Source organism: Salmo salar, chromosome ssa07 (genome assembly GCF_905237065.1).
Source record: "Salmo salar chromosome ssa07, Ssal_v3.1, whole genome shotgun sequence".
Classification (NCBI taxonomy): domain Eukaryota; kingdom Metazoa; phylum Chordata; class Actinopteri; order Salmoniformes; family Salmonidae; genus Salmo; species Salmo salar.
The window spans coordinates 59,621,887-59,766,065 of NC_059448.1; the positions used below are offsets into that span (position 1 = coordinate 59,621,887).

At 41.8% G+C, this 144,179-nt stretch overlaps 2 protein-coding genes across 2 annotated transcripts; both read left to right on the forward strand.

Annotated features, from left to right (window-relative positions):
• Positions 1 to 12,202: 12,202 nt before the first annotated feature.
• On the forward strand, positions 12,203 to 74,768 carry LOC123743836 (nuclear protein MDM1). Its single transcript, XM_045722524.1, has 10 exons — positions 12,203 to 12,234; positions 15,025 to 15,130; positions 63,030 to 63,331; positions 63,658 to 63,798; positions 64,761 to 64,949; positions 65,672 to 65,814; positions 66,327 to 66,423; positions 68,041 to 68,079; positions 74,032 to 74,228; positions 74,621 to 74,768. The coding sequence occupies exons 1-10, from the start codon at positions 12,217 to 12,219 to the stop codon at positions 74,766 to 74,768; spliced, it is 1,380 nt and encodes a 459-aa protein (XP_045578480.1). The 5' UTR covers positions 12,203 to 12,216.
• A 40-nt stretch (positions 74,769 to 74,808) lies between these two features.
• LOC106594952 (nuclear protein MDM1) lies at positions 74,809 to 91,655 on the forward strand. Its single transcript, XM_045722400.1, has 6 exons — positions 74,809 to 74,866; positions 76,252 to 76,391; positions 78,732 to 78,865; positions 83,770 to 84,007; positions 88,713 to 88,781; positions 90,307 to 91,655. The coding sequence occupies exons 2-6, from the start codon at positions 76,319 to 76,321 to the stop codon at positions 90,414 to 90,416; spliced, it is 624 nt and encodes a 207-aa protein (XP_045578356.1). The 5' UTR covers positions 74,809 to 74,866; positions 76,252 to 76,318; the 3' UTR covers positions 90,417 to 91,655.
• Positions 91,656 to 144,179: the final 52,524 nt, after the last annotated feature.

Consider the following 144,179-nt stretch of genomic DNA (forward strand, 5'->3'; position numbering starts at 1 on the left):
CTGAAGACAGTGTAGGCACCTCTCTCTGTCTGTTATTAGGCTGAAGACAGTGTAGGCTCCTCTCTCTCTCTGTCTATTATTAGGCTGAAGACAGTGTAGGCTCCTCTCTCTCTCTATCTATTATTAGGCTGAAGACAGTGTAGGCTCCTCTCTCTCTCTGTCTATTATTAGGCTGAAGACAGTGTAGGCTCCTCTCTCTCTGTCTATTATTAGGCTGAAGACAGTGTAGGCTCCTCTCTCTCTCTCTGTCTATTATTAGGCTGAAGACAGTGTAGGCTCCTCTCTCTCTCTATCTATTATTAGGCTGAAGACAGTGTAGTCTCCTCTCTCTCTCTGTCTATTATTAGGCTGAAGACAGTGTAGGCTCCTCTCTCTCTGTCTATTATTAGGCTGAAGACAGTGTAGGCTCCTCTCTCTCTATCTATTATTAGGCTGAAGACAGTGTTGGCTCCTCTCTCTCTCTATCTATTATTAGGCTGAAGACAGTGTAGACTCCTCTCTCTCTCTCTGTCTATTATTAGGCTGAAGACAGTGTAGACTCCTCTCTCTCTCTATCTATTATTAGGCTGAAGACAGTGTAGGCTCCTCTCTCTCTCTGTCTATTATTAGGCTGAAGACAGTGTAGGCTCCTCTCTCTCTCTATCTATTATTAGGCTGAAGACAGTGTAGGCTCCTCTCTCTCTCTATCTATTATTAGGCTGAAGACAGTGTAGGCTCCTCTCTCTCTCTATCTATTATTAGGCTGAAGACAGTGTAGGCTCCTCTCTCTCTCTCTCTATTATTAGGCTGAAGACAGTGTAGACTCTCTCTCTCTGTCTATTATTAGGCTGAAGACAGTGTAGGCTCCTCTCTCTCTCTCTGTCTATTATTAGGCTGAAGACAGTGTAGGCTCCTCTCTCTCTCTATCTATTATTAGGCTGAAGACAGTGTAGTCTCCTCTCTCTCTCTGTCTATTATTAGGCTGAAGACAGTGTAGGCTCCTCTCTCTCTGTCTATTATTAGGCTGAAGACAGTGTAGGCTCCTCTCTCTCTCTGTCTATTATTAGGCTGAAGACAGTGTAGGCTCCTCTCTCTCTCTGTCTATTATTAGGCTGAAGACAGTGTAGGCTCCTCTCTCTCTCTGTCTATTATTAGGCTGAAGACAGTGTAGGCTCCTCTCTCTCACTATCTATTATTAGGCTGAAGACAGTGTAGGCTCCTCTCTCTGTCTATTATTAGGCTGAAGACAGTGTAGGCTCCTCTCTCTCTCTATCTATTATTAGGCTGAAGACAGTGTAGGCTCCTCTCTCTCTCTATTATTAGGCTGAAGACAGTGTAGGCTCCTCTCTCTCTCTATCTATTATTAGGCTGAAGACAGTGTAGGCTCCTCTCTCTCTCTGTCTATTATTAGGCTGAAGACAGTGTAGGCTCCTCTCTCTGTCTATTATTAGGCTGAAGACAGTGTAGGCTCCTCTCTCTCTCTATCTATTATTAGGCTGAAGACAGTGTAGGCTCCTCTCTCTCTCTATCTATTATTAGGCTGAAGACAGTGTAGGCTCCTCTCTCTCTCTCTCTGTCTATTATTATGCTGAAGACAGTGTAGGCTCCTCTCTCTCTCTATCTATTATTAGGCTGAAGACAGTGTAGGCTCCTCTCTCTCTCTGTCTATTATTAGGCTGAAGACAGTGTAGGCTCTTCTCTCTCTCTGTCTATTATTAGGCTGAAGACAGTGTAGGCTCCTCTCTCTCTCTATCTATTATTAGGCTGAAGACAGTGTAGGCTCCTCTCTCTCTCTATTATTAGGCTGAAGACAGTGTAGGCTCCTCTCTCTCTGTCTATTATTAGGCTGAAGACAGTGTAGGCTCCTCTCTCTCTCTATCTATTATTAGGCTGAAGACAGTGTAGGCTCCTCTCTCTCTCTGTCTATTATTAGGCTGAAGACAGTGTAGGCTCCTCTCTCTCTGTCTATTATTAGGCTGAAGACAGTGTAGGCTCCTCTCTCTCTCTGTCTATTATTAGGCTGAAGACAGTGTAGGCTCCTCTCTCTCTGTCTATTATTAGGCTGAAGACAGTGTAGGCTCCTCTTTCTCTCTATCTATTATTAGGCTGAAGACAGTGTAGGCTCCTCTCTCTCTCTGTCTATTATTAGGCTGAAGACAGTGTAGGCTCCTCTCTCTCTGTCTATTATTAGGCTGAAGACAGTGTAGGCTCCTCTCTCTCTCGCTGTCTATTATTAGGCTGAAGACAGTGTAGGCTCCTCTCTCTCTATCTATTATTAGGCTGAAGACAGTGTAGGCTCCTCTCTCTCTCTATCTATTATTAGGCTGAAGACAGTGTAGGCTCCTCTCTCTCTCTGTCTATTATTAGGCTGAAGACAGTGTAGGTCCTCTCTCTCTCTGTCTATTATTAGGCTGAAGACAGTGTAGGCTCCTCTCTCTCTCTCTGTCTATTATTAGGCTGAAGACAGTGTAGGCTCCTCTCTCTCTCTGTCTATTATTAGGCTGAAGACAGTGTAGGCTCCTCTCTCTCACTATCTATTATTAGGCTGAAGACAGTGTAGGCTCCTCTCTCTCTGTCTATTATTAGGCTGAAGACAGTGTAGGCTCCTCTCTCTTGTCTATTATTAGGCTGAAGACAGTGTAGGCTCCTCTCTCTCTCTATCTATTATTAGGCTGAAGACAGTGTAGGCTCCTCTCTCTCTGTCTATTATTAGGCTGAAGACAGTGTAGGCTCCTCTCTCTCTCTATCTATTATTAGGCTGAAGACAGTGTAGGCTCCTCTCTCTCTCTGTCTATTATTAGGCTGAAGACAGTGTAGGCTCCTCTCTCTCTGTCTATTATTAGGCTGAAGACAGTGTAGGCTCCTCTCTCTCACTATCTATTATTAGGCTGAAGACAGTGTAGGCTCCTCTCTCTCTGTCTATTATTAGGCTGAAGACAGTGTAGGCTCCTCTTTCTCTCTATCTATTATTAGGCTGAAGACAGTGTAGGCTCCTCTCTCTCTGTCTATTATTAGGCTGAAGACAGTGTAGGCTCCTCTCTCTCTGTCTATTATTAGGCTGAAGACAGTGTAGGCTCCTCTCTCTCTCTCTGTCTATTATTAGGCTGAAGACAGTGTAGGCTCCTCTCTCTCTCTCTATTATTAGGCTGAAGACAGTGTAGTCTCCTCTCTCTCTCTGTCTATTATTAGGCTGAAGACAGTGTAGGCTCCTCTCTCTCTGTCTATTATTAGGCTGAAGACAGTGTAGGCTCCTCTCTCTCTCTGTCTATTATTAGGCTGAAGACAGTGTAGGCTCCTCTCTCTCTCTCTGTCTATTATTAGGCTGAAGACAGTGTAGGCTCCTCTCTCTCTCTGTCTATTATTAGGCTGAAGACAGTGTAGGCTCCTCTCTCTCACTATCTATTATTAGGCTGAAGACAGTGTAGGCTCCTCTCTCTGTCTATTATTAGGCTGAAGACAGTGTAGGCTCCTCTCTCTGTCTATTATTAGGCTGAAGACAGTGTAGGCTCCTCTCTCTCTCTATCTATTATTAGGCTGAAGACAGTGTAGGCTCCTCTCTCTCTCTGTCTATTATTAGGCTGAAGACAGTGTAGGCTCCTCTCTCTCTATCTATTATTAGGCTGAAGACAGTGTAGGCTCCTCTCTCTCTCTGTCTATTATTAGGCTGAAGACAGTGTAGGCTCCTCTCTCTCTGTCTATTATTAGGCTGAAGACAGTGTAGGCTCCTCTCTCTCACTATCTATTATTAGGCTGAAGACAGTGTAGGCTCCTCTCTCTTGTCTATTATTAGGCTGAAGACAGTGTAGGCTCCTCTCTCTGTCTATTATTAGGCTGAAGACAGTGTAGGCTCCTCTCTCTCTGTCTATTATTAGGCTGAAGACAGTGTAGGCTCCTCTCTCTCTGTCTATTATTAGGCTGAAGACAGTGTAGGCTCCTCTCTCTCTCTGTCTATTATTAGGCTGAAGACAGTGTAGGCTCCTCTCTCTCGTCTATTATTAGGCTGAAGACAGTGTAGGCTCCTCTCTCTCTCTATCTATTATTAGGCTGAAGACAGTGTAGGCTCCTCTCTCTCGTCTATTATTAGGCTGAAGACAGTGTAGGCTCCTCTCTCTCTGTCTATTATTAGGCTGAAGACAGTGTAGGCTCCTCTCTCTCTCTGTCTATTATTAGGCTGAAGACAGTGTAGGCTCCTCTCTCTCTATCTATTATTAGGCTGAAGACAGTGTAGGCTCCTCTCTCTCTCTGTCTATTATTAGGCTGAAGACAGTGTAGGCTCCTCTCTCTCTCTGTCTATTATTAGGCTGAAGACAGTGTAGGCTCCTCTCTCTCTCTGTCTATTATTAGGCTGAAGACAGTGTAGGCTCCTCTCTCTCTCTGTCTATTATTAGGCTGAAGACAGTGTAGGCTCCTCTCTCTCTGTCTATTATTAGGCTGAAGACAGTGTAGGCTCCTCTCTCTCTATCTATTATTAGGCTGAAGACAGTGTAGGCTCCTCTCTCTCTCTATCTATTATTAGGCTGAAGACAGTGTAGGCTCCTCTCTCTCACTATCTATTATTAGGCTGAAGACAGTGTAGGCACCTCTCTCTGTCTGTTATTAGGCTGAAGACAGTGTAGGCTCCTCTCTCTCTCTGTCTATTATTAGGCTGAAGACAGTGTAGGCTCCTCTCTCTCTCTATCTATTATTAGGCTGAAGACAGTGTAGGCTCCTCTCTCTCTCTGTCTATTATTAGGCTGAAGACAGTGTAGGCTCCTCTCTCTCTGTCTATTATTAGGCTGAAGACAGTGTAGGCTCCTCTCTCTCTCTCTGTCTATTATTAGGCTGAAGACAGTGTAGGCTCCTCTCTCTCTCTATCTATTATTAGGCTGAAGACAGTGTAGTCTCCTCTCTCTCTCTGTCTATTATTAGGCTGAAGACAGTGTAGGCTCCTCTCTCTCTGTCTATTATTAGGCTGAAGACAGTGTAGGCTCCTCTCTCTCTCTATCTATTATTAGGCTGAAGACAGTGTTGGCTCCTCTCTCTCTCTCTATCTATTATTAGGCTGAAGACAGTGTAGACTCCTCTCTCTCTCTATCTATTATTAGGCTGAAGACAGTGTAGACTCCTCTCTCTCTCTATCTATTATTAGGCTGAAGACAGTGTAGGCTCCTCTCTCTCTCTATCTATTATTAGGCTGAAGACAGTGTAGGCTCCTCTCTCTCTCTATCTATTATTAGGCTGAAGACAGTGTAGGCTCCTCTCTCTCTCTCTCTATTATTAGGCTGAAGACAGTGTAGACTCTCTCTCTCTGTCTATTATTAGGCTGAAGACAGTGTAGGCTCCTCTCTCTCTCTCTGTCTATTATTAGGCTGAAGACAGTGTAGGCTCCTCTCTCTCTCTATCTATTATTAGGCTGAAGACAGTGTAGTCTCCTCTCTCTCTCTGTCTATTATTAGGCTGAAGACAGTGTAGGCTCCTCTCTCTCTGTCTATTATTAGGCTGAAGACAGTGTAGGCTCCTCTCTCTCTCTGTCTATTATTAGGCTGAAGACAGTGTAGGCTCCTCTCTCTCTCTCTGTCTATTATTAGGCTGAAGACAGTGTAGGCTCCTCTCTCTCTCTGTCTATTATTAGGCTGAAGACAGTGTAGGCTCCTCTCTCTCACTATCTATTATTAGGCTGAAGACAGTGTAGGCACCTCTCTCTGTCTATTATTAGGCTGAAGACAGTGTAGGCTCCTCTCTCTGTCTATTATTAGGCTGAAGACAGTGTAGGCTCCTCTCTCTCTCTATCTATTATTAGGCTGAAGACAGTGTAGGCTCCTCTCTCTGTCTATTATTAGGCTGAAGACAGTGTAGGCTCCTCTCTCTGTCTATTATTAGGCTGAAGACAGTGTAGGCTCCTCTCTCTCTCTCTATCTATTATTAGGCTGAAGACAGTGTAGGCTCCTCTCTCTCTCTCTGTCTATTATTAGGCTGAAGACAGTGTAGGCTCCTCTCTCTCTCTATCTATTATTAGGCTGAAGACAGTGTAGGCTCCTCTCTCTCTCTGTCTATTATTAGGCTGAAGACAGTGTAGGCTCTTCTCTCTCTCTGTCTATTATTAGGCTGAAGACAGTGTAGGCTCCTCTCTCTCTCTATCTATTATTAGGCTGAAGACAGTGTAGGCTCCTCTCTCTCTCTATTATTAGGCTGAAGACAGTGTAGGCTCCTCTCTCTCTGTCTATTATTAGGCTGAAGACAGTGTAGGCTCCTCTCTCTCTCTATCTATTATTAGGCTGAAGACAGTGTAGGCTCCTCTCTCTCTCTGTCTATTATTAGGCTGAAGACAGTGTAGGCTCCTCTCTCTGTCTATTATTAGGCTGAAGACAGTGTAGGCTCCTCTCTCTCTCTGTCTATTATTAGGCTGAAGACAGTGTAGGCTCCTCTCTCTCTCTATCTATTATTAGGCTGAAGACAGTGTAGGCTCCTCTCTCTCACTATCTATTATTAGGCTGAAGACAGTGTAGGCACCTCTCTCTGTCTGTTATTAGGCTGAAGACAGTGTAGGCTCCTCTCTCTCTCTGTCTATTATTAGGCTGAAGACAGTGTAGGCTCCTCTCTCTCTCTGTCTATTATTAGGCTGAAGACAGTGTAGGCTCCTCTCTCTCTGTCTATTATTAGGCTGAAGACAGTGTAGGCTCCTCTCTCTCTCTCTGTCTATTATTAGGCTGAAGACAGTGTAGGCTCCTCTCTCTCTCTATCTATTATTAGGCTGAAGACAGTGTAGTCTCCTCTCTCTCTCTGTCTATTATTAGGCTGAAGACAGTGTAGGCTCCTCTCTCTCTGTCTATTATTAGGCTGAAGACAGTGTAGGCTCCTCTCTCTCTCTGTCTATTATTAGGCTGAAGACAGTGTAGGCTCATCTCTCTCTCTCTGTCTATTATTAGGCTGAAGACAGTGTAGGCTCCTCTCTCTCTCTGTCTATTATTAGGCTGAAGACAGTGTAGGCTCCTCTCTCTCACTATCTATTATTAGGCTGAAGACAGTGTAGGCACCTCTCTCTGTCTATTATTAGGCTGAAGACAGTGTAGGCTCCTCTCTCTGTCTATTATTAGGCTGAAGACAGTGTAGGCTCCTCTCTCTCTCTATCTATTATTAGGCTGAAGACAGTGTAGGCTCCTCTCTCTCTCTGTCTATTATTAGGCTGAAGACAGTGTAGGCTCCTCTCTCTCTCTATCTATTATTAGGCTGAAGACAGTGTAGGCTCCTCTCTCTCTCTGTCTATTATTAGGCTGAAGACAGTGTAGGCTCCTCTCTCTCACTGTCTATTATTAGGCTGAAGACAGTGTAGGCACCTCTCTCTGTCTATTATTAGGCTGAAGACAGTGTAGGCTCCTCTCTCTGTCTATTATTAGGCTGAAGACAGTGTAGGCTCCTCTCTCTCTGTCTATTATTAGGCTGAAGACAGTGTAGGCTCCTCTCTCTCTGTCTATTATTAGGCTGAAGACAGTGTAGGCTCCTCTCTCTCTCTGTCTATTATTAGGCTGAAGACAGTGTAGGCTCCTCTCTCTCTCTATCATTATTAGGCTGAAGACAGTGTAGGCTCCTCTCTCTCTCTGTCTATTATTAGGCTGAAGACAGTGTAGGCTCCTTCTCTCTGTCTATTATTAGGCTGAAGACAGTGTAGGCTCCTCTCTCTCTGTCTATTATTAGGCTGAAGACAGTGTAGGCTCCTCTCTCTCTGTCTATTATTAGGCTGAAGACAGTGTAGGCTCCTCTCTCTCTATCTATTATTAGGCTGAAGACAGTGTAGGCTCCTCTCTCTCTCTGTCTATTATTAGGCTGAAGACAGTGTAGGCTCCTCTCTCTCTCTGTCTATTATTAGGCTGAAGACAGTGTAGGCTCCTCTCTCTCTCTGTCTATTATTAGGCTGAAGACAGTGTAGGCTCCTCTCTCTCTCTGTCTATTATTAGGCTGAAGACAGTGTAGGCTCCTCTCTCTCTGTCTATTATTAGGCTGAAGACAGTGTAGGCTCCTCTCTCTCTCTGTCTATTATTAGGCTGAAGACAGTGTAGGCTCTCTCTCTCTGTCTATTATTAGGCTGAAGACAGTGTAGGCTCCTCTCTCTCTCTGTCTATTATTAGGCTGAAGACAGTGTAGGCTCCTCTCTCTCTCTATCTATTATTAGGCTGAAGACAGTGTAGGCTCCTCTCTCTCTCTGTCTATTATTAGGCTGAAGACAGTGTAGGCTCCTCTCTCTCTCTGTCTATTATTAGGCTGAAGACAGTGTAGGCTCCTCTCTCTATCTATCTATTATTAGGCTGAAGACAGTGTAGGCTCCTCTCTCTCTCTGTCTATTATTAGGCTGAAGACAGTGTAGGCTCCTCTCTCTCTCTGTCTATTATTAGGCTGAAGACAGTGTAGGCTCCTCTCTCTCTCTTTCTATTATTAGGCTGAAGACAGTGTAGGCTCCTCTCTCTGTCTATTATTAGGCTGAAGACAGTGTAGGCTCCTCTCTCTCTCTCTGTCTATTATTAGGCTGAAGACAGTGTAGGCTCCTCTCTCTCTCTATCTATTATTAGGCTGAAGACAGTGTAGTCTCCTCTCTCTCTCTGTCTATTATTAGGCTGAAGACAGTGTAGGCTCCTCTCTCTCTGTCTATTATTAGGCTGAAGACAGTGTAGGCTCCTCTCTCTCTCTATCTATTATTAGGCTGAAGACAGTGTAGGCTCCTCTCTCTCTCTCTATCTATTATTAGGCTGAAGACAGTGTAGGCTCCTCTCTCTCTGTCTATTATTAGGCTGAAGACAGTGTAGGCTCCTCTCTCTCTCTCTGTCTATTATTAGGCTGAAGACAGTGTAGGCTCCTCTCTCTCTCTATTATTAGGCTGAAGACAGTGTAGGCTCCTCTCTCTCTGTCTATTATTAGGCTGAAGACAGTGTAGGCTCCTCTCTCTCTCTATCTATTATTAGGCTGAAGACAGTGTAGGCTCCTCTCTCTCTCTGTCTATTATTAGGCTGAAGACAGTGTAGGCTCTTCTCTCTCTCTGTCTATTATTAGGCTGAAGACAGTGTAGGCTCCTCTCTCTCTCTATCTATTATTAGGCTGAAGACAGTGTAGGCTCCTCTCTCTCTCTATTATTAGGCTGAAGACAGTGTAGGCTCCTCTCTCTCTGTCTATTATTAGGCTGAAGACAGTGTAGGCTCCTCTCTCTGTCTATTATTAGGCTGAAGACAGTGTAGGCTCCTCTCTCTCTATCTATTATTAGGCTGAAGACAGTGTAGGCTCCTCTCTCTCTCTATCTATTATTAGGCTGAAGACAGTGTAGGCTCCTCTCTCTCACTATCTATTATTAGGCTGAAGACAGTGTAGGCACCTCTCTCTCTCTCTATCTATTATTAGGCTGAAGACAGTGTAGGCTCCTCTCTCTCTCTATCTATTATTAGGCTGAAGACAGTGTAGGCTCCTCTCTCTCTCTATCTATTATTAGGCTGAAGACAGTGTAGGCTCCTCTCTCTCTCTGTCTATTATTAGGCTGAAGACAGTGTAGGCTCCTCTCTCTCTGTCTATTATTAGGCTGAAGACAGTGTAGGCTCCTCTCTCTCTCTGTCTATTATTAGGCTGAAGACAGTGTAGGCTCCTCTCTCTCTATCTATTATTAGGCTGAAGACAGTGTAGTCTCCTCTCTCTCTCTGTCTATTATTAGGCTGAAGACAGTGTAGGCTCCTCTCTCTCTGTCTATTATTAGGCTGAAGACAGTGTAGGCTCCTCTCTCTCTCTGTCTATTATTAGGCTGAAGACAGTGTAGGCTCCTCTCTCTCTGTCTATTATTAGGCTGAAGACAGTGTAGGCTCCTCTCTCTCTCTCTGTCTATTATTAGGCTGAAGACAGTGTAGGCTCCTCTCTCTCTCTATCTATTATTAGGCTGAAGACAGTGTAGTCTCCTCTCTCTCTCTGTCTATTATTAGGCTGAAGACAGTGTAGGCTCCTCTCTCTCTGTCTATTATTAGGCTGAAGACAGTGTAGGCTCCTCTCTCTCTCTGTCTATTATTAGGCTGAAGACAGTGTAGGCTCCTCTCTCTCTGTCTATTATTAGGCTGAAGACAGTGTAGGCTCCTCTCTCTCTCTGTCTATTATTATGCTGAAGACAGTGTAGGCTCTCTGTCTCTGTCTATTATTAGGCTGAAGACAGTGTAGGCTCCTCTCTCTCTCTGTCTATTATTAGGCTGAAGACAGTGTAGGCTCCTCTCTCTCTCTATCTATTATTAGGCTGAAGACAGTGTAGGCTCCTCTCTCTCTCTGTCTATTATTAGGCTGAAGACAGTGTAGGCTCCTCTCTCTCTCTTCTATTATTAGGCTGAAGACAGTGTAGGCTCCTCTCTCTCTCTATCTATTATTAGGCTGAAGACAGTGTAGGCTCCTCTCTCTCTCTGTCTATTATTAGGCTGAAGACAGTGTAGGCTCCTCTCTCTCTCTGTCTATTATTAGGCTGAAGACAGTGTAGGCTCCTCTCTCTCTCTATCTATTATTAGGCTGAAGACAGTGTAGGCTCCTCTCTCTCTGTCTATTATTAGGCTGAAGACAGTGTAGGCTCCTCTCTCTCTCTGTCTATTATTAGGCTGAAGACAGTGTAGGCTCCTCTCTCTCTCTATCTATTATTAGGCTGAAGACAGTGTAGGCTCCTCTCTCTCTATCTATTATTAGGCTGAAGACAGTGTAGGCTCCTCTCTCTCTCTGTCTATTATTAGGCTGAAGACAGTGTAGGCTCCTCTCTCTCTCTGTCTATTATTAGGCTGAAGACAGTGTAGGCTCCTCTCTCTCTCTATCTATTATTAGGCTGAAGACAGTGTAGGCTCCTCTCTCTCTCTGTCTATTATTAGGCTGAAGACAGTGTAGGCTCCTCTCTCTCTGTCTATTATTAGGCTGAAGACAGTGTAGGCTCCTCTCTCTCTGTCTATTATTAGGCTGAAGACAGTGTAGGCTCCTCTCTCTCTGTCTATTATTAGGCTGAAGACAGTGTAGGCTCCTCTCTCTCTGTCTATTATTAGGCTGAAGACAGTGTAGGCTCCTCTCTCTCTCTATTTATTAGGCTGAAGACAGTGTAGGCTCCTCTCTCTCTCTGTCTATTATTAGGCTGAAGACAGTGTAGGCTCCTCTCTCTCTCTGTCTATTATTAGGCTGAAGACAGTGTAGGCTCCTCTCTCTCTCTGTCTATTATTAGGCTGAAGACAGTGTAGGCTCCTCTCTCTCTTTCTATTATTAGGCTGAAGACAGTGTAGGCTCCTCTCTCTCTGTCTATTATTAGGCTGAAGACAGTGTAGGCTCCTCTCTCTCTGTCTATTATTAGGCTGAAGACAGTGTAGGCTCCTCTCTCTCTCTGTCTATTATTAGGCTGAAGACAGTGTAGGCTCCTCACTCTCTCTGTCTATTATTAGGCTGAAGACAGTGTAGGCTCCTCTCTCTCTCTGTCTATTATTAGGCTGAAGACAGTGTAGGCTCCTCTCTCTCGCTTTGTTCTTAACTGACTTGCCTAGTTAAATAAAGGTAACATTTTTTTTTATATACGTGAACTGAACTGTCGTTTTAATATGGTGAAACTATTCCTTATCAAATATTTTTTTTCAAAAGAAACATTGAACATCTAATAGTCAAATCATATAGTGTAAAAGCAGGAGAGCTGGTTCTACTCCTTTTGGTCATTTTCTGCTGTTTTGTGGAGGAAAACTGAACGGGTCGAGTGTAACACGTCAACCCTGTTACCCAATGTTTTTGTGAAGCTTGCATTCAATTGCCACTCCCTGAATCACACAACAAGCTTCCATTCCCTCTGTCACAAGGGGATTCATGACTGATTTAAGATGAAAACGTCAAAAAATAACAAGGTTGGTTAATTAAGAGCCCATAAAACAGCAGCCATCCTCACCGGCGCCATATCAGTCCATAGATGGTGTGAAGTTGTCCAAGTGCATGTCCATGACACAACATGGACATCTAGCAAAAGTCCATATTCTATTATATTATATTATATTATATTATATTATATTATATTATATTGTGGTGGAAATGAAGACGGGAGGAAAATGTGTCACCAGTTGAAGCATAGCTATGACACATGGCGACCACTCTAAATTACAACAGGTATGATCACGCATGCGCAGCTCGATGGACGCCGCAGCTCGTTGCCAGGGAAACCTCGCAGAAGTAACTTCAACTTTCAACAATAACAGCTAGCTGGAAAACACAGACACACCAGAACTTTATCAACAAAAATAAATAAAAATGCCAGTACATTTCAAGGTAAAGAAATGTACTTTTCATTGAACGAGTGCAATAGAAATGCAGCTCTTGGCTTTGGTTAGCGCAGTGTTTTCAACACGACGTCGAGTATCTACGTCACCGCTTGAGTGAGGAGAAGAGGTTTCGATTGATACAGAAATGGAAACATTGTTTCATTCGCACAAATAAATGTTAGTTTACTAACATCGTGCATTGCGATTACATCGGATAAACCATCTTCGACGATTGCAGGTATAGCTAGCTAGACGGGGAAAGAAATCCCACTTCCAAGGTGTCGGTTATTAGCTTGGTTAGCTAAGTGTTTACTAACACGTTACAATGGTCTAAAGCGGATAAGCTAACGTCAACTAGCTGCCAGTGGCTAACAGTGGCTATGTCGTGTTTTTATTGATAAATAGAGAGACTTAGTAACGCGCATGTTCTAGGCTTCAAATAAATAAATCAACTGCATGACATTGTAAAGGGCAATAGAGGATTTGTTTAATATGGTTTATTGCGTTAGTATGATGAATCAGCCTGGATAAAGACAGTATAGTATGGTTTATTGCCTTAGTATGATGAATCAGCCTGGATAAAGACAGTACAGTATGGTTTATGGCGTTAGTATGATGAATCAGCCTGGATAAAGACAGTACAGTATGGTTTATTGCCTTAGTATGATGAATCAGCCTGGATAAAGACAGTACAGTATGGTTTATTGCCTTAGTATGATGAATCAGCCTGGATAAAGACAGTACAGTATGGTTTATGGCGTTAGTATGATGAATCAGCCTGGATAAAGACAGTACAGTATGGTTTATTGCCTTAGTATGATGAATCAGCCTGGATAAAGACAGTACAGTATGGTTTATTGCGTTAGTATGATTAATCAGCCTAGATAAAGACAGTACAGTATGGTTTATTGCGTTAGTATGATGAATCAGCCTGGATAAAGACAGTACAGTATGGTTTATTGCGTTAGTATGATTAATCAGCCTAGATAAAGACAGTACAGTATGGTTTATTGCGTTAGTATGATGAATCAGCCTGGATAAAGACAGTACAGTATGGTTTATTGCGTTAGTATGATGAATCAGCCTAGATAAAGACAGTACAGTATGGTTTATGGCGTTAGTATGATGAATCAGCCTAGATAAAGACAGTACAGTATGGTTTATTGCGTTAGTATGATGAATCAGCCTAGATAAAGACAGTACAGTATGGTTTATGGCGTTAGTATAATGAATCAGCCTGGATAAAGACAGTACAGTATGGTTTATTGCGTTAGTATGATGAATCAGCCTAGATAAAGACAGTACAGTATGGTTTATGGCGTTAGTATGTTGAATCAGCCTGGATAAAGACAGTACAGTATGGTTTATGGCGTTAGTATGATGAATCAGCCTGGATAAAGACAGTACAGTATGGTTTATTGCGTTAGTATGATGAATCAGCCTAGATAAAGACAGTACAGTATGGTTTATGGCGTTAGTATGATGAATCAGCCTAGATAAAGACAGTACAGTATGGTTTATTGCGTTAGTATGATGAATCAGCCTGGATAAAGACAGTACAGTATGGTTTATTGCGTTAGTATGATGAATCAGCCTGGATAAAGACAGTACAGTATGGTTTATTGCGTTAGTATGATGAATCAGCCTGGATAAAGACAGTACAGTATGGTTTATTTGCGTTAGTATGATGAATCAGCCTAGATAAAGACAGTACAGTATGGTTTATGGCGTTAGTATGATGAATCAGCCTAGATAAAGACAGTACAGTATGGTTTATGGCATTAGTATGATGAATCAGCCTGGATAAAGACAGTACAGTATGGTTTATGGCGTTAGTATGATGAATCAGCCTAGATAAAGACAGTACAGTATGGTTTATGGCGTTAGTATGATGAATCAGCCTGGATAAAGACAGTACAGTATGGTTTATGGCGTTAGTATGATGAATCAGCCTAGATAAAGACAGTACAGTATGGTTTATGGCGTTAGTATGATGAATCAGCCTGGATAAAGACAGTACAGTATGGTTTATGGCGTTAGTATGATGAATCAGCCTAGATAAAGACAGTACAGTATGGTTTATTGCGTTAGTATGATGAATCAGCCTAGATAAAGACAGTACAGTATGGTTTATGGCGTTAGTATGATGAATCAGCCTGGATAAAGACAGTACAGTATGGTTTATGGCGTTAGTATGATGAATCAGCCTAGATAAAGACAGTACAGTATGGTTTATGGCGTTAGTATGATGAATCAGCCTGGATAAAGACAGTACAGTATGGTTTATGGCGTTAGTATGATTAATCAGCCTAGATAAAGACAGTACAGTATGGTTTATGGCGTTAGTATGATGAATCAGCCTGGATAAAGACAGTACAGTATGGTTTATGGCGTTAGTATGATGAATCAGCTTAGATAAAGACAGTACAGTATGGTTTATTGCGTTAGTATGTTGAATCAGCCTAGATAAAGACAGTACAGTATGGTTTATGGCGTTAGTATGATGAATCAGCCTGATACTATGGTTTAGAAACTGAGGCCTATACAGCTGCTAACTTGCTAGATATGCTGTAGCTGCAATCTCAGTTCACAGATTTACTTCAAACAAATGGAGCCAATCTGTTTCCTAGGCAACATCTGACCAACCCAAATCATGCAAATGTTTGTACATGCATGATGCTTACAGTTCTTTTAAAAGGCATGCTATTTGCTAAATATATCCCACTTAAACACTATAGTAAGTAATGTATTCCTATGCTATTTCCTAATGTTTGGATTGTCACACTCACATGCACAGGGCATCAGTGAGTACAAGAAGAAATTTAAACACCGGGTAGCGCGCTCCAGAAGCGCCTCTCCTCAGCGACGGATGCCCTTAGCTGGACTTCGATCTGACCAGATGGGTAAGATTTATTGATTTATTTATTTATTGATTGATTGATTGATATAGACCCTTTTCCAGTACACGACACACTGACGTCACGCACAGATGCCCGTGACTCTTGGCTGCATGAAAAAAAGCTGTCGCCATCTGCGCCAATTCAACATAGCCTGAATTTAAGTTTTTATTACTTCTAAACAAAATAACTTTTTGGGGTTCTCATACGCTTACAATGATGTTTTGATTCTTGCCTGAACAGTCACTAAGATTATATTTGGATGTGAACTTTGCAAATGCAGCAGTTGTTGGCTAGAATGCTAACGCTCATTGACATACTGTAGGCTGTAGCAAAAGCTCTCCTAAGAGCCATTTTACTGGTTGAAGTTCAAGTGTTTAAAAATATATATATATAATGCAGTCGAATTTGCGATGATGACACACACATTATATTAAGCAGGACATTCATACAAGCCTTAAAATCAAGTTATAATCCAAAAGTAGTCTGAAATGCACTCATAAGCAACATGTAAAGAGAGGTGTTTTTTTGTGTGTGTTCTGTCACCAACTTGCGTGTATCGCCCTTCCTGCGGCAATGTTTGCAAAAACAGAAAGGGGTCTATATGACCCGGTAACAGTATAATATGCCAAGTTAACATATCAAGCATCATTCATATTCCTGTCCTGCATCTTCGTCTTTAAAGCACTGAGCCCAGCTCTACTATTCTTCTACTATTTACATTTTAGTCATAGTGAGTGCCTACATTTACATACTGGTCTTCAGTGGGAATAGAACCCACAACCCTGGGCTTTGTAAGCACCATGCTCTACCACCTGAGCCACATGGTCAATCATCCATATTACACCAGGTATCAGTAGAGACACTATCATCTCTCCTTCTATCATCCATATTACACCAGGTATCAGTAGAGACACTATCATCTCTCCTTCTATCATCCATATTACACCAGGTATCAGTAGAGACACTATCATCTCTCCTTCTATCATCCATATTACACCAGGTATCAGTAGAGACACTATCATCTCTCCTTCTATCATCCATATTACACCAGGTATCAGTAGAGACACTATCATCTCTCCTTCTATCATCCATATTACACCAGGTATCAGTAGAGACACTATCATCTCTCCTTCTATCATCCATATTACACCAGGTATCAGTAGAGACACTATCATCTCTCCTTCTATCATCCATATTACACCAGGTATCAGTAGAGACACTATCATCTCTCCTTCTATCATCCATATTACACCAGGTATCAGTAGAGACACTATCATCTCTCCTTCTATCATCCATATTACACCAGGTATCAGTAGAGACACTATCATCTCTCCTTCTATCATCCATATTACACCAGGTATCAGTAGAGACACTATCATCTCTCCTTCTATCATCCATATTACACCAGGTATCAGTAGAGACACTATCATCTCTCCTTCTATCATCCATATTACACCAGGTATCAGTAGAGACACTATCATCTCTCCTTCTATCATCCATATTACACCAGGTATCAGTAGAGACACTATCATCTCTCCTTCTATCATCCATATTACACCAGGTATCAGTAGAGACACTATCATCTCTCCTTCTATCATCCATATTACACCAGGTATCAGTAGACACTATCATCTCTCCTTCTATCATCCATATTACACCAGGTATCAGTAGAGACACTATCATCTCTCCTTCTATCATCCATATTACACCAGGTATCAGTAGAGCACTATCATCTCTCCTTCTATCATCCATATTACACCAGGTATCAGTAGAGACACTATCATCTCTCCTTCTATCATCCATATTACACCAGGTATCAGTAGAACACTATCATCTCTCCTTCTATCATCCATATTACACCAGGTATCAGTAGACACTATCATCTCTCCTTCTATCATCCATATTACACCAGGTATCAGTAGACACTATCATCTCTCCTTCTATCATCCATATTACACCAGGTATCAGTAGAGCACTATCATCTCTCCTTCTATCATCCATATTACACCAGGTATCAGTAGAACACTATCATCTCTCCTTCTATCATCCATATTACACCAGGTATCAGTAGAGCACTATCATCTCTCCTTCTATCATCCATATTACACCAGGTATCAGTAGAGCACTATCATCTCTCCTTCTATCATCCATATTACACCAGGTATCAGTAGAGACACTATCATCTCTCCTTCTATCATCCATATTACACCAGGTATCAGTAGACACTATCATCTCTCCTTCTATCATCCATATTACACCAGGTATCAGTAGAGACACTATCATCTCTCCTTCTATCATCCATATTACACCAGGTATCAGTAGACACTATCATCTCTCCTTCTATCATCCATATTACACCAGGTATCAGTAGAGCACTATCATCTCTCCTTCTATCATCCATATTACACCAGGTATCAGTAGAGCACTATCATCTCTCCTTCTATCATCCATATTACACCAGGTATCAGTAGAGACACTATCATCTCTCCTTCTATCATCCATATTACACCAGGTATCAGTAGAGACACTATCATCTCTCCTTCTATCATCCATATTACACCAGGTATCAGTAGAACACTATCATCTCTCCTTCTATCATCCATATTACACCAGGTATCAGTAGAGACACTATCATCTCTCCTTCTATCATCCATATTACACCAGGTATCAGTAGAGACACTATCATCTCTCCTTCTATCATCCATATTACACCAGGTATCAGTAGAGACACTATCATCTCTCCTTCTATCATCCATATTACACCAGGTATCAGTAGACACTATCATCTCTCCTTCTATCATCCATATTACACCAGGTATCAGTAGAGACACTATCATCTCTCCTTCTATCATCCATATTACACCAGGTATCAGTAGAGACACTATCATCTCTCCTTCTATCATCCATATTACACCAGGTATCAGTAGAGACACTATCATCTCTCCTTCTATCATCCATATTACACCAGGTATCAGTAGAGACACTATCATCTCTCCTTCTATCATCCATATTACACCAGGTATCAGTAGAGACACTATCATCTCTCCTTCTATCATCCATATTACACCAGGTATCAGTAGAGACACTATCATCTCTCCTTCTATCATCCATATTACACCAGGTATCAGTAGAGACACTATCATCTCTCCTTCTATCATCCATATTACACCAGGTATCAGTAGAGACACTATCATCTCTCCTTCTATCATCCATATTACACCAGGTATCAGTAGAGACACTATCATCTCTCCTTCTATCATCCATATTACACCAGGTATCAGTAGAGACACTATCATCTCTCCTTCTATCATCCATATTACACCAGGTATCAGTAGAGACACTATCATCTCTCCTTCTATCATCCATATTACACCAGGTATCAGTAGAGACACTATCATCTCTCCTTCTATCATCCATATTACACCAGGTATCAGTAGAGACACTATCATCTCTCCTTCTATCATCCATATTACACCAGGTATCAGTAGAGACACTATCATCTCTCCTTCTATCATCCATATTACACCAGGTATCAGTAGAGACACTATCATCTCTCCTTCTATCATCCATATTACACCAGGTATCAGTAGAACACTATCATCTCTCCTTCTATCATCCATATTACACCAGGTATCAGTAGAGACACTATCATCTCTCCTTCTATCATCCATATTACACCAGGTATCAGTAGAGACACTATCATCTCTCCTTCTATCATCCATATTACACCAGGTATCAGTAGAGACACTATCATCTCTCCTTCTATCATCCATATTACACCAGGTATCAGTAGAGACACTATCATCTCTCCTTCTATCATCCATATTACACCAGGTATCAGTAGACACTATCATCTCTCCTTCTATCATCCATATTACACCAGGTATCAGTAGAGACACTATCATCTCTCCTTCTATCATCCATATTACACCAGGTATCAGTAGAGACACTATCATCTCTCCTTCTATCATCCATATTACACCAGGTATCAGTAGACACTATCATCTCTCCTTCTATCATCCATATTACACCAGGTATCAGTAGAGACACTATCATCTCTCCTTCTATCATCCATATTACACCAGGTATCAGTAGACACTATCATCTCTCCTTCTATCATCCATATTACACCAGGTATCAGTAGACACTATCATCTCTCCTTCTATCATCCATATTACACCAGGTATCAGTAGAGCACTATCATCTCTCCTTCTATCATCCATATTACACCAGGTATCAGTAGAACACTATCATCTCTCCTTCTATCATCCATATTACACCAGGTATCAGTAGAACACTATCATCTCTCCTTCTATCATCCATATTACACCAGGTATCAGTAGAGACACTATCATCTCTCCTTCTATCATCCATATTACACCAGGTATCAGTAGAGACACTATCATCTCTCCTTCTATCATCCATATTACACCAGGTATCAGTAGAGACACTATCATCTCTCCTTCTATCATCCATATTACACCAGGTATCAGTAGACACTATCATCTCTCCTTCTATCATCCATATTACACCAGGTATCAGTAGAGACACTATCATCTCTCCTTCTATCATCCATATTACACCAGGTATCAGTAGAGACACTATCATCTCTCCTTCTATCCCATATTACACCAGGTATCAGTAGAACACTATCATCTCTCCTTCTATCATCCATATTACACCAGGTATCAGTAGAGCACTATCATCTCTCCTTCTATCATCCATATTACACCAGGTATCAGTAGACACTATCATCTCTCCTTCTATCACCATATTACACCAGGTATCAGTAGACACTATCATCTCTCCTTCTATCATCGATATTACACCAGGTATCAGTAGACACTATCATCTCTCCTTCTATCATCCATATTACACCAGGTATCAGTAGAGACACTATCATCTCTCCTTCTATCATCCATATTACACCAGGTATCAGTAGAGACACTATCATCTCTCCTTCTATCATCCATATTACACCAGGTATCAGTAGAGACACTATCATCTCTCCTTCTATCATCCATATTACACCAGGTATCAGTAGAGACACTATCATCTCTCCTTCTATCACATATTACACCAGGTATCAGTAGACACTATCATCTCTCCTTCTATCATCCATATTACACCAGGTATCAGTAGAGACACTATCATCTCTCCTTCTATCATCCATATTACACCAGGTATCAGTAGAGACACTATCATCTCTCCTTCTATCATCCATATTACACCAGGTATCAGTAGAGACACTATCATCTCTCCTTCTATCATCCATATTACACCAGGTATCAGTAGAGACACTATCATCTCTCCTTCTATCATCCATATTACACCAGGTATCAGTAGAGACACTATCATCTCTCCTTCTATCATCCATATTACACCAGGTATCAGTAGACACTATCATCTCTCCTTCTATCATCCATATTACACCAGGTATCAGTAGAGACACTATCATCTCTCCTTATCTATCCATATTACACCAGGTATCAGTAGAGACACTATCATCTCTCCTTCTATCATCCATATTACACCAGGTATCAGTAGAGACACTATCATCTCTCCTTCTATCATCCATATTACACCAGGTATCAGTAGAGACACTATCATCTCTCCTTCTATCATCCATATTACACCAGGTATCAGTAGACACTATCACCTCTCCTTCTATCATCCATATTACACCAGGTATCAGTAGAGACACTATCATCTCTCCTTCTATCATCCATATTACACCAGGTATCAGTAGAGACACTATCATCTCTCCTTCTATCATCCATATTACACCAGGTATCAGTAGAGACACTATCATCTCTCCTTCTATCATCCATATTACACCAGGTATCAGTAGAGACACTATCATCTCTCCTTCTATCATCCATATTACACCAGGTATCAGTAGAGACACTATCATCTCTCCTTCTATCCCATATTACACCAGGTATCAGTAGAGACACTATCATCTCTCCTTCTATCATCCATATTACACCAGGTATCAGTAGAACACTATCATCTCTCCTTCTATCATCCATATTACACCAGGTATCAGTAGATACACTATCATCTCTCCTTCTATCATCCATATTACACCAGGTATCAGTAGAGACACTATCATCTCTCCTTCTATCATCCATATTACACCAGGTATCAGTAGAGACACTATCATCTCTCCTTCTATCATCCATATTACACCAGGTATCAGTAGAGACACTATCATCTCTCCTTCTATCATCCATATTACACCAGGTATCAGTAGACACTATCATCTCTCCTTCTATCATCCATATTACACCAGGTATCAGTAGAGACACTATCATCTCTCCTTCTATCATCCATATTACACCAGGTATCAGTAGACACTATCATCTCTCCTTCTATCATCCATATTACACCAGGTATCAGTAGACACTATCATCTCTCCTTCTATCATCCATATTACACCAGGTATCGGTAGAGACACTATCATCTCTCCTTCTATCATCCATATTACACCAGGTATCAGTAGAGACACTATCATCTCTCCTTCTATCACATATTACACCAGGTATCAGTAGACACTATCATCTCTCCTTCTATCATCCATATTACACCAGGTATCAGTAGACACTATCATCTCTCCTTCTATCATCCATATTACACCAGGTATCAGTAGACACTATCATCTCTCCTTCTATCATCCATATTACACCAGGTATCAGTAGACACTATCATCTCTCCTTCTATCATCCATATTACACCAGGTATCAGTAGAGACACTATCATCTCTCCTTCTATCATCCATATTACACCAGGTATCAGTAGAGACACTATCATCTCTCCTTCTATCATCCATATTACACCAGGTATCAGTAGACACTATCATCTCTCCTTCTATCATCCATATTACACCAGGTATCAGTAGACACTATCATCTCTCCTTCTATCATCCATATTACACCAGGTATCAGTAGAGACACTATCATCTCTCCTTCTATCATCCATATTATACCAGGTATCAGTAGACACTATCATCTCTCCTTCTATCATCCATATTACACCAGGTATCAGTAGACACTATCATCTCTCCTTCTATCATCCATATTACACCAGGTATCAGTAGACACTATCATCTCTCCTTCTATCATCCATATTACACCAGGTATCAGTAGAGACACTATCATCTCTCCTTCTATCATCCATATTACACCAGGTATCAGTAGAGACACTATCATCTCTCCTTCTATCATCCATATTACACCAGGTATCAGTAGACACTATCATCTCTCCTTCTATCATCCATATTACACCAGGTATCAGTAGAGACACTATCATCTCTCCTTCTATCACATATTACACCAGGTATCAGTAGACACTATCCTCTCTCCTTCTATCATCCATATTACACCAGGTATCAGTAGACACTATCATCTCTCCTTCTATCATCCATATTACACCAGGTATCAGTAGAGACACTATCATCTCTCCTTCTATCATCCATATTACACCAGGTATCAGTTGAGACACTATCATCTCTCCTTCTATCATCCATATTACACCAGGTATCAGTAGAGACACTATCATCTCTCCTTCTATCATCCATATTACACCAGGTATCAGTAGAGACACTATCATCTCTCCTTCTATCATCCATATTACACCAGGTATCAGTAGACACTATCATCTCTCCTTCTATCATCCATATTACACCAGGTATCAGTAGAGACACTATCATCTCTCCTTCTATCACATATTACACCAGGTATCAGTAGACACTATCCTCTCTCCTTCTATCATCCATATTACACCAGGTATCAGTAGACACTATCATCTCTCCTTCTATCATCCATATTACACCAGGTATCGGTAGAGACACTATCATCTCTCCTTCTATCATCCATATTACACCAGGTATCAGTAGAGACACTATCATCTCTCCTTCTATCCATATTACACCAGGTATCAGTAGACACTATCATCTCTCCTTCTATCATCCATATTACACCAGGTATCAGTAGACACTATCATCTCTCCTTCTATCATCCATATTACACCAGGTATCAGTAGACACTATCATCTCTCCTTCTATCATCCATATTACACCAGGTATCAGTAGACACTATCATCTCTCCTTCTATCATCCATATTACACCAGGTATCAGTAGAGACACTATCATCTCTCCTTCTATCATCCATATTACACCAGGTATCAGTAGAGACACTATCATCTCTCCTTCTATCATCCATATTACACCAGGTATCAGTAGACACTATCATCTCTCCTTCTATCATCCATATTACACCAGGTATCAGTAGACACTATCATCTCTCCTTCTATCATCCATATTACACCAGGTATCAGTAGAGACACTATCATCTCTCCTTCTATCATCCATATTATACCAGGTATCAGTAGACACTATCATCTCTCCTTCTATCATCCATATTACACCAGGTATCAGTAGACACTATCATCTCTCCTTCTATCATCCATATTACACCAGGTATCAGTAGACACTATCATCTCTCCTTCTATCATCCATATTACACCAGGTATCAGTAGAGACACTATCATCTCTCCTTCTATCATCCATATTACACCAGGTATCAATAGACACTATCATCTCTCCTTCTATCATCCATATTACACCAGGTATCAGTAGAGACACTATCATCTCTCCTTCTATCATCCATATTACACCAGGTATCAGTAGAGACACTATTATCTCTCCTTCTATCATCCATATTACACCAGGTATCAGTAGAGACACTATCATCTCTCCTTCTATCATCCATATTACACCAGGTATCAGTAGAGACACTATTATCTCTCCTTCTATCATCCATATTACACCAGGTATCAGTAGAGACTATCATCTCTCCTTCTATCATCCATATTACACCAGGTATCAGTAGAGACACTATCATCTCTCCTTCTATCCATATTACACCAGGTATCAGTAGAGACACTATCATCTCTCCTTCTATCATCCATATTACACCCAGGTATCAGTAGAGACACTATCATCTCTCCTTCAATCATCCATATTACACCAGGTATCATTAGACACTATCATCTCTCCTTCTATCATCCATATTACACCGGGTATCAGTAGAGACACTATCATCTCTCCTTCTATCATCCATATTACACCAGGTATCAGTAGAGACACTATCATCTCTCCTTCTATCATCCATATTACACCAGGTATCAGTAGAGACACTATCATCTCTCCTTCTATCATCCATATTACACCAGGTATCAGTAGAGACACTATCATCTCTCCTTCTATCATCCATATTACACCAGGTATCAGTAGACACTATCATCTCTCCTTCTATCATCCATATTACACCAGGTATCAGTAGACACTATCATCTCTCCTTCTATCATCCATATTACACCAGGTATCAGTAGAGACACTATCATCTCTCCTTCTATCATCCATATTACACCAGGTATCAGTAGAGACACTATCATCTCTCCTTCTATCTCATATTACACCAGGTATCAGTAGAGACACTATCATCTCTCCTTCTATCATCCATATTACACCAGGTATCAGTAGAGACACTATCATCTCTCCTTCAATCATCCATATTACACCAGGTATCATTAGACACTATCATCTCTCCTTCTATCATCCATATTACACCAGGTATCAGTAGAGACACTATCATCTCTCCTTCTATCATCCATATTACACCAGGTATCAGTAGAGACACTATCATCTCTCCTTCTATCATCCATATTACACCAGGTATCAGTAGAGACACTATCATCTCTCCTTCTATCATCCATATTACACCAGGTATCAGTAGAGACACTATCATCTCTCCTTCTATCATCCATATTACACCAGGTATCAGTAGACACTATCATCTCTCCTTCTATCATCCATATTACACCAGGTATCAGTAGACACTATCATCTCTCCTTCTATCATCCATATTACACCAGGTATCAGTAGAGACACTATAATCTCTCCTTCTATCATCCATATTACACCAGGTATCAGTAGACACTATCATCTCTCCTTCTATCATCCATATTACACCAGGTATCAGTAGACACTATCATCTCTCCTTCTATCATCCATATTACACCAGGTATCAGTAGAGACACTATCATCTCTCCTTCTATCATCCATATTACACCAGGTATCAGTAGAGCACTATCATCTCTCCTTCTATCATCCATATTACACCAGGTATCAGTAGACACTATCATCTCTCCTTCTATCATCCATATTACACCAGGTATCAGTAGAGCACTATCATCTCTCCTTCTATCATCCATATTACACCAGGTATCAGTAGACACTATCATCTCTCCTTCTATCATCCATATTACACCAGGTATCAGTAGACACTATCATCTCTCCTTCTATCATCCATATTACACCAGGTATCAGTAGAGACACTATCATCTCTCCTTCTATCATCCATATTACACCAGGTATCAGTAGAGACACTATCATCTCTCCTTCTATCATCCATATTACACCAGGTATCAGTAGAGACACTATCATCTCTCCTTCTATCATCCATATTACACCAGGTATCAGTAGAGACACTATCATCTCTCCTTCTATCATCCATATTACACCAGGTATCAGTAGACACTATCATCTCTCCTTCTATCATCCATATTACACCAGGTATCAGTAGAGACACTATCATCTCTCCTTCTATCCCATATTACACCAGGTATCAGTAGAGACACTATCATCTCTCCTTCTATCATCCATATTACACCAGGTATCAGTAGAGACACTATCATCTCTCCTTCTATCATCCATATTACACCAGGTATCAGTAGAGACACTATCATCTCTCCTTCTATCATCCATATTACACCAGGTATCAGTAGAGACACTATCATCTCTCCTTCTATCATCCATATTATACCAGGTATCAGTAGAGACACTATCATCTCTCCTTCTATCATCCATATTACACCAGGTATCAGTAGAGACACTATCATCTCTCCTTCTATCATCCATATTACACCAGGTATCAGTAGAGACACTATCATCTCTCCTTCTATCATCCATATTACACCAGGTATCAGTAGAGACACTATCATCTCTCCTTCTATCATCCATATTACACCAGGTATCAGTAGAGACACTATCATCTCTCCTTCTATCATCCATATTACACCAGGTATCAGTAGACACTATCATCTCTCCTTCTATCATCCATATTACACCAGGTATCAGTAGACACTATCATCTCTCCTTCTATCATCCATATTACACCAGGTATCAGTAGAGACACTATCATCTCTCCTTCTATCATCCATATTACACCAGGTATCAGTAGAGACACTATCATCTCTCCTTCTATCATCCATATTACACCAGGTATCAGTAGAGACACTATCATCTCTCCTTCTATCATCCATATTACACCAGGTATCAGTAGACACTATCATCTCTCCTTCTATCATCCATATTACACCAGGTATCAGTAGACACTATCATCTCTCCTTCTATCATCCATATTACACCAGGTATCAGTAGAGACACTATCATCTCTCCTTCTATCATCCATATTACACCAGGTATCAGTAGAGACACTATCATCTCTCCTTCTATCATCCATATTACACCAGGTATCAGTAGAGACACTATCATCTCTCCTTCTATCATCCATATTACACCAGGTATCAGTAGAGACACTATCATCTCTCCTTCTATCATCCATATTACACCAGGTATCAGTAGACACTATCACCTCTCCTTCTATCATCCATATTACACCAGGTATCAGTAGAGACACTATCATCTCTCCTTCTATCATCCATATTACACCAGGTATCAGTAGAGACACTATCATCTCTCCTTCTATCATCCATATTACACCAGGTATCAGTAGAGACACTATCATCTCTCCTTCTATCATCCATATTACACCAGGTATCAGTAGAGACACTATCATCTCTCCTTCTATCATCCATATTACACCAGGTATCAGTAGAGACACTATCATCTCTCCTTCTATCATCCATATTACACCAGGTATCAGTAGACACTATCATCTCTCCTTCTATCATCCATATTACACCAGGTATCAGTAGAGACACTATCATCTCTCCTTCTATCATCCATATTACACCAGGTATCAGTAGAACACTATCATCTCTCCTTCTATCATCCATATTACACCAGGTATCAGTAGACACTATCATCTCTCCTTCTATCATCCATATTACACCAGGTATCAGTAGAGACACTATCATCTCTCCTTCTATCATCCATATTACACCAGGTATCAGTAGACACTATCATCTCTCCTTCTATCATCCATATTACACCAGGTATCAGTAGACACTATCATCTCTCCTTCTATCATCCATATTACACCAGGTATCAGTAGACACTATCATCTCTCCTTCTATCATCCATATTACACCAGGTATCAGTAGAGACACTATCATCTCTCCTTCTATCATCCATATTACACCAGGTATCAGTAGACACTATCATCTCTCCTTCTATCATCCATATTACACCAGGTATCAGTAGAGACACTATCATCTCTCCTTCTATCATCCATATTACACCAGGTATCAGTAGAGACACTATCATCTCTCCTTCTATCATCCATATTACACCAGGTATCAGTAGAGACACTATCATCTCTCCTTCTATCATCCATATTACACCAGGTATCAGTAGACACTATCATCTCTCCTTCTATCATCCATATTACACCAGGTATCAGTAGACACTATCATCTCTCCTTCTATCATCCATATTACACCAGGTATCAGTAGAGACACTATCATCTCTCCTTCTATCATCCATATTACACCAGGTATCAGTAGACACTATCATCTCTCCTTCTATCATCCATATTACACCAGGTATCAGTAGACACTATCATCTCTCCTTCTATCACATATTACACCAGGTATCAGTAGACACTATCATCTCTCCTATCTATCCATATTACACCAGGTATCAGTAGACACTATCATCTCTCCTTCTATCATCGATATTATACCAGGTATCAGTAGACACTATCATCTCTCCTTCTATCATCCATATTACACCAGGTATCAGTAGAGACACTATCATCTCTCCTTCTATCATCCATATTACACCAGGTATCAGTAGAGACACTATCATCTCTCCTTCTATCATCCATATTACACCAGGTATCAGTAGAGACACTATCATCTCTCCTTCTATCATCCATATTACACCAGGTATCAGTAGAGACACTATCATCTCTCCTTCTATCCATATTACACCAGGTATCAGTAGACACTATCATCTCTCCTTCTATCATCCATATTACACCAGGTATCAGTAGAGACACTATCATCTCTCCTTCTATCATCCATATTACACCAGGTATCAGTAGAGACACTATCATCTCTCCTTCTATCATCCATATTACACCAGGTATCAGTAGAGACACTATCATCTCTCCTTCTATCATCCATATTACACCAGGTATCAGTAGAGACACTATCATCTCTCCTTCTATCATCCATATTACACCAGGTATCAGTAGAGACACTATCATCTCTCCTTCTATCATCCATATTACACCAGGTATCAGTAGACACTATCATCTCTCCTTCTATCATCCATATTACACCAGGTATCAGTAGAGACACTATCATCTCTCCTTCTATCCATATTACACCAGGTATCAGTAGAGACACTATCATCTCTCCTTCTATCATCCATATTACACCAGGTATCAGTAGAGACACTATCATCTCTCCTTCTATCATCCATATTACACCAGGTATCAGTAGACACTATCATCTCTCCTTCTATCATCCATATTACACCAGGTATCAGTAGACACTATCACCTCTCCTTCTATCATCCATATTACACCAGGTATCAGTAGATACACTATCATCTCTCCTTCTATCATCCATATTACACCAGGTATCAGTAGAGACACTATCATCTCTCCTTCTATCATCCATATTACACCAGGTATCAGTAGAGACACTATCATCTCTCCTTCTATCATCCATATTACACCAGGTATCAGTAGACACTATCATCTCTCCTTCTATCATCCATATTACACCAGGTATCAGTAGAGACACTATCATCTCTCCTTCTATCCATATTACACCAGGTATCAGTAGACACTATCTCTCTCCTTCTATCATCCATATTACACCAGGTATCAGTAGACACTATCATCTCTCCTTCTATCATCCATATTACACCAGGTATCAGTAGATACACTATCATCTCTCCTTCTATCATCCATATTACACCAGGTATCAGTTGAGACACTATCATCTCTCCTTCTATCATCCATATTACACCAGGTATCAGTAGAGACACTATTATCTCTCCTTCTATCATCCATATTACACCAGGTATCAGTAGAGACACTATCATCTCTCCTTCTATCATCCATATTACACCAGGTATCAGTAGACACTATCATCTCTCCTTCTATCATCCATATTACACCAGGTATCAGTAGAGACACTATCATCTCTCCTTCTATCCATATTACACCAGGTATCAGTAGACACTATCATCTCTCCTTCTATCATCCATATTACACCAGGTATCAGTAGACACTATCATCTCTCCTTCTATCATCCATATTACACCAGGTATCGGTAGAGACACTATCATCTCTTCTTCTATCATCCATATTACACCAGGTATCAGTAGAGACACTATCATCTCTCCTTCTATCCATATTACACCAGGTATCAGTAGACACTATCATCTCTCCTTCTATCATCCATATTACACCAGGTATCAGTAGACACTATCATCTCTCCTTCTATCATCCATATTACACCAGGTATCAGTAGACACTATCATCTCTCCTTCTATCATCCATATTACACCAGGTATCAGTAGACACTATCATCTCTCCTTCTATCATCCATATTACACCAGGTATCAGTAGAGACACTATCATCTCTCCTTCTATCATCCATATTACACCAGGTATCGGTAGAGACACTATCATCTCTCCTTCTATCATCCATATTACACCAGGTATCAGTAGACACTATCATCTCTCCTTCTATCATCCATATTACACCAGGTATCAGTAGAACACTATCATCTCTCCTTCTATCATCCATATTACACCAGGTATCAGTAGAGACACTATCATCTCTCCTTCTATCATCCATATTATACCAGGTATCAGTAGACACTATCATCTCTCCTTCTATCATCCATATTACACCAGGTATCAGTAGACACTATCATCTCTCCTTCTATCATCCATATTACACCAGGTATCAGTAGACACTATCATCTCTCCTTCTATCATCCATATTACACCAGGTATCAGTAGAGACACTATCATCTCTCCTTCTATCATCCATATTACACCAGGTATCAGTAGAGACACTATCATCTCTCCTTCTATCATCCATATTACACCAGGTATCAATAGACACTATCATCTCTCCTTCTATCATCCATATTACACCAGGTATCAGTAGAGACACTATCATCTCTCCTTCTATCCATATTACACCAGGTATCAGTAGACACTATCCTCTCTCCTTCTATCATCCATATTACACCAGGTATCAGTAGACACTATCATCTCTCCTTCTATCATCCATATTACACCAGGTATCAGTAGATACACTATCATCTCTCCTTCTATCATCCATATTACACCAGGTATCAGTTGAGACACTATCATCTCTCCTTCTATCATCCATATTACACCAGGTATCAGTAGAGACACTATTATCTCTCCTTCTATCATCCATATTACACCAGGTATCAGTAGAGACACTATCATCTCTCCTTCTATCATCCATATTACACCAGGTATCAGTAGACACTATCATCTCTCCTTCTATCATCCATATTACACCAGGTATCAGTAGAGACACTATCATCTCTCCTTCTATCCATATTACACCAGGTATCAGTAGACACTATCCTCTCTCCTTCTATCATCCATATTACACCAGGTATCAGTAGACACTATCATCTCTCCTTCTATCATCCATATTACACCAGGTATCGGTAGAGACACTATCATCTCTTCTTCTATCATCCATATTACACCAGGTATCAGTAGAGACACTATCATCTCTCCTTCTATCCATATTACACCAGGTATCAGTAGACACTATCATCTCTCCTTCTATCATCCATATTACACCAGGTATCAGTAGACACTATCATCTCTCCTTCTATCATCCATATTACACCAGGTATCAGTAGACACTATCATCTCTCCTTCTATCATCCATATTACACCAGGTATCAGTAGACACTATCATCTCTCCTTCTATCATCCATATTACACCAGGTATCAGTAGAGACACTATCATCTCTCCTTCTATCATCCATATTACACCAGGTATCAGTAGAGACACTATCATCTCTCCTTCTATCATCCATATTACACCAGGTATCAGTAGACACTATCATCTCTCCTTCTATCATCCATATTACACCAGGTATCAGTAGACACTATCATCTCTCCTTCTATCATCCATATTACACCAGGTATCAGTAGAGACACTATCATCTCTCCTTCTATCATCCATATTATACCAGGTATCAGTAGACACTATCATCTCTCCTTCTATCATCCATATTACACCAGGTATCAGTAGACACTATCATCTCTCCTTCTATCATCCATATTACACCAGGTATCAGTAGACACTATCATCTCTCCTTCTATCATCCATATTACACCAGGTATCAGTAGAGACACTATCATCTCTCCTTCTATCATCCATATTACACCAGGTATCAATAGACACTATCATCTCTCCTTCTATCATCCATATTACACCAGGTATCAGTAGAGACACTATCATCTCTCCTTCTATCATCCATATTACACCAGGTATCAGTAGAGACACTATTATCTCTCCTTCTATCATCCATATTACACCAGGTATCAGTAGAGACACTATCATCTCTCCTTCTATCATCCATATTACACCAGGTATCAGTAGAGACACTATTATCTCTCCTTCTATCATCCATATTACACCAGGTATCAGTAGAGACTATCATCTCTCCTTCTATCATCCATATTACACCAGGTATCAGTAGAGACACTATCATCTCTCCTTCTATCCATATTACACCAGGTATCAGTAGAGACACTATCATCTCTCCTTCTATCATCCATATTACACCAGGTATCAGTAGAGACACTATCATCTCTCCTTCAATCATCCATATTACACCAGGTATCATTAGACACTATCATCTCTCCTTCTATCATCCATATTACACCAGGTATCAGTAGAGACACTATCATCTCTCCTTCTATCATCCATATTACACCAGGTATCAGTAGAGACACTATCATCTCTCCTTCTATCATCCATATTACACCAGGTATCAGTAGAGACACTATCATCTCTCCTTCTATCATCCATATTACACCAGGTATCAGTAGAGACACTATCATCTCTCCTTCTATCATCCATATTACACCAGGTATCAGTAGACACTATCATCTCTCCTTCTATCATCCATATTACACCAGGTATCAGTAGACACTATCATCTCTCCTTCTATCATCCATATTACACCAGGTATCAGTAGAGACTATCATCTCTCCTTCTATCATCCATATTACACCAGGTATCAGTAGAGACACTATCATCTCTCCTTCTATCCATATTACACCAGGTATCAGTAGAGACACTATCATCTCTCCTTCTATCATCCATATTACACCAGGTATCAGTAGAGACACTATCATCTCTCCTTCAATCATCCATATTACACCAGGTATCATTAGACACTATCATCTCTCCTTCTATCATCCATATTACACCAGGTATCAGTAGAGACACTATCATCTCTCCTTCTATCATCCATATTACACCAGGTATCAGTAGAGACACTATCATCTCTCCTTCTATCATCCATATTACACCAGGTATCAGTAGAGACACTATCATCTCTCCTTCTATCATCCATATTACACCAGGTATCAGTAGAGACACTATCATCTCTCCTTCTATCATCCATATTACACCAGGTATCAGTAGACACTATCATCTCTCCTTCTATCATCCATATTACACCAGGTATCAGTAGACACTATCATCTCTCCTTCTATCATCCATATTACACCAGGTATCAGTAGAGACACTATAATCTCTCCTTCTATCATCCATATTACACCAGGTATCAGTAGACACTATCATCTCTCCTTCTATCATCCATATTACACCAGGTATCAGTAGACACTATCATCTCTCCTTCTATCATCCATATTACACCAGGTATCAGTAGAGACACTATCATCTCTCCTTCTATCATCCATATTATACCAGGTATCAGTAGACACTATCATCTCTCCTTCTATCATCCATATTACACCAGGTATCAGTAGACACTATCATCTCTCCTTCTATCATCCATATTACACCAGGTATCAGTAGACACTATCATCTCTCCTTCTATCATCCATATTACACCAGGTATCAGTAGAGACACTATCATCTCTCCTTCTATCATCCATATTACACCAGGTATCAGTAGACACTATCATCTCTCCTTCTATCATCCATATTACACCAGGTATCAGTAGAGACACTATCATCTCTCCTTCTATCATCCATATTACACCAGGTATCAGTAGAGACACTATTATCTCTCCTTCTATCATCCATATTACACCAGGTATCAGTAGAGACACTATCATCTCTCCTTCTATCATCCATATTACACCAGGTATCAGTAGACACTATCATCTCTCCTTCTATCATCCATATTACACCAGGTATCAGTAGACACTATCATCTCTCCTTCTATCATCCATATTACACCAGGTATCAGTAGAGACACTATCATCTCTCCTTCTATCCATATTACACCAGGTATCAGTAGACACTATCCTCTCTCCTTCTATCATCCATATTACACCAGGTATCAGTAGACACTATCATCTCTCCTTCTATCCATATTACACCAGGTATCAGTAGACACTATCATCTCTCCTTCTATCACATATTACACCAGGTATCAGTAGACACTATCATCTCTCCTTCTATCATCCATATTACACCAGGTATCAGTAGAACACTATCATCTCTCCTTCTATCATCCATATTACACCAGGTATCAGTAGAGACACTATCATCTCTCCTTCTATCACATATTACACCAGGTATCAGTAGAGCACTATCCTCTCTCCTTCTATCATCCATATTACACCAGGTATCAGTAGAGACACTATCATCTCTCCTTCTATCCATATTACACCAGGTATCAGTAGACACTATCATCTCTCCTTCTATCCCATATTACACCAGGTATCAGTAGACACTATCATCTCTCCTTCTATCATCGATATTATACCAGGTATCAGTAGAGCACTATCATCTCTCCTTCTATCATCCATATTACACCAGGTATCAGTAGAGACACTATCATCTCTCCTTCTATCATCCATATTACACCAGGTATCAGTAGAGACACTATCATCTCTCCTTCTATCATCCATATTACACCAGGTATCAGTAGAGACACTATCATCTCTCCTTCTATCATCCATATTACACCAGGTATCAGTAGAGACACTATCATCTCTCCTTCTATCTCCATATTACACCAGGTATCAGTAGACACTATCATCTCTCCTTCTATCATCCATATTACACCAGGTATCAGTAGAGACACTATCATCTCTCCTTCTATCATCCATATTACACCAGGTATCAGTAGAGACACTATCATCTCTCCTTCTATCATCCATATTACACCAGGTATCAGTAGAGACACTATCATCTCTCCTTCTATCATCCATATTACACCAGGTATCAGTAGAGACACTATCATCTCTCCTTCTATCATCCATATTACACCAGGTATCAGTAGAGACACTATCATCTCTCCTTCTATCATCCATATTACACCAGGTATCAGTAGACACTATCATCTCTCCTTCTATCATCCATATTACACCAGGTATCAGTAGAGACACTATCATCTCTCCTTCTATCATCCATATTACACCAGGTATCAGTAGAACACTATCATCTCTCCTTCTATCATCCATATTACACCAGGTATCAGTAGAGACACTATCATCTCTCCTTCTATCCATATTACACCAGGTATCAGTAGACACTATCCTCTCTCCTTCTATCATCCATATTACACCAGGTATCAGTAGACACTATCATCTCTCCTTCTATCATCCATATTACACCAGGTATCAGTAGATACACTATCATCTCTCCTTCTATCATCCATATTACACCAGGTATCAGTTGAGACACTATCATCTCTCCTTCTATCATCCATATTACACCAGGTATCAGTAGAGACACTATCATCTCTCCTTCTATCATCCATATTACACCAGGTATCAGTAGAGACACTATCATCTCTCCTTCTATCATCCATATTACACCAGGTATCAGTAGACACTATCATCTCTCCTTCTATCATCCATATTACACCAGGTATCAGTAGAGACACTATCATCTCTCCTTCTATCCATATTACACCAGGTATCAGTAGACACTATCCTCTCTCCTTCTATCATCCATATTACACCAGGTATCAGTAGACACTATCATCTCTCCTTCTATCATCCATATTACACCAGGTATCGGTAGAGACACTATCATCTCTCCTTCTATCATCCATATTACACCAGGTATCAGTAGAGACACTATCATCTCTCCTTCTATCCATATTACACCAGGTATCAGTAGACACTATCATCTCTCCTTCTATCATCCATATTACACCAGGTATCAGTAGACACTATCATCTCTCCTTCTATCATCCATATTACACCAGGTATCAGTAGACACTATCATCTCTCCTTCTATCATCCATATTACACCAGGTATCAGTAGACACTATCATCTCTCCTTCTATCATCCATATTACACCAGGTATCAGTAGAGACACTATCATCTCTCCTTCTATCATCCATATTACACCAGGTATCAGTAGAGACACTATCATCTCTCCTTCTATCATCCATATTACACCAGGTATCAGTAGACACTATCATCTCTCCTTCTATCATCCATATTACACCAGGTATCAGTAGACACTATCATCTCTCCTTCTATCATCCATATTACACCAGGTATCAGTAGAGACACTATCATCTCTCCTTCTATCATCCATATTATACCAGGTATCAGTAGACACTATCATCTCTCCTTCTATCATCCATATTACACCAGGTATCAGTAGACACTATCATCTCTCCTTCTATCATCCATATTACACCAGGTATCAGTAGACACTATCATCTCTCCTTCTATCATCCATATTACACCAGGTATCAGTAGAGACACTATCATCTCTCCTTCTATCATCCATATTACACCAGGTATCAGTAGAGACACTATCATCTCTCCTTCTATCATCCATATTACACCAGGTATCAATAGACACTATCATCTCTCCTTCTATCATCCATATTACACCAGGTATCAGTAGAGACACTATCATCTCTCCTTCTATCCATATTACACCAGGTATCAGTAGACACTATCCTCTCTCCTTCTATCATCCATATTACACCAGGTATCAGTAGACACTATCATCTCTCCTTCTATCATCCATATTACACCAGGTATCAGTAGATACACTATCATCTCTCCTTCTATCATCCATATTACACCAGGTATCAGTTGAGACACTATCATCTCTCCTTCTATCATCCATATTACACCAGGTATCAGTAGAGACACTATTATCTCTCCTTCTATCATCCATATTACACCAGGTATCAGTAGAGACACTATCATCTCTCCTTCTATCATCCATATTACACCAGGTATCAGTAGACACTATCATCTCTCCTTCTATCATCCATATTACACCAGGTATCAGTAGAGACACTATCATCTCTCCTTCTATCCATATTACACCAGGTATCAGTAGACACTATCCTCTCTCCTTCTATCATCCATATTACACCAGGTATCAGTAGACACTATCATCTCTCCTTCTATCATCCATATTACACCAGGTATCGGTAGAGACACTATCATCTCTTCTTCTATCATCCATATTACACCAGGTATCAGTAGAGACACTATCATCTCTCCTTCTATCCATATTACACCAGGTATCAGTAGACACTATCATCTCTCCTTCTATCATCCATATTACACCAGGTATCAGTAGACACTATCATCTCTCCTTCTATCATCCATATTACACCAGGTATCAGTAGACACTATCATCTCTCCTTCTATCATCCATATTACACCAGGTATCAGTAGACACTATCATCTCTCCTTCTATCATCCATATTACACCAGGTATCAGTAGAGACACTATCATCTCTCCTTCTATCATCCATATTACACCAGGTATCAGTAGAGACACTATCATCTCTCCTTCTATCATCCATATTACACCAGGTATCAGTAGACACTATCATCTCTCCTTCTATCATCCATATTACACCAGGTATCAGTAGACACTATCATCTCTCCTTCTATCATCCATATTACACCAGGTATCAGTAGAGACACTATCATCTCTCCTTCTATCATCCATATTATACCAGGTATCAGTAGACACTATCATCTCTCCTTCTATCATCCATATTACACCAGGTATCAGTAGACACTATCATCTCTCCTTCTATCATCCATATTACACCAGGTATCAGTAGACACTATCATCTCTCCTTCTATCATCCATATTACACCAGGTATCAGTAGAGACACTATCATCTCTCCTTCTATCATCCATATTACACCAGGTATCAATAGACACTATCATCTCTCCTTCTATCATCCATATTACACCAGGTATCAGTAGAGACACTATCATCTCTCCTTCTATCATCCATATTACACCAGGTATCAGTAGAGACACTATTATCTCTCCTTCTATCATCCATATTACACCAGGTATCAGTAGAGACACTATCATCTCTCCTTCTATCATCCATATTACACCAGGTATCAGTAGAGACACTATTATCTCTCCTTCTATCATCCATATTACACCAGGTATCAGTAGAGACTATCATCTCTCCTTCTATCATCCATATTACACCAGGTATCAGTAGAGACACTATCATCTCTCCTTCTATCCATATTACACCAGGTATCAGTAGAGACACTATCATCTCTCCTTCTATCATCCATATTACACCAGGTATCAGTAGAGACACTATCATCTCTCCTTCAATCATCCATATTACACCAGGTATCATTAGACACTATCATCTCTCCTTCTATCATCCATATTACACCAGGTATCAGTAGAGACACTATCATCTCTCCTTCTATCATCCATATTACACCAGGTATCAGTAGAGACACTATCATCTCTCCTTCTATCATCCATATTACACCAGGTATCAGTAGAGACACTATCATCTCTCCTTCTATCATCCATATTACACCAGGTATCAGTAGAGACACTATCATCTCTCCTTCTATCATCCATATTACACCAGGTATCAGTAGACACTATCATCTCTCCTTCTATCATCCATATTACACCAGGTATCAGTAGACACTATCATCTCTCCTTCTATCATCCATATTACACCAGGTATCAGTAGAGACTATCATCTCTCCTTCTATCATCCATATTACACCAGGTATCAGTAGAGACACTATCATCTCTCCTTCTATCCATATTACACCAGGTATCAGTAGAGACACTATCATCTCTCCTTCTATCATCCATATTACACCAGGTATCAGTAGAGACACTATCATCTCTCCTTCAATCATCCATATTACACCAGGTATCATTAGACACTATCATCTCTCCTTCTATCATCCATATTACACCAGGTATCAGTAGAGACACTATCATCTCTCCTTCTATCATCCATATTACACCAGGTATCAGTAGAGACACTATCATCTCTCCTTCTATCATCCATATTACACCAGGTATCAGTAGAGACACTATCATCTCTCCTTCTATCATCCATATTACACCAGGTATCAGTAGAGACACTATCATCTCTCCTTCTATCATCCATATTACACCAGGTATCAGTAGACACTATCATCTCTCCTTCTATCATCCATATTACACCAGGTATCAGTAGACACTATCATCTCTCCTTCTATCATCCATATTACACCAGGTATCAGTAGAGACACTATAATCTCTCCTTCTATCATCCATATTACACCAGGTATCAGTAGACACTATCATCTCTCCTTCTATCATCCATATTACACCAGGTATCAGTAGACACTATCATCTCTCCTTCTATCATCCATATTACACCAGGTATCAGTAGAGACACTATCATCTCTCCTTCTATCATCCATATTATACCAGGTATCAGTAGACACTATCATCTCTCCTTCTATCATCCATATTACACCAGGTATCAGTAGACACTATCATCTCTCCTTCTATCATCCATATTACACCAGGTATCAGTAGACACTATCATCTCTCCTTCTATCATCCATATTACACCAGGTATCAGTAGAGACACTATCATCTCTCCTTCTATCATCCATATTACACCAGGTATCAGTAGACACTATCATCTCTCCTTCTATCATCCATATTACACCAGGTATCAGTAGAGACACTATCATCTCTCCTTCTATCATCCATATTACACCAGGTATCAGTAGAGACACTATCATCTCTCCTTCTATCATCCATATTACACCAGGTATCAGTAGAGACACTATCATCTCTCCTTCTATCATCCATATTACACCAGGTATCAGTAGACACTATCATCTCTCCTTCTATCATCCATATTACACCAGGTATCAGTAGACACTATCATCTCTCCTTCTATCATCCATATTACACCAGGTATCAGTAGAGACACTATCATCTCTCCTTCTATCCATATTACACCAGGTATCAGTAGACACTATCCTCTCTCCTTCTATCATCCATATTACACCAGGTATCAGTAGACACTATCATCTCTCCTTCTATCCATATTACACCAGGTATCAGTAGACACTATCATCTCTCCTTCTATCCATATTACACCAGGTATCAGTAGACACTATCATCTCTCCTTCTATCATCGATATTATACCAGGTATCAGTAGACACTATCATCTCTCCTTCTATCATCCATATTACACCAGGTATCAGTAGAGACACTATCATCTCTCCTTCTATCATCCATATTACACCAGGTATCAGTAGAGACACTATCATCTCTCCTTCTATCATCCATATTACACCAGGTATCAGTAGAGACACTATCATCTCTCCTTCTATCATCCATATTACACCAGGTATCAGTAGAGACACTATCATCTCTCCTTCTATCCATATTACACCAGGTATCAGTAGACACTATCATCTCTCCTTCTATCATCCATATTACACCAGGTATCAGTAGAGACACTATCATCTCTCCTTCTATCATCCATATTACACCAGGTATCAGTAGAGACACTATCATCTCTCCTTCTATCATCCATATTACACCAGGTATCAGTAGAGACACTATCATCTCTCCTTCTATCATCCATATTACACCAGGTATCAGTAGAGACACTATCATCTCTCCTTCTATCATCCATATTACACCAGGTATCAGTAGAGACACTATCATCTCTCCTTCTATCATCCATATTACACCAGGTATCAGTAGACACTATCATCTCTCCTTCTATCATCCATATTACACCAGGTATCAGTAGAGACACTATCATCTCTCCTTCTATCCATATTACACCAGGTATCAGTAGAGACACTATCATCTCTCCTTCTATCATCCATATTACACCAGGTATCAGTAGACACTATCATCTCTCCTTCTATCATCCATATTACACCAGGTATCAGTAGACACTATCATCTCTCCTTCTATCATCCATATTACACCAGGTATCAGTAGAGACACTATCATCTCTCCTTCTATCCATATTACACCAGGTATCAGTAGACACTATCCTCTCTCCTTCTATCATCCATATTACACCAGGTATCAGTAGACACTATCATCTCTCCTTCTATCCATATTACACCAGGTATCAGTAGACACTATCATCTCTCCTTCTATCCCATATTACACCAGGTATCAGTAGACACTATCATCTCTCCTTCTATCATCGATATTATACCAGGTATCAGTAGACACTATCATCTCTCCTTCTATCATCCATATTACACCAGGTATCAGTAGAGACACTATCATCTCTCCTTCTATCATCCATATTACACCAGGTATCAGTAGAGACACTATCATCTCTCCTTCTATCATCCATATTACACCAGGTATCAGTAGAGACACTATCATCTCTCCTTCTATCATCCATATTACACCAGGTATCAGTAGAGACACTATCATCTCTCCTTCTATCCATATTACACCAGGTATCAGTAGACACTATCATCTCTCCTTCTATCATCCATATTACACCAGGTATCAGTAGAGACACTATCATCTCTCCTTCTATCATCCATATTACACCAGGTATCAGTAGAGACACTATCATCTCTCCTTCTATCATCCATATTACACCAGGTATCAGTAGAGACACTATCATCTCTCCTTCTATCATCCATATTACACCAGGTATCAGTAGAGACACTATCATCTCTCCTTCTATCATCCATATTACACCAGGTATCAGTAGAGACACTATCATCTCTCCTTCTATCATCCATATTACACCAGGTATCAGTAGACACTATCATCTCTCCTTCTATCATCCATATTACACCAGGTATCAGTAGAGACACTATCATCTCTCCTTCTATCCATATTACACCAGGTATCAGTAGAGACACTATCATCTCTCCTTCTATCATCCATATTACACCAGGTATCAGTAGAGACACTATCATCTCTCCTTCTATCATCCATATTACACCAGGTATCAGTAGACACTATCATCTCTCCTTCTATCATCCATATTACACCAGGTATCAGTAGACACTATCACCTCTCCTTCTATCATCCATATTACACCAGGTATCAGTAGATACACTATCATCTCTCCTTCTATCATCCATATTACACCAGGTATCAGTAGAGACACTATTATCTCTCCTTCTATCATCCATATTACACCAGGTATCAGTAGAGACACTATCATCTCTCCTTCTATCATCCATATTACACCAGGTATCAGTAGACACTATCATCTCTCCTTCTATCATCCATATTACACCAGGTATCAGTAGAGACACTATCATCTCTCCTTCTATCCATATTACACCAGGTATCAGTAGACACTATCCTCTCTCCTTCTATCATCCATATTACACCAGGTATCAGTAGACACTATCATCTCTCCTTCTATCATCCATATTACACCAGGTATCAGTAGATACACTATCATCTCTCCTTCTATCATCCATATTACACCAGGTATCAGTTGAGACACTATCATCTCTCCTTCTATCATCCATATTACACCAGGTATCAGTAGAGACACTATTATCTCTCCTTCTATCATCCATATTACACCAGGTATCAGTAGAGACACTATCATCTCTCCTTCTATCATCCATATTACACCAGGTATCAGTAGACACTATCATCTCTCCTTCTATCATCCATATTACACCAGGTATCAGTAGAGACACTATCATCTCTCCTTCTATCCATATTACACCAGGTATCAGTAGACACTATCCTCTCTCCTTCTATCATCCATATTACACCAGGTATCAGTAGACACTATCATCTCTCCTTCTATCATCCATATTACACCAGGTATCGGTAGAGACACTATCATCTCTTCTTCTATCATCCATATTACACCAGGTATCAGTAGAGACACTATCATCTCTCCTTCTATCCATATTACACCAGGTATCAGTAGACACTATCATCTCTCCTTCTATCATCCATATTACACCAGGTATCAGTAGACACTATCATCTCTCCTTCTATCATCCATATTACACCAGGTATCAGTAGACACTATCATCTCTCCTTCTATCATCCATATTACACCAGGTATCAGTAGACACTATCATCTCTCCTTCTATCATCCATATTACACCAGGTATCAGTAGAGACACTATCATCTCTCCTTCTATCATCCATATTACACCAGGTATCAGTAGAGACACTATCATCTCTCCTTCTATCATCCATATTACACCAGGTATCAGTAGACACTATCATCTCTCCTTCTATCATCCATATTACACCAGGTATCAGTAGACACTATCATCTCTCCTTCTATCATCCATATTACACCAGGTATCAGTAGAGACACTATCATCTCTCCTTCTATCATCCATATTACACCAGGTATCAGTAGACACTATCATCTCTCCTTCTATCATCCATATTACACCAGGTATCAGTAGACACTATCATCTCTCCTTCTATCATCCATATTACACCAGGTATCAGTAGACACTATCATCTCTCCTTCTATCATCCATATTACACCAGGTATCAGTAGAGACACTATCATCTCTCCTTCTATCATCCATATTACACCAGGTATCAATAGACACTATCATCTCTCCTTCTATCCATATTACACCAGGTATCAGTAGACACTATCCTCTCTCCTTCTATCATCCATATTACACCAGGTATCAGTAGAGCACTATCATCTCTCCTTCTATCACATATTACACCAGGTATCAGTAGACACTATCATCTCTCCTTCTATCCCATATTACACCAGGTATCAGTAGACACTATCATCTCTCCTTCTATCATCCATATTATACCAGGTATCAGTAGAGACACTATCATCTCTCCTTCTATCATCCATATTACACCAGGTATCAGTAGAGACACTATCATCTCTCCTTCTATCATCCATATTACACCAGGTATCAGTAGAGACACTATCATCTCTCCTTCTATCATCCATATTACACCAGGTATCAGTAGAGACACTATCATCTCTCCTTCTATCATCCATATTACACCAGGTATCAGTAGAGACACTATCATCTCTCCTTCTATCCATATTACACCAGGTATCAGTAGACACTATCATCTCTCCTTCTATCATCCATATTACACCAGGTATCAGTAGAGACACTATCATCTCTCCTTCTATCATCCATATTACACCAGGTATCAGTAGAGACACTATCATCTCTCCTTCTATCATCCATATTACACCAGGTATCAGTAGAGACACTATCATCTCTCCTTCTATCATCCATATTACACCAGGTATCAGTAGAGACACTATCATCTCTCCTTCTATCATCCATATTACACCAGGTATCAGTAGACACTATCATCTCTCCTTCTATCATCCATATTACACCAGGTATCAGTAGAGACACTATCATCTCTCCTTCTATCACATATTACACCAGGTATCAGTAGAGACACTATCATCTCTCCTTCTATCATCCATATTACACCAGGTATCAGTAGAGACACTATCATCTCTCCTTCTATCATCCATATTACACCAGGTATCAGTAGACACTATCATCTCTCCTTCTATCATCCATATTACACCAGGTATCAGTAGACACTATCACCTCTCCTTCTATCATCCATATTACACCAGGTATCAGTAGATACACTATCATCTCTCCTTCTATCATCCATATTACACCAGGTATCAGTAGAGACACTATTATCTCTCCTTCTATCATCCATATTACACCAGGTATCAGTAGAGACACTATCATCTCTCCTTCTATCATCCATATTACACCAGGTATCAGTAGACACTATCATCTCTCCTTCTATCATCCATATTACACCAGGTATCAGTAGAGACACTATCATCTCTCCTTCTATCCATATTACACCAGGTATCAGTAGACACTATCATCTCTCCTTCTATCATCCATATTACACCAGGTATCAGTAGACACTATCATCTCTCCTTCTATCATCCATATTACACCAGGTATCAGTAGATACACTATCATCTCTCCTTCTATCATCCATATTACACCAGGTATCAGTTGAGACACTATCATCTCTCCTTCTATCATCCATATTACACCAGGTATCAGTAGAGACACTATCATCTCTCCTTCTATCATCCATATTACACCAGGTATCAGTAGAGACACTATCATCTCTCCTTCTATCATCCATATTACACCAGGTATCAGTAGAGACACTATCATCTCTCCTTCTATCATCCATATTACACCAGGTATCAGTAGACACTATCATCTCTCCTTCTATCATCCATATTACACCAGGTATCAGTAGACACTATCATCTCTCCTTCTATCATCCATATTACACCAGGTATCGGTAGAGACACTATCATCTCTCCTTCTATCATCCATATTACACCAGGTATCAGTAGAGACACTATCATCTCTCCTTCTATCACATATTACACCAGGTATCAGTAGACACTATCATCTCTCCTTCTATCATCCATATTACACCAGGTATCAGTAGACACTATCATCTCTCCTTCTATCATCCATATTACACCAGGTATCAGTAGACACTATCATCTCTCCTTCTATCATCCATATTACACCAGGTATCAGTAGACACTATCATCTCTCCTTCTATCATCCATATTACACCAGGTATCAGTAGAGACACTATCATCTCTCCTTCTATCATCCATATTACACCAGGTATCAGTAGAGACACTATCATCTCTCCTTCTATCATCCATATTACACCAGGTATCAGTAGACACTATCATCTCTCCTTCTATCATCCATATTACACCAGGTATCAGTAGACACTATCATCTCTCCTTCTATCATCCATATTACACCAGGTATCAGTAGAGACACTATCATCTCTCCTTCTATCATCCATATTATACCAGGTATCAGTAGACACTATCATCTCTCCTTCTATCATCCATATTACACCAGGTATCAGTAGACACTATCATCTCTCCTTCTATCATCCATATTACACCAGGTATCAGTAGACACTATCATCTCTCCTTCTATCATCCATATTACACCAGGTATCAGTAGAGACACTATCATCTCTCCTTCTATCATCCATATTACACCAGGTATCAGTAGACACTATCATCTCTCCTTCTATCATCCATATTACACCAGGTATCAGTAGAGACACTATCATCTCTCCTTCTATCATCCATATTACACCAGGTATCAGTAGAGACACTATTATCTCTCCTTCTATCATCCATATTACACCAGGTATCAGTAGAGACACTATCATCTCTCCTTCTATCATCCATATTACACCAGGTATCAGTAGAGACACTATCATCTCTCCTTCTATCATCCATATTACACCAGGTATCAGTAGAGACACTATCATCTCTCCTTCTATCATCCATATTACACCAGGTATCAGTAGAGCACTATCATCTCTCCTTCTATCATCCATATTACACCAGGTATCAGTAGAGACACTATCATCTCTCCTTCTATCATCCATATTACACCAGGTATCAGTAGAGACACTATCATCTCTCCTTCTATCATCCATATTACACCAGGTATCAGTAGAGACACTATCATCTCTCCTTCTATCATCCATATTACACCAGGTATCAGTAGAGACACTATCATCTCTCCTTCTATCATCCATATTACACCAGGTATCAGTAGAGACACTATCATCTCTCCTTCTATCATCCATATTACACCAGGTATCAGTAGAGACACTATCATCTCTCCTTCTATCATCCATATTACACCAGGTATCAGTAGAGACACTATCATCTCTCCTTCTATCATCCATATTACACCAGGTATCAGTAGAGACACTATCATCTCTCCTTCTATCATCCATATTACACCAGGTATCAGTAGAGACACTATCATCTCTCCTTCTATCATCCATATTACACCAGGTATCAGTAGAGACACTATCATCTCTCCTTCTATCATCCATATTACACCAGGTATCAGTAGAGCACTATCATCTCTCCTTCTATCATCCATATTACACCAGGTATCAGTAGACACTATCATCTCTCCTTCTATCATCCATATTACACCAGGTATCAGTAGAGACACTATCATCTCTCCTTCTATCATCCATATTACACCAGGTATCAGTAGAGACACTATCATCTCTCCTTCTATCATCCATATTACACCAGGTATCAGTAGAGACACTATCATCTCTCCTTCTATCATCCATATTACACCAGGTATCAGTAGACACTATCATCTCTCCTTCTATCATCCATATTACACCAGGTATCAGTAGAGACACTATCATCTCTCCTTCTATCATCCATATTATACCAGGTATCAGTAGACACTATCATCTCTCCTTCTATCATCCATATTACACCAGGTATCAGTAGACACTATCATCTCTCCTTCTATCATCCATATTACACCAGGTATCAGTAGACACTATCATCTCTCCTTCTATCATCCATATTACACCAGGTATCAGTAGAGACACTATCATCTCTCCTTCTATCATCCATATTACACCAGGTATCAGTAGACACTATCATCTCTCCTTCTATCATCCATATTACACCAGGTATCAGTAGAGACACTATCATCTCTCCTTCTATCATCCATATTACACCAGGTATCAGTAGAGACACTATTATCTCTCCTTCTATCATCCATATTACACCAGGTATCAGTAGAGACACTATCATCTCTCCTTCTATCATCCATATTACACCAGGTATCAGTAGACACTATCATCTCTCCTTCTATCATCCATATTACACCAGGTATCAGTAGACACTATCATCTCTCCTTCTATCATCCATATTACACCAGGTATCAGTAGAGACACTATCATCTCTCCTTCTATCCCATATTACACCAGGTATCAGTAGACACTATCCTCTCTCCTTCTATCATCCATATTACACCAGGTATCAGTAGACACTATCATCTCTCCTTCTATCCATATTACACCAGGTATCAGTAGACACTATCATCTCTCCTTCTATCCATATTACACCAGGTATCAGTAGACACTATCATCTCTCCTTCTATCATCGATATTATACCAGGTATCAGTAGACACTATCATCTCTCCTTCTATCATCCATATTACACCAGGTATCAGTAGAGACACTATCATCTCTCCTTCTATCATCCATATTACACCAGGTATCAGTAGAGACACTATCATCTCTCCTTCTATCATCCATATTACACCAGGTATCAGTAGAGACACTATCATCTCTCCTTCTATCATCCATATTACACCAGGTATCAGTAGAGACACTATCATCTCTCCTTCTATCCATATTACACCAGGTATCAGTAGACACTATCATCTCTCCTTCTATCATCCATATTACACCAGGTATCAGTAGAGACACTATCATCTCTCCTTCTATCATCCATATTACACCAGGTATCAGTAGAGACACTATCATCTCTCCTTCTATCATCCATATTACACCAGGTATCAGTAGAGACACTATCATCTCTCCTTCTATCATCCATATTACACCAGGTATCAGTAGAGACACTATCATCTCTCCTTCTATCATCCATATTACACCAGGTATCAGTAGACACTATCATCTCTCCTTCTATCATCCATATTACACCAGGTATCAGTAGAGACACTATCATCTCTCCTTCTATCCATATTACACCAGGTATCAGTAGACACTATCCTCTCTCCTTCTATCATCCATATTACACCAGGTATCAGTAGACACTATCATCTCTCCTTCTATCATCCATATTACACCAGGTATCAGTAGATACACTATCATCTCTCCTTCTATCATCCATATTACACCATAAATCAGTTGAGACACTATCATCTCTCCTTCTATCATCCATATTACACCAGGTATCAGTAGAGACACTATTATCTCTCCTTCTATCATCCATATTACACCAGGTATCAGTAGAGACACTATCATCTCTCCTTCTATCATCCATATTACACCAGGTATCAGTAGACACTATCATCTCTCCTTCTATCATCCATATTACACCAGGTATCAGTAGAGACACTATCATCTCTCCTTCTATCCATATTACACCAGGTATCAGTAGACACTATCCTCTCTCCTTCTATCATCCATATTACACCAGGTATCAGTAGACACTATCATCTCTCCTTCTATCATCCATATTACACCAGGTATCGGTAGAGACACTATCATCTCTCCTTCTATCATCCATATTACACCAGGTATCAGTAGAGACACTATCATCTCTCCTTCTATCATCCATATTACACCAGGTATCAGTAGACACTATCATCTCTCCTTCTATCATCCATATTACACCAGGTATCAGTAGAGACACTATCATCTCTCCTTCTATCATCCATATTACACCAGGTATCAGTAGAGACACTATCATCTCTCCTTCTATCATCCATATTACACCAGGTATCAGTAGAGACACTATCATCTCTCCTTCTATCATCCATATTACACCAGGTATCAGTAGAGCACTATCATCTCTCCTTCTATCATCCATATTACACCAGGTATCAGTAGACACTATCATCTCTCCTTCTATCATCCATATTACACCAGGTATCAGTAGAGACACTATCATCTCTCCTTCTATCCATATTACACCAGGTATCAGTAGACACTATCCTCTCTCCTTCTATCATCCATATTACACCAGGTATCAGTAGACACTATCATCTCTCCTTCTATCCATATTACACCAGGTATCAGTAGACACTATCATCTCTCCTTCTATCTCCATATTACACCAGGTATCAGTAGACACTATCATCTCTCCTTCTATCATCGATATTATACCAGGTATCAGTAGAACACTATCATCTCTCCTTCTATCATCCATATTACACCAGGTATCAGTAGAGACACTATCATCTCTCCTTCTATCATCCATATTACACCAGGTATCAGTAGAGACACTATCATCTCTCCTTCTATCATCCATATTACACCAGGTATCAGTAGAGACACTATCATCTCTCCTTCTATCATCCATATTACACCAGGTATCAGTAGAGACACTATCATCTCTCCTTCTATCATCCATATTACACCAGGTATCAGTAGAGCACTATCATCTCTCCTTCTATCATCCATATTACACCAGGTATCAGTAGAGACACTATCATCTCTCCTTCTATCATCCATATTACACCAGGTATCAGTAGAGACACTATCATCTCTCCTTCTATCATCCATATTACACCAGGTATCAGTAGAGACACTATCATCTCTCCTTCTATCATCCATATTACACCAGGTATCAGTAGAGACACTATCATCTCTCCTTCTATCATCCATATTACACCAGGTATCAGTAGACACTATCATCTCTCCTTCTATCATCCATATTACACCAGGTATCAGTAGACACTATCATCTCTCCTTCTATCATCCATATTACACCAGGTATCAGTAGAGACACTATCATCTCTCCTTCTATCATCCATATTACACCAGGTATCAGTAGAGACACTATCATCTCTCCTTCTATCATCCATATTACACCAGGTATCAGTAGACACTATCATCTCTCCTTCTATCATCCATATTACACCAGGTATCAGTAGACACTATCATCTCTCCTTCTATCATCCATATTACACCAGGTATCAGTAGAGACACTATCATCTCTCCTTCTATCATCCATATTATACCAGGTATCAGTAGACACTATCATCTCTCCTTCTATCATCCATATTACACCAGGTATCAGTAGACACTATCATCTCTCCTTCTATCATCCATATTACACCAGGTATCAGTAGACACTATCATCTCTCCTTCTATCATCCATATTACACCAGGTATCAGTAGAGACACTATCATCTCTCCTTCTATCATCCATATTACACCAGGTATCAGTAGAGACACTATCATCTCTCCTTCTATCATCCATATTACACCAGGTATCAATAGACACTATCATCTCTCCTTCTATCATCCATATTACACCAGGTATCAGTAGAGACACTATCATCTCTCCTTCTATCCATATTACACCAGGTATCAGTAGACACTATCCTCTCTCCTTCTATCATCCATATTACACCAGGTATCAGTAGACACTATCATCTCTCCTTCTATCATCCATATTACACCAGGTATCAGTAGATACACTATCATCTCTCCTTCTATCATCCATATTACACCAGGTATCAGTTGAGACACTATCATCTCTCCTTCTATCATCCATATTACACCAGGTATCAGTAGAGACACTATTATCTCTCCTTCTATCATCCATATTACACCAGGTATCAGTAGAGACACTATCATCTCTCCTTCTATCATCCATATTACACCAGGTATCAGTAGACACTATCATCTCTCCTTCTATCATCCATATTACACCAGGTATCAGTAGAGACACTATCATCTCTCCTTCTATCACATATTACACCAGGTATCAGTAGACACTATCCTCTCTCCTTCTATCATCCATATTACACCAGGTATCAGTAGACACTATCATCTCTCCTTCTATCATCCATATTACACCAGGTATCGGTAGAGACACTATCATCTCTTCTTCTATCATCCATATTACACCAGGTATCAGTAGAGACACTATCATCTCTCCTTCTATCACATATTACACCAGGTATCAGTAGACACTATCATCTCTCCTTCTATCATCCATATTACACCAGGTATCAGTAGACACTATCATCTCTCCTTCTATCATCCATATTACACCAGGTATCAGTAGACACTATCATCTCTCCTTCTATCATCCATATTACACCAGGTATCAGTAGACACTATCATCTCTCCTTCTATCATCCATATTACACCAGGTATCAGTAGAGACACTATCATCTCTCCTTCTATCATCCATATTACACCAGGTATCAGTAGAGACACTATCATCTCTCCTTCTATCATCCATATTACACCAGGTATCAGTAGACACTATCATCTCTCCTTCTATCATCCATATTACACCAGGTATCAGTAGACACTATCATCTCTCCTTCTATCATCCATATTACACCAGGTATCAGTAGAGACACTATCATCTCTCCTTCTATCATCCATATTACACCAGGTATCAGTAGACACTATCATCTCTCCTTCTATCATCCATATTACACCAGGTATCAGTAGACACTATCATCTCTCCTTCTATCATCCATATTACACCAGGTATCAGTAGACACTATCATCTCTCCTTCTATCATCCATATTACACCAGGTATCAGTAGAGACACTATCATCTCTCCTTCTATCATCCATATTACACCAGGTATCAGTAGACACTATCATCTCTCCTTCTATCATCCATATTACACCAGGTATCAGTAGAGACACTATCATCTCTCCTTCTATCATCCATATTACACCAGGTATCAGTAGAGACACTATCATCTCTCCTTCTATCATCCATATTACACCAGGTATCAGTAGAGACACTATCATCTCTCCTTCTATCATCCATATTACACCAGGTATCAGTAGAGACACTATCATCTCTCCTTCTATCATCCATATTACACCAGGTATCAGTAGAGACTATCATCTCTCCTTCTATCATCCATATTACACCAGGTATCAGTAGAGACACTATCATCTCTCCTTCTATCCATATTACACCAGGTATCAGTAGAGACACTATCATCTCTCCTTCTATCATCCATATTACACCAGGTATCAGTAGAGACACTATCATCTCTCCTTCAATCATCCATATTACACCAGGTATCATTAGACACTATCATCTCTCCTTCTATCATCCATATTACACCAGGTATCAGTAGAGACACTATCATCTCTCCTTCTATCATCCATATTACACCAGGTATCAGTAGAGACACTATCATCTCTCCTTCTATCATCCATATTACACCAGGTATCAGTAGAGACACTATCATCTCTCCTTCTATCATCCATATTACACCAGGTATCAGTAGAGACACTATCATCTCTCCTTCTATCATCCATATTACACCCAGGTATCAGTAGACACTATCATCTCTCCTTCTATCATCCATATTACACCAGGTATCAGTAGACACTATCATCTCTCCTTCTATCATCCATATTACACCAGGTATCAGTAGAGACTATCATCTCTCCTTCTATCATCCATATTACACCAGGTATCAGTAGAGACACTATCATCTCTCCTTCTATCACCATATTACACCAGGTATCAGTAGAGACACTATCATCTCTCCTTCTATCATCCATATTACACCAGGTATCAGTAGAGACACTATCATCTCTCCTTCAATCATCCATATTACACCAGGTATCATTAGACACTATCATCTCTCCTTCTATCATCCATATTACACCAGGTATCAGTAGAGACACTATCATCTCTCCTTCTATCATCCATATTACACCAGGTATCAGTAGAGACACTATCATCTCTCCTTCTATCATCCATATTACACCAGGTATCAGTAGAGACACTATCATCTCTCCTTCTATCATCCATATTACACCAGGTATCAGTAGAGACACTATCATCTCTCCTTCTATCATCCATATTACACCAGGTATCAGTAGACACTATCATCTCTCCTTCTATCATCCATATTACACCAGGTATCAGTAGACACTATCATCTCTCCTTCTATCATCCATATTACACCAGGTATCAGTAGAGACACTATAATCTCTCCTTCTATCATCCATATTACACCAGGTATCAGTAGACACTATCATCTCTCCTTCTATCATCCATATTACACCAGGTATCAGTAGACACTATCATCTCTCCTTCTATCATCCATATTACACCAGGTATCAGTAGAGACACTATCATCTCTCCTTCTATCATCCATATTACACCAGGTATCAGTAGACACTATCATCTCTCCTTCTATCATCCATATTACACCAGGTATCAGTAGACACTATCATCTCTCCTTCTATCATCCATATTACACCAGGTATCAGTAGACACTATCATCTCTCCTTCTATCATCCATATTACACCAGGTATCAGTAGAGACACTATCATCTCTCCTTCTATCATCCATATTACACCAGGTATCAGTAGACACTATCATCTCTCCTTCTATCATCCATATTACACCAGGTATCAGTAGAGACACTATCATCTCTCCTTCTATCATCCATATTACACCAGGTATCAGTAGAGACACTATCATCTCTCCTTCTATCATCCATATTACACCAGGTATCAGTAGAGACACTATCATCTCTCCTTCTATCATCCATATTACACCAGGTATCAGTAGAGACACTATCATCTCTCCTTCTATCATCCATATTACACCAGGTATCAGTAGACACTATCATCTCTCCTTCTATCATCCATATTACACCAGGTATCAGTAGAGACACTATCATCTCTCCTTCTATCTCCATATTACACCAGGTATCAGTAGACACTATCCTCTCTCCTTCTATCATCCATATTACACCAGGTATCAGTAGACACTATCATCTCTCCTTCTATCCATATTACACCAGGTATCAGTAGACACTATCATCTCTCCTTCTATCCATATTACACCAGGTATCAGTAGACACTATCATCTCTCCTTCTATCATCCATATTACACCAGGTATCAGTAGACACTATCATCTCTCCTTCTATCATCCATATTACACCAGGTATCAGTAGAGACACTATCATCTCTCCTTCTATCATCCATATTACACCAGGTATCAGTAGAGACACTATCATCTCTCCTTCTATCATCCATATTACACCAGGTATCAGTAGAGACACTATCATCTCTCCTTCTATCATCCATATTACACCAGGTATCAGTAGAGACACTATCATCTCTCCTTCTATCACCATATTACACCAGGTATCAGTAGACACTATCATCTCTCCTTCTATCATCCATATTACACCAGGTATCAGTAGAGACACTATCATCTCTCCTTCTATCATCCATATTACACCAGGTATCAGTAGAGACACTATCATCTCTCCTTCTATCATCCATATTACACCAGGTATCAGTAGAGACACTATCATCTCTCCTTCTATCATCCATATTACACCAGGTATCAGTAGAGACACTATCATCTCTCCTTCTATCATCCATATTACACCAGGTATCAGTAGAGACACTATCATCTCTCCTTCTATCATCCATATTACACCAGGTATCAGTAGACACTATCATCTCTCCTTCTATCATCCATATTACACCAGGTATCAGTAGAGACACTATCATCTCTCCTTCTATCATCCATATTACACCAGGTATCAGTAGAGACACTATCATCTCTCCTTCTATCATCCATATTACACCAGGTATCAGTAGAGACACTATCATCTCTCCTTCTATCATCCATATTACACCAGGTATCAGTAGACACTATCATCTCTCCTTCTATCATCCATATTACACCAGGTATCAGTAGAGACACTATCATCTCTCCTTCTATCATCCATATTACACCAGGTATCAGTAGAGACACTATCATCTCTCCTTCTATCATCCATATTACACCAGGTATCAGTAGAGACACTATCATCTCTCCTTCTATCATCCATATTACACCAGGTATCAGTAGAACACTATCATCTCTCCTTCTATCATCCATATTACACCAGGTATCAGTAGAGACACTATCATCTCTCCTTCTATCATCCATATTACACCAGGTATCAGTAGACACTATCATCTCTCCTTCTATCATCCATATTACACCAGGTATCAGTAGAGACACTATCATCTCTCCTTCTATCATCCATATTACACCAGGTATCAGTAGAGACACTATCATCTCTCCTTCTATCATCCATATTACACCAGGTATCAGTAGAGACACTATCATCTCTCCTTCTATCATCCATATTACACCAGGTATCAGTAGAGACACTATCATCTCTCCTTCTATCATCCATATTACACCAGGTATCAGTAGACACTATCATCTCTCCTTCTATCATCCATATTACACCAGGTATCAGTAGAGACACTATCATCTCTCCTTCTATCATCCATATTACACCAGGTATCAGTAGAGACACTATCATCTCTCCTTCTATCATCCATATTACACCAGGTATCAGTAGAGACACTATCATCTCTCCTTCTATCATCCATATTACACCAGGTATCAGTAGAGACACTATCATCTCTCCTTCTATCATCCATATTACACCAGGTATCAGTAGACACTATCATCTCTCCTTCTATCATCCATATTACACCAGGTATCAGTAGACACTATCATCTCTCCTTCTATCATCCATATTACACCAGGTATCAGTAGAGACACTATCATCTCTCCTTCTATCATCCATATTACACCAGGTATCAGTAGAGACACTATCATCTCTCCTTCTATCATCCATATTACACCAGGTATCAGTAGAGACACTATCATCTCTCCTTCTATCATCCATATTACACCAGGTATCAGTAGACACTATCATCTCTCCTTCTATCATCCATATTACACCAGGTATCAGTAGACACTATCATCTCTCCTTCTATCATCCATATTACACCAGGTATCAGTAGACACTATCATCTCTCCTTCTATCATCCATATTACACCAGGTATCAGTAGAGACACTATCATCTCTCCTTCTATCATCCATATTACACCAGGTATCAGTAGAGACACTATCATCTCTCCTTCTATCATCCATATTACACCAGGTATCAGTAGAGACACTATCATCTCTCCTTCTATCATCCATATTACACCAGGTATCAGTAGAGACACTATCATCTCTCCTTCTATCATCCATATTACACCAGGTATCAGTAGAGACACTATCATCTCTCCTTCTATCATCCATATTACACCAGGTATCAGTAGAGCACTATCATCTCTCCTTCTATCATCCATATTACACCAGGTATCAGTAGACACTATCATCTCTCCTTCTATCATCCATATTACACCAGGTATCAGTGAGACACTATCATCTCTCCTTCTATCATCCATATTACACCAGGTATCAGTAGAGACACTATCATCTCTCCTTCTATCACATATTACACCAGGTATCAGTAGAGACACTATCATCTCTCCTTCTATCATCCATATTACACCAGGTATCAGTAGACACTATCATCTCTCCTTCTATCATCCATATTACACCAGGTATCAGTAGACACTATCATCTCTCCTTCTATCATCCATATTACACCAGGTATCAGTAGACACTATCATCTCTCCTTCTATCATCCATATTACACCAGGTATCAGTAGAGACACTATCATCTCTCCTTCTATCATCCATATTACACCAGGTATCAGTAGAGACACTATCATCTCTCCTTCTATCATCCATATTACACCAGGTATCAGTAGACACTATCATCTCTCCTTCTATCATCCATATTACACCAGGTATCAGTAGAGACACTATCATCTCTCCTTCTATCATCCATATTACACCAGGTATCAGTAGAGACACTATCATCTCTCCTTCTATCATCCATATTACACCAGGTATCAGTAGAGCACTATCATCTCTCCTTCTATCATCCATATTACACCAGGTATCAGTAGACACTATCATCTCTCCTTCTATCATCCATATTACACCAGGTATCAGTAGACACTATCATCTCTCCTTCTATCATCCATATTACACCAGGTATCAGTAGAGACACTATCATCTCTCCTTCTATCATCCATATTACACCAGGTATCAGTAGAGACACTATCATCTCTCCTTCTATCATCCATATTACACCAGGTATCAGTAGAGACACTATCATCTCTCCTTCTATCATCCATATTACACCAGGTATCAGTAGAGACACTATCATCTCTCCTTCTATCATCCATATTACACCAGGTATCAGTAGACACTATCATCTCTCCTTCTATCATCCATATTACACCAGGTATCAGTAGAGACACTATCATCTCTCCTTCTATCATCCATATTACACCAGGTATCAGTAGAGACACTATCATCTCTCCTTCTATCATCCATATTACACCAGGTATCAGTAGAGACACTATCATCTCTCCTTCTATCATCCATATTACACCAGGTATCAGTAGAGACACTATCATCTCTCCTTCTATCATCCATATTACACCAGGTATCAGTAGACACTATCATCTCTCCTTCTATCATCCATATTACACCAGGTATCAGTAGAGACACTATCATCTCTCCTTCTATCATCCATATTACACCAGGTATCAGTAGAACACTATCATCTCTCCTTCTATCATCCATATTACACCAGGTATCAGTAGAGCACTATCATCTCTCCTTCTATCATCCATATTACACCAGGTATCAGTAGAGACACTATCATCTCTCCTTCTATCATCCATATTACACCAGGTATCAGTAGAGACACTATCATCTCTCCTTCTATCATCCATATTACACCAGGTATCAGTAGAGACACTATCATCTCTCCTTCTATCTCCATATTACACCAGGTATCAGTAGACACTATCATCTCTCCTTCTATCATCCATATTACACCAGGTATCAGTAGAGACACTATCATCTCTCCTTCTATCATCCATATTACACCAGGTATCAGTAGAGACACTATCATCTCTCCTTCTATCATCCATATTACACCAGGTATCAGTAGAGACACTATCATCTCTCCTTCTATCATCCATATTACACCAGGTATCAGTAGAGACACTATCATCTCTCCTTCTATCATCCATATTACACCAGGTATCAGTAGAGACACTATCATCTCTCCTTCTATCATCCATATTACACCAGGTATCAGTAGAGACACTATCATCTCTCCTTCTATCTCCATATTACACCAGGTATCAGTAGACACTATCATCTCTCCTTCTATCATCCATATTACACCAGGTATCAGTAGAACACTATCATCTCTCCTTCTATCATCCATATTACACCAGGTATCAGTAGACACTATCATCTCTCCTTCTATCATCCATATTACACCAGGTATCAGTAGAGACACTATCATCTCTCCTTCTATCATCCATATTACACCAGGTATCAGTAGAGCACTATCATCTCTCCTTCTATCATCCATATTACACCAGGTATCAGTAGACACTATCATCTCTCCTTCTATCATCCATATTACACCAGGTATCAGTAGAGACACTATCATCTCTCCTTCTATCATCCATATTACACCAGGTATCAGTAGACACTATCATCTCTCCTTCTATCATCCATATTACACCAGGTATCAGTAGAGACACTATCATCTCTCCTTCTATCACCATATTACACCAGGTATCAGTAGACACTATCATCTCTCCTTCTATCATCCATATTACACCAGGTATCAGTAGAGACACTATCATCTCTCCTTCTATCATCCATATTACACCAGGTATCAGTAGAGACACTATCATCTCTCCTTCTATCATCCATATTACACCAGGTATCAGTAGAGACACTATCATCTCTCCTTCTATCATCCATATTACACCAGGTATCAGTAGAGACACTATCATCTCTCCTTCTATCATCCATATTACACCAGGTATCAGTAGAGACACTATCATCTCTCCTTCTATCATCCATATTACACCAGGTATCAGTAGAGCACTATCATCTCTCCTTCTATCATCCATATTACACCAGGTATCAGTAGAGACACTATCATCTCTCCTTCTATCATCCATATTACACCAGGTATCAGTAGACACTATCATCTCTCCTTCTATCATCCATATTACACCAGGTATCAGTAGAGACACTATCATCTCTCCTTCTATCATCCATATTACACCAGGTATCAGTAGAGACACTATCATCTCTCCTTCTATCATCCATATTACACCAGGTATCAGTAGAGACACTATCATCTCTCCTTCTATCATCCATATTACACCAGGTATCAGTAGACACTATCATCTCTCCTTCTATCATCCATATTACACCAGGTATCAGTAGACACTATCATCTCTCCTTCTATCATCCATATTACACCAGGTATCAGTAGAGACACTATCATCTCTCCTTCTATCATCCATATTACACCAGGTATCAGTAGAGACACTATCATCTCTCCTTCTATCATCCATATTACACCAGGTATCAGTAGAGACACTATCATCTCTCCTTCTATCATCCATATTACACCAGGTATCAGTAGACACTATCATCTCTCCTTCTATCATCCATATTACACCAGGTATCAGTAGAACACTATCATCTCTCCTTCTATCATCCATATTACACCAGGTATCAGTAGAGACACTATCATCTCTCCTTCTATCATCCATATTACACCAGGTATCAGTAGACACTATCATCTCTCCTTCTATCATCCATATTACACCAGGTATCAGTAGAGACACTATCATCTCTCCTTCTATCATCCATATTACACCAGGTATCAGTAGAACACTATCATCTCTCCTTCTATCATCCATATTACACCAGGTATCAGTAGACACTATCATCTCTCCTTCTATCATCCATATTACACCAGGTATCAGTAGAGACACTATCATCTCTCCTTCTATCATCCATATTACACCAGGTATCAGTAGAGACACTATCATCTCTCCTTCTATCATCCATATTACACCAGGTATCAGTAGAGACACTATCATCTCTCCTTCTATCATCCATATTACACCAGGTATCAGTAGAACACTATCATCTCTCCTTCTATCATCCATATTACACCAGGTATCAGTAGACACTATCATCTCTCCTTCTATCATCCATATTACACCAGGTATCAGTAGACACTATCATCTCTCCTTCTATCATCCATATTACACCAGGTATCAGTAGACACTATCATCTCTCCTTCTATCATCCATATTACACCAGGTATCAGTAGAGACACTATCATCTCTCCTTCTATCATCCATATTACACCAGGTATCAGTAGAGACACTATCATCTCTCCTTCTATCATCCATATTACACCAGGTATCAGTAGAGACACTATCATCTCTCCTTCTATCATCCATATTACACCAGGTATCAGTAGAGACACTATCATCTCTCCTTCTATCATCCATATTACACCAGGTATCAGTAGACACTATCATCTCTCCTTCTATCATCCATATTACACCAGGTATCAGTAGAGACACTATCATCTCTCCTTCTATCATCCATATTACACCAGGTATCAGTAGACACTATCATCTCTCCTTCTATCATCCATATTACACCAGGTATCAGTAGAGACACTATCATCTCTCCTTCTATCATCCATATTACACCAGGTATCAGTAGAGACACTATCATCTCTCCTTCTATCATCCATATTACACCAGGTATCAGTAGAGACACTATCATCTCTCCTTCTATCATCCATATTACACCAGGTATCAGTAGAGACACTATCATCTCTCCTTCTATCATCCATATTACACCAGGTATCAGTAGAGACACTATCATCTCTCCTTCTATCATCCATATTACACCAGGTATCAGTAGACACTATCATCTCTCCTTCTATCATCCATATTACACCAGGTATCAGTAGACACTATCATCTCTCCTTCTATCATCCATATTACACCAGGTATCAGTAGACACTATCATCTCTCCTTCTATCATCCATATTACACCAGGTATCAGTAGAGACACTATCATCTCTCCTTCTATCATCCATATTACACCAGGTATCAGTAGAGACACTATCATCTCTCCTTCTATCATCCATATTACACCAGGTATCAGTAGAGACACTATCATCTCTCCTTCTATCATCCATATTACACCAGGTATCAGTAGACACTATCATCTCTCCTTCTATCATCCATATTACACCAGGTATCAGTAGAGACACTATCATCTCTCCTTCTATCATCCATATTACACCAGGTATCAGTAGAGACACTATCATCTCTCCTTCTATCATCCATATTACACCAGGTATCAGTAGAACACTATCATCTCTCCTTCTATCATCCATATTACACCAGGTATCAGTAGAGACACTATCATCTCTCCTTCTATCCCATATTACACCAGGTATCAGTAGACACTATCATCTCTCCTTCTATCATCCATATTACACCAGGTATCAGTAGACACTATCATCTCTCCTTCTATCATCCATATTACACCAGGTATCAGTAGACACTATCATCTCTCCTTCTATCATCCATATTACACCAGGTATCAGTAGAGACACTATCATCTCTCCTTCTATCATCCATATTACACCAGGTATCAGTAGACACTATCATCTCTCCTTCTATCATCCATATTACACCAGGTATCAGTAGAGACACTATCATCTCTCCTTCTATCATCCATATTACACCAGGTATCAGTAGACACTATCATCTCTCCTTCTATCATCCATATTACACCAGGTATCAGTAGAGACTATCATCTCTCCTTCTATCATCCATATTACACCAGGTATCAGTAGACACTATCCTCTCTCCTTCTATCATCCATATTACACCAGGTATCAGTAGACACTATCATCTCTCCTTCTATCATCCATATTACACCAGGTATCAGTAGAGACTATCATCTCTCCTTCTATCATCCATATTACACCAGGTATCAGTAGAGCACTATCCTCTCTCCTTCTATCATCCATATTACACCAGGTATCAGTAGACACTATCATCTCTCCTTCTATCCATATTACACCAGGTATCAGTAGACACTATCATCTCTCCTTCTATCACATATTACACCAGGTATCAGTAGAGACACTATCCTCTCTCCTTCTATCATCCATATTACACCAGGTATCAGTAGACACTATCATCTCTCCTTCTATCATCCATATTACACCAGGTATCAGTAGAGACACTATCATCTCTCCTTCTATCATCCATATTACACCAGGTATCAGTAGAGCACTATCATCTCTCCTTCTATCATCCATATTACACCAGGTATCAGTAGACACTATCATCTCTCCTTCTATCATCCATATTACACCAGGTATCAGTAGACACTATCATCTCTCCTTCTATCATCCATATTACACCAGGTATCAGTAGACACTATCATCTCTCCTTCTATCATCCATATTACACCAGGTATCAGTCGACACTATCATCTCTCCTTCTATCCATATTACACCAGGTATCAGTAGAGACACTATCATCTCTCCTTCTATCATCCATATTACACCAGGTATCAGTAGAGACACTATCATCTCTCCTTCTATCATCCATATTACACCAGGTATCAGTAGACACTATCATCTCTCCTTCTATCCATATTACACCAGGTATCAGTCGACACTATCATCTCTCCTTCTATCCATATTACACCAGGTATCAGTCGAGAGCCTCAGTTTCTGTCCAAGAGGAAGGTGCCCTCCTCCCACACGCTCCAGGGATCCAGCTCCTTCCAATGGAACCCCACCACCACACAGCCCCCACAGAGACGGGATGAGACCCCCAGACCTGGTACCTCTCCCCTGGCTCCTACCCCAGAGAGAGTCCACACCCCTCTGGCCCCTAGGGGTCCCCCTCCTCCAGGGGACCCCCAACGAGGCCCGACCACTCTTCAGGGCCAGACCAATAACCGGAGCCCCCTGGCTACTGTAGAGAGACAGGACCAAGCTTTCAATGGGGTGAGAATGGTTGTTATTTATTTCATGTATGCAAATACATGTGCTCGATTTAGCTTGGGGTTTGCACTTTTGAGACTATTCCATTGGCTCCATTGTACCAGGCAAACTAAATCAAGTGCAGCTCATGTATTTGAAAGGACCGTTTGACACACGTATTTCACCCAGGTCTTCTAAGCAGCCCGTGGCCTGTGCAGCAGACAGTTTTTAACATTTATTTAACCTTTATTTAACTAGGCAAGTCAGTTAAGAACACATTCTTATTTACAATGACGCACAGTGAGTTATTACTAGTTACCTTTGTAGTAAAGTGAGAAATGTGATTCCAGGTTGACCATGTGTTGAGGAGGAAGGCAGGGCTGAAGTCGTCTGGACAGAGGACTGGATTACAGAACTCAGAGTACAGGAAACAGTTTCCGTGGAAGACACCTGTAGCTGGCCACGCCTCCCCACTGCTGGCTGCAGAACAGGTGTTCGTTGTTCCACTCATATCCTCATCTTGTCTGAACGTATACAACCCAAACATCCATAACATCCATGTTAAAGCCCTGATAGCCATACATTTGACATGTATAGACATGTCCTGGTCATAGAGGGTCATATGCACAAGTATTAAGTAAGATTCACTGCTTCCTGTTACACCCTGAACCCAGGGTTGGTCACCCCTTCTGCCCCATTACTAGTTAGTCTTGAAAACTCAACCGTAGGCAACACAGTGACTAGGATCTGGTTTTAATGATGGAGTCTTTTGGCCTAGAGGAACTTACGTCACTACCTACGTCGAAAAGGGGGGGAACAATTCTGGGGACTCGCCTAACAAATCACGAGGCAGACATGCCAGAACGCTGTGATTTAAAACCAAACTATGCAGTGGTTTTAGTTGAGGTAGTTGATGTAAACTAGCTACTGGGGTGGAAGGTAGCCTAGTGGTTAGAGCGTTGGGCCAGTAACCGAAAGGTTGCTGGATCAAATCCCTGACCTGACAAGGTAAAAACAGTGGTTTAACAAGGCAGTTAACCCACTATTCCCCGGGAGCTGAAGATGTGGATGTTGATTAAGGCAGCCCCCCTGCACCTCTCTGATTCAGTTGGGTTAAATGTGGAAGAAACATTTCAGTTTACAACTGAGTAGGTATCTACTTGCGAACTATAACCTCTGTGATCTCCATCTTGCTAGCTACTATTTAGTATTTTATTCAAGGGGATAAAGTAGTGATGTAGTTCCTCTATGCCAAAAGAGTCCATAATTGAAACCAGACCTCAGTCACTGTGTTGCCCAAGGTCAAAACAAATGACTAGTTTGAGAGATAGGCTATCTACCCAAGCTGTGGAGCAGAGATACTGTTTTGTCAAACAGCCAGTAGATGGTAGCAGAGTATTTGAGTATGAATCAACGATGAGTTACAGTATATTTCCTGCATGGTCTTCTCCAGATGCTGTACACCAGCCACCGGTCCATCCCTCCCTTCAAGTCTAACCCGGTGGTGGTGTTGGAGAGTGAGTACAGCAGGAACTTTAAAGCTTCTCCTCCTCCCAGAGGACCACGGCTACGCAGCGATGTAGACGGGGACCAGGTACCTCTGTTCCAGAGAGAGAATGTTTCACCTGAGAAAGCATCAAAGGTACTTCCAAGTTCTACTCACTCCACACTACAACTCAGTCTTTGTTCTGGTAATTGATTTATTCAACCTCTTATGTAACAGACTTTACAAACGTGTAGTAGCTGGCCAGAGACCAGCACTCAAACCAGATCTGCTTCTGGGTGCCAAGATTAGGCCACAATATAATACACCCAGCGTTGGCAATATCTTCACCGGTACCTTTTGTATTTCAATAAGGAAGCAGATAGCCCTACTTACTTATGACAAGTATTTGTAACTGATTTCTGGGAAGATAAGGATACATTAGGACATAGACTGCAAGGTCTTTCTCTGTTTATTGACATTTCAAAACCCCTTGGAGGAATACAATACACACCTAGAACTTCCAATATGAAAGAGGAATACAATGAACACCTAGAACTTCCAATATGAAAGAGGAATACAATGAACACTTAAAACTTCCAATATGAAAATAAATAAACCAGCTATTTAGATAATGTACTCCACATGCCACGCTGGATACACCCACTGGGGTGTACAGGAGGGTTGGTGATATTTCTGTACTGGTTCTATAGCCAGATTCCTCTGACTGACTGACTGACTGGTTGCATCCCAAATGGCACCCTATTTCCTATATAGGGCTCTGGTCAAAAGTAGTGCACTATGTAGGGAATAGGGTGCCATTTGGAATGACGCAGCCTTTATGAATGGCTCTGTTCTGTTTGTTGTGATGATGACATCAGAGCAAGCGTAAGAAGAAGAGGGAAGAGAGAGAGAGAAAGTCCAGCATCGTAGAGGAGAACATTCCAGTTCCACAGCCTCAGGAGCAGCAGGCGGACCAGGAAGTGAAGTCACAGAGCCCCCAGAAGGCACATCTTCCCCACAGGTAAGATCAGCGGTCAGTTGTGATTACAGGGTAGATTGTAGGGTGAAGTTACCTCTACACGCTGATCCTGGGTTTATTTAGCATTCTTCCCACTAATGGTTAAGGTTAGGATTGGGGGAGGGGGAGCTGATCCTAGAACTGTCCCTTTGGGAAACTTCACCTGGAGTCAGAGATCAGTGGTGGGGAAGGGGAAGTAGGGGGGGGAAGAGAGAGGCAAACTGTCAGTAATAGGAACTCTCTCATGTATTGTATATTGTCTCTTTCCATCTTCAGTTCCTGCTATGTGTCATGCAGTATTTTGGTAATAATTACTGGTAACACTGCACTCTCTCTCTCTGAGAATCACATGGAACTTCTCCAATGGACAGCAGCAGGGTTTGGTCATTCACATGTGGCCTATTCAACTAATACATTTTAGTTTAGAAATGATAATGCCAAGTGCAATGCTAAACGATCACTGAATATACATTATCTGACTTGGCCTGTCTCTGTGTTTCTGTCCCTCTCTCCAGAAAGGTGAAATCAGAGTATAACGCCAACTTCCGCTCTCCGCTGAACTACATATATAAGGACGGAGCCTGGGTCAAGGCTACCACGGTAGGAGAGGAGGTCAGTGTAGTTATTACGCTGTCTACCACGGTAGGAGAGGAGGTCAGTGTAGTTATTACGCTGTCTACCACGGTAGGAGAGGAGGTCAGTGTAGTTATTACAGTGCCTACCACGGTAGGAGAGGAGGTCAGTGTAGTTATTACAGTGTCTACCACGGTAGGAGAGGAGGTCAGTGTAGTTATTACAGTGTCTACCACGGTAGGAGAAGAGGTCAGTGTAGTTATTACACTGTCTACCACAGTAGGAGAGGAGGTCAGTGTAGTTATTACGCCTGTCTACCACGGTAGGAGAGGAGGTCAGTGTAGTTATTACGCCTGTCTACCACGGTAGGAGAGGAGGTCAGTGTAGTTATTACAGTGCCTACCACGGTAGGAGAGGAGGTCAGTGTAGTTATTACAGTGTCTACCACGGTAGGAGAGGAGGTCAGTGTAGTTATTACAGTGTCTACCACGGTAGGAGAAGAGGTCAGTGTAGTTATTACACTGTCTACCACGGTAGGAGAGGAGGTCAGTGTAGTTATTACACTGTCTACCACGGTAGGAGAGGAGGTCAGTGTAGTTATTACACTGTCTACCACGGTAGGAGAGGAGGTCAGTGTAGTTATTACAGTGTCTACCACGGTAGGAGAGGAGGTCAGTGTAGTTATTACACTGTACCACGGTAGGAGAGGAGGTCAGTGTAGTTATTACACTGTCTACCACGGTAGGAGAGGAGGTCAGTGTAGTTATTACACTGTACCACGGTAGGAGAGGAGGTCAGTGTAGTTATTACACTGTCTACCACGGTAGGAGAGGAGGTCAGTGTAGTTATTACAGTGTCTACCACGGTAGGAGAGGAGGTCAGTGTAGTTATTACACTGTCTACCACGGTAGGAGAGGAGGTCAGTGTAGTTATTACACTGTCTACCACGGTAGGAGAGGAGGTCAGTGTAGTTATTACACTGTCTACCACGGTAGGAGAGGAGGTCAGTGTAGTTATTACACTGTCTACCACGGTAGGAGAGGAGGTCAGTGTAGTTATTACACTGTCTACCACGGTAGGAGAGGAGGTCAGTGTAGTTATTACACTGTCTACCACGGTAGGAGAGGAGGTCAGTGTAGTTATTACACTGTCTACCACAGTAGGAGAGGAGGTCAGTGTAGTTATTACACTGTCTACCACGGTAGGAGAGGAGGTCAGTGTAGTTATTACACTGTCTACCACAGTAGGAGAGGAGGTCAGTGTAGTTATTACACTGTCTACCACGGTAGGAGAGGAGGTCAGTGTAGTTATTACACTGTCTACCACGGTAGGAGAGGAGGCCAGTGTAGTTATTACACTGTCTACCACAGTAGGAGAGGAGGTCAGTGTAGTTATTACACTGTCTACCACGGTAGGAGAGGAGGTCAGTGTAGTTATTACAGTGTCTACCACAGTAGGAGAGGAGGTCAGTGTAGTTATTACACTGTCTACCATGGTAGGAGAGGAGGTCAGTGTAGTTATTACACTGTCTACCACGGTAGGAAAGGAGGTCAGTGTAGTTATTGTATAAAGTAATGACCTACAGGAACTAAGTAAATGTCATGGATATGGCTGAAGTCTCTTTAACACATTCTCTCTTCCCATCCTCCATTGCAGGGGCGTGACAGTCAGCATAGTCACGTTTGGTATCACGAGGTAACATGGTCTAGTCTCCCCGCTGTTCTACTGTACCTTCCTTCTCTTTTGGCTGTTGGCAATGACCCCTTCCCTCCTCTCACGTTTACATCAAACTGAGTGATGATACATGAGTGAACAGAACACCTGTGTTACCACCTTAGAAACAATACAATGGGCAAAAATAGTTTCCATTGTTGATTTTCAGAAAGGCTCCATACCTGATATCTAGACCTGAGATTGTTGATTTTCAGAAAGGCCCCATACCTGATATCTAGACCTGAGATTGTTGATTTTCAGAAAGGCTCCATACCTGATATCTAGACCTGAGATTGTTGATTTTCAGAAAGGCCCCATACCTGAGATCTAGACCTGAGATTGTTGATTTTCAGAAAGGCTCCATACCTGATATCTAGACCTGAGATTGTTGATTTTCAGAAAGGCTCCATACCTGAGATCTAGACCCGAGATTGTTGAGTTTCAGAAAGGCCCCATACCTGAGATCTAGACCTGAGATTGTTGATTTTCAGAAAGGCTCCATACCTGATATCTAGACCCGAGATTGTTGATTTTCAGAAAGGCTCCATACCTGAGATCTAGACCCGAGATTGTTGATTTTCAGAAAGGCTCCATACCTGATATCTAGACCCGAGATTGTTGATTTTCAGAAAGGCCCCATACCTGATATCTAGACCTGAGATTGTTGATTTTCAGAAAGGCTCCATACCTGAGATCTAGACCCGAGATTGTTGATTTTCAGAAAGGCTCCATACCTGATATCTAGACCCGAGATTGTTGATTTTCAGAAAGGCTCCATACCTGAGATCTAGACCCGAGATTGTTGATTTTCAGAAAGGCTCCATACCTGATATCTAGACCCGAGATTGTTGATTTTCAGAAAGGCTCCATACCTGAGATCTAGACCTGAGATTGTTGATTTTCAGAAAGGCCCCATACCTGAGATCTAGACCTGAGATTGTTGATTTTCAGAAAGGCTCCATACCTGAGATCTAGACCTGAGATTGTTGATTTTCAGAAAGGCTCCATACCTGAGATCTAGACCTGAGATTGTTGATTTTCAGAAAGGCACCATACCTGAGATCTAGACCTGAGATTGTTGATTTTCAGAAAGGCTCCATACCTGATATCTAGACCTGAGATTGTTGATTTTCAGAAAGGCACCATACCTGAGATCTAGACCTGAGATTGTTGATTTTCAGAAAGGCCCCATACCTGAGATCTAGACCCGAGATTGTTGATTTTCAGAAAGGCTCCATACCTGATATCTAGACCTGAGATTGTTGATTTTCAGAAAGGCCCCATACCTGAGATCTAGACCCGAGATTGTTGATTTTCAGAAAGGCTCCATACCTGAGATCTAGACCCGAGATTGTTGATTTTCAGAAAGGCTCCATACCTGATATCTAGACCTGAGATTGTTGATTTTCAGAAAGGCCCCATACCTGAGATCTAGACCTGAGATTGTTGATTTTCAGAAAGGCTCCATACCTGATATCTAGACCTGAGATTGTTGATTTTCAGAAAGGCCCCATACCTGAGATCTAGACCTGAGATTGTTGATTTTCAGAAAGGCCCCATACCTGAGATCTAGACCCGAGATTGTTGATTTTCAGAAAGGCTCCATACCTGATATCTAGACCTGAGATTGTTGATTTTCAGAAAGGCTCCATACCTGATATCTAGACCCGAGATTGTTGATTTTCAGAAAGGCTCCATACCTGAGATCTAGACCTGAGATTGTTGATTTTCAGAAAGGCCCCATACCTGAGATCTAGACCTGAGATTGTTGATTTTCAGAAAGGCCCCATACCTGAGATCTAGACCCGAGATTGTTGATTTTCAGAAAGGCTCCATACCTGAGATCTAGACCCGAGATTGTTGATTTTCAGAAAGGCTCCATACCTGATATCTAGACCTGAGATTGTTGATTTTCAGAAAGGCTCCATACCTGAGATCTAGACCTGAGATTGTTGATTTTCAGAAAGGCTCCATACCTGAGATCTAGGCCTGAGATTGTTAATTTTCAGAAAGGCCCCATACCTGATATCTAGACCTGAGATTGTTAATTTTCAGAAAGGCTCCATACCTGAGATCTAGGCCTGAGATTGTTAATTTTCAGAAAGGCCCCATACCTGAGATCTAGGCCTGAGATTGTTCATTTTCAGAAAGGCTCCATAACTGAGATCTAGGCCTGAGATTGTTCATTTTCAGAAAGGCTCCATACCTGAGATCTAGACCTGAGATTGTTAATTTTCAGAAAGGCTCCATACCTGAGATCTAGACCTGAGATTGTTGATTTTCAGAAAGGCTCCATACTTGAGATCTAGACCTGAGATTGTTCATTTTCAGAAAGGCCCCATACCTGAGATTTTTAATTTTCAGAAAGGCTCCATACTTGAGATCTAGGCCTGAGATTGTTGATTTTCAGAAAGGCTCCATACCTGAGATCTAGGCCTGAGATTGTTGCTCTGATAGGTTGCTGTAAAGATTAATTGTCAGTGTGCGTGAGTGTATGTGTGTGCGTGCTTGTATGAGAACACGGTGTGTGTGTGTGTGTGTGTGTGTGTGTGTGTGTCTGTGTGTGTGTGTGTGTGTGTGTGTCTGTGTGTGTGTGTGTGTGTGTGTGTGTGTGTGTCTGTGTGTGTGTGTGTGTCTGTGTGTCTGTGTGTCTGTGTGTGTGTGTGTGTGTGTGTGTGTGTGTGTGTGTTTTCAGGCAGTGTCAGCATCAGTACAGTGAGTCAGCAGGAGGTTGGTTAGACAGCGTTCTTCTTTCCATTCAACCTGAATATGCTGAGTGGTTAACCGTACCTTGCCTTGTACGGTACGTGGAAACCTGGCCCATAAACTTCATGGAAATGTACTAAATATAGTCTAGAGGTGGAAGAACTTTCTAGAAAATGATTGCCATTGTCTTCTAAGTAAAGTAGTTTAATACACACCAATATAATGAAGGAATGATTAGGACCGTTAGATGGGCTACGGTGATACCAAGTCTGATTGATCTGATGTTCCACTCCAGGATTGGGCTCAAAGTCATTTCTATTGGGCTCTAGTTTCATTGAGGAAATCAATGAGGACAGAAAGATATGTTTTGTTTTTCAGCTGAATGAGGATTTTCTGTTGAATTTCAGTGTAACCTACCTCTAATTGATTCTGTTGAAAAGTAGTTAAGATCAACCCTTCTCCAAAGTCCTTCTAGCTATCAATATATCAGTCTACCAGTCGACCAGTCCATCAGTCTACCAGTCTACCAGGCCATCAGTCTACCAGTCTATCAGTCCATCAGTCTACCAGTCCATCAGTCTACCAGTCCATCAGTCTACCAGTCCACCAGTCCATCAGTCTACCAGTCTATCAATATATCAGTCTATCAGTCTACCAGTCGATCAGTCTACCAGTCTATCAATATATCAGTCTATCAGTCTACCAGTCTACCAGTCTATCAATATATCAGTCTATCAATCTACCAGTCTATCAATATATCAGTCTATCAATCTACCAGTCTACCAGTCCATCAGTCTACCAGTCAAATTTCAAATCAAATTTATTTTTATATAGCCCTTCGTACATCAGCTGATATCTCAAAGTGCTGTACAGAAACCCAGCCTAAAACCCCAAACAGCAAGCAAAGCATGTGAAAGAAGCACGGTGGCTAGGAAAAACTCCCTAGGAAAAACTCCCTAGAAAGGCCAAAAACCTAGGAAGAAACCTAGAGAGGAACCAGGCTATGAGGGGTGGCCAGTCCTCTTCTGGCTGTGCAGGGTGGATATTATAACAGAACATGGTCAAGATGTTAAAATGTTCATAAATGACCAGCATGGTCAAATAATAATAATCATAGTAGTTGTCGAGGGTGCAACAAGCACGTCCGGTGAACAGGTCAGGGTTCCATAGCCGCAGGCAGAACAGTTGAAACTGGAGCAGCAGCATGGCCAGGTGGACTGGGGACAGCAAGGAGTCATCATACCAGGTAGTCCTGAGGCATGGTCCTAGGGCTCAGGTCCTCTGAGAGAAAGACAGAAAGAGAGAAGAGAGAATTAGAGAGAGCATATTTAAATTCACACAGGACACCGGATAAGACAAGAGAAATACTCCAGATGTAACAGACTGACCCTAGCCCCCGACACATAAATTACTGCAGCATAAATACTGGAGGCTGAGACAGGAGGGATCAGAAGACACTGTGGCCCCATCCGATGATACCCCCGGACAGGGCTAAACAGGCAGGATATAACCCCACCCACTTTGCCAAAGCACAGCCCCCACACCACTAGAGGGATGTCTCCAACCACCAACTTACCGTCCTAAGACAAGGCCGAGTATAGCCCACATACCAGTCTATCAGTCTACCAGTCTATCAGTCTACCAGTCTATCAGTCTACCAGTTCATCAGTTTACCAGTCCATCAGTCTACCAGTCTATCAGTCTACCAGTCGACCAGTCAACCAGTCTACCAGTTTACCAGTCCATCAGTCTACCAGTCTACCAGTCCATCAGTCCATCAGTCCATCAGTCTACCAGTCTACCAGTTTACCAGTCCATCAGTCCATCAGTCTACCAGTCTACCAGTCCATCAGTCTACCAGTCCATCAGTCTACCAGTCTATCAGTCTATCAGTCTACCAGTCTATCAGTTTACCAGTTTATCAGTCTACCAGTCTATCAGTCTACCAGTCCATCAGTCTATCAGTCTATCTACCAGTCCATCAGTCTACCAGTCCATCAGTTTATCAGTCTACCAGTCCATCAGTCTATCAGTCTACCAGTCCATCAGTCTATCAGTCTACCAGTCCATCAGTCTATCAGTCTATTCCCTATATAGTGCACTACTAGAGGCATATGGGTCCCGGTCAAAAGTAGTGCACTATATAAGGAACAGTGCCATTTGGGAGGAAGACTGTGTCCAGATGCCAGCCTGGGTCCAGATGCCAGCTCAGTGTGTGTTGTGTCGTGCCCTGGCTTTGCTTGTGTGCATGAAAGAGACGATATGGCCTCTGCCTGCTTGTCAGTCATCTGTTGCATCATTGTGTATGTCTTAAAGCTATTGATAACGCTTTCTGTGTTTAGAACTCTCTACCACACACCTGTGATCAGTATCAGAGGAAAGTGTTTACTCACAGAGCTCTGGTTTTGTGAACAGTATCAGGCAAAGCGTTTACTCACAGAGCTCTGATTTTGTGATCAGTATCAGAGGAAGGTGTTTACTCACAGAGCTCTGATTTTGTGATCAGTATCAGAGGAAAGTTGACTTTGCAGCTAAAAGAACGACATCTAAACATGAGTCTGCTGCCTTTGCTTCTGATGCCAGAGATCCTGCAAGGCCCCCCTTACCATGTGCTGTTAATGTGATGCCACAGATCCTGCAAGGCCCCCCTTACCATGTGCTGTTAATGTGATGCCACAGATACTGCAAGGCCCCCCTTACCATGTGCTGTTAATGTGATGCCACAGATCCTGCAAGGCCCCCCTTACCATGTGCTGTTAATGTGCTGCCACAGATACTGCAAGGCCCCCCTTACCATGTGCTGTTAATGTGATGCCACAGATCCTGCAAGGCCCCCCTTACCATGTGCTGTTAATGTGATGCCACAGATACTGCAAGGCCCCCCTTACCATGTGCTGTTAATATGCTTGAAATGCTTCTTCACAGTATTCATATGAAGTTCTTCAGCAACTGGATTTAAACCATAACCTGGTCCACGATCAGTTTGTGCTCTTGCCGTCTCCATTTCTATCATTGTCAAGCCAAACATGTTTGGTATGATGATTCCATAAGTTAGTTGACCAGAGAGCAGAAACAGACCGGCACCAGGCTAGGTTCCAGCTATATAAAATAAAGAAGCTGTGTTGTGACTGAGCCCTGTCCCAACTGTCTGGCTGGAGCAGCTTGCTACTTTTAATGATCAAATGAATGCTATCAGTCAACCAACCAATCAATCAACCATCCTCCCAGGTGCAAGAGCTTCGTAAGAAGGCAGAGGCCTACAGACAGAGGGCGTGGGGGACCCATTTCTCCCGCCTCCACCTCAACCAGATCCTGTCAGACCAGAACCAGCTGTGGGAGGCCTCCACCCCTTCCTCCTCTAACCTCAGCTCTGGGACAGGTTCAGGGGACCGGGAGGAAGACAGCAGCAGGAGCCCTACCCCCAGGCTCTGGAGCTCGCTAGGTGAGGGAGACAGACCACAGAGCTGGCTATAGCATGACATTAGCATGTCTTTAGTGTGGTGCTGGATGTGTAGTAAGCCTGTCTCAGGGTTTCTCATAGATGGGATGCAACTCTGGGCCTCAAAACCGGGCCTCTGTAAGCATAGAATGAAATTGAAATCAAGTGTAGCCAAATGATTTGACTTAGAAGCAGAGCCACATATTTCTGGGTAGAAGTCACAGAGCTAGGTGGTTGGTTGACCAAGCTATATGGAGTAGGGGGAACTGATGCTGAGAGTCCTTTACTGGGGTCTTAATAAATCTGACCTATTAAGGTTATGTTCTCTGTGTGTCCCTCCTCCTCTCCCTCCTTCCTCCTCTCCCTGTGTGTCTGTAGGGTTGACAGTAGCTCCAGCTCCGTAGCCGGACCCCCCCTCACCCCTGTGTCCAGTAGAAGGAGCTCCCCCGGGTGGCTGGGAACACAGCAGGCCCCCCTGGTCACCCTAACCCTGGAGCCCTTACCCTACCTGTTCAGAGGAGACTAGCCTGGGAGGAGGAGACAGGGGCTGGGGTGGAACGGGGAGAAGGAAGAGGAGAAGAGAGAGGAAGAAGAGGAGAAAGAGAGAAAGGAGAGAAAGGATGAGTATGTGGTTGTTTCATTCCCTCTCCATTTCCTGTTGATTTATGCTTTTACTGAGTGGCTTTGAGTTGTATGTTACCTCCACTCTGTTGTTATCCATATTGGAGACGATCAGTTCTGTTACCTCCACTCTGTTGTTATCCATATTGGAGACGGTCAGTTCTGTTACCTCCACTCTGTTGTTATCCATTTGGAGACGGTCAGTTCTGTTACCTCCACTCTGTTGTTATCCATATTGGAGACGGTCAGTTCTGTTACCTCCACTCTGTTGTTATCCATATTGGAGACGATCAGTTCTGTTACCTCCACTCTGTTGTTATCCATATTGGAGACGGTCAGTTCTGTTACCTCCACTCTGTTGTTATCCATATTGGAGACGGTCAGTTCTGTTACCTCCACTCTGTTTTTATCCATATTGAGACGGTCAGTTCTGTTACCTCCACTCTGTTGTTATCCATATTGGAGACGGTCAGTTCTGTTACCTCCACTCTGTTGTTATCCATATTGAGACGGTCAGTTCTGTTACCTCCACACTGTTGTTATCCATATTGGAGACGGTCAGTTCTGTTACCTCCACTCTGTTTTTATCCATATTGGAGACGGTCAGTTCTGTTACCTCCACTCTGTTGTTATCCATATTGGAGACGGTCAGTTCTGTTACCTCCACTCTGTTGTTATCCATATTGGAGACGGTCAGTTCTGTTACCTCCACTCTGTTGTTATCCATATTGGAGACGGTCAGTTCTGTTACCTCCACTCTGTTGTTATCCATATTGGAGACGGTCAGTTCTGTTACCTCCACTCTGTTGTTATCCATATTGGAGACGGTCAGTTCTGTTACCTCCACTCTGTTGTTATCCATATTGGAGACGGTCAGTTCTGTTACCTCCACTCTGTTGTTATCCATATTGGAGACGATCAGTTCTGTTACCTCCACTCTGTTGTTATTCATATTGAGACGGTCAGTTCTGTTACCTCCACTCTGTTGTTATCCATATTGGAGACGGTCAGTTCTGTTACCTCCACTCTGTTGTTATCCATATTGGAGACGGTCAGTTCTGTTACCTCCACTCTGTTGTTATCCATATTGGAGACGGTCAGTTCTGTTACCTCCACTCTGTTGTTATCCATATTGGAGACGGTCAGTTCTGTTACCTCCACTCTGTTGTTATCCATATTGGAGACGATCATCATTTTGTTACTTATATCAGGAGCTACCATTTAGAGACCACACATTTTCGTTGCCTCACTGCCTGTTGATTCAACACACTGTCTGTCTGTCTGTCTGTCTGTCTGTCTGTCTGTCTGTCTGTCTGTCTGTCTGTCTGTCTGTCTGTCTGTCTGTCTGTCTGTCTGTCTGTCTGTCTGTCTGTCTGTCTGTGTTCTAGGCTGAGGGTGCTGGACCATCATTCGTCGTCTGTAGCAGGCTCCCACAGTTCCAGAGAGGGTGGCAGGATGCCCACACCCACACTGCAAAGGATCGCTACTGTTCAGAGAACTCACCACGACCTGACTACTCCAGCTACTGGTAACCTAGCGACGACCTGACTACTCCAGCCACTGGTAACCTAGCAACGACCTGACTACTCCAGCCACTGGTAACCTAGCAACGACCTGACTACTCCAGCCACTGGTAACCTAGCAACGACCTGACTACTCCAGCCACTGGTAACCTAGCAACGACCTGACTACTCCAGCCACTGGTAACCTAGCAACAACCTGACTACTCCAGCCACTGGTAACCTAGCAACGACCTGACTACTCCAGCCACTGGTAACCTAGCAACGACCTGACTACTCCAGCCACTGGTAACCTAGCAACGACCTGACTACTCCAGCCACTGGTAACCTAGCAAATATATTGTTGACATATTATTTTTTGTTTTTGTGACCAACTTTTTATTCCGTTTTTTTTTTTGAGAGAGAGAGGGGTTACTGGTACAAAAACAATCAAATAAATTATCCAGGGGCAGTGTGTGGTCCGGTCCAGTCTGGGTTTGTCTACAGGGACAGTGTGTGGTCCGGTCCAGTCTGGGTTTGTCTACAGGGGAAGTGTGTGGTCCGGTCCAGTCTGGGTTTGTCTACAGGGGCAGTATGTGGTCCGGTCCAGTCTGGGTTTGTCTCCAGGGGCAGTGTGTGGTCTGGTCCAGTCTGGGTTTGTCTCCAGGGGAAGTGTGTGGTCTGGTCCGGTCCAGTCTGGGTTTGTCTACAGGGGCAGTGTGTGGTCCGGTCCAGTCTGGGTTTGTCTACAGGGACAGTGTGTGGTCCGGTCCAGTCTGGGTTTGTCTACAGGGGAAGTGTGTGGTCCGGTCCAGTCTGGGTTTGTCTACAGGGGCAGTATGTGGTCCGGTCCAGTCTGGGTTTGTCTCCAGGGGCAGTGTGTGGTCTGGTCCAGTCTGGGTTTGTCTCCAGGGGAAGTGTGTGGTCTGGTCCGGTCCAGTCTGGGTTTGTATCCAGGGACAGTGTGTGGTCCGGTCCAGTCTGGGTTTGTCTCCAGGGACAGTGTGTGGTCCGGTCCAGTCTGGGTTTGTCTCCAGGGGCAGTGTGTGGTCCGGTCCAGTCTGGATTTGTCTACAGGGGCAGTGTGTGGTCCGGTCCAGTCTGGGTTTGTCTACAGGGACAGTGTGTGATCCGGTCCAGTCTGGGTTTGTCTACAGGGACAGTGTGTGGTCCGGTCCAGTCTGGGTTTGTCTACAGGGGCAGTGTGTGGTCCGGTCCAGTCTGGGTTTGTCTCCATGGGCAGTTTCACCATGACCATAAACTAGGTGATAGTGGAAACAAACCAACTAACTACTGTGTTGAGCCAGTTTCACCATGACCATAAACTAGGTGATAGTGGAAACAAACCAACTAACTACTGTGTTGAGCCAGTTTCACCATGACCATAAACTAGGTGATAGTGGAAACAAACCAACTAACTACTGTGTTGAGCCAGTTTCACCATGACCATAAACTAGGTGATAGTGGAAACAAACCAACTAACTACTGTGTTGAGCCAGTTTCACCATGACCATAAACTAGGTGATAGTGGAAACAAACCAACTAACTACTGTGTTGAGCCAGTTTCACCATGACCATAAACTAGGTGATAGTGGAAACAAACCAACTAACTACTGTGTTGAGCCAGTTTCACCATGACCATAAACTAGGTGATAGTGGAAACAAACCAACTAACTACTGTGTTGAGCCAGTTTCACCATGACCATAAACTAGGTGATAGTGAAACAAACCAACTAACTACTGTGTTGAGCCAGTTTCACCATGACCATAAACTAGGTGATAGTGGAAACAAACCAACTAACTACTGTGTTGAGCCAGTTTCACCATGACCATAAACTAGGTGATAGTGGAAACAAACCAACTAACTACTGTGTTGAGCCAGTTTCACCATGACCATAAACTAGGTGATAGTGGAAACAAACCAACTAACTACTGTGTTGAGCCAGTTTCACCATGACCATAAACTAGGTGATAGTGGAAACAAACCAACTAACTACTGTGTTGAGCCAGTTTCACCATGACCATAAACTAGGTGATAGTGGAAACAAACCGATGTCAGACGGATCATCTTCCCACATTAGCTTGCATCCAGCCTACACTTTTTCAGAAACTCTTTATCTTCACAGTTCAGTTATGGGTCACATCAATATAATACACTAAACTCACTATTTTCAACATTTTACACGACAATTGAATCATTTAGCAGACACTCATATCCAGAGCATCTCATAGACAGTACCATTCAGTTTAGTAGCAAAACAACCACAGCCAAGATCATGGTTCATTACTTCTGTTCTGTGTTGAATTGAAAAAGACTTTATTGATCCCCCAGAGGGTAAATGTGATAACCTTGTCTAATGTGTTGTCAGGAGGGGCTATCCTGGTGTCTCCTCCTAAGATGGAGGCTAATGGTTGGGTGAAGAGAAGTGAACCTCCGCTGGGTAAAAGCCGTTCCCCATTTAAACACCTCTCTCTGACCTCGCCACAACGAGCAGCCAGACAGGTAACATTCTACACCACTGGATATTAGGATAGTGGGTAGAGCTTTTCCTTGGTGAGAAGATACATCTTGTAGTATTTATAGGCAGGGTTACTGTAAAAACACCTTGTGATAACTGCTGTACTGATGTAAAAAACCCTTTACAAATCCATTTGATTGATTGATTGTATTTGCTAGTGGTTCGACTAAGATAAGAACATTGTCCCGGGCTAGTTGTACCTATGTCTTGTTAATACTATCTGTGTTATAGGTTCCTCTAGTCTTGTTAATACTGTCTGTGTTATAGGTTCCTGTAGTCTTGTTAATACTATCTGTGTTATAGGTTCCTCTAGTCTTGTTAATACTGTCTGTGTTATAGGTTCCTCTAGTCTTGTTAATACTATCTGTGTTATAGGTTCCTCTAGTCTTGTTAATGCTATCTGTGTTATAGGTTCCTCTAGTCTTGTTAATGCTGTCTGTGTTATAGGTTCCTCTAGTCTTGTTAATACTGTCTGTGTTATAGGTTCCTCTAGTCTTGTTAATACTGTCTGTGTTATAGGTTCCTCTAGTCTTGTTAATACTATCTGTGTTATAGGTTCCTCTAGTCTTGTTAATACTATCTGTGTTATAGGTTCCTCTAGTCTTGTTAATACTATCTGTGTTATAGGTTCCTCTAGTCTTGTTAATGCTGTCTGTGTTATAGGTTCCTCTAGTCTTGTTAATGCTGTCTGTGTTATAGGTTCCTCTAGTCTTGTTAATACTGTCTGTGTTATAGGTTCCTCTAGTCTTGTTAATACTGTCTGTGTTATAGGTTCCTCTAGTCTTGTTAATACTATCTGTGTTATAGGTTCCTCTAGTCTTGTTAATACTATCTGTGTTATAGGTTCCTCTAGTCTTGTTAATACTGTCTGTGTTATAGGTTCCTCTAGTCTTGTTAATACTATCTGTGTTATAGGTTCCTCTAGTCTTGTTAATACTATCTGTGTTATAGGTTCCTCTAGTCTTGTTAATACTATCTGTGTTATAGGTTCCTCTAGTCTTGTTAATACTATCTGTGTTATAGGTTCCTCTAGTCTTGTTAATACTATCTGTGTTATAGGTTCCTCTAGTCTTGTTAATACTATCTGTGTTATAGGTTCCTCTAGTCTTGTTAATACTGTCTGTGTTATAGGTTCCTCTAGTCTTGTTAATACTATCTGTGTTATAGGTTCCTCTAGTCTTGTTAATACTATCTGTGTTATAGGTTCCTCTAGTCTTGTTAATACTATCTGTGTTATAGGTTCCTCTAGTCTTGTTAATGCTGTCTGTGTTATAGGTTCCTCTAGTCTTGTTAATACTATCTGTGTTATAGGTTCCTCTAGTCTTGTTAATACTATCTGTGTTATAGGTTCCTCTAGTCTTGTTAATACTATCTGTGTTATAGGTTCCTCTAGTCTTGTTAATGCTGTCTGTGTTATAGGTTCCTCTAGTCTTGTTAATACTATCTGTGTTATAGGTTCCTCTAGTCTTGTTAATACTATCTGTGTTATAGGTTCCTCTAGTCTTGTTAATACTATCTGTGTTATAGGTTCCTCTAGTCTTGTTAATACTATCTGTGTTATAGGTTCCTCTAGTCTTGTTAATACTGTCTGTGTTATAGGTTCCTCTAGTCTTGTTAATACTATCTGTGTTATAGGTTCCTCTAGTCTTGTTAATACTATCTGTGTTATAGGTTCCTCTAGTCTTGTTAATACTATCTGTGTTATAGGTTCCTCTAGTCTTGTTAATGCTGTCTGTGTTATAGGTTCCTCTAGTCTTGTTAATACTATCTGTGTTATAGGTTCCTCTAGTCTTGTTAATACTGTCTGTGTTATAGGTTCCTCTAGTCTTGTTAATACTGTCTGTGTTATAGGTTCCTCTAGTCTTGTTAATACTATCTGTGTTATAGGTTCCTCTAGTCTTGTTAATACTGTCTGTGTTATAGGTTCCTCTAGTCTTGTTAATACTATCTGTGTTATAGGTTCCTCTAGTCTTGTTAATGCTGTCTGTGTTATAGGTTCCTCTAGTCTTGTTAATACTATCTGTGTTATAGGTTCCTCTAGTCTTGTTAATGCTATCTGTGTTATAGGTTCCTCTAGTCTTGTTAATACTATCTGTGTTATAGGTTCCTCTAGTCTTGTTAATACTATCTGTGTTATAGGTTCCTCTAGTCTTGTTAATACTGTCTGTGTTATAGGTTCCTCTAGTCTTGTTAATACTATCTGTGTTATAGGTTCCTCTAGTCTTGTTAATACTGTCTGTGTTATAGGTTCCTCTAGTCTTGTTAATACTATCTGTGTTATAGGTTCCTCTAGTCTTGTTAATACTATCTGTGTTATAGGTTCCTCTAGTCTTGTTAATACTATCTGTGTTATAGGTTCCTCTAGTCTTGTTAATACTATCTGTGTTATAGGTTCCTCTAGTCTTGTTAATACTATCTGTGTTATAGGTTCCTCTAGTCTTGTTAATACTATCTGTGTTATAGGTTCCTCTAGTCTTGTTAATACTGTCTGTGTTATAGGTTCCTCTAGTCTTGTTAATACTATCTGTGTTATAGGTTCCTCTAGTCTTGTTAATACTATCTGTGTTATAGGTTCCTCTAGTCTTGTTAATACTATCTGTGTTATAGGTTCCTCTAGTCTTGTTAATACTATCTGTGTTATAGGTTCCTCTAGTCTTGTTAATACTGTCTGTGTTATAGGTTCCTCTAGTCTTGTTAATACTATCTGTGTTATAGGTTCCTCTAGTCTTGTTAATACTATCTGTGTTATAGGTTCCTCTAGTCTTGTTAATACTGTCTGTGTTATAGGTTCCTCTAGTCTTGTTAATACTATCTGTGTTATAGGTTCCTCTAGTCTTGTTAATACTATCTGTGTTATAGGTTCCTCTAGTCTTGTTAATACTATCTGTGTTATAGGTTCCTCTAGTCTTGTTAATACTGTCTGTGTTATAGGTTCCTCTAGTCTTGTTAATACTATCTGTGTTATAGGTTCCTCTAGTCTTGTTAATACTATCTGTGTTATAGGTTCCTCTAGTCTTGTTAATACTATCTGTGTTATAGGTTCCTCTAGTCTTGTTAATACTATCTGTGTTATAGGTTCCTCTAGTCTTGTTAATACTGTCTGTGTTATAGGTTCCTCTAGTCTTGTTAATACTGTCTGTGTTATAGGTTCCTCTAGTCTTGTTAATGCTGTCTGTGTTATAGGTTCCTCTAGTCTTGTTAATACTATCTGTGTTATAGGTTCCTCTAGTCTTGTTAATACTATCTGTGTTATAGGTTCCTCTAGTCTTGTTAATACTGTCTGTGTTATAGGTTCCTCTAGTCTTGTTAATACTATCTGTGTTATAGGTTCCTCTAGTCTTGTTAATACTGTCTGTGTTATAGGTTCCTCTAGTCTTGTTAATACTATCTGTGTTATAGGTTCCTCTAGTCTTGTTAATACTGTCTGTGTTATAGGTTCCTCTAGTCTTGTTAATACTATCTGTGTTATAGGTTCCTCTAGTCTTGTTAATACTATCTGTGTTATAGGTTCCTGTAGTCTTGTTAATACTGTCTGTGTTATAGGTTCCTCTAGTCTTGTTAATACTATCTGTGTTATAGGTTCCTCTAGTCTTGTTAATACTGTCTGTGTTATAGGTTCCTCTAGTCTTGTTAATACTATCTGTGTTATAGGTTCCTCTAGTCTTGTTAATACTATCTGTGTTATAGGTTCCTCTAGTCTTGTTAATACTATCTGTGTTATAGGTTCCTGTAGTCTTGTTAATACTATCTGTGTTATAGGTTCCTCTAGTCTTGTTAATACTGTCTGTGTTATAGGTTCCTCTAGTCTTGTTAATACTATCTGTGTTATAGGTTCCTGTAGTCTTGTTAATACTATCTGTGTTATAGGTTCCTCTAGTCTTGTTAATACTATCTGTGTTATAGGTTCCTCTAGTCTTGTTAATACTGTCTGTGTTATAGGTTCCTCTAGTCTTGTTAATACTATCTGTGTTATAGGTTCCTCTAGTCTTGTTAATACTGTCTGTGTTATAGGTTCCTCTAGTCTTGTTAATACTGTCTGTGTTATAGGTTCCTGTAGTCTTGTTAATACTGTCTGTGTTATAGGTTCCTCTAGTCTTGTTAATACTGTCTGTGTTATAGGTTCCTGTAGTCTTGTTAATACTGTCTGTGTTATAGGTTCCTCTAGTCTTGTTAATACTGTCTGTGTTATAGGTTCCTCTAGTCTTGTTAGTACTATCTGTGTTATAGGTTCCTGTAGTCTTGTTAATACTGTCTGTGTTATAGGTTCCTCTAGTCTTGTTAATGCTGTCTGTGTTATAGGTTCCTGTAGTCTTGTTAATACTGTCTGTGTTATAGGTTCCTCTAGTCTTGTTAATACTATCTGTGTTATAGGTTCCTGTAGTCTTGTTAATACTGTCTGTGTTATAGGTTCCTCTAGTCTTGTTAGTGCTGTCTGTGTTATAGGTTCCTCTAGTCTTGTTAATACTATCTGTGTTATAGGTTCCTCTAGTCTTGTTAATACTGTCTGTGTTATAGGTTCCTCTAGTCTTGTTAATACTATCTGTGTTATAGGTTCCTCTAGTCTTGTTAATACTGTCTGTGTTATAGGTTCCTGTAGTCTTGTTAATACTATCTGTGTTATAGGTTCCTCTAGTCTTGTTAATACTGTCTGTGTTATAGGTTCCTCTAGTCTTGTTAATGCTGTCTGTGTTATAGGTTCCTCTAGTCTTGTTAATACTATCTGTGTTATAGGTTCCTCTAGTCTTGTTAATACTGTCTGTGTTATAGGTTCCTCTAGTCTTGTTAATACTGTCTGTGTTATAGGTTCCTCTAGTCTTGTTAATACTGTCTGTGTTATAGGTTCCTCTAGTCTTGTTAGTTAGTGAATCTGATGTTGTGTCTCGATCAGAATGAGGAGCGGAACCAGCCCCGGTCCTCTCCAGCAGCAGGGGTGACCACTGTGGACCCCCTCCCCCTGAGAGAGGACTCCTGGTCTGGGGAGACCTCTCCAGAGAACCCCCCTGATCCTCCACCGGAGGCCAAACCCTCCCGTAAACGCACCACCAGCGGACGACCCAACGCCGCCGTCCCTCCACCTGTTAACCGCATCCAGGGGACGCTCAGAGACCCAGAGTTCCAACACAACGGTACCGGTCCTGGTACCTACTGGTACCTACTGTAGTAGTGTGATACTATCTGTCATAATGGTAACTGTCCTGGTACCTACTGGTACCTACTGTAGTAGTGTGATACTATCTGTCATAATGGTAACTGTCCTGGTACCTACTGTAGTAGTGTGATACTATCTGTCATAATGGTAACTGTCCTGGTACCTACTGGTACCTACTGTAGTAGTGTGATACTATCTGTCATAATGGTAACTGTCCTGGTACCTACTGTAGTAGTGTGATACTATCTGTCATAATGGTAACTGTCCTGGTACCTACTGGTACCTACTGTAGTAGTGTGATACTATCTGTCATAATGGTAACTGTCCTGGTACCTACTGGTACCTACTGTAGTAGTGTGATACTATCTGTCATAATGGTAACTGTCCTGGTACCTACTGTAGTAGTGTGATACTATCTGTCATAATGGTAACTGTCCTGGTACCTACTGGTACCTACTGTAGTAGTGTGATACTATCTGTCATAATGGTAACTGTCCTGGTACCTACTGGTACCTACTGTAGTAGTGTGATACTATCTGTCATAATGGTAACTGTCCTGGTACCTACTGGTACCTACTGTAGTAGTGTGATACTATCTGTCATAATGGTAACTGTCCTGGTACCTACTGGTACCTACTGTAGTAGTGTGATACTATCTGTCATAATGGTAACGGTCCTGGTACCTACGTAGTAGTGTGATACTATCTGTCATAATGGTAACTGTCCTGGTACCTACTGGTACCTACTGTAGTAGTGTGATACTATCTGTCATAATGGTAACTGTCCTGGTACCTACTGTAGTAGTGTGATACTATCTGTCATAATGGTAACTGTCCTGGTACCTACTGGTACCTACTGTAGTAGTGTGATACTATCTGTCATAATGGTAACTGTCCTGGTACCTACTGGTACCTACTGTAGTAGTGTGATACTATCTGTCATAATGGTAACTGTCCTGGTACCTACTGGTACCTACTGTAGTAGTGTGATACTATCTGTCATAATGGTAACTGTCCTGGTACCTACTGGTACCTACTGTAGTAGTGTGATACTATCTGTCATAATGGTAACTGTCCTGGTACCTACTGTAGTAGTGTGATACTATCTGTCATAATGGTAACTGTCCTGGTACCTACTGGTACCTACTGTAGTAGTGTGATACTATCTGTCATAATGGTAACTGTCCTGGTACCTACTGGTACCTACTGTAGTAGTGTGATACTATCTGTCATAATGGTAACTGTCCTGGTACCTACTGGTACCTACTGTAGTAGTGTGATACTATCTGTCATAATGGTAACTGTCCTGGTACCTACTGGTACCTACTGTAGTAGTGTGATACTATCTGTCATAATGGTAACTGTCCTGGTACCTACTGTAGTAGTGTGATACTATCTGTCATAATGGTAACTGTCCTGGTACCTACTGGTACCTACTGTAGTAGTGTGATACTATCTGTCATAATGGTAACTGTCCTGGTACCTACTGGTACCTACTGTAGTAGTGTGATACTATCTGTCATAATGGTAACTGTCCTGGTACCTACTGGTACCTACTGTAGTAGTGTGATACTATCTGTCATAATGGTAACTGTCCTGGTACCTACTGGTACCTACTGTAGTAGTGTGATACTATCTGTCATAATGGTAACTGTCCTGGTACCTACTGTAGTAGTGTGATACTATCTGTCATAATGGTAACTGTCCTGGTACCTACTGGTACCTACTGTAGTAGTGTGATACTATCTGTCATAATGGTAACTGTCCTGGTACCTACTGGTACCTACTGTAGTAGTGTGATACTATCTGTCATAATGGTAACTGTCCTGGTACCTACTGGTACCTACTGTAGTAGTGTGATACTATCTGTCATAATGGTAACTGTCCTGGTACCTACTGTCTTAGTAGTGTGATACTATCTGTCATAATGGTAACTGTCCTGGTACCTACTGGTACCTCTGTAGTAGTGTGATACTATCTGTCATAATGGTAACTGTCCTGGTACCTACTGGTACCTACTGTAGTAGTGTGATACTATCTGTCATAATGGTAACTGTCCTGGTACCTACTGTAGTAGTGTGATACTATCTGTCATAATGGTAACTGTCCTGGTACCTACTGGTACCTACTGTAGTAGTGTGATACTATCTGTCATAATGGTAACTGTCCTGGTACCTACTGGTACCTACTGTAGTAGTGTGATACTATCTGTCATAATGGTAACTGTCCTGGTACGTACTGTAGTAGTGTGATACTATCTGTCATAATGGTAACTGTCCTGGTACCTACTGGTACCTACTGTAGTAGTGTGATACTATCTGTCATAATGGTAACTGTCCTGGTACCTACTGGTACCTACTGTAGTAGTGTGATACTATCTGTCATAATGGTAACTGTCCTGGTACCTACTGTAGTAGTGTGATACTATCTGTCATAATGGTAACTGTCCTGGTACCTACTGGTACCTACTGTAGTAGTGTGATACTATCTGTCATAATGGTAACTGTCCTGGTACCTACTGTAGTAGTGTGATACTATCTGTCATAATGGTAACTGTCCTGGTACCTACTGTAGTAGTGTGATACTATCTGTCATAATGGTAACTGTCCTGGTACCTACTGGTACCTACTGTAGTAGTGTGATACTATCTGTCATAATGGTAACTGTCCTGGTACCTACTGGTACCTACTGTAGTAGTGTGATACTATCTGTCATAATGGTAACTGTCCTGGTACCTACTGTAGTAGTGTGATACTATCTGTCTACAAACAGCGTCAGCAGTTGAACTGAAAATATACATTTCCTTGGTTTTTGACTGATCAAACCACTTTTACATTACTGGCATTTGGGATGCTGTATCTGCAACTTTAGTTCAAACTGTGTAACGTTGTCCCATCACATCATCATCCTATAGTTATGGGCCAATCAAAACACTGCGTTGCCTCATCAAAGACAGTTTAGGAGACTTAAATGATCATATAAATGTGACAACGAGCGTAATTTACTGTTAATGGGAGGTGTGTGTGTCAGGTTTCCGTCATCTCTACAGTATATAGGTCAGTCTGTTTGACTGAGTCCCTGTGGGGTGGGGTCTCTCTCTCTCTCTCTCTCTCTCTCTACTGCTGAGACATCTTTACAGTTTGTGGCTTTTCTCAGCATATTCTACTGTTGCATGACAAAACCTGGTCCCAGATCTGTTTGTACTGTCCTGTCAAGTTGTCACTTCCAGGGTAGGTTATGTAAGTAGCATATACCCAGATCTGTTGCTGTCTCACCAACAGATCTGCCACCAGGCTACCTGTTGAATAGCATAACCTGGACGTGAGCAGGAAACAGAGTTGTAGTCCGCTCCTCATTCCTTCCCGCCAGCCCAGATATTGTCTAGGGTTGTAGTTCCTAGCTGCTTCTTTCTCCTCAGGACAAAAGATACAGAAGTCGATGCCAGAGTATCACAACTGGGGGAATTCCCATTCTCTCTCCCAGAGTCCTTCACCTCTTTCTCTTCCTCACGTCTCCCTCCATTCCCGACTCCACTCCAGAACCCCCCCTTCCACACCCCCATTTAGTTTATTTTCAGAATAATAGGCCTACACCTGAGGTAGAAACACCTGGGGTAGAAACACCTGGGGTGGAAACACCTGAGGTAGAAACACCTGGGGTAGAAACACCTGGGGTAGAAACACCCGGGGTAGAAACACCTGAGATAGAAACACCAGGGGTAGAAACACCAGGGGTTAGAAACACCTGAGATAGAAACACCAGGGGTAGAAACACCTGAGGTAGAAACACCTGAGGTAGAACACCAGGGGTAGAAACACCTGAGGTAGAAACACCTGAGGTAGAAACACCTGAGGTAGAAACACCTGAGGTAGAAACACCTGAGGTAGAAACACCAGGGGTAGAAACACCTGAGGTAGAAACACCTGAGGTAGAAACACCAGGGGTAGAAACACCTGAGGTAGAAACACCCGAGGTAGAAACACCCGGGGTAGAAACACCCGGGGTAGAAACACCTGGGGTTGAAACACCTGAGGTAGAAACACCTGAGGTAGAAACACCAGGGGTAGAAACACCTGAGGTAGAAACACCTGAGGTAGAAACACCAGGGGTAGAAACACCTGAGGTAGAAACACCAGGGGTAGAAACACCTGAGATAGAAACACCAGGGGTAGAAACACCAGGGGTTAGAAACACCTGAGGTAGAAACACCAGGGGTAAGAAACACCTGGGGTAAGAAACACCTGGGGTAAGAAACACCCTGGGGTAGAAACACCTGGGGTAGAAACACCTGAGGTAGAAACACCTGGGGTAGAAACACCTGGGTGTAGAAACACCTGAGGTAGAAACACCTGGGGTAAGACACACCAGGGGTAAGAAACACCAGGGGTAGGAACACCTGAGGTAGAAACACCTGGGGTAAGAAACACCTGGAGGTAGAAACACCTGGGGTAAGAAACACCTGGGGTAGAAACACCTGGGGTTAGAAACACCTGGAGTAAGAAACACCTGAGATAGAAACTACTATGGAGTTGATTGGAAGACAACAGACTATAACTGCAGCAGTATTGTGCATCATGTGTAATAACATGGAACGCTAAAATGTACTGTTATCTAGGCATTTACACGTAACCCCTAAACAACAACAACTAACAGAACAGGTGTCCATTGTCTTCTCTACTCCAGGTAATTTAGGCCTGAGGACGTCTGAGCTGCTGCTGTGTCCTGGTGGTGGCTGTGGAACTGATGATGAAGGTAATGTAACAGCAACAAGCTTCTTCACATTAGTCTGATGAGGAAGGTAATGTAGCAGCAACAAGCTTCTTCACATTAGTCTGATGATGAAGGTAATGTAGCAGCAACAAGCTTCTTCACATTAGTCTGATGATGAAGGTAATGTAGCAGCAACAAGCTTCTTCAAATTAGTCTGATGATGAAGGTAATGTAACAGCAACAAGCTTCTTCACATTAGTCTGATGATGAAGGTAATGTAACAGCAACAAGCTTCTTCACATTAGTCTGATGAGGAAGGTAATGTAGCAGCAACAAGCTTCTTCACATTAGTCTGATGATGAAGGTAATGTAACAGCAACAAGCTTCTTCACATTAGTCTGATGAGGAAGGTAATGTAGCAGCAACAAGCTTCTTCACATTAGTCTGATGATGAAGGTAATGTAACAGCAACAAGCTTCTTCACATTAGTCTGATGAGGAAGGTAATGTAACAGCAACAAGCTTCTTCACATTAGTCTGATGATGAAGGTAATGTAGCAGCAACAAGCTTCTTCACATTAGTCTGATGATGAAGGTAATGTAGCAGCAACAAGCTACTTCACATTAGTCTGATGATGAAGGTAATGTAACAGCAACAAGCTTCTTCACATTAGTCTGATGAGGAAGGTAATGTAACAGCAACAAGCTTCTTCAAATTAGTCTGATGATGAAGGTAATGTAACAGCAACAAGCTTCTTCACATTAGTCTGATGATGAAGGTAATGTAACAGCAACAAGCTTCTTCACATTAGTCTGATGAGGAAGGTAATGTAGCAGCAACAAGCTTCTTCACATTAGTCTGATGATGAAGGTAATGTAACAGCAACAAGCTTCTTCACATTAGTCTGATGAGGAAGGTAATGTAACAGCAACAAGCTTCTTCACATTAGTCTGATGATGAAGGTAATGTAGCAAGAACAAGCTTCTTCACATTAGTCTGATAATATGTACATTTTCTGGTTCATTAAGAAACCTAAACTTAGATATGTGTTTTTGGTTGTTGAATCAATTAGACATGCCCATTTCAGGCTTAGAAATATATATTTTATTTTGTTATCTGGCTAACTCCTTCATCCTGTTTTGTAGTATACCCCTCTGGTGTCCTGGACTTCTGGATAAGTTAAAGCTCAGTTTATCACAAGTAGACTAACTAGACTGATGTTGGTCTTCAGTGTTAAAGTCAGGCTTAGGGGTAATTTCAGTGTTAAAGTCAGGCTTAGGGGTAATTTCAGTGTTAAAGACAGGCTTAGGGGTCATTTCAGTGTTAAAGGCAGGCTTAGGGGTCATTTCAGTGTTAAAGGAAGTCTTGGGGGTAATTTCAGTGTTAAAGTCTTGATACAAGGGAAGTGACACCCCCTCTTACACGAAATAAAATGAGACATTTGCTTCAATATCTCCATGACATAAAACATAAAGGATAGCTGAGGTTGGAAATCTTTGGGAGTCAGCTGATCACTCTGTCCCTGACCTGACTAACCTCTGACCCTTGACCCTTGGTGACCCTCCAGATGACAGGATGTCCCAGATCTCATCCAGGTCAGCAGCGTCCTGCTCCATGGCCTCCCAGGTCCTGGACCGAGCCCAGAGGAGGAAGGACCACTTCTGGGGGAAGAGATAACAGGACGCGCTGACCCCCCTCACAATACATCCCAAATGGCACCCTATTCCCTATGTAGTGCACTACTGTTAAGAGGAGGAAGGATAACTTTTGGGGGAAGAGAACACCACTGACACACACTATGTCCTAAACCGGTAAAATGGTCAAATAAAAAATATATAGTGTACTGCTCTAGCGGATAGGTGTGATGACAGCACACTACACTGGACCACACTGTCCTCCCCCTAATAGTACCCTATTCTGTATGTAGTGCACTACCTTGGGCCAGACCCTTGAGAGGAATATATTGGGGACAGGGTGTGATGTCAACAGTGACATTAGCTTCACAGCCTATAGCCCAACCACTGCAGATAGGAAGACAATCAATTGTTATGGGTTTATGTGACCAGTGTCCAGACTACTAGGGTGAATCTGGGTTTATGTGACCAGTGTCCAGACTACTAGGGTGAATCTGGGTTTATGTGACCAGTGTCCAGACTACTAGGGTGAATCTGGGTTTATGTGACTAGTGTCCAGACTACTAGACTCAATCTGGGTTTATATGACCAGTGTCCAGACTACTAGGGTGAATCTGGGTTTATGTGACCAGTGTCCAGACTACTAGGGTGAATCTGGGTTTATGTGACTAGTGTCCAGACTACTAGGCTCAATCTGGGTTTATGTGACCAGTGTCCAGACTACTAGGGTGAATCTGGGTTTATGTGACCAGTGTCCAGACTACTAGGGTGAATCTGGGTTTATGTGACCTGTGTCCAGACTACTAGGGTGAATCTGGGTTTATGTGACCTGTGTCCAGACTACTAGACTCAATCTGGGTTTATATGACCAGTGTCCAGACTACTAGGGTGAATCTGGGTTTATGTGACCTGTGTCCAGACTACTAGGGTGAATCTGGGTTTATGTGACCTGTGTCCAGACTACTAGACTCAATCTGGGTTTATATGACCAGTGTCCAGACTACTAGGGTGAATCTGGGTTTATGTGACCAGTGTCCAGACTACTAGACTCAATCTGGGTTTATATGACCAGTGTCCAGACTACTAGGGTGAATCTGAGTTTATATGACCAGAGTGTCTAGGCTGAATCTGGGTTTATATATCCAGAGTGTCTAGGCTGAATCTGGGTTTATATATCCAGAGTGTCTAGGCTGAATCTGGGTTTATATATCCAGAGTGTCTAGGCTGAATCTGGGTTTATATATCCAGAGTGTCTAGGCTGGGTCTGGGTTTATATATCCAGAGTGTCTAGGCTGGATCTGGGTTTATATATCCAGAGTGTCTAGTCTGAATCTGGGTTTATATATCCAGAGTGTCTAGTCTGGGTTTATATATCCAGAGTGTCTAGGCTGGGTCTGGGTTTATATATCCAGAGTGTCTAGGCTGGATCTGGGTTTATATATCCAGAGTGTCTAGGCTGGGTCTGGGTTTATATATCCAGAGTGTCTAGGCTGGGTCTGGGTTTATATATCCAGAGTGTCTAGGCTGGGTTTATATATCCAGAGTGTCTAGGCTGGGTCTGGGTTTATATATCCAGAGTGTCTAGGCTGGGTCTGGGTTTATATATCCAGAGTGTCTAGGCTGGGTTTATATATCCAGAGTGTCTAGGCTGGGTCTGGGTTTATATATCCAGAGTGTCTAGGCTGGGTCTGGGTTTATATATCCAGAGTGTCTAGGCTGGATCTGGGTTTATATATCCAGAGTGTCTAGGCTGGGTCTGGGTTTATATATCCAGAGTGTCTAGGCTGGGTCTGGGTTTATATATCCAGAGTGTCTAGGCTGGGTTTATATATCCAGAGTGTCTAGGCTGGGTCTGGGTTTATATATCCAGAGTGTCTAGGCTGGGTCTGGGTTTATATATCCAGAGTGTCTAGGCTGGGTTTATATATCCAGAGTGTCTAGGCTGGGTCTGGGTTTATATATCCAGAGTGTCTAGGCTGGGTTTATATATCCAGAGTGTCTAGGCTGGGTCTGGGTTTATATATCCAGAGTGTCTAGGTCTGGGTTTATATATCCAGAGTGTCTAGGCTGGGTCTGGGTTTATATATCCAGAGTGTCTAGGCTGGGTTTATATATCCAGAGTGTCTAGGTTGGGTCTGGGTTTATATATCCAGAGTGTCTAGGCTGGGTCTGGGTTTATATATCCAGAGTGTCTAGGCTGGGTTTATATATCCAGAGTGTCTAGGTTGGGTTTATATATCCAGAGTGTCTAGGCTGGGTCTGGGTTTATATATCCAGAGTGTCTAGGTTGGGTCTGGGTTTATATATCCAGAGTGTCTAGGCTGGGTCTGGGTTTATATATCCAGAGTGTCTAGGCTGGGTCTGGGTTTATATATCCAGAGTGTCTAGGCTGGGTCTGGGTTTATATATCCAGAGTGTCTAGGCTGGGTCTGGGTTTATATATCCAGAGTGTCTAGGCTGGGTCTGGGTTTATATATCCAGAGTGTCTAGGCTGGATCTGGGTTTATATATCCAGAGTGTCTAGGCTGGGTTTATATATCCAGAGTGTCTAGGCTGGGTCTGGGTTTATATATCCAGAGTGTCTAGGCTGGGTCTGGGTTTATATATCCAGAGTGTCTAGGCTGGGTCTGGGTTTATATATCCAGAGTGTCTAGGCTGGGTCTGGGTTTATATATCCAGAGTGTCTAGGCTGGATCTGGGTTTATATATCCAGAGTGTCTAGGCTGGCTCTGGGTTTATATATCCAGAGTGTCTAGGCTGGGTCTGGGTTTATATATCCAGAGTGTCTAGGCTGGCTCTGGGTTTATATATCCAGAGTGTCTAGGCTGGGTCTGGGTTTATATATCCAGAGTGTCTAGGCTGGGTCTGGGTTTATATATCCAGAGTGTCTAGGCTGGGTTTATATATCCAGAGTGTCTAGGCTGGCTCTGGGTTTATATATCCAGAGTGTCTAGGCTGGGTCTGGGTTTATATATCCAGAGTGTCTAGGCTGGGTCTGGGTTTATATATCCAGAGTGTCTAGGCTGGGTTTATATATCCAGAGTGTCTAGGCTGGGTTTATATATCCAGAGTGTCTAGGTTGGGTCTGGGTTTATATATCCAGAGTGTCTAGGCTGGGTTTATATATCCAGAGTGTCTAGGCTGGGTCTGGGTTTATATATCCAGAGTGTCTAGGCTGGGTTTATATATCCAGAGTGTCTAGGCTGGGTCTGGGATACCCTCCCTATTTGTATGATTTTAGTTCAGATGTTTTGTAATAATGTATTGAATAAAGTGTAAAGAACTAGTTTTGTATTTATTTTAAATGATTTAGTTTTTTATATGGAGAACTACTTTTTTATTGTATTTTATCTTTGTACTGTAGTATCGATTCTGCATTGTTCATATATTTCTTGATACACTATCCCTGTTGGAAAGTGAATTATGCACTACTACTACTACTAAGAATCAACATTGATGCAATTGAAACATGTTGTATAGGTTTGTATAAGAGATACACTGTGTGTTTGGATACAACACTGTTGAGAGGAAATATTAAATAAATGTTGGAACAATCAGTATCCATTAGCTATCTCATTGACTTCATGTACATAGAATACGTTTGTGGTAATTCACTGCAATAATTTTGTTCCATAGGTGATGGACGTGTTTCATTTAATCAACATATGATTGACTGCTTCCCAAATAGCACCCTAGTCCTTTAACAGAGCCTTCAGAAGATATTCACACCCCTTGACTTTTTCCACATTTTGTTGTCTTGCAGCGTGAGTTTAACATTGATTAAATTGATTTTTTGTGTCACTGTCCCAACACACAATACCCCATAATGTCATTGTAGAATTAGATTTTATACAAATTAAAAATCGAAACGTCTTGAGTAAATAAGTATTCAAACCCTTTGTTATGGCAAGGCTAAATTAGTTCAGGAGTAAAAATGTGCTTAACAAGACACATAATAAGTTGCATGGACTCACTCTGTGTACAATAATAGTGTTTAACATGATTTTTAAATGACTACCTCATCTCTGTACCCCACACATACAATTATCTGTAAGGTTCCTCAGTCGAGCAGTGAATTTCAAACACATTCAACCACGAAGACCTGGGAGGTTTTCCAATAACTCACAAAGAAGGGCACCTATTGGTAGATGGGTAGAAATAAATGAAAGCAGACATTGAATAACCCTTTGAGCATGGTGACGTTATTAATTACACATTGGATGGAGTATCAATACACCCAGTCACTACAAAGATACAGGCGTCCTACTTAACTCAGTTGCCGAAGAGGAAGGAAACAGCTCAGGGATTTCACTATGAGGCCAATGGTGACTTTAAAACAGTTACAGAGTTTAATTGCTGTGATAGGAGAAAACTGAGGATGGATCAACAACATTGTAGTTACTCCACAATACCGACCTAATGACAGAGGGAAAAGAAGAAAGCCTGTAAAGAATAAGAACTATTCCAAAACATGCTTCTTGTTTGCAATATGCCGCTAAAGTAAAACTGCAAAAAATGTGGCAAAGAAATGAACTTTGTCTTGAACACAAAGTGTTATGTTTAGGGCAAATCCAACACATCAATGAGTACCACTCTTCATATTTTTAAGCATGGTGGTGGCTGCATCATGTTATGGGTATGCTTGTCATCGGCACGGACTAGGGAGTTTTTTGGGATAAAAATGTCATCTTAGAGGAAAGCCTGGATCAGTCTGCTTTCCACCAGACACTGGGAGATGCATGCACCTTTCAGCAGGACAGTAACCTACAACACAAGGCCAAATATACACTGGAGTTGCTTACCAAGATGACATTGAATGTTCCTGAGTTGCCTAGTTACATTTTTTACTTAAATCGTCTTGGAAATCTCCGGCAAGACTTGAAAATGGCTATCTTGCAATGATCAACAACCAACTTGACAGAGCTTGAAAATGTTTAAATGTTGTACAATCCAGGTGTGCAAAGCTCTTAGAGACTTACCCAGTAAGACTCACAGCTGTAATCGCTGATTTCAACATGTATTTACTCAGAGGTGTGAATACTTATGTAAATTTGATATTTTTTTATTTCATTTTCAATAAATCTGCAAAAATGTCTTAAAACATGTTTTGATTTTGTCATTATGGAGTAGATGTGTGAGAAACAAAATAAATGTAATTGACTTTGTATTCAGGCTGCAATGCAACAAAATGTGCAATAAGTCAAGAGGTATGAATACCTTCTGATGGCATTACTTTTGACCAAGAACCATGGTTGGTCTGTCATACCCAGGTAATAGGTCATTTACCAGGAAGGAGCCATGGTTGGTCTGTCATACCCAGGTAATAGTCAGGTAATTTACCAGGAAGGAGCCATGGTTGGTCTGTCATACCCAGGTAACAGTCAGGTCATTTACCAGGAAGGAACCATGGTTGGTCTGACATACCCAGGTAGTCAGGTCATTTATCAGGAAGGAACCATGGTTGGTCTGACATACCCAGGTAATAGTCAGGTCATTTACCAGGAAGGAACCATGGTTGGTCTGACATACCCAGGTAATAGTCAGGTCATTTATCAGGAAGGAACCATGGTTGGTCTGTCATACCCAGGTAATAGTCAGGTCATTTACCAGGAAGGAACCATGGTTGGTCTGTCATACCCAGGTAATAGTCAGGTCATTTATCAGGAAGGAACCATGTTTGGTCTGACATACCCAGGTAATAGTCAGGTCATTTACCAGGAAGGAACCATGGTTGGTCTGTCATACCCAGGTAATAGTCAGGTCATTTACCAGGAAGGAACCATGTTTGGTCTGTCATACCCAGGTAATAGTCAGGTCATTTATCAGGAAGGAACCATGGTTGGTCTGTCATACCCAGGTAACAGTCAGGTCATTTACCAGGAAGGAACCATGGTTGGTCTGTCATACCCAGGTAACAGTCAGGTCATTTACCAGGAAGGAACCATGGTTGGTCTGTCATACCCAGGTAATAGTCAGGTCATTTACCAGGAAGGAACCATGGTTGGTCTGACATACCCAGGTAGTCAGGTCATTTACCAGGAAGGAACCATGGTTGGTCTGTCATACCCAGGTAATAGGTCATTTACCAGGAAGGAACCATGGTTGGTCTGTCATACCCAGGTAATAGTCAGGTCATTTACCAGGAAGGAACCATGGTTGGTCTGTCATACCCAGGTAATAGTCAGGTCATTTACCAGGAAGGAACCATGGTTGGTCTGACATACCCAGGTAATAGTCAGGTCATTTACCAGGAAGGAACCATGGTTGGTCTGACATACCCAGGTAATAGTCAGGTCATTTACCAGGAAGGAACCATGGTTGGTCTGTCATACCCAGGTAATAGTCAGGTCATTTACCAGGAAGGAACCATGGTTGGTCTGTCATACCCAGGTAATAGTCAGGTCATTTATCAGGAAGGAACTATGGTTGGTCTTCACCACCTGGGCCGCACCCAGGTGGTGAAGGTAGGAAACAACGCCTCCACTTCGCAGATCCGAAAACACTGGGGTGCGTGCTCAGCTCCCTCCTGTACTCCCTGTTCACCCATGACTGCGTGGCCACGTACACCTCCGACTCAATTTTGCAGATGACACTACAGTAGTAGGCCTCATTACCAACAATGATGAGACTCACCTACAGGGAGGAGGTGCAGGAAAATAACGTCAACAAAACGAAGAAGCTGATCATGGACTTCAGGAAACAGCAGAGCACGTCCCTATTCACATCGACAGGACCACAGTGGAGAAGGTGAAAAGCTTCAAGTTCCTCTGCATACAAACCACTGACAATCTGAAATGGTCCTCCCACACAGACAGTGTGGTGAAGAAGGCACAACTGCACCTCTTCAACCTCAGGAGGCTGAAGAAATTTGGCTTGTCACCCAAAACCCTGACAAACTTTTACAGATGCACAACTGAGAGCATCCTGTCGGGCTGGTACGGAAACTGCACCGCCCTCAACCGTAAGGCTCTCCAGATGGTGGTGCGGTCTGCCCAACGCATCACCGGGGGCACACTGCCTACCGTCCAGGACACCTATAGCACCCGATGTCACAGGAAGGCCAGAAAGATCATCAAGGACAACAACCACCTGAGCCACGTTCATCCTGCTATCATCCAGAAGGCGAGGTTAGTACAGCTGCATCAAAGCTGGGACTGAAAAACAGCTTCTATTTCAAGGCCATCAGACTGTTAAATAGCCATCACTAGCCGGCTACCACCCGGTTACTCAACTCTGCACCTTAGAGGCTGCTGCCCCATATACATAGACATGGAATCACTAGTCACTTTAATAATGTTTACATACTGCTTTACTCATCTCATATGTGCATACTGGGGCGGCAGGTAGCCTAGTGGTTAGAGCGTTGGGTCAGTAACCGAAAGGTTTCTGGATTGAATCCCTGAGCTGACAAGGTAAAAATCTGTTGTTCTGAGCAAGGCAGTGAACCCACTGTTCCCCGGGCACTGAAGATGTGGATGTTGATTAAGGCAGCCCCCCACACCTCTCTGATTCAGAGGGGTTGGGTTAAATGTGGAAGACAGATTTCAGTTGTACAACTGACTAGGTATCCTTCCCCCACTGTATTCTATTCTACTGTATTTTAGTCAATGCCACTCCGACGTTGCTCTTCCTAGTATTCCACTCTTTTCCTTTTAGATTTGTGTGTATTGTTGTGAATTGTTAGATATTACTGCACTGTTGGAACTAGGAACATCAGCATTTCGCTACATCCGCAAAACATCTGCTAAAAATGTGCACGTGACCAATACAATTTTATTAGGTTTAATTTGATACCCAGATAACAGTCAGGTCATTCAGCAGGAAGGAACCGTGGTTGGTCTGACATAGCCAGGTAACAGTCATCAGGAAATATAGCCAGGTAACAGTCAGGTCATTTAGCAGGAAGGACCCGTGGTTGGTCTGACATAGCCAGGTAACAGTCATCAGGAAATATAGCCAGGTAACAGTCAGGTCATTCAGCAGGAAGGAACCGTGGTTGGTCTGACATAGCCAGGTAACAGTCATCAGGAAATATAGCCAGGTAACAGTCAGGTCATTCAGCAGGAAGGAACCATGGTTGGTCTGACATAGCCAGGTAATAGTCATCAGGAAATATAGCCAGGTAACAGTCAGGTCATTCAGCAGGAAGGAACCATGGTTGGTCTGACATAGCCAGGTAATAGTCATCAGGAAATATAGCCAGGTAACAGTCAGGTCATTTAGCAGGAAGGAACCATGGTTGGTCTGACATACCCAGGTAATAGTCATCAGGAAATATAACCAGGTAACAGCCCATGATGTGTGGCTCAGTGAAAACACACTGGTTTATCCCTCCGCCTGTTTCAATGTTGTATGAAATGGTACTGCGTAAAATGACGCATTAAAACACTTTTCATAAGATAACAAATGGAACAATATAGCTAGGCCGACACTGGTCTGCTTCAAAGAAACCCGTCCCGCTGTGTTTGATGATAGTTGCTCACCCTCCGCCAATAACAAGGGAAAATGCCCCGAGTTGTGAAAGAGCCTAGTGGTTTCCACTATGGCTGAACAAATGTAGTGTACCAAATGGCCCCCTATTCCCTATATAGTGCACTACTTCTGACCAGAGCCTTATGGGCCCTGTTCGAAAGTAGTGCACTACATAGGGAATAGGGTGCCATTTGGGATCTAACCAAGCTCTCTCAGAGGGTCACTTGGCAACTCCTGTGTGCTGAATCTGCCTCAATCTGTCTCAAGTGCACCAGCTCTCCTTTATTGGGTTTAAGTCCCAAATGGTACCCTATTCACTACATAGTGCACTACTTCTGACCAGAGCCTTATGGGCCCTGTTCAAAAGTAGTGCACTATAAAGGGAATAAGGTGCCATTTGGGATGCAGCGCATGATCTACTGTAAACATCATGATGTGTGTAGAGCCTGGGCCTCAATGGCTGATCTGTTTGCTGTGTTGTCATATATTTCATTTCATCAAGGGGAGTTTACAGTTAGTCTTATACAGTTGCTCTATAGGGTGTTCCAGCATCCTAAACCACTTGACGAGAAGAAAACTGACGCAATCATTTCAAATATTAATAACTGGGTGACGTAGACACAACATCCCGAACCTTGGCCACCAGTTCTCTTTTTGACGTCATTCATTTAGGAACACACATTTATTTATCTTATGTCATCTTTTTTATTCATAAATCATCTTCTCTTTTTTTCTGCCTATGATGTTATTTTTGTGTATAGTTTTGCAATTCGGTGTAATAACGTTGACCTGGTTAACCCAGGTAGGGAAGCTGGGGAGGGAGGGAGGGGATACCCGCGGATTGACCTGAATGCAGAGAAAGAGACCACAATGACGTCTCCAAGACAATATAAATACTGTCCCTACCAGGTAGAAAACATGACAACCTACCAAACCAACCCGTAAGGTAAGCAGTTTAATCTACGGTCTTGGTTGTAGTATTACAACAGGTCTCTCTTGCAAAATAGATTTATGATCACCTGTAGCGTGTAGCTTATAAATAGGATTAGATAAGGCTGACCTAAATCAAAACAAGATATCTGACTGTAATTTATTCTTTCCAGGTGAACTGTGATATTTTCGCATTATTATTCAAACGAAGAAAGACAAATCTCCCGTAGCCAATATGAAGTTCAGTTCGGTCCAACTCGTAGCCGCTGTGGTAGTGGTGATGAGCGTCTGTCTGCTGCGCGAATCCGTGGCGCACTCCATCCATCGCCCGCTCAGCGCCCCCCTGCACAGCGCGGATACCGACACCATGGTACAGCTGGTGGCTCAACATGTAAGTTACTTTATCATATTCCATAATGGCTTATAATTGTAGGACTAAACTAAATATATTCTATTTGTAGAACTAGTAGCCTATTATTTTGTATTTTATGCGGGTTTATTTCATTATGATAATGACTTTAAAAAGCCTAATAATACCATTCCTGTCTGTTTCAACAGGCGCAAAGTTCTGACACTGATACTGACACTAAACTGATGCCAGACATCGATACTAAAAAGGTCTGTCTATTAAACCTATGAGTAATGTCATGTTAATCCATGTCTAGCCTACATTATTTTACAGCTTGGTGTGAAATGGTATTTAGTTTAGTGTTGTATTTTCTATTTCTACCACCTGATGCAGCTGTAGGCAATAGGAATCATATCATACTAATGAATTGATGCCTTTGAACTGAACTTTGAACTGACGTCTCCAATGGCAGAACCACAGAGACATCTGCTGCCTGCATGCTAACATCCTGGACTTCTACCTGAGTAACATCCTGACCACTAAGGAGAAGCAGGACAAGCATCATCCTAAACTCCCTGCCCTGAAGGAAGACCTGGCCCGAGTCAGCAGAGACCTGAAGGAACACGGCTGTGTAAGTTCTCCTCTCCGTCATTTGCTTTACCTACACTCCTTTATTTCATCCCCTTCTCTCTTCATCCATTCTTTACCTTTTCAACACACTCCTATGTTTCACTCTGTTTGTCTCTGTCTCTGTCAGAGATCTGAGGGGTGATATTGTGTAGAGATGGTGTTTTTATCACTCAGAGAAAGGGACTGATTTCCTCTCTCTTTCTTCTAGGCTATTAAACACTACAATGACCACCACCACAGCATTGCTTTCCGCAAGAAGTTGGCCGGGGTAATTCTCCATTATACCTGTACAGACTTGATCATTTTCATACTTGTCACAAAGAAACATGATAAACAAAAGTTATGAACAAGAGTTAATGCATTAATCAAAGTGAAAATGAATCCATTGAACATTTGATTGAATGTGATCTTTGTCTAAACCCCCATTGTTTTTGGTTTCTTGTTTCAGATGGAGGAGGGGAAAGGGATAAAGAAAGCCATTGGAGAGATTGACATCCTCTTCACCTTCCTGAAAGACTTCTGTGTGCACGCCTAGATCCAAATACAGGATTCAAATACATCCTATATCATCACATAGAGATGTACATCTAGATCCAACACATCTATATCATCACATAGAGATGTACATCTAGATCCAACACATCTATATCATCACATAGAGATGTACATCTAGATCCAACACATCCTATATCATCAAATAGAGATGTACATCTAGATCCAACACATCTATATCATCACAGAGAGATGTACATCTAGATCCAACACATCCTATATCATCACATAGAGATGTACATCTAGATCCAACACATCCTATATCATCACATAGAGATGTACATCTAGATCCAACACATCCTGTATCATCACATAGAGATGTACATCTAGATCCAACACATCCTATATCATCACATAGAGATGTACATCTAGATCCAACACATCCTATATCATCAAATAGAGATGTACATCTAGATCCAACACATCTATATCATCACATAGAGATGTACATCTAGATCCAACACATCCTATGTCATCACATAGAGATGTACATCTAGATCCAACACATCCTATATCATCACATAGAGATGTACATCTAGATCCAACACATCCTATACCATCACATAGAGATGTACATCTAGATCCAACACATCCTGTATCATCACATAGAGATGTACATCTAGATCCAACACATCCTATATCATCACATAGAGATGTACATCTAGATCCAACACATCCTATACTATCACATAGAGATGTACATCTAGATTTTAGTCATGCTATGTTTCTGTACCTTATATCCTATAAGGATATTGTGTTTTTTTGTATTCATTTTGCATTGCTTATTTATTATTGATCTATTTATTGTTGTTACTAAGAAACATGCAAACTGGTGAAATGTATTTCAAATGCATCATGATTCTGTTCACATCAAATGTGCAGGGTCTTGAGCATTTCATTTGTAGCCGCATTGTGGCCCTTACTTTCTACATCTTGTGCTGGACACAATAATAATACTATATTTATTAAGCTTTTTGGAGAATATATTTAAACAGAGAATCTATTCCATTTTTAAGTTATTGTCATTGTTAAATTATTATGAAATGTTTAAGTTATTTATACATCTATTGAGCAAATATGTATTTTGCTATAAAGTGATTGTATTTATATAGGAAGTGAATGCAGCTGTCTGTAACATGGGGAAATGTATTGAATTTGCCACAGTGTTTGTAACCTAAGATTCCTAAAATAAAAACTTTTCAAAAGCACATTCTTCTTTTCATATTTATTATCGTGTCTTTACACAGTGTACGGTACAGACTTAGACAGCAGTAGAATAACTTTAAATGTGTACAGCAGTAGTTATATAGGATGATCCTGGACTAGAATACAGTGTAGACTTAGACAGCAGTAGTTATATAGGATGAGCCTGGACTAGAATACAGTATAGACTTAGACAGCAGTAGTTAAATAGGATGAGCCTGGACTAGAATACAGTATAGACTTAGACAGCAGTAGTTATATAGGATGAGCCTGGACTAGAATACAGTATAGACTTAGACAGCAGTAGTTATATAGGATGAGCCTGGACTAGAATACAGTATAGACTTAGACAGCAGTAGTTATATAGGATGAGCCTGGACTAGAATACAGTGTAGACTTAGACAGCAGTAGTTATATAGGATGATCCTGGACTAGAATACAGTATAGACTTAGACAGCAGTAGTTATATAGGATGTGCCTGGACTAGAATACAGTATAGACTTAGACAGCAGTAGTTATATAGGATGAGCCTGGACTAGAATACAGTATAGACTTAGACAGCAGTAGTTATATAGGATGAGCCTGGACTAGAATACAGTGTAGCGTTAGACAGAAGTAGATTAACTTTATTTTTCCAGAATGATCTCTAGAAGCTGAACATACAATCAACATTAAATTCACACATTCAACACACATACATAACTCTACTTCCCATAGAAATACATTGTTCACTGTGTACAGCGACCACAGAGCAAGGTTTAAGGGTGAATTCATCAATAAATGGTTCCTAAATTGATTGGGCCAGTTTCCCGGAGATTCTCCATTGAGTCCAGTACTAGACTTAATCAGTGTCCGGAAAACATCTGCAGACTGTGATGTTGAAATGGGAATCATTTTCAGTAAAATTACACAGGCATTTTAGGCCTTCATTATTATAGCAAACAATATATAATATCTGTCAATTCAGTGAGAGTTGATGACAGAAACAGAAGTGCTGTCATTATGCTCAATAAAACACATTATCTAAACCTTGGAGTGTCATTACTGATAATGTCTGGAATATACAATAACATTAACTATCGTTGACGTGTGTGTGTGTCTCCAAGTGTGTGTACTTGTGTTTGTGTCTAAATGTGTGTGTGTGTGTGTGTGTGTGTGTGTGTGTGTGTGTGTGTGTGTGTGTGTGTGTGTGTGTGTGTGTTGGTGTGTGTTGGTGAATGAGTGTGTGTATTGTGTCATGCAGAGAGCATGCTCCAACAGTGGGATTGTCCAATCAGGAAGTTCACCTGCTTCCCCAGTTCAGGTAAATGACAACATGATGACACCTGACACCTGAGACAGGTAAACACTTACTTCCTGGTTCCTCTCTGCTCTTCTCTGCTCCGCATGCAGGCCAGAGGAAGCAGCTGGTGGAGGTTTGGCCGGGGGTGTGGCCGGTGGCATGACTGGTGGTGTGGCCGGGGCGTGGCTGGGCCAGGTTCTTGTATTCCACCTCTGGAGTGTTTAAGGTGATGAAACACAGACAGAGAGATAATGACCTGGAGTTTTTACAGCTATTTCCTGTTCCACATCAGCAGAGGAAACGGAGGGCTTTCAGAGAGCAAACAAAGGATGTATCTTCCTGAGAATTACCCATAATTACCCCATGGTGACAGTGACCCCCCCACCACCACACCTCTCAGCTCCTAACTGTGACCCCCCCCCCCACACCCACACCTCACAGCTCCTAACTGTGACCCCCCCACCACCACCACACCTCTCAGCTCCTAACTGTGACTCCCCCACCACCACCACACCTCTCAGCTCCTAACTGTGACCCCCCACCACACCTCTCAGCTCCTAACTGTGACCCCCCCCACCACCACACCTCTCAGCTCCTAACTGTGTCCCCCCCCCCACCACCACACCTCTCAGCTCCTAACTGTGACCCCCCCACCACCACCACACCTCTCAGCTCCTAACTGTGACCCCCCCCACCACCACACCTCTCAGCTCCTAACTGTGACCCCCCCCACCACCACCACACCTCTCAGCTCCTAACTGTGACCCCCCACCACACCTCTGACTAGATATACCAAATGTAACATTAGACTATACAATGTTTAGACTAGCTGTATCCAGAGAGACATTACCTGTACTGCTGTAAGTGGTGCCATACTATGTGAGGTCTAACCCAGTTCTTATGACAGAGGCCTAACCCAGTTCTTACGACAGATGCCTAACCCAGTTCTTATGACAGAGGCCTAACACAGTTCTTATGACAGATGCCTAACCCAGTTCTTATGGCAGAGGTCTAACCCAGTTCTTATGACAGAGGTCTAACCCAGTTCTTATGACAGAGGTCTAACCCAGTTCTTATGACAGAGGTCTAACCCAGTTCTTATGACAGAGGTCTAACCCAGTTCTTATGGCAGAGGTCTAACCCAGTTCTTATGGCAAAGGTCTAACCCAGATCTTATGACAGAGGTCTAACCCAGTTCTTATTGCAGAGTCCTAACCCAGTTCTTATGGCAGAGTCCTAACCCAGTTCTTATGGCAGAGGTCTAACCCAGTTCTTAGAGCAGAGGTCTAACCCAGTTCTTATGACAGAGGTCTAACCCAGTTCTTATGACAGAGGCCTAACCCAGTTCTTATGACAGAGGTCTAACCCAGTTCTTATGACAGAGGCCTAACACAGTTCTTATGACAGAGGCCTAACCCAGTTCTTATGACAGAGGCCTAACCCAGTTCTTATGGCAGAGGTCTAACCCAGTTCTTATGGCAGAGGTCTAACCCAGTTCTTATGACAGAGGTCTAACCCAGTTCTTATGGCAGAGGTCTAACCCAGTTCTTATGGCAAAGGTCTAACCCAGATCTTATGACAGAGGTCTAACCCAGTTCTTATTGCAGAGTCCTAACCCAGTTCTTATGGCAGAGTCCTAACCCAGTTCTTATGGCAGAGGTCTAACCCAGTTCTTAGAGCAGAGGTCTAACCCAGTTCTTATGACAGAGGTCTAACCCAGTTCTTATGACAGAGGCCTAACCCAGTTCTTATGACAGAGGTCTAACCCAGTTCTTATGACAGAGGCCTAACACAGTTCTTATGACAGAGGCCTAACCCAGTTCTTATGACAGAGGCCTAACCCAGTTCTTATGGCAGAGGTCTAACCCAGTTCTTATGGCAGAGGTCTAACCCAGTTCTTATGGCAGAGTCCTAACCCAGTTCTTATGGCAGAGGTCTAACCCAGTTCTTATGGCAGAGGTCTAACACAGTTCTTATGGCAGAGGGTCTAACCAACCCAGTTCTTATGACAGAGGTCTAACCCAGTTCTTATGACAGAGGCCTAACCCAGTTCTTATGGCAGAGGTCTAACCCAGTTCTTATGGCAGAGTCCTAACCCAGTTCTTATGGCAGAGGTCTAACCCAGTTCTTATGGCAGAGGTCTAACACAGTTCTTATGGCAGAGGGTCTAACCAACCCAGTTCTTATGACAGAGGTCTAACCCAGTTCTTATGGCAGAGTCCTAACCCAGTTCTTATGACAGAGGTCTAACCCAGTTCTTATGACAGAGGCCTAACCCAGTTCTTATGGCAGAGGCCTAACCCAGTTCTTATGGCAGAGGCCTAACCCAGTTCTTATGGCAGAGTCCTAACCCAGTTCTTATGGCAGAGGTCTAACCCAGTTCTTATGGCAGAGGTCTAACCCAGTTCTTATGGCAGAGGTCTAACCCAGTTCTTATGGCAGAGTCCTAACCCAGTTCTTATGGCAGAGGTCTAACCCAGTTCTTATGGCAGAGGTCTAACACAGTTCTTATGGCAGAGGGTCTAACCAACCCAGTTCTTATGACAGAGGTCTAACCCAGTTCTTATGACAGAGGCCTAACCCAGTTCTTATGACAGAGGTCTAACCTAGTTCTTATGACAGAGGTCTAACCCAGTTCTTATGACAGAGTCCTAACCCAGTTCTTATGGCAGAGGTCTAACCCAGTTCTTATGGCAGAGTCCTAACCCAGTTCTTATGGCAGAGGTCTAACCCAGATCTTATGACAGAGGCCTAACCCAGTTATGATGGAAGAAGAATGAAACACATTATGATGACGGGCGAAGACAATTGAGGACACTTGAAATAGCAACCTCATACAAACTTCCGCCGATATTCTCTGAATGATGACTTTTTTTTAACAGATACGAAAAGGTTTCTTGCTGCGTTGCTGATTTGGAGAGACTAAAGGTCTTTGTAGGGCTTTGGAGGAAGTTCAGTGAATGATGCATGATAAGTAATCTTACCTGAAACCTGAAGACTTGTGTTAGCTCTCTGAGGTAAGCTCCCAGAGCTAACGCCTAGGCTTTAGCTCAGTGGGCTAACATTGTATTTTGCTCCACAGACGACCCGGGTTAAAAGGCAGTTGGTCACAGTAGCACGTAAAATGATTTGAATCTGTCTCCACCTTCATATGGTTCAATGTCCAACTGATGGAGGTTTGTAACCATTTAAAACCGTACAACACGCCGTTGATTGTTCTGACTGACTGGAAATCAGCTGAATGCTTCAGTCAGTCTTCAGAACCACTTTTTCTCTGACCACATTGACTCATACAGTACTTAGATTGGAGCCGAAAGGCGACGTGCAGACGTCTACAACTCCATCTATCTGGGTCAGACCCGACCTAGCAGTGGTGAACCACGTAGGAGTGTGACCTGGTTTCAGTGGGTAACACAGATCAGGGGGAGAGAGCAGAGTTGTCAACTCATCCTACCCAGGGATGAACAGAACCAACCTCTTCCAGTAAGTACCAGACAACCTTACAAAACTGAACCAACCCCATTGGATCGGGGACCAATAGTGAGGTACAGATAGTGAGAATTTGCATGGCAAAAGCTTTGGGTTGGTTAAAGGCCATTGATGATCCATTACAGTATCCTCCTCCACAAAACCGCTTTTATCAGCATGATGCACCACAAAGGTTAGACAGACCTGGCAGCAAGAGATTCTTTCTGCATTTCTGCACTTTTGTCATTGTTTGTATTAAGCCAGAGTGATGACGGTGTTGTATAGTATGAATGATAGCAGTAAAATGCTTAATTGAGTCTTTTAAATTAATGACACAAAATAAACAATGTTTTTAAAATAATTAATTAATCAATCCTCAGTAGTAGAATCATTACAAGTTATAAAAACAAAATGGAATATTCTCTAAATTATTTCCCAGAAAGGGCATATTTACTATGATATTGCAATAACAGTTTAGAAAGTAAGCTATTAAAGCACATCAGTGGGTCAGGTTCACATTTAGTAGAGAGGAGCACAGTTTAGAAGCCTACAGAACAGCAGTTATCAAGAAGATAGTGGATATAGAGCATCAGATACTCATAGACGCATCTCTTCCTTAACTTCAATAGAACTACAGCTGCTTGATGGGGGAATAACACCAATCATGAACCTTCAACCTCGTTTTATCCATCCAGTAATCTCGAAGTGGTAAACTCTCTCTAGAACGCAAAACCACAACAAACAAATCTAACCGCAGGACATCTTAGATCTGAAAGAGAGATAACAGCAAGCTCAGCACCAATGCGTCTTGTGCTGGCCACTCCATGGAAATTTTGCGCTAACGAAATGCTGTTACACTTTTAAGCATCACGTTTCGACTGTGGGAATTTTTGAAAGGTGAAGTGATGGGTATATAACATGAAAGAACAAGTGCAGACTGTCAAACTACAGTTCTGCTACACTGCTCTTCTCTCCTCCGTTAATTACGACTTTAAACAATAAGACCGACAAGATGCGCACTATGATGTTGATGACGGTTGGTCTGCTGGCGTTGATGTTTGGACACCTGGATGGACGCGCTCATGGCCGGAAACGACGCGACAGACCAAACTGTCTCCAACGGACGGTCTCTCCCAGACTGATCAACGAATTACTCAACAAAACAGAAACTCTCACAAACTCTTTACCAGTAAGTAGAAAACTGTTTTCATACTGTTTCAAATGCCTGAAATAAATATTGTTATGTGCATAGTAATTAATTGAAATGTATTTTGTTACAGACGTTCCCCAGAAAAATATATGAAAGACTTCTGCCCAAAATCTGTACAACGTGTGCTAAGGTATATTTATAAATCATATTTATAAATCAAAACATAGAGTGTTACTGAACTCATTTTGCATTTTATTAAACAAGTAAGAGTAAGAGCAAGCAACACAACTTGAATTATTTTCATTTTATTTTTAGAAACAACTTGGCATCTGGGAAATCAACAAGATATTGGATGTCTATGGCAATGTGTTCAACCAGAAATCTTTGGAAGGTCTGTACCCCAAACACTTTGAGGATCTTCTGGCAAGGCTGGAAAAAGATGTGCAATCTTGTGTGAGTATTGAACTTTAAGATAGTTCTATTTTTGACCACCTCTTAGAGGAAATGACATTTCTGTTCATCTGTTCTGTTGTATTGTCATCACATGTTAAGGTTAAACACTGACAGTGTTGTAGCTTCAATGAGGCTAACAGAGGTGTATGAGTTCCTCAAGAGCCTATGCAAATCCCAAAGTTGGAATAGTTACCACTTTATTACTGTATGTAATCAGCAATGTTAATATTATGAATATTATAATATGTAATATTCATAAGTAAACATATTCAAAAATAACATTTTAATTAATTTTAACATGATGAACAGGAACTACATTTACACTAACGGGTGACCAAAAATAACTGTCTGAAAGCCTCCAATCAGCCCCACCTCCAATCAGCCCCACCTCCAATCAGCCCCACCTCCAATCTGATTGGCTGTCACCTCTACAATATATTATTAAAAGGCTCAAAATGGAGCCCCTCCCATCACAACAAGGTTCTGGCTCCAACATTTACACAGGGGTTCCTTGAAGACCCTTTTCAGAGAGGTTCCAGGTTTAACTGGAAAGGTTCGGCCTGTGTAGCAACACAAAAGGTTCTTCCAGGCACTTTTACTGTAGACTAGCAGGATGGATGTAGTTGTATACCTGCAGAACACACTGATCACCCACCCATGTTATTGTAAGATATTATAGATGCACAGACAAACAGAAAAGACAACTGACCGTTCTTCCTCTGTACAGCTGGTGGAGTGCCCAACTAGACCAAAATGGACCAAGACAACCATCAGGAAGATGGAGAACACTTTTAAGAAGGTGAATATGACTTATCCAACCCTCTTACACATCTCAACATGGTGCTTTATGGCAAAGGCACACAGCTCAAAACAAAACTAATCTCTAGATCTAATTGACCTGTTTTAATGATTCCTCAACTGTTGACATTTACCTGAGATTGACCTCTTATCTGCACCTGTGTGCATTCACAATCAGTTCCATCCCCTATGGCTGTAGTATCCAATCAGTTCCATCCCCTATGGCTGTAGTATCCAATCAGTTCCATCCCCTATGGCTGTAGTATCCAATCAGTTCCATCCCCTATGGCTGTAGTAACCAATCAGTTCCATCTCCTATGGCTGTAGTAACCAATCAGTTCCATCCCCTATGGCTGTAGTATCCAATCAGTTCCATCCCCTATGGCTGTAGTATCCAATCAGTTCCATCCCCTATGGCTGTAGTATCCAATCAGTTCCATCCCCTATGGCTGTAGTATCCAATCAGTTCCATCCCCTATGGCTGTAGTATCCAATCAGTTCCATCCCCTATGGCTGTAGTATCCAATCAGTTCCATCCCCTATGGCTGTAGTATCCAATCAGTTCCATCCCCTATGGCTGTAGTATCCAATCAGTTCCATCCCCCATGGCTGTAGTATCCAATCAGTTCCATCCCCTATGGCTGTAGTATCCAATCAGTTCCATCCCCTATGGCTGTAGTATCCAATCAGTTCCATCCCCCATGGCTGTAGTATCCAATCAGTTCCATCCCCTATGGCTGTAGTATCCAATCAGTTCCATCCCCTATGGCTGTAGTATCCAATCAGTTCCATCTCCTATGGCTGTAGTATCCAATCAGTTCCATCCCCTATGGCTGTAGTATCCAATCAGTTCCATCTCCTATGGCTGTAGTATCCAATCAGTTCCATCCCCTATGGCTGTAGTATCCAATCAGTTCCATCCCCTATGGCTGTAGTATCCAATCAGTTCCATCCCCTATGGCTGTAGTATCCAATCAGTTCCATCTCCTATGGCTGTAGTATCCAATCAGTTCCATCCCCTATGGCTGTAGTATCCAATCAGTTCCATCCCCTATGGCTGTAGTATCCAATCAGTTCCATCCCCTATGGCTGTAGTAACCAATCAGTTCCATCTCCTATGGCTGTAGTAACCAATCAGTTCCATCCCCTATGGCTGTAGTATCCAATCAGTTCCATCTCCTATGGCTGTAGTATCCAATCAGTCCCATCCCCTATGGCTGTAGTATCCAATCAGTTCCATCCCCCATGGCTGTAGTATCCAATCAGTTCCATCCCCTATGGCTGTAGTATCCAATCAGTTCCATCTCCTATGGCTGTAGTATCCAATCAGTTCCATCCCCTATGGCTGTAGTATCCAATCAGTTCCATCTCCTATGGCTGTAGTATCCAATCAGTTCCATCCCCTATGGCTGTAGTATCCAATCAGTTCCATCTCCTATGGCTGTAGTATCCAATCAGTTCCATCCCCTATGGCTGTAGTAACCAATCAGTTCCATCCCCTATGGCTGTAGTATCCAATCAGTTCCATCCCCCATGGCTGTAGTAACCAATCAGTTCCATCCCCTATGGCTGTAGTATCCAATCAGTTCCATCCCCCATGGCTGTAGTAACCAATCAGTTCCATCCCCCATGGCTGTAGTATCCAATCAGTTCCATCTCCTATGGCTGTAGTATCCAATCAGTTCCATCTCCTATGGCTGTAGTAACCAATCAGTTCCATCTCCTATGGCTGTAGTATCCAATCAGTTCCATCTCCTATGGCTGTAGTAACCAATCAGTTCCATCTCCTATGGCTGTAGTATCCAATAGTAGAGTGTGTTTATGATATGTTGTTGACCATTCATTCCCTCTTTTGGCAGCTGGACACCAACAGGACTTACAAGGCCATCGGAGAGTTCAAGACCGTCCTCCTGTGGATCAGTGACATGAGAGAGAGAAAGGAAAAGTCAATGGATAAATGCCAGTAGTCATCCATCCATCCATCCATCCATCCATCCATCCATCCATCCATCCACACTGTCAAACTGGAGAAGTGGACTGTCACTGACACACACAGAGGAGACCTTCCAGTCACTCCTGAAGAATGAATGCCTCTGATATCATGTCAACCACAGCTTCCATCCACCCCTGGCCTGGACAGTCTTCTATCTAATCTACACGATCACCTGGAGCAATGGACTGTACACACACACACACACACACACACACACACACACACCACCACTCCACCCATTCACCACTGGCCTGTGTACCAGCCACTCCAGCCTCCAAGTAATCTGATGCACCAGACTCTACCTCCCACGGCACAAAAGCCTGGGGACTAGGTTTGCATCCAATGGACTCCAACTGACATCATTGGCCTAAATAATCAGCACATTTCCATTATACAGGAGCTCAACTTGTAAGTGAATGTTTTTGGAGCACTGTCCCATGAGTCCACCATAACAGTGAGTCATCACAGGATGCTGCTCAGTGTCCAGTTGTACAACACTGTAGAGTACAACAAACGGTCCTTCTATTTTCTATGGTGGTTCCATCATTGGTTTAAAGGTGGCTGTGACGGTCTCCTGGCTCTCTGACCACCTGGCTGATTGACCTGTAATGCTGAGAACATTCCTGCAGGTCTGTTATCTTTCACAAGTGTACCTTTACCTGCATTCCACCTGTACTTTTTTTTAATTTAACCTTTATTTAACTAGGCAAGTCGGTTAAGAACAAATTCTTATTTACAATGACGGCCTAGGAACAGTGGGTTAACTGCCTTGTTCAGGGGCAGAACGACAGATTTTTACCTTGTCAGCTCGGGGATTCAATCTAGCAACCTTTCAGTTACTGGCCCAACGCTCTAACCACTAGGCTACCTGCCGCCCGGGTTCAATCAAAGCCCTACCATAGTAATGTTTTGATGCAGTATCTTTGCATACAAACGACTGGATGGAAAGCATAGTGAGTGGAGTATCTCCATTAAAAGTCCACTTTAGTCCAGGTCTAGTCTTCATCTAGTCCTTACAATAGATACAGCTCTCCTTTGTCAAGAACAATGCAATTGTCAAAGCTTTGAATCATATCCACTCAATGTAGGATTTTAGCAGTATTTTGGTATTTCAATAGGAAAAGTGTATTTTCTTAATAAATGTTTTTCTTTAGTTATATTTACTTAGGTTCATATTTATTGTTTTATAAAATATTATTTGATTATTATTTTTCATATAAATGAGGATGTTATTGTCTGTGACAGGTGAACATAGTTGTGTTCAAAATGATACTTTTTATAATCACTGTTTTGTCTTTACACATCATATTTAATGTATTGTTTAAGTGAATGTTTTTTATACCAAATATCTGTCTGCCTTTTGACTATCAAAATAAAATACAATTTGTATTTCTAAAATTATGAGTTTTCTAAATCTCGTGATTTTTCAGGAGGGAATCAGGAAGGAACGATGAGCGCTTACATTTCAAACATGTGACCTGCGACAAATCGCAGCACTTAATTTGAGCCTCTCAGTTTTGTAATGTCTTGTTCCGGAACCTCTTGTTGCATGAACCATTTTTATTCACTTTTTGCAATGTAAACACTAACAAAAGCGATCAAAGTTTATTAAATTTGCTTCTTTGTTAATTCTCCTGCCCCCCCCAAAAAAACGTGTGGGAAAAGTACATTTTCATCCCAGGACTAATATTCTAGGAGTAGATTTTTTTTGTTGGACTGGGTTGATGATTTGAGCAAAATTGTAACCTATTTTTGAGACAAACGAGAGGCTGTGTGAACATTGCGCCAGTATCTCTCACATAACTAGAAGGAGATTCCTTTTCTATGATCTCTCTCCCTCTCTGCTCTGATAGACATGAACCTGCAACTCTCATCTCTGCAGCGTTGTACTTCATCACTCATTTCCTTATAGAATCGCGCAAAGGGTTCTGAAGGAACTGCAGCACCTCTGATAAATTGAAATACATTTGCCAAAGTTAAAGAATTACTGCTGTCTGTTAGAAATAAATTAAATCATTCAGAATAGCCTACTACACCACGAGAAGACCTATAATTTAGTCACATAGGATAAATATATACATATATTAAATAGCTGTGGATTGTAGCCCAATAACTAGGAACTCTACAGTCGGGAACGCGCAGCAAATCTGTCACGCTTCGAAGACACCGACAGTGAGAATTCACAAAATAATACGCAGCTTCATCTGTTTATGAATGCAACAACAGTTCAACATTCACCTTCTGATGCCATTTCTGTCAAGCCCTCAACGCATTCAGCTTGACGCATACGTTCCATAAATCCAACGTCTGCACCACACCGAACCACAGCAACTGTCTCTGCAACGCAATGCTGCAAGGCAAACGCAGCGTTTGATTGGAAATGAATGTAATTGTGGTGTACCAAAACACAAGACACTGTCGGTGTGATCGAAGCTCAGTGAAAAAACAGCATGCAGACAAAACAGACCTTTCTCAATATTTCAAATACAATCTTGGGAAAACACAGGTTGGAAAGCAAATGTCTCCTGCTGAAAAGAGAAGACTCTATGTTATAGACTACCAACATATTTATCAACTTCCAAATACTGTTTTACTAAGTAAAACCAGAGAGATATGCTTTTGAGCTGCATCTCCCATCACCAGCTAGTGAGCTACGTATCATTGGGTGAGTCAGTGAAACTGGAAAGCATTTTTAGGACTATAATTTCCTCCTCATACTGTAGCCTACAATATGTCTCTCCACACACCTTGTTCTGGGCTATTGATGGATTCAACACAAAGTCGTTGTTATTGATCTCAGATTCTGTTTATCAGAGTCAAAGTACCCTGCCATTTTGATCATTTGTTTGGTATTAAAAAATATTCTTCATCAGACAGCTTGTCTGTGGAAACGTTGGATATTACTGCAGGTTATTCAATTACTGCTTCTGAGCTCCTAGAGTCTACGACTCCTTTTCTTTTTCAAGTGTTCTACTGCGCTCGCCATCACCTCGCTTAAACAGGTGTACGTTTCTTTAGCCTCCATATTAAAAAAGATTCTGCCATAGTCTCCACTCAAAGTAGTGGTCAAAGTAGTGCACTCAAAGTAGTGGTCAAAGAAGTGCACTCTGTAGGGAGTAAGGTGCCATTTGGAACGTCTCCTGTGAGAAAGTAGTGCTCAGATTTCATCCTTGTGAATCTACTGGTATTCAACCATGTGAAACTAAAAGCTGATAGACTCATTATTAATCTACTGGTATTCAACCATGTGAAACTAAAAGCTGATAGACTCATTATTAATATACTGGTATTCAACCATGTGAAACTAAAAGCTGATAGACTCATTATTAATCTACTGGTATTAAACCATGTGAAACTAAAAGCTGATAGACTCATTATTAATCTACTGGTATTCAACCATGTGAAACTAAAAGCTGATAGACTCATTATTAATATACTGGTATTCAACCATGTGAAACTAAAAGCTGATAGACTCATTATTAATATACTGGTATTCAACCATGTGAAACTAAAAGCTGATAGACTCATTATTAATATACTGGTATTCAACCATGTGAAACTAAAAGCTGATAGACTCATTATTAATCTACTGGTATTCAACCATGTGAAACTAAAAGCTGATAGACTCATTATTAATCTACTGGTATTCAACCATGTGAAACTAAAAGCTGATAGACTCATTATTAATATACTGGTATTCAACCATGTGAAACTAAAAGCTGATAGACTCATTATTAATATACTGGTATTCAACCATGTGAAACTAAAAAGTGTCTCATTTGTTTGTATTTACTCTCCCTAGTGGTATTATTCTATACCTCACATCTGATTTGAGATGTGGAGGGAAAGAAAGAAAGACAGAGAGAGAGAGAGAGAGACACAGAGGAAGAGAGAGGAGAGAGACAGAGAAAGGGACAAAGAGAGAGTCAGAGAGAAAGAGAGAAAGAGAAAGAGATGACACAAAATAAGACCAGATTAAAGAAGAACAGTAGATGACTTTAATTGTGTTGCTGTATGAAATATAGAAGCCATTTCCACCACATACAGTAATAGATACGTAAGTCATGTCATGGAGCCATTCTATACATTATCCTACATAGTAATCTGCAGCTCTCCTCTGAGGAGACAGCACATGCTTAGTTAATAGTTACTGTATGAAATGGCTTAGAAACGGAGTGCTGCTGAGGACCTGAGCTCCTCCATCCCACTCACTACCATCTGCCTGTGTGGCTCAGCTTGACTTCCTGGAAGGGGTCGGCCTCTGACACGACCATGCCGATCTCAGACCACAAAACAACCCATTTTTCTCAGACCACAACCCTTGTTTAGGTGGGCTGCCTGAGATCAACTAGCATGCTTCTGTTACTGTTCTGCGGCAATAACTCTGACAGGACAATATCATACCTACAGGACTGTACTGACAGGACAATATCATACCTACAGGACTGTACTGACAGGACAATATCATACCTACAGGTCTGTACTGACAGGACAATATCATACCTACAGGACTGTACTGACAGGACAATATCATACCTACAGGACTCTACTGACAGGACAATATCATACCTACAGGACTGTACTTACAGGACAATATCATACCTACAGGACTGTACTGACAGGACAATATCATACCTACAGGACTGTACTTACAGGACAATATCATACCTACAGGACTGTACTAACAGGACAATATCATACCTACAGGACTGTACTGACAGGACAATATCATACCTACAGGACTGTACTGACAGGACAATATCATACCTACAGGACTGTACTGACAGGACAATATCATACCTACAGGACTGTACTGACAGGACAATATCATACCTACAGGACTGTACTGACAGGACAATATCATACCTACAGGACTGTACTGACAGGACAATATCATACCTACAGGACTGTACTGACAGGACAATATCATACCTACAGGACTGGACAGGACAATATCATACCTACAGGACTGGACAGGACAATATCATACCTACAGGACTGGACAGGACAATATCATACCTACAGGACTGTACTGACAGGACAATATCATACCTACAGGACTGTACTGACAGGACAATATCATACCTACAGGACTGTACTGACAGGACAATATCATACCTACAGGACTGTACTGACAGGACAATATCATACCCACAGGACTGACAGGACAATATCATACCTACAGGACTGTACTGACAGGACAATATCATACCTACAGGACTGTACAGGACAATATCATACCTACAGGACTGTACTGACAGGACAATATCATACCTACAGGACTGTACTGACAGGACAATATCATACCTACAGGACTGTACTGACAGGACAATATCATACCTACAGGACTGTACTGACAGGACAATATCATACCTACAGGACTGTACTGACAGGACAATAAACAAACTACATGCACAGCTGAAGCCTGGTATCCTGCCACTGATATCCTGCCACTGGTATCCTGGTATCCTGGTATCCTGCCACTGGTATCCTGGTATCCTGCCACTGGTATCCTGCCGCTGGTATCCTGCCTGCACTATCTGAGCATCATTCTGTTAGACTCAGTCAGACAGCAGCAAACCACAAACTGCTTTACGGAAATACTCTCCACCAACACGCATGCCACTATGTCAGCCTCAGAGCCAATCGGAAACATTTCTCCTTCTCTCAGAACTGACTGACTGACTGGAGGAAACAGTTCTCCTTCTATAATCAGTGACTGAATGACTGGAAGAAAGGCCCTACGTGGGTATCAGTTACATCAGCAGTACGATGACAAGTAATCCACTTTGTGGTTGGACAGAAATAACTTTTATCTCTCTCTGTCAAATGATCATTTATCACTTGGTAAAGAGTTTATCAAATCCATCCCAATAAACATTTTGACAAACCATTTTGGATAACAACATTGATTGATACCATTAATAAAGTATTGCCATTCCATTGTTTTCTATTATTCTATGATACAAATATTGTATTTCATTTATTCTATAAGATAAAGATAAAATAACAAAGATAAGATAACATAAAGATAACATAGGATAAAGATAAGATAACATAAAGATAAGACAAATATGAAGATAAGATTACATAAAGATAAGATAACATAAGACAACATAAAGATAAGATAACATAAAGATAAGACAACATAAAGATAAGATAACATAAGACAAAGCTGAAGATAAGATAACATAAAGATAAGACAACATAAAGATAAGATAACATAAGACAAAGCTGAAGATAAGATAACATAAAGATAAGACAACATAAAGATAAGATAACATAAGATAAAGCTGAAGATAAGATAACATAAAGATAAGATAACATAAGATAAAGGTGAAGATAAGATTACATAACATGACATAAAGAAAAGATAAGATAACATAAGACAACATAAAGATAAGATAACATAAGATGAAGGAGAAGATAAGATGACATAACATGACATAAAGATAAGATGACATGACATAAAGAATAGATTAGATAAAGATAAGATAAGATGACATAACATAAAGAATAGATTAGATTAGATAAAGATAAGAGATATACTTTCATTTCGGTAGAAATAGCTGAGTGCTACACAGCATCATACTTCCTGTGGGGAATTCAGGAAGTGTAGCAGCCACAGAGACACTTTTACCTTGGTAAGACATTGAACTGCGGTTTGGAAATAACTTTGCTGCCAGACACCTTAAATTTCTAGTAATGCTTACAGCACGAAAACTCAGACTCTCGCTCTATCCCAAATCACATCATATTCCATATATAGTTCACTGCTTTTGACCAGGGCCCATAGGGTAGTGCATTATGTAGGGAATAGGGTGCCATTTGACCAGGGCCCATAGGGTAGTGCACTATGGAGGGAAAAGGGTGCCATTTGACCAGGGTCCATAGGGTAGTGCACTATGTAGGGAATAGGGTGCCATTTCACCAGGGCCCATAGGGTAGTGCACTATGTAGGGAATAGGGTGCCATTTGACCAGGGCCCATAGGGTAGTGCACTATGTAGGGAATAGGGTGCCATTTGACCAGGGCCCATAGGGGTAGTGCACTATGTAGGGAATAGGGAGCCATTTGACCAGGACCCATAGGGTAGTGCACTATGTAGGGAATAGGGAGGGAGCTGAAGGTTCGAGTTCAGCCCAGGTTTACTCCAATATATCACACCAACTCAGCCCAGGTTTACTCCGATATATCACACAAACTCAGCCCAGGTTACCTCCTATATATCACACCAACTCAGCCCAGGTTTGCTCCTATATATCACACCAACTCAGCCCAGGTTTACTCCTATATATCACACCAACCCAGCACAGGTTACCTCCTATATATCACACCAACTCAGCCCAGGTTTACTCCTATATATCACACCAACTCAGCCCAGGTTTACTCCTATATATCACACAAACTCAGCCCAGGTTACCTTCTATATATCACACCAACTCAGCCCAGGTTACCTCCTATATATCACACCAACTCAGCCCAGGTTTACTCCTATGTATCACACCAACTCAGCCCAGGTTTACTCCTATATATCACACCAACTCAGCCCAGGTTACCTCCTCTATATCACACCAACTCAGCCCAGGTTTACTCCTATATATCACACCAACTCAGCCCAGGTTTACTCCTATATATCACACCAACTCAGCCCAGGTTTACTCCTATATATCACACCAACTCAGCCCAGGTTTACTCCTTTCTATCACACCAACTCAGCCCTGGTTTACTCCTATATATCACACAAACTCAGCCCAGGTTAACTCCTATATATCACACAAACTCAGCCCAGGTTTACTCCTATATATCACACCAACTCAGCCCAGGTATACTCCTATATATCACACCAACTCAGCCCAGGTTTACTCCTATATATCACACCAACTCAGCCCAGGTTACCTTCTATATATCACACCAACTCAGCCCAGGTTAACTCCTATTTATCACACCAACTCAGCCCAGGTTTACTCCAATATATCACACCAACTCAGCCCAGGTTACCTCCTATATATCACACCAACTCAGCCCAGGTTTACTCCTATATATCACACCAACTCAGCCCAGGTTAACTCCTATATATCAAACCAACTCAGCCCAGGTTACCTCCTCTATATCACACCAACTCAGCCCAGGTTTACTCCTAGATATCACACCAACTCAGCCCAGGTTTACTCCTATATATCACACCAACTCAGCCCAGGTTTACTCCTATATATCACACCAACTCAGCCCAGGTTTACTCCTATATATCACACCAACTCAGCCCAGGTTTACTCCTATATATCACACCAACTCAGCCCAGGTTTACTCCTATATATCACACCAACTCAGCCCAGGTTTACTCCTATATATCACACCAACTCAGCCCAGGTTAACTCCTATATATCACACCAACTCAGCCCAGGTTTACTCCTATATATCACACCAACTCAGCCCAGGTTTAGTCCTATATATCACACCTACTCAGCCCAGGTTTACTCCTATATATTACACCAACTCAGCCCAGGTTTACTCCTATATATCACACCAACTCAGCCCAGGTTTACTCCTATATATCACACCAACTCAGCCCAGGTTTACTCCTATATATCACAACAACTCAGCCCAGGTTAAGTCCTATTTATCACACTAACTCAGCCCAGGTTTACTCCTATATATCACACCACCTCAGCCCAGGTTATCTCCTATATATCACACCAACTCAGCCCAGGTTTACTCCTATATATCAAACCAACTCAGCCCAGGTTAACTCCTATATATCACACCAACTCAGCCCAGGTTTACTCCTATATATCACACCAACTCAGCACAGGTTACCTCCTATATATCACACCAACTCAGCCCAGGTTACCTCTTATATATCACACCAACTCAGCCCAGGTTTACTGCTATATATCACACCAACTCAGCCCAGGTTTACTCCTATATATCACACCAACTCAGCCCAGGTTTACTCCTATATATCACACCAACTCAGCCCAGGTTTACTCCTATATATCACACCAACTCAGCCCAGGTTTACTCATTATCACAATAACTCAGCCCAGGTTAACTCCTATATATCACACCAACTCAGCCCAGGTTAACTCCTATATATCACACCAACTCAGCCCAGGTTACCTCCTATATATCACACCAACTCAGCCCAGGTTTACTCCTATATATCACACAAACTCAGCCCAGGTTTACTCCTATATATCACACCAACTCTGCCCAGGTTACCTCCTATATATCACACCAACTCAGCCCAGGTTACCTCCTATATATCACACCAACTCATCCCAGGTTTACTCCTATATATCACACCAACTCAGCCCAGGTTTACTCCTATATATCACACCAACTCAGCCCAGGTTTACTCCTATATATCACACCAACTCAGCCCAGGTTAACTCCTATATATCACACCATCTCAGCCCAGGTTTACTCCTATATATCACACCAACTCAGCCCAGGTTTACTCCTATATATCACACCAACTCAGCCCAGGTTTACTCCTATATATCACACCAACTCAGCCCAGGTTTACTCCTATATATCACACCAACTCAGCCCAGGTTAACTCCTATTTATCACACCAACTCAGCCCAGGTTTACTCCTATATATCCCACAAACTCAGCCCAGGTTTACTCCTATATATCACACCAACTCAGCCCAGGTTTACTCCTATATATCACACCAACTCAGCCCAGGTTAACTCCTATATATCACACCAACTCAGCCCAGGTTTACTCCTATATATCACACCAACTCAGCCCAGGTTTACTCCTATATATCACACCAACTCAGCCCAGGTTTACTCCTATATATCACACCAACTCAGCCCAGGTTAAGTCCTATTTATCACACCAACTCAGCCCAGGTTTACTCCTATATATCACACCAACTCAGCCCAGGTTATCTCCTATATATCACACCAACTCAGCCCAGGTTTACTCCTATATATCACACCAACTCAGCCCAGGTTAACTCCTATATATCACACAAACTCAGCCCAGGTTTACTCTTATATATCACACCAACTCAGCCCAGGTTACCTCCTATTTATATCACACCAACTCAGCCCAGGTTTACTCCAATATATCACACCAACTCAGCCCAGGTTACCTCCTATATATCACACCAACTCAGTCCAGGTTTACTCCTATATATCACACCAACTCAGGCCAGGTTTACTCCTATATATCACACCAACTCAGCCCAGGTTTACTGCTATATATCACACCAACTCAGCACAGGTTTACTCCTATATATCACACCAACTCAGCCCAGGTTTACTCCTATATATCACACCAACTCAGCCCAGGTTACCTCCTATATATCACACCAACTCAGCCCAGGTTTACTCCTATATATCACACAAACTCAGCCCAGGTTTACTCCTATATATCACACCAACTCAGCCCAGGTTTACTCCTATATATCACACCAACTCAGCCCAGGTTTACTCCGATATATCACACAAACTCAGCCCAGGTTACCTCCTATATATCACACCAACTCAGCCCAGGTTTGCTCCTATATATCACACCAACTCAGCCCAGGTTTACTCCTATATATCACACCAACCCAGCACAGGTTACCTCCTATATATCACACCAACTCAGCGCAGGTTTACTCCTATATATCAAACCAACTCAGCCCAGGTTTACTCCTATATATCACACAAACTCAGCCCAGGTTACCTTCTATATATCACACCAACTCAGCCCAGGTTTACTCCAATATATCACACCAACTCAGCCCAGGTTACCTCCTATATATCACACCAACTCAGCCCAGGTTTACTCCTATATATCACACCAACTCAGCCCAGGTTTACTCCTATATATCACACCAACTCAGCCCAGGTTTACTCCTATATATCACACCAACTCAGCCCAGGTTTACTCCTATATATCACACCAACTCAGCCCTGGTTTACTCCTATATATCACACAAACTCAGCCCAGGTTAACTCCTATATATCACACCAACTCAGCCCAGGTTTACTCCTATATATCACACCAACTCAGCCCAGGTTTAACCCTATATATCAAACCAACTCAGCCCAGGTTTACTCCTATATATCACACCAACTCAGCCCAGGTTTACTCCTATATATCACACCAACTCAGCCCAGGTTAACTCCTATTTATCAAACCAACTCAGCCCAGGTTTTCTCCAATATATCCCACCAACTCAGCCCAGGTTTACTCCTATATATCACACCAACTCAGCCCAGGTTAACTCCTATATATCACACCAACTCAGCCCAGGTTTACTCCTATATATCACACCAACTCAGCCCAGGTTTACTCCTATATATCACACCAACTCAGCCCAGGTTATCTCCTATATGTCACACCAACTCAGCCCAGGTTTACTCCTATATATCACACCAACTCAGCCCAGGTTAACTCCTATATATCACACCAACTCAGCCCAGGTTTACTCCTATATATCACACCAACTCAGCCCAGTTTTACTCCTATATATCACACCAACTCAGCCCAGGTTACCTCCTATATATCACACATACTCAGCACAGGTTGCCTCCTATATATCACACCAACTCAGTCCAGGTATACTTCTATATATCATACCAACTCAGCCCAGGTTACCTCCTATATATCACACCAACTCAGCCCAGATTTACTCCTATATATCACACCAACTCAGCCCAGGTTACCTCCTATTTATATCACACCAACTCATCCCAGGTTTACTCCAATATATCACACCAACTCAGCCCAGGTTACCTCCTATATATCACACCAACTCAGTCCAGGTTTACGCCTATATATCACACCAACTCAGCCCAGGTTTACTCCTATATATCACACCAACTCAGCCCAGGTTACCTCCTCTATATCACACCAACTCAGCCCAGGTTACCTCCTCTATATCACACCAACTCAGCCCAGGTTTACTCCTATATATCACACCAACTCAGCCCAGGTTTACTCCTATATATCACACCAACTCAGCACAGGTTACCTCCTATATATCACACACACTCAGCCCAGGTTACCTCCTATATATCACACAAACTCAGCCCAGGTTTACTCCTATATATCACACCAACTCTGCCCAGGTTTAACTCCTATATATCACACCAACTCAGCCCAGGTTTACTCCTATATATCACACCAACTCATCCCAGGTTTACTCCTATATATCACACCAACTCAGCCCAGGTTTACTCCTATATATCACACCAACTCAGCCCAGGATAACTCCTATATATCACACCAACTCAGCCCAGGTTAACTCCTATATATCACACCAACTCAGCCCAGGTTACCTCCTATATATCACACCAACTCAGCCCAGGTTTACTCCTATATATCACACAAACTCAGCCCAGGTTTACTCCTATATATCACACCAACTCTGCCCAGGTAACCTCCTATATATCACACCAACTCAGCCCAGGTTACCTCCTATATATCACACCAACTCATCCCAGGTTTACTCCTATATATCACACCAACTCAGCCCAGGTTACCTCCTATATATCACACCAACTCATCCCAGGATTACTCCTATATATCACACCAACTCAGCCCAGGTTTACTCCTATATATCACACCAACTCAGCCCAGGTTTACTCCTATATATCACACCAACTCAGCCCAGGTTAACTCCTATATATTACACCAACTCAGCCCAGATTTACTCCTATATATCACACCAACTCAGCCCAGGTTTACTCCTATATATCACACCAACTCAGCCCAGGTTTACTCCTATATATCACACCAACTCAGCCCAGGTTTACTCCTATATATCACACCAACTCAGCCCAGGTTAACTCCTATTTATCACACCAACTCAGCCCAGGTTTACTCCTATATATCCCACCAACTCAGCCCAGGTTTACTCCTATATATCACACCAACTCAGCCCAGGTTTACTCCTATATATCACACAACCTCAGCCCAGGTTAACTCCTATATATCACACCAACTCAGCCCAGGTTTACTCCTATATATCACACCAACTCAGCCCAGGTATACTCCTATATATCACACCAACTCAGCCCAGGTATACTCCTATATATCACACCAACTCAGCCCAGGTTAAGTCCTATTTATCACACCAACTCAGCCCAGGTTTACTCCTATATATCACACCAACGCAGCCCAGGTTATCTCCTATATATCATACCAACTCAGCCCAGGTTTACTCCTATATATCACACCAACTCAGCCCAGGTTAACTCCTATATATCACACCAACTCAGCCCAGGTTTACTCCTATATATCACACCAACTCAGCCCAGGTTACCTCCTATTTATATCACACCAACTCAGCCCAGGTTTACTCCAATATATCACACCAACTCAGCCCAGGTTACCTCCTATATATCACACCAACTCAGTCCAGGTTTACGCCTATATATCACACCAACTCAGGCCAGGTTTACTCCTATATATCACACCAACTCAGCCCAGGTTTACTGCTATATATCACACCAACTCAGCACAGGTTTACTCCTATATATCACACCAACTCAGCCCAGGTTTACTCCTATATATCACACCAACTCAGCCCAGGTTTACTCCTATATATCACACCAACTCAGCCCAGGTTTACTCCTATATATCACACCAACTCAGCCCAGGTTAACTCCTATATATCACACCAACTCAGCCCAGGTTAACTCCTATATATCACACCAACTCAGCCCAGGTTACCTCCTATATATCACACCAACTCAGCCCAGGTTTACTCCTATATATCACACAAACTCAGCCCAGGTTTACTCCTATATATCACACCAACTCAGCCCAGGTTTACTCCTATATATCACACCAACTCAGCCCAGGTTTACTCCGATATATCACACAAACTCAGCCCAGGTTACCTCCTATATATCACACCAACTCATCCCAGGTTTGCTCCTATATATCACACCAACTCAGCCCAGGTTTACTCCTATATATCACACCAACTCAGCCCAGGTTTACTCCTATATATCACACCAACTCAGCCCAGGTTTACTCCTATATATCACACCAACTCAGCCCAGGTTTACTCCTATATATCACACCAACTCAGCCCAGGTTTACTCCTATATATCACACCAACTCAGCCCAGGTTTACTGCTATATATCACACCAACTCAGCACAGGTTTACTCCTATATATCACACCAACTCAGCCCAGGTTTACTCCTATATATCACACCAACTCAGCCCAGGTTTACTCCTATATATCACACCAACTCAGCCCAGGTTTACTCCTATATATCACACCAACTCAGCCCAGGTTTAACTCCTATATATCACACCAACTCAGCCCAGGTTAACTCCTATATATCACACCAACTCAGCCCAGGTTACCTCCTATATATCCCACCAACTCAGCCCAGGTTTACTCCTATATATCACACAAACTCAGCCCAGGTTTACTCCTATATATCACACCAACTCAGCCCAGGTTTACTCCTATCTATCACACCAACTCAGCCCAGGTTTACTCCGATATATCACACAAACTCAGCCCAGGTTTACCTCCTATATATCACACCAACTCATCCCAGGTTTACTCCTATATATCACACCAACTCAGCCCAGGTTTACTCCTATATATCACACCAACTCAGCCCAGGTTTACTCCTATATATCACACCAACTCAGCCCAGGTTTACTCCTATATATCACACCAACTCAGCCCAGGTTTACTCCTATATATCACACCAACTCAGCCCAGGTTTACTCCTATATATCACACCAACTCAGCCCAGGTTACCTCCTATATATCACACCAACTCATCCCAGGATTACTCCTATATATCACACCAACTCAGCCCAGGTTTACTCCTATATATCACACCAACTCAGCCCAGGTTTACTCCTATATATCACACCAACTCAGCCCAGGTTAACTCCTATATATTACACCAACTCAGCCCAGGTTTACTCCTATATATCACACCAACTCAGCCCAGGTTTACTCCTATATATCACACCAACTCAGCCCAGGTTTACTCCTATATATCACACCAACTCAGCCCAGGTTTACTCCTATATATCACACCAACTCAGCCCAGGTTAACTCCTATTTATCACACCAACTCAGCCCAGGTTTACTCCTATATATCCCACCAACTCAGCCCAGGTTTACTCCTATATATCACACCAACTCAGCCCAGGTTTACTCCTATATATCACACAACCTCAGCCCAGGTTAACTCCTATATATCACACCAACTCAGCCCAGGTTTACTCCTATATATCCCACAAACTCAGCCCAGGTTTACTCCTATATATCACACCAACTCAGCCCAGGTTTACTCCTATATATCACACCAACTCAGCCCAGGTTAACTCCTATATATCACACCAACTCAGCCCAGGTTTACTCCTATATATCACACCAACTCAGCCCAGGTTTACTCCTATATATCACACCAACTCAGCCCAGGTTTACTCCTATATATCACACCAACTCAGCCCAGGTTAAGTCCTATTTATCACACCAACTCAGCCCAGGTTTACTCCTATATATCACACCAACTCAGCCCAGGTTATCTCCTATATATCACACCAACTCAGCCCAGGTTTACTCCTATATATCACACCAACTCAGCCCAGGTTAACTCCTATATATCACACAAACTCAGCCCAGGTTTACTCCTATATATCACACCAACTCAGCCCAGGTTACCTCCTATTTATATCACACCAACTCAGCCCAGGTTTACTCCAATATATCACACCAACTCAGCCCAGGTTACCTCCTATATATCACACCAACTCAGTCCAGGTTTACTCCTATATATCACACCAACTCAGGCCAGGTTTACTCCTATATATCACACCAACTCAGCCCAGGTTTACTGCTATATATCACACCAACTCAGCACAGGTTTACTCCTATATATCACACCAACTCAGCCCAGGTTTACTCCTATATATCACACCAACTCAGCCCAGGTTTACCTCCTATATATCACACCAACTCAGCCCAGGTTTACTCCTATATATCACACAAACTCAGCCCAGGTTAACTCCTATATATCACACCAACTCAGCCCAGGTTTACTCCTATATATCACACCAACTCAGCCCAGGTTTACTCCGATATATCACACAAACTCAGCCCAGGTTACCTCCTATATATCACACCAACTCAGCCCAGGTTTGCTCCTATATATCACACCAACTCAGCCCAGGTTTACTCCTATATATCACACCAACCCAGCACAGGTTACCTCCTATATATCACACCAACTCAGCCCAGGTTTACTCCTATATATCACACCAACTCAGCCCAGGTTTACTCCTATATATCACACAAACTCAGCCCAGGTTACCTTCTATATATCACACCAACTCAGCCCAGGTTTACTCCAATATATCACACCAACTCAGCCCAGGTTACCTCCTATATATCACACCAACTCAGCCCAGGTTTACTCCTATATATCACACCAACTCAGCCCAGGTTTACTCCTATATATCACACCAACTCAGCCCAGGTTTACTCCTATATATCACACCAACTCAGCCCAGGTTTACTCCTATATATCACACCAACTCAGCCCAGGTTTACTCCTATATATCACACCAACTCAGCCCTGGTTTACTCCTATATATCACACAAACTCAGCCCAGGTTAACTCCTATATATCACACCAACTCAGCCCAGGTTTACTCCTATATATCACACCAACTCAGCCCAGGTTTAACCCTATATATCAAACCAACTCAGCCCAGGTTTACTCCTATATATCACACCAACTCAGCCCAGGTTTACTCCTATATATCACACCAACTCAGCCCAGGTTAACTCCTATTTATCAAACCAACTCAGCCCAGGTTTTCTCCAATATATCCCACCAACTCAGCCCAGGTTTACTCCTATATATCACACCAACTCAGCCCAGGTTAACTCCTATATATCACACCAACTCAGCCCAGGTTTACTCCTATATATCACACCAACTCAGCCCAGGTTTACTCCTATATATCACACCAACTCAGCCCAGGTTATCTCCTATATGTCACACCAACTCAGCCCAGGTTTACTCCTATATATCACACCAACTCAGCCCAGGTTAACTCCTATATATCACACCAACTCAGCCCAGGTTTACTCCTATATATCACACCAACTCAGCCCAGTTTTACTCCTATATATCACACCAACTCAGCCCAGGTTACCTCCTATATATCACACATACTCAGCACAGGTTTCCTCCTATATATCACACCAACTCAGTCCAGGTATACTTCTATATATCATACCAACTCAGCCCAGGTTACCTCCTATATATCACACCAACTCAGCCCAGATTTACTCCTATATATCACACCAACTCAGCCCAGGTTACCTCCTATTTATATCACACCAACTCATCCCAGGTTTACTCCAATATATCACACCAACTCAGCCCAGGTTACCTCCTATATATCACACCAACTCAGTCCAGGTTTACGCCTATATATCACACCAACTCAGCCCAGGTTTACTCCTATATATCACACCAACTCAGCCCAGGTTACCTCCTCTATATCACACCAACTCAGCCCAGGTTTACTCCTATATATCACACCAACTCAGCCCAGGTTTACTCCTATATATCACACCAACTCAGCCCAGGTTTACTCCTATATATCACACCAACTCAGCACAGGTTACCTCCTATATATCACACACACTCAGCCCAGGTTACCTCTTATATATCACACCAACTCAGCCCAGGTTTACTGCTATATATCACAACAACTCAGCCCAGGTTTACTCCTATATATCACACCAACTCAGCCCAGGTTTACTCCTATATATCACACCAACTCAGCCCAGGTTTACTCCTATATATCAAACCAACTCAGCCCAGGTTTACTCCTATATATCACACCAACTCAGCCCAGGTTAACTCCTATATATCACACCAACTCAGCCCAGGTTAACTCCTATATATCACACCAACTCAGCCCAGGTTACCTCCTATATATCACACCAACTCAGCCCAGGTTTACTCCTATATATCACACAAACTCAGCCCAGGTTTACTCCTATATATCACACCAACTCTGCCCAGGTAACCTCCTATATATCACACCAACTCAGCCCAGGTTACCTCCTATATATCACACCAACTCATCCCAGGTTTACTCCTATATATCACACCAACTCAGCCCAGGTTACCTCCTATATATCACACCAACTCATCCCAGGATTACTCCTATATATCACACCAACTCAGCCCAGGTTTACTCCTATATATCACACCAACTCAGCCCAGGTTTACTCCTATATATCACACCAACTCAGCCCAGGTTAACTCCTATATATTACACCAACTCAGCCCAGATTTACTCCTATATATCACACCAACTCAGCCCAGGTTTACTCCTATATATCACACCAACTCACCCCAGGTTTACTCCTATATATCACACCAACTCAGCCCAGGTTTACTCCTATATATCACACCAACTCAGCCCAGGTTAACTCCTATTTATCACACCAACTCAGCCCAGGTTTACTCCTATATATCCCACCAACTCAGCCCAGGTTTACTCCTATATATCACACCAACTCAGCCCAGGTTTACTCCTATATATCACACAACCTCAGCCCAGGTTAACTCCTATATATCACACCAACTCAGCCCAGGTTTACTCCTATATATCACACCAACTCAGCCCAGGTATACTCCTATATATCACACCAACTCAGCCCAGGTTTACTCCTATATATCACACCAACTCAGCCCAGGTTAAGTCCTATTTATCACACCAACTCAGCCCAGGTTTACTCCTATATATCACACCAACTCAGCCCAGGTTATCTCCTATATATCACACCAACTCAGCCCAGGTTTACTCCTATATATCACACCAACTCAGCCCAGGTTAACTCCTATATATCACACCAACTCAGCCCAGGTTTACTCCTATATATCACACCAACTCAGCCCAGGTTACCTCCTATTTATATCACACCAACTCAGCCCAGGTTTACTCCAATATATCACACAAACTCAGCCCAGGTTACCTCCTATATATCACACCAACTCAGTCCAGGTTTACGCCTATATATCACACCAACTCAGGCCAGGTTTACTCCTATATATCACACCAACTCAGCCCAGGTTTACTGCTATATATCACACCAACTCAGCACAGGTTTACTCCTATATATCACACCAACTCAGCCCAGGTTTACTCCTATATATCACACCAACTCAGCCCAGGTTTACTCCTATATATCACACCAACTCAGCCCAGGTTTACTCCTATATATCACACCAACTCAGCCCAGGTTAACTCCTATATATCACACCAACTCAGCCCAGGTTAACTCCTATATATCACACCAACTCAGCCCAGGTTACCTCCTATATATCACACCAACTCAGCCCAGGTTTACTCCTATATATCACACAAACTCAGCCCAGGTTTACTCCTATATATCACACCAACTCAGCCCAGGTTTACTCCTATATATCACACCAACTCAGCCCAGGTTTACTCCGATATATCACACAAACTCAGCCCAGGTTACCTCCTATATATCACACCAACTCATCCCAGGTTTGCTCCTATATATCACACCAACTCAGCCCAGGTTTACTCCTATATATCACACCAACTCAGCCCAGGTTTACTCCTATATATCACACCAACTCAGCCCAGGTTTACTCCTATATATCACACCAACTCAGCCCAGGTTTACTCCTATATATCACACCAACTCAGCCCAGGTTACCTCCTATATATCACACCAACTCATCCCAGGATTACTCCTATATATCACACCAACTCAGCCCAGGTTTACTCCTATATATCACACCAACTCAGCCCAGGTTTACTCCTATATATCACACCAACTCAGCCCAGGTTAACTCCTATATATTACACCAACTCAGCCCAGGTTTACTCCTATATATCACACCAACTCAGCCCAGGTTTACTCCTATATATCACACCAACTCAGCCCAGGTTTACTCCTATATATCACACCAACTCAGCCCAGGTTTACTCCTATATATCACACCAACTCAGCCCAGGTTAACTCCTATTTATCACACCAACTCAGCCCAGGTTTACTCCTATATATCCCACCAACTCAGCCCAGGTTTACTCCTATATATCACACCAACTCAGCCCAGGTTTACTCCTATATATCACACAACCTCAGCCCAGGTTAACTCCTATATATCACACCAACTCAGCCCAGGTTTACTCCTATATATCACACCAACTCAGCCCAGGTATACTCCTATATATCACACCAACTCAGCCCAGGTTTACTCCTATATATCACACCAACTCAGCCCAGGTTAAGTCCTATTTATCACACCAACTCAGCCCAGGTTTACTCCTATATATCACACCAACTCAGCCCAGGTTATCTCCTATATATCACACCAACTCAGCCCAGGTTTACTCCTATATATCACACCAACTCAGCCCAGGTTAACTCCTATATATCACACCAACTCAGCCCAGGTTTACTCCTATATATCACACCAACTCAGCCCAGGTTACCTCCTATTTATATCACACCAACTCAGCCCAGGTTTACTCCAATATATCACACCAACTCAGCCCAGGTTACCTCCTATATATCACACCAACTCAGTCCAGGTTTACGCCTATATATCACACCAACTCAGGCCAGGTTTACTCCTATATATCACACCAACTCAGCCCAGGTTTACTGCTATATATCACACCAACTCAGCACAGGTTTACTCCTATATATCACACCAACTCAGCCCAGGTTTACTCCTATATATCACACCAACTCAGCCCAGGTTTACTCCTATATATCACACCAACTCAGCCCAGGTTTACTCCTATATATCACACCAACTCAGCCCAGGTTAACTCCTATATATCACACCAACTCAGCCCAGGTTAACTCCTATATATCACACCAACTCAGCCCAGGTTTACTCCTATATATCACACCAACTCAGCCCAGGTTTACTCCTATATATCACACCAACTCAGCCCAGGTTTACTCCTATATATCACACCAACTCAGCCCAGGTTTACTCCTATATATCACACCAACTCAGCCCAGGTTTACTCCTATATATCACACCAACTCAGCCCAGGTTTACTCCTATATATCACACCAACTCAGCCCAGGTTAACTCCTATTTATCACACCAACTCAGCCCAGGTTTACTCCTATATATCACACCAACTCAGCCCAGGTTTACTCCTATATATCACACCAACTCAGCCCAGGTTTACTCCTATATATCACACAACCTCAGCCCAGGTTAACTCCTATATATCACACCAACTCAGCCCAGGTTTACTCCTATATATCACACCAACTCAGCCCAGGTTTACTCCTATATATCACACCAACTCAGCCCAGGTTTACTCCTATATATCACACCAACTCAGCCCAGGTTAAGTCCTATTTATCACACCAACTCAGCCCAGGTTTACTCCTATATATCACACCAACTCAGCCCAGGTTATCTCCTATATATCACACCAACTCAGCCCAGGTTTACTCCTATATATCACACCAACTCAGCCCAGGTTAACTCCTATATATCACACCAACTCAGCCCAGGTTTACTCCTATATATCACACCAACTCAGCCCAGGTTACCTCCTATTTATATCACACCAACTCAGCCCAGGTTTACTCCAATATATCACACCAACTCAGCCCAGGTTACCTCCTATATATCACACCAACTCAGCCCAGGTTTACGCCTATATATCACACCAACTCAGGCCAGGTTTACTCCTATATATCACACCAACTCAGCCCAGGTTTACTGCTATATATCACACCAACTCAGCACAGGTTTACTCCTATATATCACACCAACTCAGCCCAGATTTACTCCTATATATCACACCAACTCAGCCCAGGTTTACTCCTATATATCACACCAACTCAGCCCAGGTTTACTCCTATATATCACACCAACTCAGCCCAGGTTAACTCCTATATATCACACCAACTCAGCCCAGGTTAACTCCTATATATCACACCAACTCAGCCCAGGTTACCTCCTATATATCACACCAACTCAGCCCAGGTTTACTCCTATATATCACACAAACTCAGCCCAGGTTTACTCCTATATATCACACCAACTCAGCCCAGGTTTACTCCTATATATCACACCAACTCAGCCCAGGTTTACTCCGATATATCACACAAACTCAGCCCAGGTTACCTCCTATATATCACACCAACTCAGCCCAGGTTTGCTCCTATATATCACACCAACTCAGCCCAGGTTTACTCCTATATATCACACCAACTCAGCCCAGGTTTACTCCTATATATCACACCAACTCAGCCCAGGTTTACTCCTATATATCACACCAACTCAGCCCAGGTTTACTCCTATATATCACACCAACTCAGCCCAGGTTTACTCCTATATATCACACCAACTCAGCCCAGGTTAACTCCTATATATCACACCAACTCAGCCCAGGTTTACTCCTATATATCACACCAACTCAGCCCAGGTTTACTCCTATATATCACACCAACTCAGCCCAGGTTTACTCCTATATATCACACCAACTCAGCCCAGGTTTACTCCTATATATCACACCAACTCAGCCCAGGTTAACTCCTATTTATCACACCAACTCAGCCCAGGTTTACTCCTATATATCCCACCAACTCAGCCCAGGTTTACTCCTATATATCACACCAACTCAGCCCAGGTTTACTCCTATATATCACACAACCTCAGCCCAGGTTAACTCCTATATATCACACCAACTCAGCCCAGGTTTACTCCTATATATCACACCAACTCAGCCCAGGTATACTCCTATATATCACACCAACTCAGCCCAGGTTTACTCCTATATATCACACCAACTCAGCCCAGGTTAAGTCCTATTTATCACACCAACTCAGCCCAGGTTTACTCCTATATATCACACCAACTCAGCCCAGGTTATCTCCTATATATCACACCAACTCAGCCCAGGTTTACTCCTATATATCACACCAACTCAGCCCAGGTTAACTCCTATATATCACACCAACTCAGCCCAGGTTTACTCCTATATATCACACCAACTCAGCCCAGGTTACCTCCTATTTATATCACACCAACTCAGCCCAGGTTTACTCCAATATATCACACCAACTCAGCCCAGGTTACCTCCTATATATCACACCAACTCAGTCCAGGTTTACGCCTATATATCACACCAACTCAGGCCAGGTTTACTCCTATATATCACACCAACTCAGCCCAGGTTTACTGCTATATATCACACCAACTCAGCACAGGTTTACTCCTATATATCACACCAACTCAGCCCAGGTTTACTCCTATATATCACACCAACTCAGCCCAGGTTTACTCCTATATATCACACCAACTCAGCCCAGGTTTACTCCTATATATCACACCAACTCAGCCCAGGTTAACTCCTATATATCACACCAACTCAGCCCAGGTTAACTCCTATATATCACACCAACTCAGCCCAGGTTACCTCCTATATATCACACCAACTCAGCCCAGGTTTACTCCTATATATCACACAAACTCAGCCCAGGTTTACTCCTATATATCACACCAACTCAGCCCAGGTTTACTCCTATATATCACACCAACTCAGCCCAGGTTTACTCCGATATATCACACAAACTCAGCCCAGGTTACCTCCTATATATCACACCAACTCATCCCAGGTTTGCTCCTATATATCACACCAACTCAGCCCAGGTTTACTCCTATATATCACACCAACTCAGCCCAGGTTTACTCCTATATATCACACCAACTCAGCCCAGGTTTACTCCTATTTATCACACCAACTCAGCCCAGGTTTACTCCTATATATCACACCAACTCAGCCCAGGTTATCTCCTATATATCTCACCAACTCAGCCCAGGTTTACTCCTATATATCACACCAACTCAGCCCAGGTTATCTCCTATATATCACACCAACTCAGCCCAGGTTTACTCCTATATATCACACCAACTCAGCCCAGGTTTACTCCTATATATCACACCAACTCAGCCCAGGTTACCTCCTATATATCACACATACTCAGCACAGGTTACCTCCTATATATCACACCAACTCAGCCCAGGTTTACTCCTATATATCACACCAACTCAGCCCAGGTTACCTCCTATATATCACACCAACTCAGCCCAGGTTTACTCCTATATATCACACCAACTCAGCCCAGGTTACCTCCTATTTATATCACACCAACTCAGCCCAGGTTTACTCCAATATATCACACCAACTCAGCCCAGGTTACCTCCTATATATCACACCAACTCAGTCCCAGGTTTACTCCTATATATCACACCAACTCAGCCCAGGTTTACTCCTATATATCACACCAACTCAGCCCAGGTTTACCTCCTCTATATCACACCAACTCAGCCCAGGTTTACTCCTATATATCACACCAACTCAGCCCAGGTTTACTCCTATATATCACACCAACTCAGCCCAGGTTTACTCCTATATATCACACCAACTCAGCCCAGGTTACCTCCTATATATCACACCAACTCAGCCCAGGTTACCTCTTATATATCACACCAACTCAGCCCAGGTTTACTGCTATATATCACACCAACTCAGCCCAGGTTTACTCCTATATATCACACCAACTCAGCCCAGGTTTACTCCTATATATCACACCAACTCAGCCCATGTTTACTCCTATATATCACACCAACTCAGCCCAGGTTTACTCCTATATATCACACCAACTCAGCCCAGGTTAACTCCTATATATCACACCAACTCAGCCCAGGTTTACTCCTATATATCACACCAACTCAGCCCAGGTTACCTCCTATATATCACACCAACTCAGCCCAGGTTTACTCCTATATATCACACCAACTCAGCCCAGGTTTACTCCTATATATCACACCAACTCTGCCCAGGTTTACTCCTATATATCACACCAACTCAGCCCAGGTTTACCTCCTATATATCACACCAACTCAGCCCAGGTTTACTCCAATATATCACACCAACTCAGCCCAGGTTACCTCCTATATATCACACCAACTCAGCCCAGGTTTAACTCCTATATATCACACCAACTCAGCCCAGGTTTACTCCTATATATCACACCAACTCAGCCCAGGTTTACTCCTATATATCACACAAACTCAGCCCAGGTTTACTCCTATATATCACACCAACTCAGCCCAGGTTTACTCCTATATATCACACCAACTCAGCCCAGGTTTACTCCTATATATCACACCAACTCAGCCCAGGTTACCTCCTATATATCACACCAACTCAGCCCAGGTTTGCTCCTATATATCACACCAACTCAGCCCAGGTTTACTCCTATATATCACACCAACTCAGCCCAGGTTTACTCCTATATATCACACCAACTCAGCCCAGGTTTACTCCTATATATCACACCAACTCAGCCCAGGTTTACTCCTATATATCACACCAACTCAGCCCAGGTTTACTCCTATATATCACACCAACTCAGCCCAGGTTTACTCCTATATATCACACCAACTCAGCCCAGGTTTACTCCTATTTATCACACCAACTCAGCCCAGGTTTACTCCTATATATCCCACCAACTCAGCCCAGGTTTACTCCTATATATCACACCAACTCAGCCCAGGTTTACTCCTATATATCACACCAACTCAGCCCAGGTTTACCTCCTATATATCACACCAACTCAGCCCAGGTTTACTCCTATATATCACACCAACTCAGCCCAGGTTACCTCCTATATATCACACCAACTCAGCCCAGGTTTACTCCTATATATCACACCAACTCAGCCCAGGTTACCTCCTATATATCACACCAACTCAGCCCAGGTTTACTCCTATATATCACACAAACTCAGCCCAGGTTTACTCCTATATATCACACCAACTCAGCCCAGGTTTACTCCTATATATCACACCAACTCAGCCCAGGTTTACTCCTATATATCACACAAACTCAGCCCAGGTTACCTCCTATATATCACACCAACTCATCCCAGGTTTGCTCCTATATATCACACCAACTCAGCCCAGGTTTACTCCTATATATCACACCAACTCAGCCCAGGTTTACTCCTATATATCACACCAACTCAGCCCAGGTTTACTCCTATATATCACACCAACTCAGCCCAGGTTTACTCCTATATATCACACCAACTCAGCCCAGGTTTACTCCTATATATCACACCAACTCAGCCCAGGTTTACTCCTATATATCACACCAACTCAGCCCAGGTTTACTCCTATTTATCACACCAACTCAGCCCAGGTTTACTCCTATATATCACACCAACTCAGCCCAGGTTTACTCCTATATATCACACCAACTCAGCCCAGGTTTACTCCTATATATCACACCAACTCAGCCCAGGTTACCTCCTATATATCACACCAACTCAGCCCAGGTTTTACTCCTATATATCACACCAACTCAGCCCAGGTTTACTCCTATATATCACACCAACTCAGCCCAGGTTTACTCCTATATATCACACCAACTCAGCCCAGGTTTACTCCTATATATCACACCAACTCAGCCCAGGTTTACTCCTATATATCACACCAACTCAGCCCAGGTTAACTCCTATATATCACACCAACTCAGCCCAGGTTTACTCCTATATATCACACCAACTCAGCCCAGGTTTACTCCTATATATCACACCAACTCAGCCCAGGTTTACTCCTATATATCACACCAACTCAGCCCAGGTTAACTCCTATATATCACACCAACTCAGCCCAGGTTTAACTCCTATATATCACACCAACTCAGCCCAGGTTACCTCCTATATATCACACCAACTCAGCCCAGGTTTACTCCTATATATCACACAAACTCAGCCCAGGTTTACTCCTATATATCACACCAACTCAGCCCAGGTTTACTCCTATATATCACACCAACTCAGCCCAGGTTACCTCCTATTTATATCACACCAACTCAGCCCAGGTTTACTCCTATATATCACACCAACTCAGCCCAGGTTACCTCCTATATATCACACCAACTCAGTCCCAGGTTTACTCCTATATATCACACCAACTCAGCCCAGGTTACCTCCTATATATCACACCAACTCAGCCCAGGTTTACTCCTATATATCACACCAACTCAGCCCAGGTTACCTCCTATTTATATCACACCAACTCAGCCCAGGTTTACTCCAATATATCACACCAACTCAGCCCAGGTTACCTCCTATATATCACACCAACTCAGCCCAGGTTTACGCCTATATATCACACCAACTCAGCCCAGGTTTACTCCTATATATCACACCAACTCAGCCCAGGTTACCTCCTATATATCACACCAACTCAGCCCAGGTTTACTCCTATATATCACACCAACTCAGCCCAGGTTTACTCCTATATATCACACCAACTCAGCCCAGGTTTACTCCTATATATCACACCAACTCAGCCCAGGTTTACCTCCTATATATCACACCAACTCAGCCCAGGTTACCTCCTATATATCACACCAACTCAGCCCAGGTTTACTGCTATATATCACACCAACTCAGCCCAGGTTTACTCCTATATATCACACCAACTCAGCCCAGGTTTACTCCTATATATCACACCAACTCAGCCCATGTTTACTCCTATATATCACACCAACTCAGCCCAGGTTTACTCCTATATATCACACCAACTCAGCCCAGGTTTACTCCTATATATCACACCAACTCAGCCCAGGTTAACTCCTATATATCACACCAACTCAGCCCAGGTTACCTCCTATATATCACACCAACTCAGCCCAGGTTTACTCCTATATATCACACCAACTCAGCCCAGGTTTACTCCTATATATCACACCAACTCAGCCCAGGTTACCTCCTATATATCACACCAACTCAGCCCAGGTTACCTCCTATTTATATCACACCAACTCAGCCCAGGTTTACTCCAATATATCACACCAACTCAGCCCAGGTTACCTCCTATATATCACACCAACTCAGCCCAGGTTTACTCCTATATATCACACCAACTCAGCCCAGGTTACCTCCTATATATCACACCAACTCAGCCCAGGTTTACTCCTATATATCACACAAACTCAGCCCAGGTTTACTCCTATATATCACACCAACTCAGCCCAGGTTTACTCCTATATATCACACCAACTCAGCCCAGGTTTACTCCGATATATCACACCAACTCAGCCCAGGTTACCTCCTATATATCACACCAACTCAGCCCAGGTTTACTCCTATATATCACACCAACTCAGCCCAGGTTTACTCCTATATATCACACCAACTCAGCCCAGGTTTACTCCTATATATCACACCAACTCAGCCCAGGTTTACTCCTATATATCACACCAACTCAGCCCAGGTTTACTCCTATATATCACACCAACTCAGCCCAGGTTTACTCCTATATATCACACCAACTCAGCCCAGGTTTACTCCTATATATCACACCAACTCAGCCCAGGTTTACTCCTATATATCACACCAACTCAGCCCAGGTTTACTCCTATATATCCCACCAACTCAGCCCAGGTTTACTCCTATATATCACACCAACTCAGCCCAGGTTACCTCCTATATATCACACCAACTCAGCCCAGGTTACCTCCTATTTATATCACACCAACTCAGCCCAGGTTTACTCCAATATATCACACCAACTCAGCCCAGGTTACCTCCTATATATCACACCAACTCAGCCCAGGTTAACTCCTATATATCACACCAACTCAGCCCAGGTTACCTCCTATATATCACACCAACTCAGCCCAGGTTTACTCCTATATATCACACCAACTCAGCCCAGGTTTACTCCTATATATCACACCAACTCAGCCCAGGTTTACTCCTATATATCACACCAACTCAGCCCAGGTTTACTCCTATATATCACACAAACTCAGCCCAGGTTACCTCCTATATATCACACCAACTCATCCCAGGTTTGCTCCTATATATCACACCAACTCAGCCCAGGTTTACTCCTATATATCACACCAACTCAGCCCAGGTTTACTCCTATATATCACACCAACTCAGCCCAGGTTTACTCCTATATATCACACCAACTCAGCCCAGGTTTACTCCTATATATCACACCAACTCAGCCCAGGTTTACTCCTATATATCACACCAACTCAGCCCAGGTTTACTCCTATATATCACACCAACTCAGCCCAGGTTTACTCCTATATATCACACCAACTCAGCCCAGGTTTACTCCTATATATCACACCAACTCAGCCCAGGTTTACTCCTATATATCACACCAACTCAGCCCAGGTTTACTCCTATATATCACACCAACTCAGCCCAGGTTACCTCCTATATATCACACCAACTCAGCCCAGGTTTACTCCTATATATCACACCAACTCAGCCCAGGTTTACTCCTATATATCACACCAACTCAGCCCAGGTTTACTCCTATATATCACACCAACTCAGCCCAGGTTTCCTCCTATATATCACACCAACTCAGCCCAGGTTACCTCCTATATATCACACCAACTCAGCCCAGGTTTACTCCTATATATCACACCAACTCAGCCCAGGTTTACTCCTATATATCACACCAACTCAGCCCAGGTTTACTCCTATATATCACACCAACTCAGCCCAGGTTTACTCCTATATATCACACCAACTCAGCCCAGGTTTACTCCTATATATCACACCAACTCAGCCCAGGTTAACTCCTATATATCACACCAACTCAGCCCAGGTTTACTCCTATATATCACACCAACTCAGCCCAGGTTACCTCCTATATATCACACCAACTCAGCCCAGGTTTACTCCTATATATCACACCAACTCAGCCCAGGTTTACTCCTATATATCACACCAACTCTGCCCAGGTTACCTCCTATATATCACACCAACTCAGCCCAGGTTACCTCCTATTTATATCACACCAACTCAGCCCAGGTTTACTCCTATATATCACACCAACTCAGCCCAGGTTACCTCCTATATATCACACCAACTCAGCCCAGGTTTACTCCTATATATCACACCAACTCAGCCCAGGTTACCTCCTATTTATATCACACCAACTCAGCCCAGGTTTACTCCTATATATCACACCAACTCAGCCCAGGTTTACTCCTATATATCACACCAACTCAGCCCAGGTTTACTCCTATATATCACACCAACTCAGCCCAGGTTTACTCCTATATATCACACAAACTCAGCCCAGGTTACCTCCTATATATCACACCAACTCATCCCAGGTTTACTCCTATATATCACACCAACTCAGCCCAGGTTTACTCCTATATATCACACCAACTCAGCCCAGGTTTACTCCTATATATCACACCAACTCAGCCCAGGTTTACTCCTATATATCACACCAACTCAGCCCAGGTTTCCTCCTATATATCACACCAACTCAGCCCAGGTTTCCTCTTATATATCACACCAACTCAGCCCAGGTTTACTGCTATATATCACACCAACTCAGCCCAGGTTTACTCCTATATATCACACCAACTCAGCCCAGGTTTACTCCTATATATCACACCAACTCAGCCCATGTTTACTCCTATATATCACACCAACTCAGCCCAGGTTTACTCCTATATATCACACCAACTCAGCCCAGGTTAACTCCTATATATCACACCAACTCAGCCCATGTTAACTCCTATATATCACACCAACTCAGCCCAGGTTACCTCCTATATATCACACCAACTCAGCCCAGGTTTACTCCTATATATCACACAAACTCAGCCCAGGTTTACTCCTATATATCACACCAACTCTGCCCAGGTTACCTCCTATATATCACACCAACTCAGCCCAGGTTACCTCCTATTTATATCACACCAACTCAGCCCAGGTTTACTCCAATATATCACACCAACTCAGCCCAGGTTACCTCCTATATATCACACCAACTCAGTCCAGGTTTACGCCTATATATCACACCAACTCAGGCCAGGTTTACTCCTATATATCACACCAACTCAGCCCAGGTTTACTGCTATATATCACACCAACTCAGCACAGGTTTACTCCTATATATCACACCAACTCAGCCCAGGTTTACTCCTATATATCACACCAACTCAGCCCAGGTTTACTCCTATATATCACACCAACTCAGCCCAGGTTTACTCCTATATATCACACCAACTCAGCCCAGGTTAACTCCTATATATCACACCAACTCAGCCCAGGTTAACTCCTATATATCACACCAACTCAGCCCAGGTTACCTCCTATATATCACACCAACTCAGCCCAGGTTTACTCCTATATATCACACAAACTCAGCCCAGGTTTACTCCTATATATCACACCAACTCAGCCCAGGTTTACTCCTATATATCACACCAACTCAGCCCAGGTTTACTCCGATATATCACACAAACTCAGCCCAGGTTACCTCCTATATATCACACCAACTCATCCCAGGTTTGCTCCTATATATCACACCAACTCAGCCCAGGTTTACTCCTATATATCACACCAACTCAGCCCAGGTTTACTCCTATATATCACACCAACTCAGCCCAGGTTTACTCCTATATATCACACCAACTCAGCCCAGGTTTACTCCTATATATCACACCAACTCAGCCCAGGTTTACTCCTATATATCACACCAACTCAGCCCAGGTTTACTCCTATATATCACACCAACTCAGCCCAGGTTAACTCCTATTTATCACACCAACTCAGCCCAGGTTTACTCCTATATATCCCACCAACTCAGCCCAGGTTTACTCCTATATATCACACCAACTCAGCCCAGGTTTACTCCTATATATCACACAACCTCAGCCCAGGTTAACTCCTATATATCACACCAACTCAGCCCAGGTTTACTCCTATATATCACACCAACTCAGCCCAGGTATACTCCTATATATCACACCAACTCAGCCCAGGTTTACTCCTATATATCACACCAACTCAGCCCAGGTTAAGTCCTATTTATCACACCAACTCAGCCCAGGTTTACTCCTATATATCACACCAACTCAGCCCAGGTTATCTCCTATATATCACACCAACTCAGCCCAGGTTTACTCCTATATATCACACCAACTCAGCCCAGGTTAACTCCTATATATCACACCAACTCAGCCCAGGTTTACTCCTATATATCACACCAACTCAGCCCAGGTTACCTCCTATTTATATCACACCAACTCAGCCCAGGTTTACTCCAATATATCACACCAACTCAGCCCAGGTTACCTCCTATATATCACACTACTCAGTCCAGGTTTACGCCTATATATCACACCAACTCAGGCCAGGTTTACTCCTATATATCACACCAACTCAGCCCAGGTTTACTGCTATATATCACACCAACTCAGCACAGGTTTACTCCTATATATCACACCAACTCAGCCCAGGTTTACTCCTATATATCACACCAACTCAGCCCAGGTTTACTCCTATATATCACACCAACTCAGCCCAGGTTTACTCCTATATATCACACCAACTCAGCCCAGGTTAACTCCTATATATCACACCAACTCAGCCCAGGTTAACTCCTATATATCACACCAACTCAGCCCAGGTTAC

Bases quoted from the DNA above. Each gene is read 5' to 3' on its own strand.
- LOC123743836 (XM_045722524.1), top strand. The intron at 66,424-68,040 runs GTCAGTGTAGTT...CCTCCATTGCAG, and splicing joins CTACCACGGTAGGAGAGGAG to GGGCGTGACAGTCAGCATAG. The intron at 74,229-74,620 runs GCTCTGGAGCTC...GTGTGTCTGTAG, and splicing joins AGCAGGAGCCCTACCCCCAG to GGTTGACAGTAGCTCCAGCT.
- LOC106594952 (XM_045722400.1), top strand. From the start codon at position 76,319: ATGCCCACACCCACACTGCAAAGGATCGCTACTGTTCAGAGAACTCAC. The intron at 76,392-78,731 runs GTAACCTAGCGA...ATGTGTTGTCAG, and splicing joins CCTGACTACTCCAGCTACTG to GAGGGGCTATCCTGGTGTCT. The intron at 88,782-90,306 runs GTAATGTAACAG...GTGACCCTCCAG, and splicing joins CTGTGGAACTGATGATGAAG to ATGACAGGATGTCCCAGATC.